The sequence below is a fragment of the Phalangium opilio genome, unplaced genomic scaffold, assembly GCF_054372755.1.
Source record: "Phalangium opilio isolate 3A_F unplaced genomic scaffold, DU_Popi_V2 ptg000039l_1, whole genome shotgun sequence".
Classification (NCBI taxonomy): domain Eukaryota; kingdom Metazoa; phylum Arthropoda; class Arachnida; order Opiliones; family Phalangiidae; genus Phalangium; species Phalangium opilio.
Genome location: NW_028324162.1, coordinates 2,048,246 through 2,188,820, shown reverse-complemented (window position 1 = coordinate 2,188,820; position 140,575 = coordinate 2,048,246). Strand labels below are relative to the sequence as shown.

Here is a 140,575-nt window from a genome sequence, read left to right as displayed (position 1 = left end):
AAATAGATATGCGAAAAACCATAGTTGTTTATTATGGTGTAAGTTTGCCCAGCTGGGTTATATCAACTCAAAAAGAACTAGGTTGATATTTTGGTTAGGTTAAAGTTGATTATTTCAACTAAATATTATTAGGTCAGGTTAGGTTAGGTTTTGATTCGTTTAGTTAGACTAAGGTTAGTAATATTTTGGAAATGGTGAAACAATGTTACACTTTTTCCAAAAACTTAATGTTTTCAATTATCTACTTCTGAAATAAAATAACCCTTCTCGAATTATAATATGCCTTTTCCAAAACATTACTGTTTGCAATTATCTTCTTCCGAAATAAAATAACCTTTCTCGAATTATAATATGCCTTTTCAAAAATAATACTGTTTAGAAATATCTAATTCCGAAATAAAACAACCTCTCTCGAATTTAATTATGCCTTTTCCTAATTATTGTAAACTGATGCAGCCTGAAGAATAGTACAATATTTAAATGTACTATTAAAAAAATCATAAACACGATCCGTTAGCAGGTCACATTACTAATTAAATAATCACAGAAAAAGGTAGTTTTTGAAAACCAACGAATACAACTGTATTGTTAAAAAATGCTCAAAACTCAACACAAAAACTGCTATTTCCTAAAACAGCAGCCGTTTTTTCTAAAACAACAGTTTTTAAAACTCCGCTGTTTTTTTTGGAATCGTGGTTGCTATTTCAAGAACTGCTCTACAGAGAAATCCTCATATGAGGTACACCCGGATCGCCAACACCCTCTTCGCCTGTCACTGGATCGCCAACACCCTCTTCGCCTGTCACTGGATCGCCAACACCCTCTTCGCCTGCCACTGGATCGCCAACACCCTCTTCGCCTGCCACTGGATCGCCAACACCCTCTTCGCCTGCCACTGGATCGCCAACACCCTCTTCGCCTGCCACTGGATCGCCAACACCCTCTTCGCCTGCCACTGGATCGCCAACACCCTCTTCGCCTGCCACTAGATCGCTAACACCCTCTTCGCCTGCCACTAGATCGCCAACACCCTCTTCGCCTGCCACTGGATCGCCAACACCCTCTTCGCCTGCCACTGTATCGCCAACACCCTCTTCGCCTGCCACTGGATCGCCAACACCCTCTTCGCCTGCCACTGGATCGCCAACACCCTCTTCGCCTGCCACTGGATCGCCAACACCCTCTTCGCCTGCCACTGGATCGCCAGCAACCTCTACGCCAGCCATAGGATCGCCAGCACCCTCTTATCCTGCCACCGGATCGCCAGCACCCTCTTATCCTGCCACCTGATCGCCAGCACCCTCTTATCCTGCCACCTGATCGCCAGCACCCTCTTATCCTGCCACCTGATCGCCAGCACCCTCTTATCCTGCCACCTGATCGCCAGTACCCTCTCCTCCTGCCACCGGATCGCCAACAGCCTCTTTGCGAGCCACAGTATCGCTAACACTCTCTATGCGAGTCACCGTTTCGCCAACACCCACTACGACTGCCACCGGATCGCCAACACCCTCTACGCCTGCCATCGGATCGCCAGCACTCTCTGCGCCTGCCATCTGATGGCCAGCACCCTCTTCCCCTGCCATCACAAGAGCGGATTTCATATAGCGGTCCTCATAACAACAGTTCTCTAAATAGCGGTTCCCGAAATGGCAGTTTTCCCCATACAGCAATTACCGTTACAGCAGTTCTCTAAAGAGTGGGAAAATAGATATGCGAAAAACCATAGTTGTTTATTATGGTGTAAGTTTGCCCAGCTGGGTTATATCAACTCAAAAAGAACTAGGTTGATATTTTGGTTAGGTTAAAGTTGATTATTTCAACTAAATATTATTAGGTCAGGTTAGGTTAGGTTTTGATTCGTTTAGTTAGACTAAGGTTAGTAATATTTTGGAAATGGTGAAACAATGTTACACTTTTTCCAAAAACTTAATGTTTTCAATTATCTACTTCTGAAATAAAATAACCCTTCTCGAATTATAATATGCCTTTTCCAAAACATTACTGTTTGCAATTATCTTCTTCCGAAATAAAATAACCTTTCTCGAATTATAATATGCCTTTTCAAAAATAATACTGTTTAGAAATATCTAATTCCGAAATAAAACAACCTCTCTCGAATTTAATTATGCCTTTTCCTAATTATTGTAAACTGATGCAGCCTGAAGAATAGTACAATATTTAAATGTACTATTAAAAAAATCATAAACACGATCCGTTAGCAGGTCACATTACTAATTAAATAATCACAGAAAAAGGTAGTTTTTGAAAACCAACGAATACAACTGTATTGTTAAAAAATGCTCAAAACTCAACACAAAAACTGCTATTTCCTAAAACAGCAGCCGTTTTTTCTAAAACAACAGTTTTTAAAACTCCGCTGTTTTTTTTTGGAATCGTGGTTGCTAATTCAAGAACTGCTCTACAGAGAAATCCTCATATGAGGTACACCCGGATCGCCAACACCCTCTTCGCCTGTCACTGGATCGCCAACACCCTCTTCGCCTGCCACTGGATCGCCAACACCCTCTTCGCCTGCCACTGGATCGCCAACACCCTCTTCGCCTGCCATTGGATCGCCAACACCCTCTTCGCCTGCCACTGGATCGCCAACACCCTCTTCGCCTGCCACTGGATCGCCAACACCCTCTTCGCCTGCCACTGGATCGCCAACACCCTCTTCGCCTGCCACTGGATCGCCAACACCCTCTTCGCCTGCCACTGGATCGCCAACACCCTCTTCGCCTGCCACTGGATCGCCAGCAACCTCTACGCCAGCCATCGGATCGCCAGCACCCTCTTATCCTGCCACCTGATCGCCAGTACCCTCTCCTCCTGCCACCGGATCGCCAACACCCTCTATGCGAGTCACCGTATCGCCAACACCCACTACGACTGCCACCGGATCGCCAACACCCTCTACGCCTGCCATCGGATCGCCAGCACTCTCTGCGCCTGCCATCTGATGGCCAGCACCCTCTTCCCCTGCCATCACAAGAGCGGATTTCATATAGCGGTCCTCATAACAACAGTTCTCTAAATAGCGGTTCCCGAAATGGCAGTTTTCCCCATACAGCAATTACCGTTACAGCAGTTCTCTAAAGAGTGGGAAAATAGATATGCGAAAAACCATAGTTGTTTATTATGGTGTAAGTTTGCCCAGCTGGGTTATATCAACTCAAAAAGAACTAGGTTGATATTTTGGTTAGGTTAAAGTTGATTATTTCAACTAAATATTATTAGGTCAGGTTAGGTTAGGTTTTGATTCGTTTAGTTAGACTAAGGTTAGTAATATTTTGGAAATGGTGAAACAATGTTACACTTTTTCCAAAAACTTAATGTTTTCAATTATCTACTTCTGAAATAAAATAACCCTTCTCGAATTATAATATGCCTTTTCCAAAACATTACTGTTTGCAATTATCTTCTTCCGAAATAAAATAACCTTTCTCGAATTATAATATGCCTTTTCAAAAATAATACTGTTTAGAAATATCTAATTCCGAAATAAAACAACCTCTCTCGAATTTAATTATGCCTTTTCCTAATTATTGTAAACTGATGCAGCCTGAAGAATAGTACAATATTTAAATGTACTATTAAAAAAATCATAAACACGATCCGTTAGCAGGTCACATTACTAATTAAATAATCACAGAAAAAGGTAGTTTTTGAAAACCAACGAATACAACTGTATTGTTAAAAAATGCTCAAAACTCAACACAAAAACTGCTATTTCCTAAAACAGCAGCCGTTTTTTCTAAAACAACAGTTTTTAAAACTCCGCTGTTTTTTTTGGAATCGTGGTTGCTATTTCAAGAACTGCTCTACAGAGAAATCCTCATATGAGGTACACCCGGATCGCCAACACCCTCTTCGCCTGTCACTGGATCGCCAACACCCTCTTCGCCTGTCACTGGATCGCCAACACCCTCTTCGCCTGCCACTGGATCGCCAACACCCTCTTCGCCTGCCACTGGATCGCCAACACCCTCTTCGCCTGCCACTGGATCGCCAACACCCTCTTCGCCTGCCACTGGATCGCCAACACCCTCTTCGCCTGCCACTGGATCGCCAACACCCTCTTCGCCTGCCACTAGATCGCTAACACCCTCTTCGCCTGCCACTAGATCGCCAACACCCTCTTCGCCTGCCACTGGATCGCCAACACCCTCTTCGCCTGCCACTGTATCGCCAACACCCTCTTCGCCTGCCACTGGATCGCCAACACCCTCTTCGCCTGCCACTGGATCGCCAACACCCTCTTCGCCTGCCACTGGATCGCCAACACCCTCTTCGCCTGCCACTGGATCGCCAGCAACCTCTACGCCAGCCATAGGATCGCCAGCACCCTCTTATCCTGCCACCGGATCGCCAGCACCCTCTTATCCTGCCACCTGATCGCCAGCACCCTCTTATCCTGCCACCTGATCGCCAGCACCCTCTTATCCTGCCACCTGATCGCCAGCACCCTCTTATCCTGCCACCTGATCGCCAGTACCCTCTCCTCCTGCCACCGGATCGCCAACAGCCTCTTTGCGAGCCACAGTATCGCTAACACTCTCTATGCGAGTCACCGTTTCGCCAACACCCACTACGACTGCCACCGGATCGCCAACACCCTCTACGCCTGCCATCGGATCGCCAGCACTCTCTGCGCCTGCCATCTGATGGCCAGCACCCTCTTCCCCTGCCATCACAAGAGCGGATTTCATATAGCGGTCCTCATAACAACAGTTCTCTAAATAGCGGTTCCCGAAATGGCAGTTTTCCCCATACAGCAATTACCGTTACAGCAGTTCTCTAAAGAGTGGGAAAATAGATATGCGAAAAACCATAGTTGTTTATTATGGTGTAAGTTTGCCCAGCTGGGTTATATCAACTCAAAAAGAACTAGGTTGATATTTTGGTTAGGTTAAAGTTGATTATTTCAACTAAATATTATTAGGTCAGGTTAGGTTAGGTTTTGATTCGTTTAGTTAGACTAAGGTTAGTAATATTTTGGAAATGGTGAAACAATGTTACACTTTTTCCAAAAACTTAATGTTTTCAATTATCTACTTCTGAAATAAAATAACCCTTCTCGAATTATAATATGCCTTTTCCAAAACATTACTGTTTGCAATTATCTTCTTCCGAAATAAAATAACCTTTCTCGAATTATAATATGCCTTTTCAAAAATAATACTGTTTAGAAATATCTAATTCCGAAATAAAACAACCTCTCTCGAATTTAATTATGCCTTTTCCTAATTATTGTAAACTGATGCAGCCTGAAGAATAGTACAATATTTAAATGTACTATTAAAAAAATCATAAACACGATCCGTTAGCAGGTCACATTACTAATTAAATAATCACAGAAAAAGGTAGTTTTTGAAAACCAACGAATACAACTGTATTGTTAAAAAATGCTCAAAACTCAACACAAAAACTGCTATTTCCTAAAACAGCAGCCGTTTTTTCTAAAACAACAGTTTTTAAAACTCCGCTGTTTTTTTTTGGAATCGTGGTTGCTAATTCAAGAACTGCTCTACAGAGAAATCCTCATATGAGGTACACCCGGATCGCCAACACCCTCTTCGCCTGTCACTGGATCGCCAACACCCTCTTCGCCTGCCACTGGATCGCCAACACCCTCTTCGCCTGCCACTGGATCGCCAACACCCTCTTCGCCTGCCATTGGATCGCCAACACCCTCTTCGCCTGCCACTGGATCGCCAACACCCTCTTCGCCTGCCACTGGATCGCCAACACCCTCTTCGCCTGCCACTGGATCGCCAACACCCTCTTCGCCTGCCACTGGATCGCCAACACCCTCTTCGCCTGCCACTGGATCGCCAACACCCTCTTCGCCTGCCACTGGATCGCCAGCAACCTCTACGCCAGCCATCGGATCGCCAGCACCCTCTTATCCTGCCACCTGATCGCCAGTACCCTCTCCTCCTGCCACCGGATCGCCAACACCCTCTATGCGAGTCACCGTATCGCCAACACCCACTACGACTGCCACCGGATCGCCAACACCCTCTACGCCTGCCATCGGATCGCCAGCACTCTCTGCGCCTGCCATCTGATGGCCAGCACCCTCTTCCCCTGCCATCACAAGAGCGGATTTCATATAGCGGTCCTCATAACAACAGTTCTCTAAATAGCGGTTCCCGAAATGGCAGTTTTCCCCATACAGCAATTACCGTTACAGCAGTTCTCTAAAGAGTGGGAAAATAGATATGCGAAAAACCATAGTTGTTTATTATGGTGTAAGTTTGCCCAGCTGGGTTATATCAACTCAAAAAGAACTAGGTTGATATTTTGGTTAGGTTAAAGTTGATTATTTCAACTAAATATTATTAGGTCAGGTTAGGTTAGGTTTTGATTCGTTTAGTTAGACTAAGGTTAGTAATATTTTGGAAATGGTGAAACAATGTTACACTTTTTCCAAAAACTTAATGTTTTCAATTATCTACTTCTGAAATAAAATAACCCTTCTCGAATTATAATATGCCTTTTCCAAAACATTACTGTTTGCAATTATCTTCTTCCGAAATAAAATAACCTTTCTCGAATTATAATATGCCTTTTCAAAAATAATACTGTTTAGAAATATCTAATTCCGAAATAAAACAACCTCTCTCGAATTTAATTATGCCTTTTCCTAATTATTGTAAACTGATGCAGCCTGAAGAATAGTACAATATTTAAATGTACTATTAAAAAAATCATAAACACGATCCGTTAGCAGGTCACATTACTAATTAAATAATCACAGAAAAAGGTAGTTTTTGAAAACCAACGAATACAACTGTATTGTTAAAAAATGCTCAAAACTCAACACAAAAACTGCTATTTCCTAAAACAGCAGCCGTTTTTTCTAAAACAACAGTTTTTAAAACTCCGCTGTTTTTTTTGGAATCGTGGTTGCTATTTCAAGAACTGCTCTACAGAGAAATCCTCATATGAGGTACACCCGGATCGCCAACACCCTCTTCGCCTGTCACTGGATCGCCAACACCCTCTTCGCCTGTCACTGGATCGCCAACACCCTCTTCGCCTGCCACTGGATCGCCAACACCCTCTTCGCCTGCCACTGGATCGCCAACACCCTCTTCGCCTGCCACTGGATCGCCAACACCCTCTTCGCCTGCCACTGGATCGCCAACACCCTCTTCGCCTGCCACTGGATCGCCAACACCCTCTTCGCCTGCCACTAGATCGCTAACACCCTCTTCGCCTGCCACTAGATCGCCAACACCCTCTTCGCCTGCCACTGGATCGCCAACACCCTCTTCGCCTGCCACTGTATCGCCAACACCCTCTTCGCCTGCCACTGGATCGCCAACACCCTCTTCGCCTGCCACTGGATCGCCAACACCCTCTTCGCCTGCCACTGGATCGCCAACACCCTCTTCGCCTGCCACTGGATCGCCAGCAACCTCTACGCCAGCCATAGGATCGCCAGCACCCTCTTATCCTGCCACCGGATCGCCAGCACCCTCTTATCCTGCCACCTGATCGCCAGCACCCTCTTATCCTGCCACCTGATCGCCAGCACCCTCTTATCCTGCCACCTGATCGCCAGCACCCTCTTATCCTGCCACCTGATCGCCAGTACCCTCTCCTCCTGCCACCGGATCGCCAACAGCCTCTTTGCGAGCCACAGTATCGCTAACACTCTCTATGCGAGTCACCGTTTCGCCAACACCCACTACGACTGCCACCGGATCGCCAACACCCTCTACGCCTGCCATCGGATCGCCAGCACTCTCTGCGCCTGCCATCTGATGGCCAGCACCCTCTTCCCCTGCCATCACAAGAGCGGATTTCATATAGCGGTCCTCATAACAACAGTTCTCTAAATAGCGGTTCCCGAAATGGCAGTTTTCCCCATACAGCAATTACCGTTACAGCAGTTCTCTAAAGAGTGGGAAAATAGATATGCGAAAAACCATAGTTGTTTATTATGGTGTAAGTTTGCCCAGCTGGGTTATATCAACTCAAAAAGAACTAGGTTGATATTTTGGTTAGGTTAAAGTTGATTATTTCAACTAAATATTATTAGGTCAGGTTAGGTTAGGTTTTGATTCGTTTAGTTAGACTAAGGTTAGTAATATTTTGGAAATGGTGAAACAATGTTACACTTTTTCCAAAAACTTAATGTTTTCAATTATCTACTTCTGAAATAAAATAACCCTTCTCGAATTATAATATGCCTTTTCCAAAACATTACTGTTTGCAATTATCTTCTTCCGAAATAAAATAACCTTTCTCGAATTATAATATGCCTTTTCAAAAATAATACTGTTTAGAAATATCTAATTCCGAAATAAAACAACCTCTCTCGAATTTAATTATGCCTTTTCCTAATTATTGTAAACTGATGCAGCCTGAAGAATAGTACAATATTTAAATGTACTATTAAAAAAATCATAAACACGATCCGTTAGCAGGTCACATTACTAATTAAATAATCACAGAAAAAGGTAGTTTTTGAAAACCAACGAATACAACTGTATTGTTAAAAAATGCTCAAAACTCAACACAAAAACTGCTATTTCCTAAAACAGCAGCCGTTTTTTCTAAAACAACAGTTTTTAAAACTCCGCTGTTTTTTTTTGGAATCGTGGTTGCTAATTCAAGAACTGCTCTACAGAGAAATCCTCATATGAGGTACACCCGGATCGCCAACACCCTCTTCGCCTGTCACTGGATCGCCAACACCCTCTTCGCCTGCCACTGGATCGCCAACACCCTCTTCGCCTGCCACTGGATCGCCAACACCCTCTTCGCCTGCCACTGGATCGCCAACACCCTCTTCGCCTGCCACTGGATCGCCAACACCCTCTTCGCCTGCCACTGGATCGCCAACACCCTCTTCGCCTGCCACTGGATCGCCAACACCCTCTTCGCCTGCCACTGGATCGCCAACACCCTCTTCGCCTGCCACTGGATCGCCAACACCCTCTTCGCCTGCCACTGGATCGCCAGCAACCTCTACGCCAGCCATCGGATCGCCAGCACCCTCTTATCCTGCCACCTGATCGCCAGCACCCTTTTCGCCTGCCACCGGATCGCCAGCACCCTTTTCGCCTGCCACCGGATCGCCAGCACCCTCTTATCCTGCCAATTGATCGCCAGCACCCTCTTATCCTGCCACCTGATCGCCAGCACCCTCTTATCCTGCCACCTGATCGCCAGCACCCTCTTATCCTGCCACCTGATCGCCAGCACCCTCTTATCCTGCCACCTGATCGCCAGCACCCTCTTATCCTGCCACCTGATCGCCAGTACCCTCTCCTCCTGCCACCGGATCGCCAACAGCCTCTTTGCGAGCCACAGTATCGCTAACACCCTCTATGCGAGTCACCGTATCGCCAACACCCACTACGACTGCCACCGGATCGCCAACACCCTCTACGCCTGCCATCGGATCGCCAGCACTCTCTGCGCCTGCCATCTGATGGCCAGCACCCTCTTCCCCTGCCATCACAAGAGCGGATTTCATATAGCGGTCCTCATAACAACAGTTCTCTAAATAGCGGTTCCCGAAATGGCAGTTTTCCCCATACAGCAATTACCGTTACAGCAGTTCTCTAAAGAGTGGGAAAATAGATATGCGAAAAACCATAGTTGTTTATTATGGTGTAAGTTTGCCCAGCTGGGTTATATCAACTCAAAAAGAACTAGGTTGATATTTTGGTTAGGTTAAAGTTGATTATTTCAACTAAATATTATTAGGTCAGGTTAGGTTAGGTTTTGATTCGTTTAGTTAGACTAAGGTTAGTAATATTTTGGAAATGGTGAAACAATGTTACACTTTTTCCAAAAACTTAATGTTTTCAATTATCTACTTCTGAAATAAAATAACCCTTCTCGAATTATAATATGCCTTTTCCAAAACATTACTGTTTGCAATTATCTTCTTCCGAAATAAAATAACCTTTCTCGAATTATAATATGCCTTTTCAAAAATAATACTGTTTAGAAATATCTAATTCCGAAATAAAACAACCTCTCTCGAATTTAATTATGCCTTTTCCTAATTATTGTAAACTGATGCAGCCTGAAGAATAGTACAATATTTAAATGTACTATTAAAAAAATCATAAACACGATCCGTTAGCAGGTCACATTACTAATTAAATAATCACAGAAAAAGGTAGTTTTTGAAAACCAACGAATACAACTGTATTGTTAAAAAATGCTCAAAACTCAACACAAAAACTGCTATTTCCTAAAACAGCAGCCGTTTTTTCTAAAACAACAGTTTTTAAAACTCCGCTGTTTTTTTTTTGGAATCGTGGTTGCTATTTCAAGAACTGCTCTACAGAGAAATCCTCATATGAGGTACACCCGGATCGCCAACACCCTCTTCGCCTGTCACTGGATCGCCAACACCCTCTTCGCCTGCCACTGGATCGCCAACACCCTCTTCGCCTGCCACTGGATCGCCAACACCCTCTTCGCCTGCCACTGGATCGCCAACACCCTCTTCGCCTGCCACTGGATCGCCAACACCCTCTTCGCCTGCCACTGGATCGCCAACACCCTCTTCGCCTGCCACTGGATCGCCAACACCCTCTTCGCCTGCCACTGGATCGCCAACACCCTCTTCGCCTGCCACTGGATCGCCAACACCCTCTTCGCCTGCCACTGGATCGCCAGCAACCTCTACGCCAGCCATCGGATCGCCAGCACCCTCTTATCTTGCCACCTGATCGCCAGCACCCTCTTATCCTGCCACCTGATCGCCAGCACCCTTTTCGCCTGCCACCGGATCGCCAGCACCCTCTTATCCTGCCACCTGATCGCCAGCACCCTCTTATCCTGCCACCTGATCGCCAGCACCCTCTTATCCTGCCACCTGATCGCCAGCACCCTCTTATCCTGCCACCTGATCGCCAGCACCCTCTTATCCTGCCACCTGATCGCCAGCACCCTCTTATCCTGCCACCTGATCGCCAGTACCCTCTCCTCCTGCCACCGGATCGCCAACAGCCTCTTTGCGAGCCACAGTATCGCTAACACCCTCTATGCGAGTCACCGTATCGCCAACACCCACTACGACTGCCACCGGATCGCCAGCAACCTCTACGCCAGCCATCGGATCGCCAGCAACCTCTACGCCAGCCATCGGATCGCCAGCACCCTCTACGCCAGCCATCGGATCGCCAGCACCCTTTTCGCCTGCCACCGGATCGCCAGCACCCTCTTATCCTGCCACCTGATCGCCAGCACCCTCTTATCCTGCCACCTGATCGCCAGCACCCTCTTATCCTGCCACCTGATCGCCAGCACCCTTTTATCCTGCCACCTGATCGCCAGTACCCTCTCCTCCTGCCACCGGATCGCCAACAGCCTCTTTGCGAGCCACAGTATCGCTAACACCCTCTATGCGAGTCACCGTATCGCCAACACCCACTACGACTGCCACCGGATCGCCAACACCCTCTACGCCTGCCATCGGATCGCCAGCACTCTCTGCGCCTGCCATCTGATGGCCAGCACCCTCTTCCCCTGCCATCACAAGAGCGGATTTCATATAGCGGTCCTCATAACAACAGTTCTCTAAATAGCGGTTCCCGAAATGGCAGTTTTCCCCATACAGCAATTACCGTTACAGCAGTTCTTTAAAGAGTGGGAAAATAGATATGCGAAAAACCATAGTTGTTTATTATGGTGTAAGTTTGCCCAGCTGGGTTATATCAACTCAAAAAGAACTAGGTTGATATTTTGGTTAGGTTAAAGTTGATTATTTCAACTAAATATTATTAGGTCAGGTTAGGTTAGGTTTTGATTCGTTTAGTTAGACTTAGGTTAGTAATATTTTGCAAATGGTGTAACCATGTTACACTTTTTCCAAAAACCTTAATGTTTTCAATTATCTTCTTCCGAAATAAAATAACCTTTCTCGAATTATAATATGCTTTTTCAAAAATAATACTGTTTAGAAATATCTAATTCCGAAATAAAACAACCTCTCTCGAATTTAATTATGCCTTTTCCTAATTATTGTAAACTGATGCAGCCTGAAGAATAGTACAATATTTAAATGTACTTTTAAAAAAATCATAAACACGATCCGTTAGCAGGTCACATTACTAATTAAATAATCACAGAAAAAGGTAGTTTTTGAAAACCAACGAACCAACGAATACAACTGTATTGTTAAAAAATGCTCAAAACTCAACACAAAAACTGCTATTTCTCAAAACAGCAGCCGTTTTTTCTAAAACAACAGTTTTTAAAACTCCGCTGTTTTTTTTTGGAATCGTGGTTGCTATTTCGAGAACTGCTCTACAGAGAACTCCTCATATGAGGTACACCCGGATCGCCAACACCCTCTTCGCCTGCCACTGGATCGCCAACACCCTCTTCGCCTGCCACTGGATCGCCAAAACCCTCTTCGCCTGCCACTGGATCGCCAACACCCTCTTCGCCTGCCACTGGATCGCCAACACCCTCTTCGCCTGCCACTGGATCGCCAACACCCTCTTCGCCTGCCACTGGATCGCCAACACCCTCTTCGCCTGCCACTGGATCGCCAACACCCTAATAACCTGCCATCGGATCGCTAACATCCTCTTAACCTGCCATCGGATCGCTAACAACCTCTTAACCTGCCACCGGATCGCCAACACCCTCTTAACCTGCCACCGGATCGCCAAGACCCTCTACGCCACCCATCGGATCGCCATCACCCTCTACGCCATCCATCGGATCGGCATCACCCTCTTAGCCTGCCATCGGATCGCCAGCACCCTCTACGCCAGCCATCGGATCGCCAGCACCCTCTACGCCAGCCATCGGATCGCCAGCACCCTTTTCGCCTGCCACCGGATCGCCAGCACCCTCTTATCCTGCCACCTGATCGCCAGCACCCTCTTATCCTGCCACCTGATCGCCAGCACCCTCTTATCCTGCCACCTGATCGCCAGCACCCTCTTCGCCTGCCACTGGATCGTCAACACCCTCTTCGCCTGCCACTGGATCGTCAACACCCTCTTCGCCTGCCACTGGATCGCCAACACCCTAAAGGTTAGTCCACACTATGGCTTTTTTTCGCGTCGCAAGCTACGTAACGCTCGCGCGCGCGGTACGCCTCTTCGCTCGGATCGTTTACACTATAGAAATTCGCTAAGTAAGCCCTCGTTTTGACTAACTTCGCAGCATATCCGAGAGCTTCAATGGCTGAATATTATAATTAATAAATAAAAAAACTGAGAAGGGATTTGTCAACAATATTGAACATATAGGGAAACATCATAAAGCTCTTTATATAACTAAAGTTTTGGAATTAAATGATGGTAATTACCAGCTCTTTCTCTCTGCAAAACCTTCGCGAACCCATATTCTTCTTCTCGTGCATTTTCTTTTCCGGTGATTAAGTAAAAAAAAAACCAAAATAGTTGTTGATTTTCACTCGTTTACGATAAATACTAGGCCTATTAACCGGAGACATATTTGTTTTCGTGAAAATATCTCGAATACACTGCGTCTGCGCCAACCAGGAAACCTCTGATTGGCTGCGAGGCTGCAATCCTTGCGAAAATCTTTAACACGCCAAAGATTTTCGCGAGGTTTGCAAGGCCTTGCGAGCTTAGCTTTGCCGCGAATTTCAGTAGTGTAAACGGTCCGAGCGAAGCGACGTACCGCGCGCGCGAGCGTTACGTAGCTTGCGACGCGAAAAAAAGCCATAGTGTGGACGGACCTTAATAACCTGCCATCGGATCGCCAACACCCTCTTAACCTGCCACCGGATCGCCAACACCCTCATAACCTGCCACCGGATCGCCAAGACCCTCTACGCCATCCATCGGATCGCCATCACCCTCTACGCCATCCATCGGATCGCCATCACCCTCTACGCCATCCATCGGATCGCCATCACCCTCTACGCCATCCATCGGATCGGCATCACCCTCTACGCCATCCATCGGATCGGCATCACCCTCTTAGCCTGCCATCGGATCGCCAGCACCCTCTACGCCAGCCATCGGATCGCCAGCACCCTTTTCGCCTGCCAAAGTATCGCCAGCACCCTCTTATTCTGCCACCTGATCGCCAGCACCCTCTTATCCTGCCACCTGATCGCCAGCACCCTCTTATCCTGCCACCTGATCGCCAGCACCCTCTCCTCCTGCCACCGGATCGCCTACACCCTCTACGCCATCCATCGGATCGGCATCACCCTCTACGCCAGCCATCGGATCGCTAGCACCCTCTACGCCAGCCATCGGATCGCTAGCACCCTCTACGCCAGCCATCGGATCGCCAGCACCCTCTACGCCAGCCATCGGATCGCCAGCACCCTTTTCGCCTCCCACCGGATCGCCAGCACCCTCTTATCCTGCCACCTGATCGCCAGCACCCTCTTATCCTGCCACCTGATCGCCAGCACCCTCTTATCCTGCCACCGGATCGCCAGTACCCTCTCCTCCTGCCACCGGATCGCCAACACCCTCTTTGCGAGCCACAGTATCGCTAACACCGTCTATGCGAGTCACCGTATCGCCAACACCCACTACGACTGCCACCGGATCGCCAACACCCTCTACGCCTGCCATCGGATCGCCAGCACTCTCTGCGCCTGCCATCGGATGGCCATCACCCTCTTCTCCTGCCATCACAAGAGCGGATTTCATAGAGCGGTCCTCATAACTACAGTTCTCTAAATAACGGTTCCCGAAATGGCAGTTTTCGCCATACAGCAATTACCGTTACAGCAGTTCTCTAAATGTTACACTTTTTCCAAAAACTTAATATTTTCAATTATCTACTTCTGAAATAAAATAACCCTTCTCGAATTATAATATGCCTTTTCCAAAACATTACTGTTTGCAATTATCATCTTTTGAAATAAAATAACCTTTCTCGAATTATAATATGCCTTTTCAAAAATAATATTGTTTAGAAATATCTAATTCCGAAATAAACCAACCTTTCTCGAATTTACTTATGCCTCTTCCAAATTATTGTAAACTGATACAGCCTGAAGAATAGTACAATATTTAAATGTACTTTTAAAACAAGTTGGGAAACCAAAATAAACCTCTCCGAGCCGAGACGAATTTACTTTCTAAACACAGGTCCACCAGCATATGAGAAAAACCGGAAATGCATAGTTCAAATTGCCGAATTATTGCCAAGGTCTTTAGCAAAGGCTTAAGCGTTTAACAATTTCCTTTGTATCCTCAATTATTCTAATGAGGACCTAAAATGTATCACTGAAGGGTGTATTTTACTTTCGGCCCACTCTGAACCGTTAACACCTCCTATAAGAGGAGGCGAAACCAGGTCATTTCTAGTTTATATCTAGGGTATCTTATTTCACAGACCCAATCGTTTCAGCACTTGTGGATAGGTGAAGAATTAACACCCATATTATCTAATGAATATAAGAAATGCGATTACACTATATATATAAATATAGTAAAGCTGAATTAAAAAGTAAACACCAAATTTGAAATGCTAATATCAAAAGATGTTCTTGGAATATTAAGATGAAACGGAGCTTTATAGCTACACAACTACTTAAAGAATCGTAATGCCGAAAAAGATTTAAAATATTTCCATTTAATATTCTGCAAAAAGGAAATGTTATCGTTTCGTAAGAGATCTTATCATTCTACTCGCTTTATATTAACTTTGATGTGCGTGTAGTGTTTCGATTCGGATACAATCTTCATTACTCGTTCTATATAAACTCTCACTTGTGTCATTACATAGAAATACGTTTATCTTAAATAATTAATTAAATATAAATGATATTAATTATTTTAATCGCCAGTAAATAACTTTAAAAATAGATAAATCGTTTAAAATAAAGTTGTTCCTATTATCTTTCGAAACTTTGCTAATATTGACGTTTAAAGTGAAGGGTACCCCTCTTGCCCGCTTTCTTCAAATTTTGGGGTATATATACGATTCGTTTCCATTATAATAATAGATCAAAACGCATTCGCGTGAACCGATGGTGGAAGCCCTGCCATTGGGAGGCTAGACGTTTCTCGTAACCCTAGCCGATCGCCGCGTATATCTTGAAACCAACAATAGCTAAAAACGCATTCGCGTGAACCGATGGTGGAAGCCCTGCCATTGGGAGGCTAGACGTTTCTCGTAACCCTAGCCGATCGCCGCGAATATCTTGAAACCAAACGGTGACGAAGGAAAAGAAGCCGGAATGGACTGACTGGCGTCCATGTGGAATGGACCTGAAGATGGTGGTGCATAGAAGCTGGTGTCAATGTGGAATTGACGAAGAACAGAAGATGGTGGTGCATAGAAGCTGGTGCAAGGTGAAATTGACGAAGTTCAGAAGATGTTTGTGCTAGTGTCCATGTGGAGTGGACGAAAACCAAAGCTGGTGGTGTTGGAACTCAAGTAGAATAGCCAGAGGAGACAAACCCAAATTTCCGTGAACTGTCAAAGCAGTCCGGAAATTGAGAACACGTTTGCTCCGATACGCAAACTGCGAACGCGGTCACGTGGGGTCTGACAGACAGACAGACAGACACACACAGACACGGCCGGTATAATACCTCTCCGTGACATACGTCACTCGGAGAGGTAAAAAATCATAAGCACGATCCGTTAGTAGGTCACATTACTATATAATGATCACAGAAAAAGGTAGTTTTAGAAAACAACGAATACAACTGTATTGTTAAAAAATGCTCAAAACCCAACACAAACACTGCTATTTCCCAAAACAGCAGCCGCTATTTCTAAAACAGCAGTTTTTAAAAACTCCGCTGTTTTTTTGGAATCGTGGTTGCTATTTCGAGAACTGCTCTACAGAGAAATCCTCATATGAGGTACACCGGATCGCCAACACCCTCTTCGCTTGCCACTGGATCGCCAACACCCTACTAACCTGCCACCGGATCGCCAAGACCCTCTACGCCATCCATCGGATCGCCAAGACCCTCTACGCCATCCATCGGATCGGCATCACCCTCTACGCCATCCATCGGATCGGTATCACCCTCTACGCCATCCATCGGATCGGTATCACCCTCTACGCCATCCATCGGATCGGTATCACCCTCTACGCCATCCATCGGATCGCCAGCACCCTTTTCGCCTGCCACCGGATCGCCAGCAACCTTTTCGCCTGCCACCGGATCGCCAGCAACCTTTTCGCCTGCCACCGGATCGCCAGCAACCTTTTCGCCTGCCACCGGATCGCCAGCAACCTTTTCGCCTGCCACCGGATCGCCAGCAACCTTTTCGCCTGCCACCGGATCGCCAGCAACCTTTTCGCCTGCCACCGGATCGCCAGCACCCTCTTATCCTGCCACCTGATCGCCTGTACCCTCTTATCCTGCCACCTGATCGCCTGTACCCTCTTATCCTGCCACCTGATCGCCAGTACCCTCTCCTCCTGCCACCGGATCGCCAACACCTTCTTTGCGAGCCACAGTATCGCCAACACCCTCTACGCCTGCCATCGGATCGCCAGCACCCTCTGCGCCTGCCATCGGATCGCCAGCACCCTCTTCTCCTGCCATCACAAGAGCGGATTTCATAATAGTGGTCCTCATAACAACAGTTCCCTAAATAGCAGTTCCCGAAATAGCGGTTCCCGAAATGGCAGTTTTCCCCATACAGCAATTACCGTTACAGCAGTTCTCTAAAGAGCGGGAAAATAGATATGCGAAAAACCATAGTTGTTAATTATGGTGTAAGCTTGCCCAGCTGGGTTATATGAACTCAAAAAGAACTAGGTTGATATTTTGGTTAGATTAAAGTTGATTATTTCAACTAAAAATTATTAGGTCAGGTTAGGTTAGGTTTTGATTCGTTTAGTTAGACTAAGGTTAGTAATATTTTGGAAATGGTGTAACAATGTTACACTTTTTCCAAAAACCTTAATGTTTTCAATCATCTACTTCTGAAATAAAATAACCCTTCTCGAATTATAATATGCCTTTTCCAAAACATTACTGTTTGCAATTATCTTCTTCCGAAATAAAACAACCTCTCTCGAATTTAATTATGCCTTTTCCTAATTATTGTAAACTGATGCAGCCTGAAGAATAGTACAATATTTAAATGTACTTTTAAAAAAATCATAAACACGATCCGTTAGCAGGTCACATTACTAATTAAATAATCACAGAAAAAGGTAGTTTTTGAAAACCAACGAACCAACGAATACAAATGTGTTGTTAAAAAATGCTCAAAACTCAACACAAAAACTGCTATTTCCCAAAACAGCAGCCGTTTTTTCTAAAACAATTGTTTTTAAAACTCCGCTGTTTTTTTTGGAATCGTGGTTCCTATTTCGAGAACTGCTCTACAGAGAACTCCTCATATGAGGTACACCCGGATCGCCAACACCCTCTTCGCCTGCCACTGGATCGCCAACACCCTCTTCGCCTGCCACTGGATCGCCAACACCGTCTTCGCCTGCCACTGGATCGCCAACACCCTCTTCGCCTGCCACTGGATCGCCAACACCCTCTTCGCCTGCCACTGGATCGCCAACACCCTAATAACCTCTCATCGGATCGCCAACACCCTCTTAACCTGCCACCGGATCGCCAACACCCTCTTAACCTGCCACCGGATCGCCAACACCCTCTTCGCCTGCCACTGGATCGCCAACACCCTCTTCGCCTGCCACTGGATCGCCAACACCCTCTTCGCCTGCCACTGGATCGCCAACACCCCCTTCGCCTGCCACTGGATCGCCAACACCCTCTTCGCCTGCCACTGGATCGCCAAACCCTCTTCGCCTGCCACTGGATCGCCAACACCCTCTTCGCCTGCCACTGGATCGCCAACACCCTCTTCGCCTGCCACTGGATCGCCAACACCCTCTTCGCCTGCCACTGGATCGCCAACACCCTCTTCGCCTGCCACTGGATCGCCAACACCCTCTTCGCCTGCCACTGGATCGCCAACACCCTCTTCGCCTGCCACTGGATCGCCAACACCCTCTTCGCCTGCCACTGGATCGTCAACACCCTAATAACCTGCCATCGGATCGCCAACACCCTCTTAACCTGCCACCGGATCGCCAACACCTTCTTAACCTGCCACCGGATCGCCAACACCCTCTTCGCCTGCCACTGGATCGCCAACACCCTCTTCGCCTGCCACTGGATCGCCAACACCCTCTTCGCCTTCCACTGGATCGCCAACACCCTTATGACCTGTCATCGGATCGCCAACACCCTCTTAACCTGCCACCGGATCGCCAACACCCTCTTAACCTGCCACCGGATCGCCAAGACCCTCTTAACCTGCCACCGGATCGCCAAGACCCTCTTAACCTGCCACCGGATCGCCAAGACCCTCTACGCCATCCATCGGATCGCCATCACCCTCTACGCCATCCATCGGATCGCCATCACCCTCTACGCCATCCATCGGATCGCCATCACCCTCTACGCCATCCATCGGATCGGCATCACCCTCTACGCCATCCATCGGATCGGCATCACCCTCTTAGCCTGCCATCGGATCGCCAGCATCCTCTACGCCAGCCATCGGATCGCCAGCACCCTTTTCGCCTGCCACCGGATCGCCAGCACCCTCTTATCCTGCCACCTGATCGCCAGCACCCTCTTATCCTGCCACCTGATCGCCAGTACCCTCTCCTCCTGCCACCGGATCGCCAACACCCTCTACGCCATCCATCGGATCGGCATCACCCTCTTAGCCTGCCATCGGATCGCCAGCACCCTCTATGCCAGCCATCGGATCGCCAGCACCCTCTACGCCAGCCATCGGATCGCCAGCACCCTTTTCGCCTGCCACCGGATCGCCAGCACCCTCTTATCCTGCCACCTGATCGCCAGCACCCTCTTATCCTGCCACCTGATCGACAGTACCCTCTCCTCCAGCCACCGGATCGCCAACACCCTCTTTGCGAGCCACAGTATCGCTAAAACCGTCTATGCGAGTCACCGTATCGCCAAAACCCACTACGACTGCCACCGTATCGCCAACACCCTCTACGCCTGCCATCTGATCGCCAGCACCCTCTGCGCCTGCCATCGGATGGCCAGCACCCTCTTCTCCTGCCATCACAAGAGCGGATTTCATATAGCGATCCTCATAACAACAGTTCTCTAAATAGCGGTTCCCGAAATGGCAGTTTTCCCCATACAGCAATTACCGTTACAGCAGTTCTCTAAAGAGCGGGAAAATAGATATGCGAAAAACCATAGTTGTTTATTATGGTGTAAGCTTGCCCAGGTGGGTTATATGAACTCAAAAAGAACTAGGTTGATATTTTGGTTAGATTAAAGTTGATTATTTCAACTGAATATTATTAGGTCAGGTTAGGTTAGGTTTTGATTCGTTTAGTTAGGCTAAGGTTAGTAATATTTTGGAAATGGTGTAACAATGTTACACTTTTTCCAAAAACTTAATGTTTTCAATTATCTACTTCTGAAATAAAATAACCCTTCTCGAATTATAATATGCCTTTTCCAAAACATTACTGTTTGCAATTATCATCTTTTGAAATAAAATAACCTTTCTCGAATTATAATATGCCTTTTCAAAAATAATATTGTTTAGAAATATCTAATTCCGAAATAAACCAACCTTTCTCGAATTTACTTATGCCTTTTCCAAATTATTGTAAACTGATGCAGCCTGAAGAATAGTACAATATTTAAATGTACTTTTAAAACAAGTTGGGAAACCAAAATAAACCTCTCCGAGCCGAGACGAATTTACTTTCTAAACACAGGTCCACCAGCATATGGGAAAAACCGGAAATGCATAGTTCAAATTGCCGAAATATTGCCAAGGTCTTTAGCAAAGGCTTAAGCGTTTAACAATTTCCTTTGTATCCTCAATTATTCTAATGAGGACCTAAAATGTATCACTGAAGGGTGTATTTTACTTTCGGCCCACTCTGAACCGTTAACACCTCCTATAAGAGGAGGTGAAACCAGGTCATTTCTAGTTTATATCTAGGGTATCTTATTTCACAGACCCAATCGTTTCAGCACTTGTGGATAGGTGAAGAATTAACACCCATATTATCTAATGAATATAAGAAATGCGATTACACTATATATATAAATATAGTAAAGCTGAATTAAAAAGTAAACACCAAATTTGAAATGCTAATATCAAAAGATGTTCTTGGAATATTAAGATGAAACGGAGCTTTATAGCTACACAACTACTTAAAGAATCGTAATGCCGAAAAAGATTTAAAATATTTCCATTTAATATTCTGCAAAAAGGAAATGTTATCGTTTCGTAAGAGATCTTATCATTCTACTCGCTTTATATTAACTTTGATGTGCGTGTAGTGTTTCGATTCGGATACAATCTTCATTACTCGTTCTATATAAACTCTCACTTGTGTCATTACATAGAAATACGTTTATCTTAAATAATTAATTAAATATAAATGATATTAATTATTTTAATCGCCAGTAAATAACTTTAAAAATAGATAAATCGTTTAAAATAAAGTTGTTCCTATTATCTTTCGAAACTTTGCTAATATTGACGTTTAAAGTGAAGGGTACCCCTCTTGCCCGCTTTCTTCAAATTTTGGGGTATATATACGATTCGTTTCCATTATAATAATAGATCAAAACGCATTCGCGTGAACCGATGGTGGAAGCCCTGCCATTGGGAGGCTAGACGTTTCTCGTAACCCTAGCCGATCTCCGCGTATATCTTGAAACCAATAATAGATAAAAACGCATTCGCGTGAACCGATGGTGGAAGCCCTGCCATTGGGAGGCTAGACGTTTCTCGTAACCCTAGCCGATCGCCGCGTATATCTTGAAACCAATAATAGATAAAAACGCATTCGCGTGAACCGATGGTGGAAGCCCTGCCATTGGGAGGCTAGACGTTTCTCGTAACCCTAGCCGATCGCCGCGAATATCTTGAAACCAAACGGTGACGAAGGAAAAGAAGCCGGAATGGACTGACTGGCGTCCATGTGGAATGGACAAAGACCTGAAGATGGTGGTGCATAGAAGCTGGTTTCAATGTGGAATTGACGAAGAACAGAAGATGGTGGTGCATAGAAGCTGGTGCAAGGTGAAATTGACGAAGATGTTTGTGCTAGTGTCCATGTGGAGTGGACGAAAACCAAAGCTGGTGGTGTTGGAACTCAAGTAGAATAGCCAGAGGAGACAAACCCAAATTTCCGTGAACTGTCAAAGCAGTCCGGAAATTGGGAACACGTTTGCTCCGATAAGCAAACTGCGAACGCGGTCACGTGGGGTCTGACAGACAGACAGACACACACACAGACACGGCCGGTGTAATACCTCTCCGTGACATACGTCACTCGGAGAGGTAAAAAATCATAAACACGATCCGTTAGTAGGTCACATTACTATATAATGATCACAGAAAAAGTAGTTTTAGAAACCAACGAATACAACTGTATTGTTAAAAAATGCTCAAAACCCAACACAAACACTGCTATTTCCCAAAACAGCAGCCGCTTTTTCTAAAACAGCAGTTTTTAAAAACTCCGCTGTTTTTTTGGAATCGTGGTTGCTATTTCGAGAACTGCTCTACAGAGAAATCCTCATATGAGGTACACCCGGATCGCCAACACCCTCTTCGCTTGCCACTGGATCGCCAACACCCTACTAACCTGCCATCGGATCGCCAACACCCTCTTAAGCTGCTACCGGATCGCCAACACCCTCTTAACCTGCCACCGGATCGCCAAGACCCTCTACGCCATCCATCGGATCGGCATCACCCTCTACGCCATCCATCGGATCGGCATCACCCTCTACGCCATCCATCGGATCGGCATCACCCTCTACGCCATCCATCGGATCGGTATCACCCTCTACGCCATCCATCGGATCGGTATCACCCTCTACGCACTCCATCGGATCGCCAGCACCCTTTTTGCCTGCCACCGGATCGCCAGCAACCTTTTCGCCTGCCACCGGATCGCCAGCAACCTTTTCGCCTGCCACCGGATCGCCAGCAACCTTTTCGCCTGCCACCGGGTCGCCAGCAACCTTTTCGCCTGCCACCGGATCGCCAGCAACCTTTTCGCCTGCCACCGGATCGCCAGCAACCTTTTCGCCTGCCACGGGATCGCCAGCACCCTTTTCGCCTGCCCCGGATCGCCAGCACCCTCTTATCCTGCCACCTGATCGCCTGTACCCTCTTATCCTGCCACCTGATCGCCTGTACCCTCTTATCCTGCCACCTGATCGCCAGTACCCTCTCCTCCTGCCACCGGATCGCCAACACCCTCTTTGCGAGCCACAGTATCGCCAACACCCTCTACGCCTGCCATCGGATCGCCAGCACCCTCTGCGCCTGCCATCGGATCGCCAGCACCCTCTTCGCCTGCCATCACAAAAGCGGATTTCATAATAGTGGTCCTCATAACAACAGTTCCCTAAATAGCAGTTCCCGAAATAGCGGTTCCCGAAATGGCAGTTTTCCCCATACAGCAATTACCGTTACAGCAGTTCTCTAAAGAGCGGTAAAATAGATATGCGAAAAACCATAGTTGTTTATTATGGTGTAAGCTTGCCCAGCTGGGTTTTATGAACTCAAAAAGAACTAGGTTGATATTTTGGTTAGGTTAAAGTTGATTATTTCAACTAAACATTATTAGGTCAGGTTAGGTTAGGTTAGGTTTTGATTCGTTTAGTTAGACTTAGGTTAGTAATATTTTGGAAATGGTGTAACAATGTTACACTTTTTCCAAAAACTAGATGTTTTCAATTATCTACTTCTGAAATAAAATAACCCTTCTCGAATTATAATATGCCTTTTCCAAAAACCTTAATGTTTTCAATTATCTTCTTCCGAAATAAAATAACCTTTCTCGAATTATAATATGCCTTTTCAAAAATAATACTGTTTACAAATATCTAATTCCGAAATAAAACAACCTTTCTCGAATTTTATTATGCCTTTTCCAAATTATTGTAAACTGATACAGCCTGAATAATAGTACAATATTTAAATGTACTTTTAAAAAAAATCATAAACACGATCCTTTAGTAGGTCACATTACTATATAATGATCACAGAAAAAGGTAGTTATAGAAAGCAACGAATACAACTGTATTGTTAAAAAATGCTCAAAACTCAACACAAACACTGCTATTTCCCAAAACAGCAGCCGCTATTTCTAAAGCAGCAGTTTTTAAAAACTCTGCTGTTTTTTTTGAATCGTGGTTGCTATTTCGAGAACTGCTCTACAGGGAACTGCTCATATGAGGCACACCCTCTACGCCAGCCACCGGATCGCCAGCACCCTCCCCGCCTGCCACCGGATCGCCAGCACCCTCTTCGCCTGCCACCGGATCGCCAGCACCCTCTTCGCCTGCCACCGTATCGCCAACACCCAATTCGACTGCCACCGTATCGCCAACACCCAATTCGACTGCCACCGGATCGCCAACACCCTCTTCTCCTTCCGTCGGATCGCCAGCACCCTTTTCGCCTTCCGTCGGATCGCCAGCACCCTCTTATCCTGCCACCGGATCGCCAGCACCCTCTCCGCCTGCCACCGGATCGCCAACACCCTCTGCTCCTTCCGCCGGATCGCCAGCACCCTTTTCACCTGCCACCGGATAGCCAGCACCCTCTTCTTCTGCCACCGGATCGCCAACACCCTCTTTGTGAGCCACAGTATCGCCAACACCCTCTATGCGAGTCACCGTATCGCCAACACCCTCTACGCCTGCCGTCGGATCACCAGCACCTTCTGCGCCAGCCACGGGATCGCAAACACCCTCTACGCCTGCCGTCGGATCGCCAGCACCCTCTGGGCCCTCCACCGGATCGCAAACACCCTCTTCGCCTGCCACCGGATCGCCAACACCCTCTTCGTCTGCCACCGGATCGCCAACAACCTCTTCGTCTGCCACCGGATCGCCAACACCCTCTTCGTCTCCTCTAGGAGATGTACTCAAGCAAGGTTTTAATGAAGAATTATTTCTTTAAAATCAATGGTTTTCGCAATAATATAGACAAAGCCTACATTATTAATAACAAGAAAGGTAACTCCATATTGATATTTATTTTCTGTTTGACACACCACAAAAGGAGCCACCATTTCAATCGCTGAGTTAATGAAACGCGCAGATTCCATATTTATGAGCGTAAGGAGACATTTTTATTTTTAAGGAAAAACATATCACAAACAGATTTGGGCAGGATATGGCATTTTTAAATTTAAACAATGTCTTGGTCACTTAAAGCAAGAAATTCAATGACATACTAGTCACTGTAGCAAAAAAAGTTAAAACATGTTTAGTGTCATAAAATTGTAAAACTGAGTTACAATTAAGATAATTTTTTAAAAACCAAATATTCATTTTATTAAAATCTAGATTTATCTAATATTGGTGATGACAAGTTTACAATACCAGCTGCAATTAAAAACATAGGGTTAATGAAAGACGTCATCTCCCAATCCAGTTTATCATTAAAGATTGAAAAAAGTTTTAATCTTTGTATCAAACTGTCTATGTGCACTCTTGCTTTTACTATTTTGAAGTTATCGAGTGATTTTGTTTCCGTAAACTGATTAGATTCTATCAGAAATGGTGGCATGAAAAATTCAATACCTTTTTATAAACAATTAGTCTCTATTCTGAATCCTTTTCTACCATGCATGCGTCTACATAGGGTGTTAATTTTCCTTTATACCCAGCTTTCTCATTGCTATTGACGAGAGAGAATACGGTTATTCAGTTCATCTCGATCGCACAGTTTCTCCGAGATTTTCAATACCTCATTTTCATTATGGAAAGATTTCATCGTCATGGGTTACAAAACAGGGTATATTATCCCCTCGAAAGATTAAGCTTACTCTTAATTACTTAAGTGAACAAAACAGCTGTTATAAAAGGGGTGAGTTTCAAGTCGTATTCATTGTACCAACGATATTGAACGATTGAAGATGGAGATTTCGCCTGGGAAGAGATGCGTCCTAGAGGCTGGTTTTATTCGAGCTAATAACGAGTATGTAATAAAAGAATTAGCGTACTACATAGTTGAAACGGGTGAAAACGGTACGTTCGTTTTCAAGCTACCGTTCCCATACGGCGAACTATGCTTGAAGGACCGACCATTAAATGGTTGGGTTTCGCGGAATATTTGCGCTCTCAGTTGGAACGATGGAGGATACGTATTCGAGGACTTTACCAACATTTTAAGTGAGCTATCTGGGAAAGCTGATATCTTTTGGACGAAAGGGTTAGAGAAGATTTTTGCCAGAAATCCGCGGCGGGACACCTTCTTTTCAAAACCGGTGCAGGACTCGTTTCCCCGTCGAAGGCGGAGTGCCAAGGCTTAGCAAAAGGCACACCTTTTCAACTTCGAGAACCTAATGCAAGGAAGCGCGCTCATTTCACTTAGACCAATGGGGTAATCCAGCCACTCTCAAACGCCAAATTTAAATCGTACAAACTCATTTTTCATTGTAAAGGAATCAAAAACTAATATTTCTCGCTTATTTTACGCTTCACATCGTTCTTGTACTATTCTAGCACACCTGTCTATTCTTTCACAACCTCTTTATATACTAGTACACCTTTTTCTTTTACTCCCAGCACACCTGTCTTTTCCTACACAACCTCTTTTTCTAGCACACCTAGCACACTTTTTCTTATACTATTCGAGATCACCTGTCTATTCTTTCACAACCCCTTCCGATACTTTTATCTACACTTTTTCCTGTTTGGTTAGGAACTAGGGCTTTCTAGCCATTACAGCTCCGTTCTTTAGAGAGGCTTATAAACGTTTTTGTTTCATGGGAGAATATGATGTACAATTTCCTTTATGTTTTAGCGGAGAATATGATGTACAATTTCCTTTAGTTTTATTTATCGAAAAATTAAATGATATTAAATTTACGTGGATATTAAATTATTTTTAAGTTTAGTTTTAAAAATATTTACATTTGGAGAATCTACTTTTTCCGCGGGCAAGCAGTTCCATAAGGGAACTACCCGAAAAAAAAAACGAAGTTTTTGACTACATTTAGACGAGGACACCTTTTTCATTCACTCCCAACACACCTATACTTTATTTCACAACCCCTACCGATACTAGCACACCTTTTACTTGTACTATTTCAGCATACCTGTCTTTTCTTTTACAACCTCTTTTTACCTCTCCGAGTGACGTATGTCACGGAGAGATTCTGTAACGATCGTGTGTGTCTGTCTGTGTGTCTGTTGTTACACCCACGTGACCGCGTTCGCAGTTTCCAAATCTGAGCAAACGTGTTCGCCATTTTCGAACTGCTTTCACAGTCACGGAAATGGCTCCTCTACTTGAGTTCTCACACCACCATCTTCTGGTCTTTGTCCATCCCACACGGACACCAGTCTGTACTTACTGGCTTCTAATCACCCCCATCTTTTGATCTTCGTCCATCCCACATGGACACCAGTCTGTACATACTGGCTTCTAATCACCACCATCTTCTGGTCTTTGTCCATCCCACTTGGACACCAGTCTGTACATTCTGGCTTCTAACACCACCATCTACTGGTCTTCCGTGTATTCCACATAGACACCAATGTGTCTCATTGGCTTCTACTCCATTATCATCGTTTGGTTTTAGGATATACGTGGCGATCAGCTAAGGTTACGAGAAACGTCTAGCCTCCCTAAGGTGGGATCGCCACCAAAGGTTTTCGCAATTGCGCTTTTTCCTTACTATTATAATGGAAACAAATCGTATATATACCCCAAAATTTGAAGAAAGCGGGCAAGAGGGGTACCCTTCACTTTAAACGTCAATATTAGCAAAGTTTGAGATGATAATAGGTATAACTTTATTTTAAACGATTTAACTATTATTAATGTTAATTATTGAAGATTAAAATAATTATATTTATTTAAATATTAAAGATAATCTTGTTTCTCAACTCAAAATTAATACGGAAAGAGTTAAAAAGCAGTCTATGTTTTTGTCTGTGTGTGTCCGTCAATTGTTACACTAGTGCGTCGCGTTAGCAGTTAGCCTTGTGTTGATGTGTTAAGAAATCATACAGAACCTTAATATTCCCTTTTTCCATAATATAAAGTGAATATGTGGAAGTATTTTTCGTAATTATGATGCATTTAGTACTTTTGTAGCTTAAAAGCTCTGTTTCATTTTGATATTCCAAAGATTTTTTTAATATTGTTATTTGAAATGGCTGTTTATATATTACTTAAGATATACTACATAAGTATATAGAATAATCCTTGGTTTAGTGATTTCATGAAGAAAACTAAGACCTAGACTCCGGCGGGTGTATTAAGTATCATCCGCAATAGGATTAGTGAAACAAACAGTAAATAATTGAGGCCTGAGGTGAAGTAAACTTTGGGCTTTGATTTTCGTGAACATCAACGGTTCAGAGTGAGCCGAAAGTTAAATACACTATTAAATAATCAGGTTAAGATTTTATAATAGAAGAAAAGATCATGGTGGCAATTAGAATAGTAAAAGGGCTAATGGTAAACGGGTAGTAGCTACAGACTTTTTATTCTCTTTATGGTGCGCATTGACTATTAGTGCGTCTAGCTACAATTTAGCTTTGGTGTTATTTAACGTTAACATTCATGTTGGCAAACTAAGAATATTGTTGAGGTGATACGAGACGATAGTGTTTACACTCCAAACCAATTGTGAATGTAGCTATCAGAATACACGGTAAACAGCTGAAGCGTAGACTTCATTCCCTGTTCATTTCCCCATTGACTGATTTCCATGTGTCCAAGATTTATCCTTATTGGATGTAAAATGTCGTCTGCTTTACTGTATTATTCGCTATGCTTGGAATACTGCTTCAATATTTCGTAAATGTTTACTTCAAAAAAGAGAAATAATTCCATATCTAGGTAAATAAGTTTGACTCGGAGAGGAAATATTTTGGTTTTCCCAACTTGTTTTTCTAGACTTTCTAGCATACCTGGCACACTTTTTCTTATACTATTCCAGATCACCTGTCTATTCTTTCACAACCTCTTCCGATACTAGCACATCTTTTTCTTCTACTCCCAGGACACCTGTATTTTCTTTCACAACTTCTTCCCATACTAGGACAACTTTTATTTCTTCTACTTATCCAGCATACCTGTCTTTTCTTTCACAACCTCTTTGTTCTAGCACACCTTTTTTCTTTTACTAATCCAGCATACCTGTTTTTTCTTTCACAACCTCTTTCTTTTAGCAGTGCACACCTGGCACACCTTTTTCTTATACTATTCCAGAACACCTGTCTATTCTTTCACAACGTCTTCCTATACTAGCACCCCTATCTCATACACTCCCAGCACACCTGTCTACTTTTAATCACAAGCCGGCAAAACTCCTATCACTCCGGCGAAAAACTCTCTCCTTTCCCGGTAAAGTAATCCTCCAAAGGCCGAGGCTTCGCTTAAGTGTTGCGACAGCTGGAAAATCCGCGCCGGCACACCTTTTTTTCACAACGGCCTGAACTTGAGCAAGCCCTTAGCCGGTACCCATCCCTATGAAAAGGCCAGGCTTCGCGTAAGCGACGCGCTTGTTATGAGTGCGCGCACCTACTTTCACAACGGCCATGCACCATAAGCAATTTTTGCTTGGAATACCCGTGGAATCAAGGCTTCGTAAAACACTAAAAGGCAAACTTTTTCAACTTCCAAGGAGCGCGCTCATTTAACATAGACCAATGGGGTAATCCAGCCACTCTCAAGCTCCAAATTTAAATATTTCAAAGTCATTTTTCAATGTAAAAAAGCCCAAATTTAAGATTCCTAAATATAACAACAGACCAATCTTCGTTTTTCACACCTTTCTTCAATCCTAACACACCATTCTTATAATAAGCCAGCACATATCTTTTTGTTTGTGAAATTGATATAAAAAATTAAAAGTAACAAAGAACATAGGAACAATTATAGTTTTTATTTTTCATTTAGTATTTTGAAAACTGAAAACTAAGTAACTGGTTAACCTTCTTGTCTTTACCAGCACTGAGGAACATGTCCTGTTTAGTTATGAATTTAAGACATGTGATGCTAAAAAAACGAGGCAAATTTAATTGAAAACATAAATTACAAAGAAATGAAAGTTACCTGAAATACTGGTGAGTGATGGCCCAACTATACCTCAAGTACAAATACTTTAAATTATTCCTATTCTATTCGGTATACGGACTAAATACCCCCAAGACCAAAGACCCCCGGTCATAATCCCCCCATTTTTAAAAACGTACAAAATCCCCCCTCTCTCAAGACAAAATCCCCCGGTCATTTTCCCCCCATCCAAATTAAGAGTACAAAATCCCCCCACTATCAAGACAAAATCCCCCCACTCTCTAGTCAAAATCCCCCTACGCTCTGGACAAAATTCCCCGGTCATAGTCCCCGGTTAGGTTAGGTTAGGTTTGGTTAGGCTAGGCTAGGCTAGGTTTAGGTTAGGTTTAGGCTAAGTTAGTTTGGGTTGGGTTGGGTTCGGTTCGGTTCGGTTTTGGAAATATTGTAACAATGGTACGCCCTTTCCAAAATATTATTTTTTACATTTATTTTCTTCCGAAGAACACAGTTTGGGGGGAATTTGTCCCGGGGCTGGGGGAATTTGTCCTGGGGCTGGGGGTATTTTGTTTTCGGCATCCATTCGGGGGGAAATTGTCCGGGGGATTTTGTCTCCTACCTGAGGGGATTATGTCCTTTTCTTCTCAAATGGGGGGATTATGTCCTACATTCAGATTATTCACCACTAAAATAAAGCTCCAACCCTGATTAAACACATCTCTTAGCCGCAACAGTACAACAAAGAAGAAGTCTGAAGAATCTTTATGTGCACACAAGTCTGAAGAATCATTATGTGCACACACAAGTCTGAAGAATCATTATGTGCACACACAAGTCTGAGGAATCTTTATGTGTCCAAGTGAAAAATCTTTATTTGCACAGGTCTACGACTTCTGTTTGTGCACAGGTCTACGACATCTGTTTGTTCACAGGTCTACGACCTCTGTTTGTGCACAGGTCTATGGAATCTGATTTGCTCATTTCTATGACATCTCTTTTTGCGCAAGTCAATAACATTTGTTTATGCTCAAGTCTAAAACATCTGTTTGTACACAAGCCTAAAACATCTGTTTGTGCACAAGTCTAAAACATCTGTTTGTACACAAGTCTAAAACATCTGTTTGTACACAAGTCTAAAACATCTGTTTGTGCACAAGTCTAAAGCATCTGTTTGTGCACAAGTCTAAAGCATCTGTTTGTGAACAAGTCTATAACACCTGTTTGTGATCAATTCTATAACGCCTGCTTGTGAACAAGTCTATAACACCTGTGTGTGAACAAGTCTATAACACCTGTGTGTGAACAAGTCTATAACATCTCTTTGTGCACAAGTCTATAACATCGGTTTATTCACAAGTCTATGACATCTGTTTGTGCACACGCGAGTGACTTCTGTCTGAGCAAAGGTCTACGGAATATTTTTGAGCACGGGTCTACGTATTATTTTTGTGCAAATGGGTATGGAATCTTTTTGAGCATAAGGGTTTGAAATCTGTTTGAGCATAGGGGCATTGAAAATGTTTGTGCATAACTCTATGGAATCTGATGTGCACATGTCTATAACATCTCTTTTTGCGCAAGTCTGCGACATTTCTTTGTACACAAGCCTGTGATTCTATTTGTGCACAAGTGTACGAAATATTTTTATGCACAATTGTACGGAAATTTTTGTGCATAGGTGTACGAACTGTTTTTGTTCACAGGTGTACGGAATATTTTTGTGCATAGGTGTATGGAATATTATGGTGAAAATGGATTTGGAGTATTTTTGTGCACAGGTGTACGGAATATTTTTGTGAAAATGGATACCGAACAATTTTGTGCACAGGTGTGCGTGATAGTTTTGTGCACAGGTGAACGTGATATTTTTGTGCAAATGGGTAAGGAACATTTTTGAGCATAGGGATATGGAATGTTTTTGTGCAGAGGTCCATGGATTATTTTTGTGTACAGGTATATGGAATGTTTTTGTGCAGAAGTCCGTGGAATATTTTTGTGTACAGGTATATGACTCATGTTTGTGCACAAATCTATAGAATGTTTTGTACACCGGTCTAGGACATATGATTGTGCAAGTAGTATATCCCCCCACTTCGTACCTCCGTAGGTGTAGAATGTAGGTGTAGAATGTAGGTCAAGGTCACCAGTGTAGGTCAATGACCTATGACGTAATGAGTGACGTAATCAACGACCCTCGCCGCCGGGGAAGCCCCTCGCGGGGAAACCCGCGCGCCCCCTCGCGGGAAAATACCGCGCGCCGCCTCGCGGGAAAACCGCGAAATTTGAAAACCGCGCGCAAACTCGCGGTGAGTCTGCGCATGCGTATGACGGTCTCTTCAACTGTATCTGTGACGTCATTGGCGAGAAAACACCGTGCGCCGTCTATTGGGAAACTCCTCTCTTCTACAACTGTATCTGTGACGTCATTGATAAGAGAGAGATAGCTTTAAACGTATATTGACAAGGGTTAAATCTTCTACAACTGTATCTGTGACGTCATTAATAAGAGACGAGAATGGATAGCTTGAAACGTACATTGACAAGGGTTAAATCTTCTACAATTGTGACGTCATTGATAAGAGACGAAGATGAATGGATAGCTTTAAACGTACATTGACAAGGGTTAAATAGAAAATCTTTCTTTGAGAAAGTGTAATTATGGAAAATAAGTTAAGCCGAGTGTATTATAACAGTGAAAGTCCTCTCAGTTACGGTAGCGCAAAGAAATTGAAACAAGGAGTGAAAAATGTTTCGAAGAAAAAAATTAAGACTTGGCTTCAGTCTCAGCCAACATATACCATTCACAAAGCAAGGAGGATATACTTTCCAAGAAATCGTACTTACGTTACAACAGTCAGTGAAGTATTTCAGTGCGACTTGATCGATCTACGAAATCTTAAGAAAATAATAAAGGGTTTCAATATATTCTAACTATTATTGATATCCTCTCAAAATATGCTTGGAGTCTTCCTTTGAAAAATAAAACTAGTAAAGAGGTTTTGAAAGCTTTACGGAGAGTTATTAAAGAAAGCCGTTACGAATTAATGTTGATCAAGGTAGTGAATTTTTATCAAAATTGTTTAAAGATTATTTAAGAAAAGAGGGAATAAGTTTTTATACTAGTGTAGGTGCGACTAAATGCGGAGTAATTGAAAGGTTTAATAGAACTTTAAAGGATAAAATCTTCAAGTTGTTAACTAGAACGAAGAAACTAAATTACATTGATGCCTTACCAAAAATAATGAAATTCTACAATGCAACTGTACATTCAAGTACTGGTTTCGCTCTTATTGATGTCAATGAGAAGAAATTCCACCACAGAATTTGTATTAGTCTTAGACGTCGATATGATGCCCAACTATAACCTCCACGAAATGTTCCTGGAGTATGCCTGAGAAAATAGGCTCTTTCTCGAATCTCGAAAAGATGATAAAACTGTTTACGTTGTACCCGCATTCGAAATGAAAGAAATAACCCAAATACCCAAGGATAAAACGGACAACGTTTGGAAATGATGGACGCCCACCTCTTTTACATTGAGCTTTGTTGGAAATGTCAGAAACATATTGACTACGAAGCCTGGTATAGAGAACCAATGACTAATAAGTTAGCTGTCATTTTTGAAGTCTTGTGGAGAGATCCTTGGGAACCTTTCTTCTTCAGCAGAAATTCAGCGCCTTATCATGATGAATGGTTTAGACAATATGGCTTTAATTTAAAAGTCAAGTAAGACCAAGATACCACCGTGTGTAGAAAGAAGAAACCATCGATAATTAACCCATTGATTAATATCTTTGCAGGTTTGCGAATTACACGTTGTAGGATACAAATTTTCAGTTTTAAATAACGCTTTTGTCATCCATAAGGGCCTGAAAATGGCCAACTCATTCCATAAAGAAAAGGATACCGATCAAGAAAAGAGCCGTATCTTATTTCGACAGTTTAAAACTGAACTATAGGAAAAATATCCAGACTCCTCCAGGAGGTGCTACTGATCTCGAAGCTTCCATTTACATGAAAAAAAGAAGTAATTTATCAGGTTAGTTTTAAAGAGTAAGTAAAAAGAAAATCAAATCTACCTTACATTGTGTATAAAAACAATGGTCCCGGAAGCTTTGGAACAGATTTTGGCTGTTATGAAAAAAACTGTCTCCATTGAGGAACTCTATTTAGATAATATAGGAGTTAAATGGTGTATATTCGTACAAGTTATTCTTATAATGACGTTATTTAATGTAAAGATTTGTATTTTAAAATAGGGATTTTGCTCATAAACTTGCATTGGTTTTGATAAGTAATCCAAATGTACCTTTTCATACTTTGGACCTATCAAATAACCTAAAAGAAGATAAAGGTAATATATTTTCTAACGAAAAAAGAAATATCAAAGACAAATAACAATAATAGCTCTTCATTGTATTTCTTAATGAAATATCTCTTGTTTGTAAAGAAAAACAGAAAATAAATGTTACCAATAAACATTGTGGTGAACTTTTTATGAGGATATTATTTCTGCATTTTTCATAATAGCGCTGAACTGCCTATCTGTACGAGGTTGAATTCAGGGTTCGTACAAACCTGGGAAACTGGGAAAACTTTCAAAAATTCAGTGTTTGTTCTTCTTGGCGGTCTAGTGTAAACATGTTTTACTGTGCTTTGGTGTGTTTTATTGTTGTGGTACAGTGTAGTTTTAGAGTGTTTTATTGTACTTTTATTGTGTTTTATTGTAGTTTTATTGTGTTTTACTGTGTTTTATTGTAGTTTATTGTATTTTATTGTAGTTTTATTGTACTTTTAGTGTATTTTATTGTGTTTTATTGTACCTTAGTGTATTTTATTATGGTATAGTGTAGTTTTAGAGAGTTTTATTGTACTTTTATTGTACTTTTAGTTTGTTTCACTGTGTTTTGGTTTGGTTTTATTGCGTTTTACTGTGTTTTGGTGTGTTTTTATTGTAGTTTTAGTGTATTTCGGTGTATTTTGTTGTAATTTAAGTTATTTGTCATAAATTCACAAAGTTTCTGTAAGACTCAATATCATATTGATCATAATAATACGTGGAACAAAGTATTTAGTTTATTATTAGTTTATTTAGTTTATTATTAGTTTATTATTATTATTAGTTTATTTAGTTTATTATTATTATTTAGTTTATTATTATTAGTTTATTTAGTTCATTATTAGTTTATTATTATTAGTTTACTTAGTTTATTATTATTATTTATATATATTGTGCCTTTATAACATTAAAGTAAAACGAAATAAATTTCCTTACCTACATCCAAAATATCACTCCAAAATTATTATGATATTTTTCGTTTGAATCAACTAACCATTCCACGAACATCTGTCACGACAAAACGGAAACAGTAGGTGTACCATTTTTGAACGCTTTTCTCCCAATACCAGTTCAGTATAAATCTCTTCAACTAGAAAGTGTATTTTATTGTACTTTAAGTGTATTTTATTATGGTATAGTATTTTTTAGTGTGTTTTATTGTACTTTTAGTGTATTTTATTGTGTTTTACTGTATTTTATTGTAGTTTTATTGTACTTTTAGTGTATTTTATTGTGTTTTACTGTGTCTTTGTGTAGTTTTATAGTGTTTTATTTTACTTTTAGTGTATTTTATTGTGTATTACTGTATTTTATTGTAGTTTTATTGTACTTTTAGTGTGTTTTATTGTAGTTTTGTTGTGGTATAGTGTAGCTTTAGAGTGTTTTATTGTACTTTTATTGTGTTTTATTGTAGTTTTATTGTACCCTAGTGTATTTTTATTGTGTTTTACTGTATTTTATTGTAGTTTTATTGTACTTTTAGTGTGTTTTAGGTTTTCGTGACACTTTAAGCAATATGGTTTTTTGTTGGGGCATGCAAATCTAATTTAAAATAGTCTTTTACAACGTGATTACCGTGACGCCAATCGGTAATATTGTGCGGTAATTGTGAGGGGCGCGTCATAACATAATTGTACTGTAGAAATGAAAGTTTATAATGTGCTCTAACTCGAAAACATCTTGTGCCGAAAGATAGTTTAAAATGTTTGAATCGAGATACTCACCGGTTGTAGCGAGTGATTCTTCAAGTTCAGTAGCGATATGACTGGGTAAACAACCCGAATAAAGATCATGCCGAGAAGCGAGTTCATACTCGTATAGTATATTAAAAGTTTCGCTCGACGCTACTTTAGCCAAGGTATACAGACAAGGTATATTCGACAAAGACATGACTATTGTTATGGCGGGGAGAATTTAATAGTTTGTAGATCTGAATACAGTATCACGAGTTCGAATCCCCTTAGCGAGAGTCCTTAACAAGCGAACCAAGGTTACTTTTGTAAAGGATATATTTTTATAATAAACAGTTGTTTTCATAAAGCGAAAACAAGGTTGGTTGACGTCAAAGATAATTGGAAATATATTTTGCTCTCTTATAAGTAACAGTTGCTTTTATAAAGTAAAGACAAGGTTAGTTGATGTCAAATATAATTCGACGTATGACGTCAAGGTTAGCCATGATAAAAATTTATTTTGCTCCTTTATAACTTACAGTTGTTGGTTATAGACTTCGTTCCATAAAATACTATCAAACTAGCTAGGACCCAAGGATTCGTTATACCTGAAGGTGAATAATATAGCGCCTATACCGTGTTATATTTTGCTTCGTTATAATTAACAGGTGTTTTAATAAAGCGAAAACAAGGTTGGCGTCAAAGGTAATTCGAAATATACGTATGACGTCAAGGTTATAATATATTTTTCGCTCTTATAACTAACAGCTGTTTTTGTAAAACGGAAACAAGATTTTTTTACATCTATGTTAGTTCAAAATGTACTTATTTTAACGTGATACGTAGACCGCTTTAGATCTAGTATATAACCCCGCAAGTCGCGGCGTACAATCACTTGAGGCAATATCTCTCGACCATAAACTAAATTCTCTCGATGCCTTTAGACATGGTAAGATTTTTTTTCCACGTTTTTAAAAACTGCATGTCCAAATGTATCATTATTGTCTTTAGACGGCAAATCAAACGTGGGAAACTATCGAAATTAAATTTAACGAGAGCGACAATATCGGTGTAAAATTAGTTAAATTAAACAATAAATTATATGTAGATATTAGAAGATACGCTTTTAAAAAACCCCTTATATATGGAATATGTATTTCGATAGACGTGATAGAAGAAGTTAAAAAAAATTTAAGCAAACCATGCGGTATCATAAAACAGACCCTATGTTTCCCGGGAATGTTGGAACTGGAAAATTTTGAAGATACGGGCTATTTATTAACAAAATATAGGGGGGAAATGCGCGAAAAAAAATTAAATTTAAAGTTTGATGAGGTACCAGAAGTTGTCAGTCTTATAGACAAAGTTTTAAAGAAAATGCCTGTAACTGTATAAGAAATTTGAAAATGTACGCAATAAAGAATTTTTAAAACGTATTTTTAGAAAAATTAATACTTTTTTTTTATTTTAGAACTTGTAGTGTATATTATTTTAGATATTTTAGTTTGTTTCCTAGGTCTACGTCAAGAGTTTTATTTCGAGTTGCGCCTAAGATCAAATAGAAAACATGTCATCATCCGAAGAAGAGCCTTTGGATCTTTCCTATTTTAATCCTAAAAGGTTTTACGAATTATCAAAAGTTAACCAAACTGTCTCTCGAAAGTTCAACTGTTTAGCCTCTGAATATAAAATTATTTTTAAAGACCTTCATATGCTCAAATTGACAGAAGTATATGAACAATTGAAAAAAATCTTTCAATCCATTATAGAGACAATTTTAGAATCTTCTCCAGGTTACAATAGCGTTAGATTTTGTGTTAGGTCTGACTTACTGGAAAATGCTATAAATTTAAATTTTATGGCCCTAAATGAGATAACGGCGGAAAGATTAATGACTGCCATTAGTCAAGTAAGTCAAAGCCGAAGAAATTTTTTTCTCGAGGGTGATGTCAGGCTCGATGCTATATTTTTAAACGTTAATGTACCAATATCAGGTCGTCGATCTGTTAAAAATAGATCGATGATAGCTCTCGACAAATATATTCAGAAAGGAAGGACATTTTTACCCATAATTAACGATGATGAACTATGCGTATCAAGAGCAATCGTTTGCGGGACGATGGTTGCTGATTTAACATATTTAAAGAAACAAAAGCTTAGTACTTTGACTTTTGATTTTAATCGTTATAGACGTATACAACTAGGTCATAGACCTTTGCAAAAAGAAGAAGCGTTAAAGCTTCATGCCAAGGCTAATGTGCCTATTGGTCCCGTTAGTTTAGACAAAATTTCAATGTTTCAAAAAGTATTGCAACCCGAGTATCAAATAGTTATTTTCAGTGCTAATGATAATTTCAAAAAGGTTTATCAAGGTGAAATGTTTTCGGAGAAAAAAAATTTTTTATTACAAATAGATCAACACATGCACGTCATTAAAAGTTTAGCCAGTATGTTTGGGACCAAGTCGTATTGCAACACGTGTTTAACAACGTTTACTAATTCAAAGAACGCAAAAAAACACAAATGTTTTAATCAAAAAATCAAATGTTGGCGTTGTTACTCTGAGACCTTTCACGAAGACCCTCAGATTGAAATATCTCGCTGCCAAAACTGTAATAGATACTTTAAAGGGCCTGAATGTTTCCAATTTCACATAGAAAATGACACTTGTTTAAAAATTAAACGGTGCTTAAAATGTTGCAAAGAAATTCGCGATGACAAACATAAATGTCTTACATCTGTTCTAGATGTAAAATTGAGCACCCTCCCAAAATGTGTTACGTTCAACCCCTTGATGATACTTTTAAAGAAACTAGATTTTGTTATTTTGACTGTGAAACTATTGATATGAACTCTAAACATACCCCAGTTCTATTAGTTTCGGCCATGCAAATTAATGATACCGAATACGATTATCAAATTTTTAGAGGTTTTGATTGTGTTGATAAGTTTATGAAATATCTGACCCAAACAGAAGATGAGACATCTTATACAAGGAACAATAAACGAATAAAAATAAGTAAACCTAAATTTGAAAATTTGACTATAGTGGCCCACAATTTTAAAGGTTTTGATTCGTATTTTATATTAAATTGGTTAATTAATAACCATGTAAAACCAGACGTCATATTCGACGGCTCTAAAATTCTAGCTCTCTTTATTAAAAGTCAAAATTTTAGGTTTATTTGTAGTTATTCATTCGTGGCCCTTCCTTTGAGAGCCTTTACAGAAACCTTTCAATTGGGTAGTTACAAAAAACAGTTTTTTCCTTATATTTTCTTAAAAGAGGACACTTTAAACTATGAAGGTCCGTTACCTGAAAAGACCGCGTTTCAACCTGAATTTATGAATGAAAAGGACCGACAGGCCTTTGATTTATGGTACAGTGAAAAAGGTAAAAAATCCACGTACAAAATAATGACCGAATTAGAGGAATACGCTGTACAAGATGTGGTAGTTTTACAAAAAGGAATTACAAAATTTAGAGAACTTTACAAAAAGGCATCGGGTCTAGATCCTCTTAATTGCGGAGCTATTACAATATCGGGGGCCTGTACTAATGTGTTTTTACACAAATATTTAGAAAAAAATACATTGGGTGTAGTACCTAGTCCGGGTTATCGCGGGTCATACAACCAAAGTAGTAAAGCTATCAAGTGGTTGGCTTGGGTTAGTAAAGAAATGAAGGTAGAAATACAGACAGCCCTATCTCCTGAAGGAGAAAAAAGAATTGGACCTTATTTAGTTGACGGTTACTCAAAGGATCCTGAAATTATCCTAGAGTTTAATGGTTGCGCGTATCACGGTTGTCCGAAATGTTTAAAAGGTAGTGAATGGAACAGTTTAGTAAATGATACAAATAAAAACTGTTACGAAAAGGGCCTGGATAGAATAGAATTTATAAAAAAGTTACACCCCAATGCAAAGTATATAATAATGTGGGAATGCGAGTTTGAAAATTTGTTAAAGACAAATATCGCTTGTAGTACCTTTTGCGAAACTGTAGAGGTACCTTCACCAATATTAGCCAGGTCGGCTTTATACGGTGGAAGGACAGAAGTCTTCAAATTATATCATAAACCGGATGAAGCAAAAAACGAAAAAATTTATTATTACGACCTCATGTCACTCTATCCCGCTGTCAATAAATACGGAATCTACCCAAAAGGACATCCCAAAATTTTAAATAGTAACTTTAACTATGAAAAAAATGCCTATTTTGGTATAATATCGTGTGAACTCTTGCCCCCGACTGATCTATATATCCCAGTTTTACCATACAGGTTTAATGGAAAATTGTTTTTCCCCCTGTGTAAGTCATGTGCCCTTGAATCAAATAATGAAGCGTGTCAACATTCTGACAAGGAACGAATTATTTCGGGTATTTGGCCCTCGCCTGAAATTTACAAAGCCGTAGAAATGGGTTATAAAATTATAAAAATATACGAAGTACATCATTTCGACGAGACATTTCAGTATGAAAAACATGTTAACGATGGACTATTTGGAGGTTATGTTAACAATTTTTTTAAGATAAAACAAGCTAATTCCGGCTATCCGTCTTCCGTTAAAACTGCCGAGCAAAAACAAAAATATATTGAATCGATTTATGAATCTGAAGGTATTAGTATCGAGATGGACGAAGTAGTCCATAACCCCGCGCTGAGAGCTATTTCAAAGATTTGTCTCAACAGTCTTTGGGGGTTTTGGTATGAATACAAACAAAATCAAAACACAAATTGTTAACGAGTACACAGAACTTGTACGTATCTTATCTGATGACACAAAGGAATTGGTAGATTTAAGACCAATATAAAGAAATGTGCTTATTATCGTACAAAAACAAAGATGAATTTGCACCAACATATTTCAAAGGAAATCCGTATGTGGCTTGTTTCGTTTCGTGTTACGGAAGATTAACCTTATTCGAGACCTTGCATAAATTGGGTAAAAGAGCATTATACACAGATACGGATAGCGTTTTATTTGTGGCGGGGGAAAACGATTTTAAACCCCCCACGGGTAACAATTTAGGATGTTGGGTTAACGAACTAGGGGACGCTACAATTACAGAGTTTGTTTCAAATGGGCCCAAGAGTTACGGTTACAGAACTACGGACGGTCAATCTGTCGTGAAGGTTAAAGGAATTTGCCTTAATCGTGTTAACGAGAAAATTATAAACTTTGAAGCTATAGTGGACTCTATAAAAAATAAATCCAAACGTCTAAAAGTGGACGTTCCTTTCAACGTCATTCGAAATAAAACGTCGGCCACTCTTTTAAGTCGAAAACTAGAAAAAAGCTTTGGATTTACGTTTAACAAACGTGTAATTAAAGGTTGGGACACTTTGCCTTTTGGTTTTAAAGCGGACCCATGAAAATTATTTTAGAATTAAAAATCAAATAATCATAATAATTAATAATGTATAGTCTAAAATTAACAAAATAGATTAATGTAAAAAATAATATATGTAAATAAGATAACAGCTTAAAAAACCTCTGCTGTTCTAAGATAAAAAACGGACACGTGACCTATGGGGTCCCTCGTCTCTTGCTAGTGAGCCTCTCAAAAAATCACTCTCGAAATTACCTCCAACGCGAGAAGTTCATTTAATTTTATCCTTGGTAAAATAAACTATTTCTTGCAAATAAAGTCTCAAAGTTTATTCATTTACAAAATAACCAACAAAAGTATATTAAGACTAGTTAATTTTCAGTCGGTTAATTAGTTCTTTTAGATAATATTAGTTCTCCCAATAACCTAAACACCAACAATTCTTATCAATGACGTCACAGATACAGTTGAAGAGACCGTCATACGCATGCGCAGACTCACCGCGAGTTTGCGCGCGGTTTTCAAATTTCGCGGTTTTCCCGCGAGGCGGCGCGCGGTATTTTCCCGCGAGGGGGCGCGCGGGTTTCCCCGCGAGGGGCTTCCCCGGCGGCGAGGGTCGTTGATTACGTCACTCATTACGTCATAGGTCATTGACCTACACTGGTGACCTTGACCTACATTCTACACCTACATTCTACACCTACGGAGGTACGAAGTGGGGGGATATACTACTTGTGCACAAGTCTATGGCATCAGTTTGTGCAAAAGTCTAAGGTATGTGTTTTTGCACAAATATTTGACATCTATTTTTGCACAAGTCTATGGTATCTGTGTGTACAGGTCTACAAAATATGTTTGTGCACAAGTCTGAAGAATCTTTATGTGCACAAGTCTACGGAATCTCTTGTGCAAATGTCGATGACATCTCTTTTTGAGGAAGTATGAAATCAGTTTTTTACACAAGCATATGACATCTGTTTTTGCACAAGTCTATAACATCGGATTGTGCAAAACCGTGTGACTTCTGTTTGTGTACAAGTCTGTGGAATCTATTTCTGCACGAGTCTACGTAATATATTTGTGCGCAAATCTATGGAATCTGTTTATGCGCTAGTCTACGGCATCTGTTTGTGCACGGGTCTACGGAAAATGTTTGTGCAAATGGGTGTGGAATATTTTTGAGCATATATGGGTATGGAATGTTTCTGAACAGGTCCAAGGCATGTTTTTGTGCACAGGTCCAAGGCATGTTTTTGTGCACAGGTCCATGGAATATTTTTGTACACAGGTCTATGTCACATGTTTATACAAAAGCCAATAGAATATTTTGTGCATAGGTCAATGGAATCGTTTTGTGCACAGCACAGTTTTATGAAATATTTTGTGCGCAGGTCAAGGGAATATTTCTGTGCAAATGGTTATGGAATAGTTTTGTGCTATGGGTATGAAATCTTTATGTACACAGGTCTATGGAATCTTTATGTACACAAGCATATATAATGTTTTGTGCACAGTTCCATGAAATATTTTGTGCACATCTCCATGAAATATTTTGTGCACGGGTCTATGGAAACTTGATGTGCACAAGTCTATAGAATGTTTTTGTGCACATGTCTATGACTTCTGTTTGTGCACAAAACTATGGAATCTGGTTTGAACATGTCTATGACATCTGTTGTGCACAAGTCTGTGACTTCCACTTGTGTACAAGTCTACGCAATTTGTTTGTGCACATGGCTACGGAATCTGTGCACAGATCTCCGGAATCTGTTTGTACACAGGCCTACGGCATCTGTTTGTGCACAGGTTTACGGAATCTGTTTCTTTACAAGTGTACGGCATCTGTTTGTGCACAGGCCTACGGCATATTTTTTTGAGCACAGGTCTAGGGAATCTTTTGTGCACTGTTTTATGGAATCTCTTTGGGCACAGGTCCATGGAATCGTTTTGTTCAAATGGGTATGGAATCGTTTCGTGCAAATGGGTATGAAATTGTTTTGTGCAAATGGGTATGGAATCTTTATGGAAGCAGGTCTATGACTTCTGTTTGTAAACAAGTCTAAGACTTCTGTTTTTGCACTAGTCCGTGGATTCTGATGTGCACATATCCTTGACATCTCTTATTGCGCAAGTCTATGATGTATTTTTTGTGCAAGTCTATGACATCTGTTTGTGCACAACCCTGTGACTTCCGTTTGTGTCCAAGTATCCGGAATCTGTTTGTGCACATGTCTACGGTATCTGTTTGTGCACATGTCTACGGTATCTGTTTGTGCACAGGTCTACGGAATATTTTTGTGCACAGGTCTACGGAATATTTTTGTGCACAGGTCTACGGAATATTTTTGTGCACAAGCCTACTGAATCGGTTTGTGCAGAGGGCCAAGGAATCTGTCTTTGCAAAGGCCACTGCATCTGTTTGTGCACAGGTCTAAAGAACATTTTTCTGCAAATGGATACGGGATATTTTTGTGCAAATGGATATGCAGTACTTTTGTGCACGGATCATTGCCTTTATTTTAGTTAATTAGACAATACGGTTATGAACAAGGGGGAATAGCTCAGCGGTAGAGCATTCGACTGCAGATCGAGAGGTCCTTGGTTCAAACCAGAGTTCCCCATGTAAAAGCACGGATCACTGCCTTTATTTTAGTTAATTCGACATTACGGTTAGGAACAAGGGGGAATAGCTCAGTGGTAGACCATTCGACTGCAGATCGAGAGGTCCTTGGTTCAAACCCGAGTTCCCCCTGTATCAGCACGGATCATTGCCTTTATTTTAGTTAATTAGAAATTACGGTTATGAACAAGGGGGGATAGCTCAGTGGTAGAGCATTCGCCTGCAGATCGAGAGGTCCTTGGTTTAAACCCGAGTTCCCCCTGTAACAGCACGGATCATTGCCTTTATTTTAGTTAATTAGAAATTACGGTTATGAACAAGGGGGAATAGCTCAGCGGTAGAGCATTCGACTGCAGATCGAGAGGTCCTTGGTTCAAACCAGAGTTCCCCATGTAACAGCACGGATCACTGCCTTTATTTTAGTTAATTCGACATTACGGTTAGGAACAAGGGGGAATAGCTCAGCGGTAGAGCATTCGCCTGCAGATCGAGAGGTCCTTGGTTCAAACCCGAGTTCCCCCTGTAACATCACGGATCATTGCCTTTATTTTAATTAATTAGTCATTACGGTTATGAACAAGGCGTAATAGCTCAGCGGTAGAGCATTCGCCTGCAGATCGAAAGGTCCTTGGTTCAAACCCGAGTTCCCCCTGTAACAGCACGGATCATTGCCTTTATTTTAGTTAATTAGGCATTACGGTTATGAACAAGGGGGGATAGCTCAGCGGTAGAGCATTCGCCTGCAGATCGAGAGGTCCTTGGTTTAAACCCGAGTTCCCCCTGTAACAGCACGGATCATTGCCTTTATTTTAGTTAATTAGTCATTACGGTTATGAACAAGGGGGAATAGCTCAGCGGTAGAGCATTCGACTGCAGATCGAGAGGTCCTTGGTTCAAACCAGAGTTCCCCATGTAACAGCACGGATCACTGCCTTTATTTTAGTTAATTCGACATTACGGTTAGGAACAAGGGGGAATAGCTCAGCGGTAGAGCATTCGCATGCAGATCGAGAAGTCCTTGGTTCAAACCCGAGTTCCCCCTGTAACAGCACGGATCATTGCCTTTATTTTAATTAATTAGTCATTACGGTTATGAACAAGGGGGAATAGCTCAACGGTGGAGCATTCGCCTGCAGATCGAGAGGTCCTTGGTTTAAACCCGAGTTCCCCCTGTAACAGCACGGATCATTGCCTTTATTTTAGTTAATTAGAAATTACGGTTATGAACAAGGGGGAATAGCTCAGCGGTAGAGCATTCGACTGCAGATCGAGAGGTCCTTGGTTCAAACCAGAGTTCCCCATGTAACAGCACGGATCACTGCCTTTATTTTAGTTAATTCGACATTACGGTTATGAACAAGGGAGAATAGCTCAGCAGTAGAGCATTCGCCTGCAGATCGAGAGGTCCTTGGTTTTAAACCCGTGTTCCCCCTGTAACAGCACGGATCATTGCCTTTATTTTAATTAATTAGTCATTACGGTTATGAACAAGGGGGGATAGCTCAGCGGTAGAGCATTCGCCTGCAGATCGAGAGGTCCTTGGTTTAAACCCGAGTTCCCCCTGTAACAGCACGGATCATTGCCTTTATTTTAGTTAATTAGAAATTACGGTTATGAACAAGGGGGAATAGCTCAGCGGTAGAGCATTCGACTGCAGATCGAGAGGTCCTTGGTTCAAACCAGAGTTCCCCATATAACAGCACGGACCACTGCCTTTATTTTAGTTAATTCGACATTACGGTTAGGAACAAGGGGGAATAGCTCAGTGGTAAACCATTCGACTGCAGATCGAGAGGTCCTTGGTTCAAACCAGAGTTCCCCCTGTAACAGCACGGATCATTGCCTTTATTTTAGTTAATTAGACATTACGGTTATGAACAAGGGAGAATAGCTCAGCAGTAGAGCATTCGCCTGCAGATCGAGAGGTCCTTGGTTTTAAACCCGTGTTCCCCCTGTAACAGCACGGATCATTGCCTTTATTTTAGTTAATTAGACATTACGGTTAGGAACAAGGGGGAATAGCTCAGTGGTAAACCATTCGACTGCAGATCGAGAGGTCCTTGGTTCAAACCAGAGTTCCCCATGTAACAGCACGGATCACTGCCTTTATTTTAGTTAATTCGACATTACGGTTAGGAACAAGGGGGAATAGCTCAGTGGTAGACCATTCGACTGCAGATCGAGAGGTCCTTGGTTCAAACCCGAGTTCCCCCTGTATCAGCACGGATCATTGCCTTTATTTTAGTTAATTAGAAATTACGGTTATGAACAAGGGGGAATAGCTCAGCGGTAGAGCATTCGTTTGCAGATTGAGAGGTCCTTGGTTCAAACCAGAGTTCCCCATGTAACAGCACGGATCACTGCCTTTATTTTAGCTAATTCGACATTACGGTTAGGAACAAGGGGGAATAGCTCAGCAGTAGAGCATTCGCCTGCAGATCGAGAGGTCCTTGGTTCAAACCCGAATTCCCCCTGTAACAGCACGGATCATTGCCTTTATTTTAATTAATTAGTCATTACGGTTATGAACAAGGGGGAATAGCTCAGCGGTAGAGCATTCGCCTGCAGATCGAGAGGTCCTTGGTTCAAACCCGAGTTCCCCCTGTAACAGCACGGATCATTGCCTTTATTTTAATTGATTAGTCATTACGGTTAGGAACAAGGGGGAATAGCTCAGTGGTAGAGCATTCGCCTGCAGATCGAGAGGTCCTCGGTTTAAACCCGAGTTCCCCCTGAAACAGCACGGATCATTGCCTTTATTTTAGTTAATTAGACAATACGGTTATGAACAAGGGGGAATAGCTCAGCGGTAGAGCATTCGACTGCAGATCGAGAGGTCCTTGGTTCAAACCAGAGTTCCCCATGTAACAGCACGGACCACTGCCTTTATTTTAGTTAATTCGACATTACGGTTAGGAACAAGGGGGAATAGCTCAGTGGTAAACCATTCGACTGCAGATCGAGAGGTCCTTGGTTCAAACCCGAGTTCCCCCTGTAACAGCACGGATCATTGCCTTTATTTTAGTTAATTAGACATTACGGTTATAAACAAGGGAGAATAGCTCAGCAGTAGAGCATTCGCCTGCAGATCGAGAGGTCCTTGGTTTTAAACCCGTGTTCCCCCTGTAACAGCACGGATCATTGCCTTTATTTTAGTTAATTAGACATTACGGTTAGGAACAAGGGGGAATAGCTCAGCAGTAGAGCATTCTACTGCAGATAGAGAGGTCTTTGGTCCAAACCCGTGTTCCCCCTGTAACAGCACGGATCATTGCCTTTATTTTAGTTAATTAGACATTACGGTTATGAACAAGGGAGAATAGCTCAGCAGTAGAGCATTCGCCTGCAGATCGAGAGGTCCTTGGTTTTAAACCCGTGTTCCCCCTGTAACAGCACGGATCATTGCCTTTATTTTAGTTAATTAGACATTACGGTTAGGAACAAGGGGGAATAGCTCAGTGGTAGAGCATTCTACTGCAGATAGAGAGGTCTTTGGTCGAAACCCGTGTTCCCCCTGTAACAGCACGGATCATTGCCTTTATTTTAATTAATTAGTCATTACGGTTATGAACAAGGGGGAATAGCTCAGCGGTAGAGCATTCGCCTGCAGATCGAGAGGTCCTTGGTTTAAACCCGAGTTCCCCCTGTAACAGCACGGATCATTGCCTTTATTTTAGTTAATTAGACATTACGGTTAGGAACAAGGGGGAATAGCTCAGTGGTAGAGCATTCGCCTGCAGATCGAGAGGTCCTCGGTTTAAACCCGAGTTCCCCCTGAAACAGCACGGATCATTGCCTTTATTTTAGTTAATTAGACAATACGGTTATGAACAAGGGGGAATAGCTCAGCGGTAGAGCATTCGACTGCAGATCGAGAGGTCTTTGGTCCAAACCCGTGTTCCCCCTGTAACAGCACGGATCATTGCCTTTATTTTAGTTAATTTGACATTACGGATATGAACAAGGGGGAATAGCTCAGTGGTGGAGCATTCAACAGCAGATCGTGAGGCCTTTGGTCCAAACCCGAGGTCCCCATGTAACAGCACGGATCATTGCCTTATTTTAGTTAATTAGACATTACGGTTATGAACGAGGGGGAATAGCTCAGTGGTGGAGCATTCAACAGCAGATCGTGAGGCCTTTGGTCCAAACCCGTGTTCCCCCTGTAACAGCACGGACCATTGCCTTTATTTTAGTTAATTAGACATTACGGTTATGAACAAGGGAGAATAGCTCAGCAGTAGAGCATTCGCCTGCAGATCGAGAGGTCCTTGGTTCAAACCCGTGTTCCCCCTGTAACAGCACGGATCATTGCCTTTATTTTAGTTAATTAGACAATACGGTTATGAACAAGGGGGAATAGCTCAGCGGTAGAGCATTCGACTGCAGATCGAGAGGTCCTTGGTTCAAACCAGAGTTCCCCATGTAACAGCACGGACCACTGCCTTTATTTTAGTTAATTCGACATTACGGTTAGGAACAAGGGGGAATAGCTTAGTGGTAAACCATTCGACTGCAGATCGAGAGGTCCTTGGTTCAAACCCGAGTTCCCCATGTAACAGCACGGATCATTGCCTTTATTTTAGTTAATTAGACATTACGGTTATAAACAAGGGAGAATAGCTCAGCAGTAGAGCATTCGCCTGCAGATCGAGAGGTCCTTGGTTTTAAACCCGTGTTCCCCCTGTAACAGCACGGATCATTGCCTTTATTTTAGTTAATTAGACATTACGGTTAGGAACAAGGGGGAATAGCTCAGTGGTAGAGCATTCTACTGCAGATAGAGAGGTCTTTGGTCCAAACCCGTGTTCCCCCTGTAACAGCACGGATCATTGCCTTTATTTTAGTTAATTAGACATTACGGTTATGAACAAGGGGGAATAGCTCAGCGGTAGAGCATTCGACTGCAGATCGAGAGGTCCTTGGTTCAAACCAGAGGTCCCCATGTAACAGCACGGACCACTGCCTTTATTTTAGTTAATTCGACATTACGGTTAGGAACAAGGGGGAATAGCTCAGTGGTAAACCATTCGACTGCAGATCGAGAGGTCCTTGGTTCAAACCCGAGTTCCCCCTGTAACAGCACGGATCATTGCCTTTATTTTAGTTAATTAGACATTACGGTTATAAACAAGGGAGAATAGCTCAGCAGTAGAGCATTCGCCTGCAGATCGAGAGGTCCTTGGTTTTAAACCCGTGTTCCCCCTGTAACAGCACGGATCATTGCCTTTATTTTAGTTAATTAGACATTACGGTTAGGAACAAGGGGGAATAGCTCAGCAGTAGAGCATTCTACTGCAGATAGAGAGGTCTTTGGTCCAAACCCGTGTTCCCCCTGTAACAGCACGGATCATTGCCTTTATTTTAGTTAATTTGACATTACGGATATGAACAAGGGGGAATAGCTCAGTGGTGGAGCATTCAACAGCAGATCGTGAGGCCTTTGGTCCAAACCCGAGGTCCCCATGTAACAGCACGGATCATTGCCTTATTTTAGTTAATTAGACATTACGGTTATGAACGAGGGGGAATAGCTCAGTGGTGGAGCATTCAACAGCAGATCGTGAGGCCTTTGGTCCAAACCCGTGTTCCCCCTGTAACAGCACGGACCATTGCCTTTATTTTAGTTAATTAGACATTACGGTTATGAACAAGGGAGAATAGCTCAGCAGTAGAGCATTCGCCTGCAGATCGAGAGGTCCTTGGTTCAAACCCGTGTTCCCCCTGTAACAGCACGGATCATTGCCTTTATTTTAGTTAATTAGACAATACGGTTATGAACAAGGGGGAATAGCTCAGCGGTAGAGCATTCGACTGCAGATCGAGAGGTCCTTGGTTCAAACCAAAGTTCCCCATGTAACAGCACGGACCACTGCCTTTATTTTAGTTAATTCGACATTACGGTTAGGAACAAGGGGGAATAGCTTAGTGGTAAACCATTCGACTGCAGATCGAGAGGTCCTTGGTTCAAACCCGAGTTCCCCATGTAACAGCACGGATCATTGCCTTTATTTTAGTTAATTAGACATTACGGTTATAAACAAGGGAGAATAGCTCAGCAGTAGAGCATTCGCCTGCAGATCGAGAGGTCCTTGGTTTTAAACCCGTGTTCCCCCTGTAACAGCACGGATCATTGCCTTTATTTTAGTTAATTAGACATTACGGTTAGGAACAAGGGGGAATAGCTCAGTGGTAGAGCATTCTACTGCAGATAGAGAGGTCTTTGGTCCAAACCCGTGTTCCCCCTGTAACAGCACGGATCATTGCCTTTATTTTAGTTAATTAGACATTACGGTTATGAACAAGGGGGAATAGCTCAGCAGTAGAGCATTCTACTGCAGATTGAGAGGTCTTTGGTCCAAACCCGTGTTCCCCCTGTAACAGCACGGATCATTGCCTTTATTTTAGTTAATTTGACATTACGGATATGAACAAGGGGGAATAGCTCAGTGGTGGAGCATTCAACAGCAGATCGTGAGGCCTTTGGTCCAAACCCGAGGTCCCCATGTAACAGCACGGATCATTGCATTATTTTAGTTAATTAGACATTGCGGTTATGAACGAGGGGGAATAGCTCAGTGGTGGAGCATTGAACAGCAGATCGTGAGGCCTTTGGTCCAAACCCGTGTTCCCCCTGTAACAGCACGGACCATTGCCTTTATTTTAGTTAATTAGACATTACGGTTATGAACAAGGGGAATAGCTCAGTGGTAGAGCATTCGACTGCAGATCGAGAGGTCCTTGGTTCAAACCCGTGTTCCCCCTGTAACAGCACGGATCATTGCCTTTATTTTAGTTAATTCGACATTACGGTTAGGAACAAGGGGAATAGCTCAGTGGTAGAGCATTCGACTGCAGATCGAGAGGTCCTTGGTTCAAACCCGAGTTCCCCCTGTAACAGCACGGATCATTGCCTTTATTTTAATTTATAAGTCATTACGGTTACGAAAAAGGGGGAATAGCTCAGCGGTAGAGCATTCGCCTGCAGATCGAGAGGTCCTTGGTTTAAACCCGAGTTCCCCCTGTAACAGCACGGATCATTGCCTTTATTTTAGTTAATTAGAAATTACGGTTATGAACAAGGGGGAGTAGCTCAGCGGTAGAGCATTCGACTGCAGATCGAGAGGTCCTTGGTTCAAACCAGAGTTCCCCATGTAACAGCACGGATCACTGCCTTTATTTTAGTTAATTCGACATTACGGTTAGGAACAAGGGGGAATAGCTCAGCAGTAGAGCATTCGCCTGCAGATCGAGAGGTCCTTGGTTCAAACCCGAGTTCCCCCTGTAACAGCACGGATCATTGGCTTTATTTTAGTTAATTAGACATTACGGTTATGAACAAGGGAGAATAGCTCAGCAGTAGAGCATTCGCCTGCAGATCGAGAGGTCCTTGGTTTAAACCCGTGTTCCCCCTGTAACAGCACGGATCATTGCCTTTATTTTAGTTAATTAGACATTACGGTTATGAACGAGGGGGAATAGCTCAGTGGTAGAGCATTCTACTGCAGATAGAGAGGTCTTTGGTCCAAACCCGTGTTCCCCCTGTAACAGCACGGATCATTGCCTTTATTTTAATTAATTAGTCATTACAGTTATGAACAAGGGGGAATAGCTCAGCGGTAGAGCATTCGCCTGCAGATCGAGAGGTCCTTGGTTTAAACCCGAGTTCCCCCTGTAACAGCACGGATCATTGCCTTTATTTTAGTTAATTAGACAATACGGTTATGAACAAGGGGGAATAGCTCAGCGGTAGAGCATTCGACTGCAGATCGAGAGGTCCTTGGTTCAAACCAGAGTTCCCCATATAACAGCATTGACCACTGCCTTTATTTTAGTTAATTCGACATTACGGTTAGGAACAAGGGGGAATAGCTCAGTGGTAAACCATTCGACTGCAGATCGAGAGGTCCTTGGTTCAAACCAGAGTTCCCCCTGTAACAGCACGGATCATAGCCTTTATTTTAGTTAATTAGACATTACGGTTATAAACAAGGGAGAATAGCTCAGCAGAAGAGCATTCGCCTGCAGATCGAGAGGTCCTTGGTTCAAACCCGAGTTCCCCCTGTAACAGCACGGATCATTGCCTTTATTTTAGTTAATTAGACATTACGGTTAGGAACAAGGGGGAATAGCTCAGTGGTAGAGCATTCTACTGCAGATAGAGAGGTCTTTGGTTCAAACCCGAGTTCCCCCTGTAACAGCACGGATCATTGCCTTTATTTTAATTAATTAGTCATTACGGTTATGAACAAGGGGGAATAGCTCAGCGGTAGAGCATTCGCCTGCAGATCGAGAGGTCCTTGGTTTAAACCCGAGTTCCCCCTGTAACAGCACGGATCATTGCCTTTATTTTAGTTAATTAGACAATACGGTTATGAACAAGGGGGAATAGCCTAGCGGTAGCGCATTCGACTGCAGATCGAGAGGTCCTTGGTTCAAACCAGAGTTCTCCATGTAACAGCACGGATCACTGCCTTTATTTTAGTTAATTCGACATTACGGTTAGGAACAAGGGGGAATAGCTCAGTGGTAGACCATTCGACTGCAGATCGAGAGGTCCTTGGTTCAAACCCGAGTTCCCCCTGTATCAGCACGGATCATTGCCTTTATTTTAGTTAATTAGACATTACGGTTATAAACAAGGGAGAATAGCTCAGCAGTAGAGCATTCGCCTGCAGATCGAGAGGTCCTTGGTTTAAACCCGAGTTCCCCCTGTAACAGCACGGATCATTGCCTTTATTTTAGTTAATTCGACATTACGGTTAGGAACAAGGGGGAATAGCTCAGTGGTAGAGCATTCGACTGCAGATCGAGAGGTCCTTGGTTCAAACCCGAGTTCCCCCTGTAACAGCACGGATCATTGCCTTTATTTTAATTAATTAGTCATTACGGTTTTGAACAAGGGGGAATAGCTCAGCGGAATAGCATTCGCCTGCAGATCGAGAGGTCCTTGGTTCAAACCCGAGTTCCCCCTGTAACAGCACGGATCATTGCCTTTATTTTAGTTAATTAGACATTACGGTTATTAACAAGGGAGAATAGCTCAGCAGTAGAGCATTCGCCTGCAGATCGAGAGGTCCTTGGTTTAAACCCGTGTTCCCCCTGTAACAGCACGGAGCATTGCCTTTATTTTAATTAATTAGTCATTACGGTTATGAACAAGGGGGAATAGCTCAGCGGTAGAGCATTCGCCTGCAGATCGAGAGGTCCTTGGTTCAAACCCGAGTTCCCCCTGTAACAGCACGGATCATTGCCTTTATTTTAGTTAATTAGACATTACGGTTATGAACAAGGGAGAATAGCTCAGCAGTAGAGCATTCGCCAGCAGATCGAGAGGTCCTTGGTTTAAACCCGTGTTCCCCTGTAACAGCACGGATCATTGCCTTTATTTTAGTTAATTAAACATTACGGTTATGAACAAGGGGGAATAGCTCAGTGGTAGAGCATTCTACTGCAGATAGAGAGGTCTTTGGTCCAAACCCGTGTTCCCCCTGTAACAGCACGGATCATTGCCTTTATTTTAGTTAATTAGACATTACGGTTATGAACAAGGGGGAATAGCTCAGTGGTAGAGCATTCTACTGCAGATAGAGAGGTCTTTGGTCCAAGACCGTGTTCCCCCTGTAACAGCACGGATCATTGCCTTTATTTTAATTAATTAGTCATTACGGTTATGAACAAGAGGGAATAGCTCAGCGGTAGAGCATTCGCCTGCAGATCGAGAGGTCCTTGGTTTAAACCCGAGTTCCCCCTGTAACAGCACGGATCATTGCCTTTATTTTAGTTAATTAGACAATACGGTTATTAACAAGGGGGAATAGCCTAGCGGTAGCGCATTCGACTGCAGATCGAGAGGTCCTTGGTTCAAACCAGAGTTCTCCATGTAACAGCACGGATCACTGCCTTTATTTTAGTTAATTCGACATTACGGTTAGGAACAAGGGGGAATAGCTCAGTGGTAGACCATTCGACTGCAGATCGAGAGGTCCTTGGTTCAAACCCGAGTTCCCCCTGTATCAGCACGGATCATTGCCTTTATTTTAGTTAATTAGACATTACGGTTATAAACAAGGGAGAATAGCTCAGCAGTAGAGCATTCGCCTGCAGATCGAGAGGTCCTTGGTTTAAACCCGAGTTCCCCCTGTAACAGCACGGATCATTGCCTTTATTTTAGTTAATTCGACATTACGGTTAGGAACAAGGGGGAATAGCTCAGTGGTAGAGCATTCGACTGCAGATCGAGAGGTCCTTGGTTCAAACCCGAGTTCCCCCTGTAACAGCACGGATCATTGCCTTTATTTTAATTAATTAGTCATTACGGTTTTGAACAAGGGGGAATAGCTCAGCGGAAGAGCATTCGCCTGCAGATCGAGAGGTCCTTGGTTCAAACCCGAGTTCCCCCTGTAACAGCACGGATCATTGCCTTTATTTTAGTTAATTAGACATTACGGTTATTAACAAGGGAGAATAGCTCAGCAGTAGAGCATTCGCCTGCAGATCGAGAGGTCCTTAGTTTAAACCCGTGTTCCCCCTGTAACAGCACGGAGCATTGCCTTTATTTTAATTAATTAGTCATTACGGTTATGAACAAGGGGGAATAGCTCAGCGGTAGAGCATTCGCCTGCAGATCGAGAGGTCCTTGGTTCAAACCCGAGTTCCCCCTGTAACAGCACGGATCATTGCCTTTATTTTAGTTAATTAGACATTACGGTTATGAACAAGGGGGAATAGCTCAGCGGTAGAGCATTCGACTGCAGATCGAGAGGTCCTTGGTTCAAACCAGAGTTCCACATGTAACAGCACGGATCACTGCCTTTATTTTAGTTAATTCGACATTACGGTTAGGAACAAGGGGAATAGCTCAGTGGTAGAGCATTCGACTGCAGATCGAGAAGTCCTTGGTTCAAACCCGAGTTCCCCCTGTAACAGCACGGATCATTGCCTTTATTTTAATTAATTAGTCATTACGGTTTTGAACAAGGGGGAATAGCTCAGCGGAAGAGCATTCGCCTGCAGATCGAGAGGTCCTTGGTTCAAACCCGAGTTCCCCCTGTAACAGCACGGATCATTGCCTTTATTTTAGTTAATTAGACATTACGGTTATTAACAAGGGAGAATAGCTCAGCAGTAGAGCATTCGCCTGCAGATCGAGAGGTCCTTGGTTTAAACCCGTGTTCCCCCTGTAACAGCACGGAGCATTGCCTTTATTTTAATTAATTAGTCATTACGGTTATGAACAAGGGGGAATAGCTCAGCGGTAGAGCATTCGCCTGCAGATCGAGAGGTCCTTGGTTCAAACCCGAGTTCCCCCTGTAACAGCACGGATCATTGCCTTTATTTTAGTTAATTAGACATTACGGTTATGAACAAGGGAGAATAGCTCAGCAGTAGAGCATTCGCCAGCAGATCGAGAGGTCCTTGGTTTAAACCCGTGTTCCCCTGTAACAGCACGGATCATTGCCTTTATTTTAGTTAATTAAACATTACGGTTATGAACAAGGGGGAATAGCTCAGTGGTAGAGCATTCTACTGCAGATAGAGAGGTCTTTGGTCCAAACCCGTGTTCCCCCTGTAACAGCACGGATCATTGCCTTTATTTTAGTTAATTAGACATTACGGTTATGAACAAGGGGGAATAGCTCAGTGGTAGAGCATTCTACTGCAGATAGAGAGGTCTTTGGTCCAAGACCGTGTTCCCCCTGTAACAGCACGGATCATTGCCTTTATTTTAATTAATTAGTCATTACGGTTATGAACAAGGGGGAATAGCTCAGCGGTAGAGCATTCGCCTGCAGATCGAGAGGTCCTTGGTTTAAACCCGAGTTCCCCCTGTAACAGCACGGATCATTGCCTTTATTTTAGTTAATTAGACAATACGGTTATTAACAAGGGGGAATAGCCTAGCGGTAGCGCATTCGACTGCAGATCGAGAGGTCCTTGGTTCAAACCAGAGTTCTCCATGTAACAGCACGGATCACTGCCTTTATTTTAGTTAATTCGACATTACGGTTAGGAACAAGGGGGAATAGCTCAGTGGTAGACCATTCGACTGCAGATCGAGAGGTCCTTGGTTCAAACCCGAGTTCCCCCTGTATCAGCACGGATCATTGCCTTTATTTTAGTTAATTAGACATTACGGTTATAAACAAGGGAGAATAGCTCAGCAGTAGAGCATTCGCCTGCAGATCGAGAGGTCCTTGGTTTAAACCCGAGTTCCCCCTGTAACAGCACGGATCATTGCCTTTATTTTAGTTAATTCGACATTACGGTTAGGAACAAGGGGGAATAGCTCAGTGGTAGAGCATTCGACTGCAGATCGAGAGGTCCTTGGTTCAAACCCGAGTTCCCCCTGTAACAGCACGGATCATTGCCTTTATTTTAATTAATTAGTCATTACGGTTTTGAACAAGGGGGAATAGCTCAGCGGAAGAGCATTCGCCTGCAGATCGAGAGGTCCTTGGTTCAAACCCGAGTTCCCCCTGTAACAGCACGGATCATTGCCTTTATTTTAGTTAATTAGACATTACGGTTATTAACAAGGGAGAATAGCTCAGCAGTAGAGCATTCGCCTGCAGATCGAGAGGTCCTTAGTTTAAACCCGTGTTCCCCCTGTAACAGCACGGAGCATTGCCTTTATTTTAATTAATTAGTCATTACGGTTATGAACAAGGGGGAATAGCTCAGCGGTAGAGCATTCGCCTGCAGATCGAGAGGTCCTTGGTTCAAACCCGAGTTCCCCCTGTAACAGCACGGATCATTGCCTTTATTTTAGTTAATTAGACATTACGGTTATGAACAAGGGGGAATAGCTCAGCGGTAGAGCATTCGACTGCAGATCGAGAGGTCCTTGGTTCAAACCAGAGTTCCACATGTAACAGCACGGATCACTGCCTTTATTTTAGTTAATTCGACATTACGGTTAGGAACAAGGGGAATAGCTCAGTGGTAGAGCATTCGACTGCAGATCGAGAAGTCCTTGGTTCAAACCCGAGTTCCCCATGTAACATCACGGATCATTGCCTTTATTTTAGTTAATTAGTCATTACGGTTATGAACAAGGGGGAATAGCTCAGCGGTAGAGCATTCGCCTGCAGATCGAGAGGTCTTTGGTTCAAACCCGAGTTCCCCCTGTAACAGCACGGATCATTGCCTTTATTTTAGTAAATTAGTCATTACGGTTATGAACATGGGGGAATAGCTCAGTGGTGGAGCATTCAACAGCAGATCGTGAGGTCCTTGGTTCAAACCAGAGTTCCCCCTGTAACAGCACGGATCATTGCCTTTATTTTAGTTAATTCGACATTACGGTTAGGAACAAGGGGGAATAGCTCAGTGGTAAACCATTCGACTGCAGATCGAGAGGTCCTTGGTTCAAACCAGAGTTCCCCCTGTAACAGCACGGATCATTGCCTTTATTTTAGTTAATTAGACATTACGGTTATAAACAAGGGAGAATAGCTCAGCAGTAGAGCTTTCGCCTGCAGATCGAGAGGTCCTTGGTTCAAACCCGAGTTCCCCCTGTAACAGCACGGATCATTGCCTTTATTTTAGTTAATTAGACATTACGGTTATGAACAAGGGAGAATAGCTCAGCAGTAGAGCATTCGCCTGCAGATCGAGAGGTCCTTGGTTTTAAACCCGTGTTCCCCCTGTAACAGCACGGATCATTGCCTTTATTTTAGTTAATTAGACATTACGGTTAGGAACAAGGGGGAATAGCTCAGTGGTAGAGCATTCTACTGCAGATAGAGAGGTCTTTGGTCCAAACCCGTGTTCCCCCTGTAACAGCACGGATCATTGCCTTTATTTTAATTAATTAGTCATTACGGTTATGAACAAGGGGGAATAGCTCAGCGGTAGAGCATTCGCCTGCAGATCGAGAGGTCCTTGGTTTAAACCCGAGTTCCCCCTGTAACAGCACGGATCATTGCCTTTATTTTAGTTAATTAGACATTACGGTTATGAACAAGGGGGAATAGCTCAGCGGTAGAGCATTCGACTGCAGATCGAGAGGTCCTTGGTTCAAACCAGAGTTCCCCATGTAACAGCACGGATCACTGCCTTTATTTTAGTTAATTCGACATTACGGTTAGGAACAAGGGGGAATAGCTCAGTGGTAGAGCATTCGACTGCAGATCGAGAAGTCCTTGGTTCAAACCCGAGTTCCCCATGTAACATCACGGATCATTGCCTTTATTTTAGTTAATTAGTCATTACGGTTATGAACAAGGGGGAATAGCTCAGCGGTAGAGCATTCGCCTGCAGATCGAGAGGTCTTTGGTTCAAACCCGAGTTCCCCCTGTAACAGCACGGATCATTGCCTTTATTTTAGTAAATTAGTCATTACGGTTATGAACAAGGGGGAATAGCTCAGTGGTGGAGCATTCAACAGCAGATCGTGAGGTCCTTGGTTCAAACCAGAGTTCCCCCTGTAACAGCACGGATCATTGCCTTTATTTTAGTTAATTCGACATTACGGTTAGGAACAAGGGGGAATAGCTCAGTGGTAAACCATTCGACTGCAGATCGAGAGGTCCTTGGTTCAAACCAGAGTTCCCCCTGTAACAGCACGGATCATTGCCTTTATTTTAGTTAATTAGACATTACGGTTATAAACAATGGAGAATAGCTCAGCAGTAGAGCATTCGCCTGCAGATCGAGAGGTCCTTGGTTCAAACCCGAGTTCCCCCTGTAACAGCACGGATCATTGCCTTTATTTTAGTTAATTAGACATTACGGTTATGAACAAGGGAGAATAGCTCAGCAGTAGAGCATTCGCCTGCAGATCGAGAGGTCCTTGGTTTTAAACCCGTGTTCCCCCTGTAACAGCACGGATCATTGCCTTTATTTTAGTTAATTAGACATTACGGTTAGGAACAAGGGGGAATAGCTCAGTGGTAGAGCATTCTACTGCAGATAGAGAGGTCTTTGGTCCAAACCCGTGTTCCCCCTGTAACAGCACGGATCATTGCCTTTATTTTAATTAATTAGTCATTACGGTTGTGAACAAGGGGGAATAGCTCAGCGGTAGAGCATTCGCCTGCAGATCGAGAGGTCCTTGGTTTAAACCCGAGTTCCCCCTGTAACAGCACGGATCATTGCCTTTATTTTAGTTAATTAGACAATACGGTTATGAACAAGGGAGAATAGCTCAGTGGTAGACCATTCGACTGCAGATCGAGAGGTCCTTGGTTCAAACCCGAGTTCCCCCTGTATCAGCACGGATCATTGCCTTTATTTTAGTTAATTAGACATTACGGTTATAAACAAGGGAGAATAGCTCAGCAGTAGAGCATTCGCCTGCAGATCGAGAGGTCCTTGGTTTAAACCCGAGTTCCCCCTGTAACAGCACGGATCATTGCCTTTATTTTAGTTAATTCGACATTACGGTTATGAACAAGGGGGAATAGCTCAGCGGTAGAGCATTCGACTGCAGATCGAGAGGTCCTTGGTTCAAACCAGAGTTCCCCATGTAACAGCACGGATCACTGCCTTTATTTTAGTTAATTCGACATTACGGTTAGGAACAAGGGGGAATAGCTCAGTGGTAGAGCATTCGACTGCAGATCGAGAAGTCCTTGGTTCAAACCCGAGTTCCCCATGTAACATCACGGATCATTGCCTTTATTTTAGTTAATTAGTCATTACGGTTATGAACAAGGGGGAATAGCTCAGCGGTAGAGCATTCGCCTGCAGATCGAGAGGTCTTTGGTTCAAACCCGAGTTCCCCCTGTAACAGCACGGATCATTGCCTTTATTTTAGTAAATTAGTCATTACGGTTATGAACAAGGGGGAATAGCTCAGTGGTGGAGCATTCAACAGCAGATCGTGAGGTCCTTGGTTCAAACCAGAGTTCCCCCTGTAACAGCACGGATCATTGCCTTTATTTTAGTTAATTCGACATTACGGTTAGGAACAAGGGGGAATAGCTCAGTGGTAAACCATTCGACTGCAGATCGAGAGGTCCTTGGTTCAAACCAGAGTTCCCCCTGTAACAGCACGGATCATTGCCTTTATTTTAGTTAATTAGACATTACGGTTATAAACAATGGAGAATAGCTCAGCAGTAGAGCATTCGCCTGCAGATCGAGAGGTCCTTGGTTCAAACCCGAGTTCCCCCTGTAACAGCACGGATCATTGCCTTTATTTTAGTTAATTAGACATTACGGTTATGAACAAGGGAGAATAGCTCAGCAGTAGAGCATTCGCCTGCAGATCGAGAGGTCCTTGGTTTTAAACCCGTGTTCCCCCTGTAACAGCACGGATCATTGCCTTTATTTTAGTTAATTAGACATTACGGTTAGGAACAAGGGGGAATAGCTCAGTGGTAGAGCATTCTACTGCAGATAGAGAGGTCTTTGGTCCAAACCCGTGTTCCCCCTGTAACAGCACGGATCATTGCCTTTATTTTAATTAATTAGACATTACGGTTATAAACAAGGGAGAATAGCTCAGCAGTAGAGCATTCGCCTGCAGATCGAGAGGTCCTTGGTTTAAACCCGAGTTCCCCCTGTAACAGCACGGATCATTGCCTTTATTTTAGTTAATTCGACATTACGGTTTGGAACAAGGGGGAATAGCTCAGTGGTAGAGCATTCGACTGCAGATCGAGAGGTCCTTGGTTCAAACCCGAGTTCCCCCTGTAACAGCACGGATCATTGCCTTTATTTTAATTAATTAGTCATTACGGTTATGAACAAGGGGGAATAGCTCAGCGGAAGAGCATTCGCCTGCAGATCGAGAGGTCCTTGGTTCAAACCCGAGTTCCCCCTGTAACAGCACGGATCATTGCCTTTATTTTAGTTAATTAGACATTACGGTTATTAACAAGGGAGAATAGCTCAGCAGTAGAGCATTCGCCTGCAGATCGAGAGGTCCTTGGTTTAAACCCGTGTTCCCCCTGTAACAGCACGGATCATTGCCTTTATTTTAATTAATTAGTCATTACGGTTATGAACAAGGGGGAATAGCTCAGCGGTAGAGCATTCGCCTGCAGATCGAGAGGTCCTTGGTTCAAACCCGAGTTCCCCCTGTAACAGCACGGATCATTGCCTTTATTTTAGTTAATTAGACATTACGGTTATGAACAAGGGAGAATAGCTCAGCAGTAGAGCATTCGCCAGCAGATCGAGAGGTCCTTGGTTTAAACCCGTGTTCCCCTGTAACAGCACGGATCATTGCCTTTATTTTAGTTAATTAAACATTACGGTTATGAACAAGGGGGAATAGCTCAGTGGTAGAGCATTCTACTGCAGATAGAGAGGTCTTTGGTCCAAACCCGTGTTCCCCCTGTAACAGCACGGATCATTGCCTTTATTTTAGTTAATTAGACATTACGGTTATGAACAAGGGGGAATAGCTCAGTGGTAGAGCATTCTACTGCAGATAGAGAGGTCTTTGGTCCAAACCCGTGTTCTCCCTGTAACAGCACGGATCATTGCCTTTATTTTAGTTAATTAGTCATTACGGTTATGAACAAGGGGGAATAGCTCAGCGGTAGAGCATTCGCCTGCAGATCGAGAGGTCTTTGGTTCAAACCCGAGTTCCCCCTGTAACAGCACGGATCATTGCCTTTATTTTAGTAAATTAGTCATTACGGTTATGAACAAGGGGGAATAGCTCAGTGGTAGTGCATTCCACTGCAGATCGAGAGGTCCTTGGTTCAAACCAGAGTTCCCCCTGTAACAGCACGGATCATTGCCTTTATTTTAGTTAATTCGACATTACGGTTAGGAACAAGGGGGAATAGCTCAGTGGTAGAGCATTCGACTGCAGATCGAGAAGTCCTTGGTTCAAACCCGAGTTCCCCCTGTAACAGCACGGATCATTGCCTTTATTTTAGTTAATTAGACATTACGGTTATGAACAAGGGGGAATAGCTCAGTGGTAGAGCATTCTACTGCAGATAGAGAGGTCTTTTTTCCAAACCCGTGTTCCCCCTGTAACAGCACGGATCATTGCCTTTATTTTAATTAATTAGTCATTACGGTTATGAACAAGGGGGAATAGCTCAGCGGTAGAGCATTCGCCTGCAGATCGAGAGGTCCTTGGTTCAAACCCGTGTTCCCCCTGTAACAGCACGGATCATTGCCTTTATTTTAGTTAATTCGACATTACGGTTAGGAACAAGGGGGAATAGCTCAGTGGTAGAGCATTCGACTGCAGATCGAGAAGTCCTTGGTTCAAACCCGAGTTCCCCCTGTAACAGCACGGATCATTGCCTTTATTTTAGTTAATTAGACATTACGGTTATGAACAAGGGGGAATAGCTCAGTGGTAGAGCATTCTACTGCAGATAGAGAGGTCTTTTTTCCAAACCCGTGTTCCCCCTGTAACAGCACGGATCATTGCCTTTATTTTAATTAATTAGTCATTACGGTTATGAACAAGGGGGAATAGCTCAGCGGTAGAGCATTCGCCTGCAGATCGAGAGGTCTTTGGTCCAAACCCGTGTTCCCCCTGTAACAGCACGGATCATTGCCTTTATTTTAGTTAATTCGACATTACGGTTAGGAACAAGGGGGAATAGCTCAGTGGTAGAGCATTCGACTGCAGATCGAGAGGTCCTTGGTTCAAACCCGAGTTCCCCCTGTAACAGCACGGATCATTGCCTTTATTTTAATTAATTAGTCATTACGGTTATGAACAAGGGGAATAGCTCAGCGGTAGAGCATTCGCCTGCAGATCGAGAGGTCCTTGGTTCAAACCCGAGTTCCCCCTGTAACAGCACGGATCATTGCCTTTATTTTAGTTAATTAGTCATTACGGTTATGAACAAGGGGGAATAGCTCAGCGGTAGAGCATTCGCCTGCAGATCGAGAGGTCTTTTTTCCAAACCCGTGTTCCCCCTGTAACAGCACGGATCATTGCCTTTATTTTAGTTAATTAGACATTACGGTTATGAACAAGGGGGAATAGCTCAGCGGTAGAGCATTCGACTGCAGATCGAGAGGTCCTTGGTTCAAACCAGAGTTCCCCGTGTAACAGCACGGATCACTGCCTTTATTTTAGTTAATTCGACATTACGGTTAGGAACAAGGGGGAATAGCTCAGTGGTAGAGCATTCGACTGCAGATCGAGAAGTCCTTGGTTCAAACCCGAGTTCCCCATGTAACATCACGGATCATTGCCTTTATTTTAGTTAATTAGTCATTACGGTTATGAACAAGGGGGAATAGCTCAGCGGTAGAGCATTCGCCTGCAGATCGAGAGGTCTTTGGTTCAAACCCGAGTTCCCCCTGTAACAGCACGGATCATTGCCTTTATTTTAGTAAATTAGTCATTACGGTTATGAACAAGGGAGAATAGCTCAGTGGTAGTGCATTCGACTGCAGATCGAGAGGTCCTTGGTTCAAACCAGAGTTCCCCCTGTAACAGCACGGATCATTGCCTTTATTTTAGTTAATTCGACATTACGGTTAGGAACAAGGGGGAATAGCTCAGTGGTAGAGCATTCGACTGCAGATCGAGAAGTCCTTGGTTCAAACCCGAGTTCCCCCTGTAACAGCACGGATCATTGCCTTTATTTTAGTTAATTAGACATTACGGTTATGAACAAGGGGGAATAGCTTAGTGGTAGAGCATTCTACTGCAGATAGAGAGGTCTTTTTTCCAAACCCGTGTTCCCCCTGTAACAACACGGATCATTGCCTTATTTTAATTAATTAGTCATTACGGTTATGAACAAGGGGGAATAGCTCAGTGGTAGAGCATTCGACTGCAGATCGAGAAGTCCTTGGTTCAAACCCGAGTTCCCCCTGTAACAGCACGGATCATTGCCTTTATTTTAATTAAATAGTCATTACGGTTATGAACAAGGGGGAATAGCTCAGCGGTAGAGCATTCGCCTGCAGATCGAGAGGTCCTTGGTTTAAACCCGAGTTCCCCCTGTAACAGCACGGATCATTGCCTTTATTTTAGTTAATTAGACATTACGGTTATGAACAAGGGGGAATAGCTCAGCGGTAGAGCATTCGACTGCAGATCGAGAGGTCCTTGGTTCAAACCAGAGTTCCCCATGTAACAGCACGGATCACTGCCTTTATTTTAGTTAATTCGACATTACGGTTAGGAACAAGGGGGAATAGCTCAGTGGTAGAGCATTCGACTGCAGATCGAGAAGTCCTTGGTTCAAACCCGAGTTCCCCATGTAATATCACGGATCATTGCCTTTATTTTAGTTAATTAGTCATTACGGTTATGAACAAGGGGGAATAGCTCAGCGGTAGAGCATTCGCCTGCAGATCGAGAGGTCTTTGGTTCAAACCCGAGTTCCCCCTGTAACAGCACGGATCATTGCCTTTATTTTAGTAAATTAGTCATTACGGTTATGAACAAGGGGGAATAGCTCAGTGGTAGAGCCTTCGACTGCAGATCGAGAGGTCCTTGGTTCAAACCAGAGTTCCCCCTGTAACAGCACGGATCATTGCCTTTATTTTAGTTAATTAGACATTACGGTTATGAACAAGGGGGAATAGCTCAGCGGTAGAGCATTCGACTGCAGATCGAGAGGTCCTTGGTTCAAACCAGAGTTCCCGCTGTAACAGCACGGATCATTGCCTTTATTTTAGTTAATTAGACATTACGGTTATGAACAAGGGGGAATAGCTCAGCGGAAGAGCATTCGCCTGCAGATCGAGAGGTCCTTGGTTTAAACCCGTGTTCCCCATGTAACATCACGGATCATTGCCTTTATTTTAGTTAATTCGACATTACGGTTAGGAACAAGGGGGAATAGCTCAGCGGTAGAGCATTCGCCTGCAGATCGAGAGGTCTTTGGTTCAAACCCGAGTTCCCCCTGTAACAGCACGGATCATTGCCTTTATTTTAGTAAATTAGTCATTACGGTTATGAACAAGGGGGAATAGCTCAGTGGTAGTGCATTCGACTGCAGATCGAGAGGTCCTTGGTTCAAACCAGAGTTCCCCCTGTAACAGCACGGATCATTGCCTTTATTTTAGTTAATTCGACATTACGGTTAGGAACAAGGGGGAATAGCTCAGTGGTAGAGCATTCGACTGCAGATCGAGAAGTCCTTGGTTCAAACCCGAGTTCCCCCTGTAACAGCACGGATCATTGCCTTTATTTTAGTTAATTAGACATTACGGTTATGAACAAGGCGGAATAGCTCAGTGGTAGAGCATTCTACTGCAGATAGAGAGGTCTTTTTTCCAAACCCGTGTTCCCCCTGTAACAGCACGGATCATTGCCTTTATTTTAATTAATTAGTCATTACGGTTATGAACAAGGGGGAATAGCTCAGTGGTAGAGCATTCGACTGCAGATCGAGAAGTCCTTGGTTCAAACCCGAGTTTCCCCTGTAACAGCACGGATCATTGCCTTTATTTTAATTAAATAGTCATTACGGTTATGAACAAGGGGGAATAGCTCAGCGGTAGAGCATTCGCCTGCAGATCGAGAGGTCCTTGGTTTAAACCCGAGTTCCCCCTGTAACAGCACGGATCATTGCCTTTATTTTAGTTAATTAGACATTACGGTTATGAACAAGGGGGAATAGCTCAGCGGTAGAGCATTCGACTGCAGATCGAGAGGTCCTTGGTTCAAACCAGAGTTCCCCATGTAACAGCACGGATCACTGCCTTTATTTTAGTTAATTCGACATTACGGTTAGGAACAAGGGGGAATAGCTCAGTGGTAGAGCATTCGCCTGCAGATCGAGAGGTCTTTGGTTCAAACCCGAGTTCCCCCTGTAACAGCACGGATCATTGCCTTTATTTTAGTAAATTAGTCATTACGGTTATGAACAAGGGGGAATAGCTCAGTGGTAGAGCCTTCGACTGCAGATCGAGAGGTCCTTGGTTCAAACCAGAGTTCCCCCTGTAACAGCACGGATCATTGCCTTTATTTTAGTTAATTAGACATTACGGTTATGAACAAGGGGGAATAGCTCAGCGGTAGAGCATTCGACTGCAGATCGAGAGGTCCTTGGTTCAAACCAGAGTTCCCCATGTAACAGCACGGATCACTGCCTTTATTTTAGATAATTCGACATTACGGTTAGGAACAAGGGGGAATAGCTCAGTGGTAGAGCATTCGCCTGCAGATCGAGAGGTCTTTGGTTCAAACCCGAGTTCCCCCTGTAACAGCACGGATCATTGCCTTTATTTTAGTAAATTAGTCATTACGGTTATGAACAAGGGGGAATAGCTCAGTGGTAGAGCCTTCGACTGCAGATCGAGAGGTCCTTGGTTCAAACCAGAGTTCCCCCTGTAACAGCACGGATCATTGCCTTTATTTTAGTTAATTAGACATTACGGTTATGAACAAGGGGGAATAGCTCAGCGGTAGAGCATTCGACTGCAGATCGAGAGGTCCTTGGTTCAAACCAGAGTTCCCCATGTAACAGCACGGATCACTGCCTTTATTTTAGTTAATTCGACATTACGGTTAGGAACAAGGGGGAATAGCTCAGTGGTAGAGCATTCGCCTGCAGATCGAGAGGTCTTTGGTTCAAACCCGAGTTCCCCCTGTAACAGCACGGATCATTGCCTTTATTTTAGTAAATTAGTCATTACGGTTATGAACAAGGGGGAATAGCTCAGTGGTAGAGCCTTCGACTGCAGATCGAGAGGTCCTTGGTTCAAACCAGAGTTCCCCCTGTAACAGCACGGATCATTGCCTTTATTTTAGTTAATTAGACATTACGGTTATGAACAAGGGGGAATAGCTCAGCGGTAGAGCATTCGACTGCAGATCGAGAGGTCCTTGGTTCAAACCAGAGTTCCCCATGTAACAGCACGGATCACTGCCTTTATTTTAGATAATTCGACATTACGGTTAGGAACAAGGGGGAATAGCTCAGTGGTAGAGCATTCGACTGCAGATCGAGAAGTCCTTGGTTCAAACCCGAGTTCCCCATGTAACATCACGGATCATTGCCTTTATTTTAGTTAATTAGTCATTACGGTTATAAACAAGGGAGAATAGCTCAGCAGTAGAGCATTCGCCTGCAGATCGAGAGGTCCTTGGTTTAAACCCGAGTTCCCCCTGTAACAGCACGGATCATTGCCTTTATTTTAGTTAATTCGACATTACGGTTAGGAACAAGGGGGAATAGCTCAGTGGTAGAGCATTCGACTGCAGATCGAGAGGTCCTTGGTTCAAACCCGAGTTCCCCCTGTAACAGCACGGATCATTGCCTTTATTTTAATTAATTATTCATTACGGTTATGAACAAGGGGGAATAGCTCAGCGGAAGAGCATTCGCCTGCAGATCGAGAGGTCCTTGGTTCAAACCCGAGTTCCCCCTGTAACAGCACGGATCATTGCCTTTATTTTAGTTAATTAGACATTACGGTTATTAACAAGGGAGAATAGCTCAGCAGTAGAGCATTCGCCTGCAGATCGAGAGGTCCTTGGTTTAAACCCGTGTTCCCCATGTAACATCACGGATCATTGCCTTTATTTTAGTTAATTAGTCATTACGGTTATAAACAAGGGAGAATAGCTCAGCAGTAGAGCATTCGCCTGCAGATCGAGAGGTCCTTGGTTTAAACCCGAGTTCCCCCTGTAACAGCACGGATCATTGCCTTTATTTTAGTTAATTCGACATTACGGTTAGGAACAAGGGGGAATAGCTCAGTGGTAGTGCATTCGACTGCAGATCGAGAAGTCCTTGGTTCAAACCCGAGTTCCCCCTGTAACAGCACGGATCATTGCCTTTATTTTAGTTAATTAGACATTACGGTTATGAACAAGGGGGAATAGCTCAGTGGTAGAGCATTCTACTGCAGATAGAGAGGTCTTTGGTCCAAACCCGTGTTCTCCCTGTAACAGCACGGATCATTGCCTTTATTTTAGTTATTTAGACATTACGGTTATGAACAAGGGGGAATAGCTCAGCGGTAGAGCATTCGACTGCAGATCGAGAGGTCCTTGGTTCAAACCAGAGTTCCCCATGTAACAGCACGGATCACTGCCTTTATTTTAGATAATTCGACATTACGGTTAGGAACAAGGGGGAATAGCTCAGTGGTAGACCATTCGACTGCAGATCGAGAGGTCCTTGGTTCAAACCCGAGTTTCCCCTGTATCAGCACGGATCATTGCCTTTATTTTAGTTAATTAGAAATTACGGTTATAAACAAGGGAGAATAGCTCAGCAGTAGAGCATTCGCCTGCAGATCGAGAGGTCCTTGGTTTAAACCCGAGTTCCCCCTGTAACAGCACGGATCATTGCCTTTATTTTAGTTAATTCGACATTACGGTTAGGAACAAGGGGGAATAGCTCAGTGGTAGAGCATTCGACTGCAGATCGAGAGGTCCTTGGTTCAAACCCGAGTTCCCCCTGTAACAGCACGGATCATTGCCTTTATTTTAATTAATTAGTCATTACGGTTATGAACAAGGGTGAATAGCTCAGCGGAAGAGCATTCGCCTGCAGATCGAGAGGTCCTTGGTTCAAACCCGAGTTCCCCCTGTAACAGCACGGATCATTGCCTTTATTTTAGTTAATTAGACATTACGGTTATTAACAAGGGAGAATAGCTCAGCAGTAGAGCATTCGCCTGCAGATCGAGAGGTCCTTGGTTTAAACCCGTGTTCCCCCTGTAACAGCACGGATCATTGCCTTTATTTTAATTAATTAGTCATTACGGTTATGAACAAGGGGGAATAGCTCAGCGGTAGAGCATTCGCCTGCAGATCGAGAGGTCCTTGCTTCAAACCCGAGTTCCCCCTGTAACAGCACGGAGCATTGCCTTTATTTTAATTAATTAGTCATTACGGTTATGAACAAGGGGGAATAGCTCAGCGGTAGAGCATTCGCCTGCAGATCGAGAGGTCCTTGGTTCAAACCCGAGTTCCCCCTGTAACAGCACGGATCATTGCCTTTATTTTAGTTAATTAGACATTACGGTTATGAACAAGGGAGAATAGCTCAGCAGTAGAGCATTCGCCAGCAGATCGAGAGGTCCTTGGTTTAAACCCGTGTTCCCCTGTAACAGCACGTATCATTGCCTTTATTTTAGTTAATTAAACATTACGGTTATGAACAAGGGGGAATAGCTCAGTGGTAGAGCATTCTACTGCAGATAGAGAGGTCTTTGGTCCAAACCCGTGTTCCCCCTGTAACAGCACGGATCATTGCCTTTATTTTAGTTAATTAGACATTACGGTTATGAACAAGGGGGAATAGCTCAGTGGTAGAGCATTCTACTGCAGATAGAGAGGTCTTTGGTCCAAACCCGTGTTCCCCCTGTAACAGCACGGATCATTGCCTTTATTTTAGTTAATTCGACATTACGGTTAGGAACAAGGGGGAATAGCTCAGTGGTAGAGCATTCGACTGCAGATCGAGAAGTCCTTGGTTCAAACCCGAGTTCCCCCTGTAACAGCACGGATCATTGCCTTTATTTTAGTTAATTAGACATTACGGTTATGAACAAGGGGGAATAGCTCAGTGGTAGAGCATTCTACTGCAGATAGAGAGGTCTTTTTTCCAAACCAGTGTTCCCCCTGTAACAGCACGGATCATTGCCTTTATTTTAATTAATTAGTCATTACGGTTATGAACAAGGGGGAATAGCTCAGCGGTAGAGCATTCGCCTGCAGATCGAGAGGTATTTGGTTCAAACCCGTGTTCCCCCTGTAACAGCACGGATCATTGCATTTATTTTAGTTAATTCGACATTACGGTTAGGAACAAGGGGGAATAGCTCAGTGGTAGAGCATTCGACTGCAGATCGAGAGGTCCTTGGTTCAAACCCGAGTTCCCCCTGTAACAGCACGGATCATTGCCTTTATTTTAATTAATTAGTCATTACGGTTATGAACAAGGGGGAATAGCTCAGCGGTAGAGCATTCGCCTGCAGATCGAGAGGTCCTTGGTTCAAACCCGAGTTCCCCCTGTAACAGCACGGATCATTGCCTTTATTTTAATTAATTAGTCATTACGGTTATGAACAAGGGGGAATAGCTCAGCGGTAGAGCATTCGCCTGCAGATCGAGAGGTCTTTTTTCCAAACCCGTGTTCCCCCTGTAACAGCACGGATCATTGCCTTTATTTTAGTTAATTAGACATTACGGTTATGAACAAGGGGGAATAGCTCAGCAGTAGAGCATTCGCCTGCAGATCGAGAGGTCCTTGGTTTAAACCCGAGTTCCCCCTGTAACAGCACGGATCATTGTCTTTATTTTAGTTAATTAGTCATTACGGTTATAAACAAGGGAGAATAGCTCAGCAGTAGAGCATTCGCCTGCAGATCGAGAGGTCCTTGGTTTAAACCCGAGTTCCCCCTGTAACAGCACGGATCATTGCCTTTATTTTAGTTAATTCGACATTACGGTTAGGAACAAGGGGGAATAGCTCAGTGGTAGAGCATTCGACTGCAGATCGAGAGGTCCTTGGTTCAAACCCGAGTTCCCCCTGTAACAGCACGGATCATTGCCTTTATTTTAATTAATTATTCATTACGGTTATGAACAAGGGGGAATAGCTCAGCGGAAGAGCATTCGCCTGCAGATCGAGAGGTCCTTGGTTCAAACCCGAGTTCCCCCTGTAACAGCACGGATCATTGCCTTTATTTTAGTTAATTAGACATTACGGTTATTAACAAGGGAGAATAGCTCAGCAGTAGAGCATTCGCCTGCAGATCGAGAGGTCCTTGGTTTAAACCCGTGTTCCCCATGTAACATCACGGATCATTGCCTTTATTTTAGTTAATTAGTCATTACGGTTATAAACAAGGGAGAATAGCTCAGCAGTAGAGCATTCGCCTGCAGATCGAGAGGTCCTTGGTTTAAACCCGAGTTCCCCCTGTAACAGCACGGATCATTGCCTTTATTTTAGTTAATTCGACATTACGGTTAGGAACAAGGGGGAATAGCTCAGTGGTAGTGCATTCGACTGCAGATCGAGAAGTCCTTGGTTCAAACCCGAGTTCCCCCTGTAACAGCACGGATCATTGCCTTTATTTTAGTTAATTAGACATTACGGTTATGAACAAGGGGGAATAGCTCAGTGGTAGAGCATTCTACTGCAGATAGAGAGGTCTTTGGTCCAAACCCGTGTTCTCCCTGTAACAGCACGGATCATTGCCTTTATTTTAGTTATTTAGACATTACGGTTATGAACAAGGGGGAATAGCTCAGCGGTAGAGCATTCGACTGCAGATCGAGAGGTCCTTGGTTCAAACCAGAGTTCCCCATGTAACAGCACGGATCACTGCCTTTATTTTAGATAATTCGACATTACGGTTAGGAACAAGGGGGAATAGCTCAGTGGTAGACCATTCGACTGCAGATCGAGAGGTCCTTGGTTCAAACCCGAGTTTCCCCTGTATCAGCACGGATCATTGCCTTTATTTTAGTTAATTAGAAATTACGGTTATAAACAAGGGAGAATAGCTCAGCAGTAGAGCATTCGCCTGCAGATCGAGAGGTCCTTGGTTTAAACCCGAGTTCCCCCTGTAACAGCACGGATCATTGCCTTTATTTTAGTTAATTCGACATTACGGTTAGGAACAAGGGGGAATAGCTCAGTGGTAGAGCATTCGACTGCAGATCGAGAGGTCCTTGGTTCAAACCCGAGTTCCCCCTGTAACAGCACGGATCATTGCCTTTATTTTAATTAATTAGTCATTACGGTTATGAACAAGGGGGAATAGCTCAGCGGAAGAGCATTCGCCTGCAGATCGAGAGGTCCTTGGTTCAAACCCGAGTTCCCCCTGTAACAGCACGGATCATTGCCTTTATTTTAGTTAATTAGACATTACGGTTATTAACAAGGGAGAATAGCTCAGCAGTAGAGCATTCGCCTGCAGATCGAGAGGTCCTTGGTTTAAACCCGTGTTCCCCCTGTAACAGCACGGATCATTGCCTTTATTTTAATTAATTAGTCATTACGGTTATGAACAAGGGGGAATAGCTCAGCGGTAGAGCATTCGCCTGCAGATCGAGAGGTCCTTGCTTCAAACCCGAGTTCCCCCTGTAACAGCACGGAGCATTGCCTTTATTTTAATTAATTAGTCATTACGGTTATGAACAAGGGGGAATAGCTCAGCGGTAGAGCATTCGCCTGCAGATCGAGAGGTCCTTGGTTCAAACCCGAGTTCCCCCTGTAACAGCACGGATCATTGCCTTTATTTTAGTTAATTAGACATTACGGTTATGAACAAGGGAGAATAGCTCAGCAGTAGAGCATTCGCCAGCAGATCGAGAGGTCCTTGGTTTAAACCCGTGTTCCCCTGTAACAGCACGGATCATTGCCTTTATTTTAGTTAATTAAACATTACGGTTATGAACAAGGGGGAATAGCTCAGTGGTAGAGCATTCTACTGCAGATAGAGAGGTCTTTGGTCCAAACCCGTGTTCCCCCTGTAACAGCACGGATCATTGCCTTTATTTTAGTTAATTAGACATTACGGTTATGAACAAGGGGGAATAGCTCAGTGGTAGAGCATTCTACTGCAGATAGAGAGGTCTTTGGTCCAAACCCGTGTTCCCCCTGTAACAGCACGGATCATTGCCTTTATTTTAGTTAATTCGACATTACGGTTAGGAACAAGGGGGAATAGCTCAGTGGTAGAGCATTCGACTGCAGATCGAGAAGTCCTTGGTTCAAACCCGAGTTCCCCCTGTAACAGCACGGATCATTGCCTTTATTTTAGTTAATTAGACATTACGGTTATGAACAAGGGGGAATAGCTCAGTGGTAGAGCATTCTACTGCAGATAGAGAGGTCTTTTTTCCAAACCAGTGTTCCCCCTGTAACAGCACGGATCATTGCCTTTATTTTAGTTAATTAGACATTACGGTTATGAACAAGGGGGAATAGCTCAGCGGTAGAGCATTCGCCTGCAGATCGAGAGGTCCTTGCTTCAAACCCGAGTTCCCCCTGTAACAGCACGGAGCATTGCCTTTATTTTAATTAATTAGTCATTACGGTTATGAACAAGGGGGAATAGCTCAGCGGTAGAGCATTCGCCTGCAGATCGAGAGGTCCTTGGTTCAAACCCGAGTTCCCCCTGTAACAGCACGGATCATTGCCTTTATTTTAGTTAATTAGACATTACGGTTATGAACAAGGGAGAATAGCTCAGCAGTAGAGCATTCGCCAGCAGATCGAGAGGTCCTTGGTTTAAACCCGTGTTCCCCTGTAACAGCACGGATCATTGCCTTTATTTTAGTTAATTAAACATTACGGTTATGAACAAGGGGGAATAGCTCAGTGGTAGAGCATTCTACTGCAGATAGAGAGGTCTTTGGTCCAAACCCGTGTTCCCCCTGTAACAGCACGGATCATTGCCTTTATTTTAGTTAATTAGACATTACGGTTATGAACAAGGGGGAATAGCTCAGTGGTAGAGCATTCTACTGCAGATAGAGAGGTCTTTGGTCCAAACCCGTGTTCCCCCTGTAACAGCACGGATCATTGCCTTTATTTTAGTTAATTCGACATTACGGTTAGGAACAAGGGGGAATAGCTCAGTGGTAGAGCATTCGACTGCAGATCGAGAAGTCCTTGGTTCAAACCCGAGTTCCCCCTGTAACAGCACGGATCATTGCCTTTATTTTAGTTAATTAGACATTACGGTTATGAACAAGGGGGAATAGCTCAGTGGTAGAGCATTCTACTGCAGATAGAGAGGTCTTTTTTCCAAACCAGTGTTCCCCCTGTAACAGCACGGATCATTGCCTTTATTTTAATTAATTAGTCATTACGGTTATGAACAAGGGGGAATAGCTCAGCGGTAGAGCATTCGCCTGCAGATCGAGAGGTATTTGGTTCAAACCCGTGTTCCCCCTGTAACAGCACGGATCATTGCATTTATTTTAGTTAATTCGACATTACGGTTAGGAACAAGGGGGAATAGCTCAGTGGTAGAGCATTCGACTGCAGATCGAGAGGTCCTTGGTTCAAACCCGAGTTCCCCCTGTAACAGCACGGATCATTGCCTTTATTTTAATTAATTAGTCATTACGGTTATGAACAAGGGGGAATAGCTCAGCGGTAGAGCATTCGCCTGCAGATCGAGAGGTCCTTGGTTCAAACCCGAGTTCCCCCTGTAACAGCACGGATCATTGCCTTTATTTTAATTAATTAGTCATTACGGTTATGAACAAGGGGGAATAGCTCAGCGGTAGAGCATTCGCCTGCAGATCGAGAGGTCTTTTTTCCAAACCCGTGTTCCCCCTGTAACAGCACGGATCATTGCCTTTATTTTAGTTAATTAGACATTACGGTTATGAACAAGGGGGAATAGCTCAGCGGTAGAGCATTCGACTGCAGATCGAGAGGTCCTTGGTTCAAACCCGAGTTCCCCCTGTAACAGCACGGATCATTGCCTTTATTTTAGTAAATTAGTCATTACGGTTATGAACAAGGGGGAATAGCTCAGTGGTAGTGCATTCGACTGCAGATCGAGAGGTCCTTGGTTCAAACCAGAGTTCCCCCTGTAACAGCACGGATCATTGCCTTTATTTTAGTTAATTCGACATTACGGTTAGGAACAAGGGGGAATAGCTCAGTGGTAGAGCATTCGACTGCAGATCGAGAAGTCCTTGGTTCAAACCCGAGTTCCCCCTGTAACAGCATGGATCATTGCCTTTATTTTAGTTAATTAGACATTACGGTTATGAACAAGGGGGAATAGCTCAGTGGTAGAGCATTCTACTGCAGATAGAGAGGTCTTTTTTCCAAACCCGTGTTCCCCCTGTAACAGCACGGATCATTGCCTTTCTTTTAATTAATTAGTCATTACGGTTATGAACAAGGGGGAATAGCTCAGTGGTAGAGCATTCGACTGCAGATCGAGAAGTCCTTGGTTCAAACCCGAGTTCCCCCTGTAACAGCACGGATCATTGCCTTTATTTTAATTAAATAGTCATTACGGTTATGAACAAGGGGGAATAGCTCAGCGGTAGAGCATTCGCCTGCAGATCGAGAGGTCCTTGGTTCAAACCCGAGTTCCCCCTGTAACAGCACGGATCATTGCCTTTATTTTAGTTAATTAGACATTACGGTTATGAACAAGGGGGAATAGCTCAGCGGTAGAGCATTCAACTGCAGATCGAGAGGTCCTTGGTTCAAACCAGAGTTCCCCATGTAACAGCACGGATCACTGCCTTTATTTTAGTTAATTCGACATTACGGTTAGGAACAAGGGGGAGTAGCTCAGTGGTAGAGCATTCGGCTGCAGATCGAGAAGTCCTTGGTTCAAACCCGAGTTCCCCATGTAATATCACGGATCATTGCCTTTATTTTAGTTAATTAGACATTACGGTTATGAACAAGGGGGAATAGCTCAGCGGTAGAGCATTCGACTGCAGATCGAGAGGTCCTTGGTTCAAACCAGAGTTCCCCATGTAACAGCACGGATCACTGCCTTTATTTTAGTTAATTCGACATTACGGTTAGGAACAAGGGGGAATAGCTCAGTGGTAGAGCATTCGACTGCAGATCGAGAAGTCCTTGGTTCAAACCCGAGTTCCCCATGTAACATCACGGATTATTGCCTTTATTTTAGTTAATTAGTCATTACGGTTATGAACAAGGGGGAATAGCTCAGCGGTAGAGCATTCGCCTGCAGATCGAGAGGTCTTTGGTTCAAACCCGAGTTGCCCCTGTAACAGCACGGATCATTGCCTTTATTTTAGTAAATTAGTCATTACGGTTATGAACAAGGGGGAATAGCTCAGTGGTAGTGCATTCGACTGCAGATCGAGAGGTCCTTGGTTCAAACCAGAGTTCCCCCTGTAACAGCACGGATCATTGCCTTTATTTTAGTTAATTCGACATTACGGTTAGGAACTAGGGGGAATAGCTCAGTGGTAGAGCATTCGACTGCAGATCGAGAGGTCCTTGGTTTAAACCCGAGTTCCCCCTGTAACAGCACGGATCATTGCCTTTATTTTAGTTAATTCGACATTACGGTTAGGAACAAGGGGGAATAGCTCAGTGGTAGAGCATTCGACTGCAGATCGAGAGGTCCTTGGTTCAAACTCGAGTTCCCCCTGTAACAGCACGGATCATTGCCTTTATTTTAATTAATTATTCATTACGGTTATGAACAAGGGGGAATAGCTCAGCGGAAGAGCATTCGCCTGCAGATCGAGAGGTCCTTGGTTCAAACCCGAGTTCCCCCTGTAACAGCACGGATCATTGCCTTTATTTTAGTTAATTAGACATTACGGTTATTAACAAGGGAGAATAGCTCAGCAGTAGAGCATTCGCCTGCAGATCGAGAGGTCCTTGGTTTAAACCCGTGTTCCCCATGTAACATCACGGATCATTGCCTTTATTTTAGTTAATTAGTCATTACGGTTATAAACAAGGGAGAATAGCTCAGCAGTAGAGCATTCGCCTGCAGATCGAGAGGTCCTTGGTTTAAACCCGAGTTCCCCCTGTAACAGCACGGATCATTGCCTTTATTTTAGTTAATTCGACATTACGGTTAGGAACAAGGGGGAATAGCTCAGTGGTAGTGCATTCGACTGCAGATCGAGAAGTCCTTGGTTCAAACCCGAGTTCCCCCTGTAACAGCACGGATCATTGCCTTTATTTTAGTTAATTAGACATTACGGTTATGAACAAGGGGGAATAGCTCAGTGGTAGAGCATTCTACTGCAGATAGAGAGGTCTTTGGTCCAAACCCGTGTTCTCCCTGTAACAGCACGGATCATTGCCTTTATTTTAGTTATTTAGACATTACGGTTATGAACAAGGGGGAATAGCTCAGCGGTAGAGCATTCGACTGCAGATCGAGAGGTCCTTGGTTCAAACCAGAGTTCCCCATGTAACAGCACGGATCACTGCCTTTATTTTAGATAATTCGACATTACGGTTAGGAACAAGGGGGAATAGCTCAGTGGTAGACCATTCGACTGCAGATCGAGAGGTCCTTGGTTCAAACCCGAGTTTCCCCTGTATCAGCACGGATCATTGCCTTTATTTTAGTTAATTAGACATTACGGTTATAAACAAGGGAGAATAGCTCAGCAGTAGAGCATTCGCCTGCAGATCGAGAGGTCCTTGGTTTAAACCCGAGTTCCCCCTGTAACAGCACGGATCATTGCCTTTATTTTAGTTAATTCGACATTACGGTTAGGAACAAGGGGGAATAGCTCAGTGGTAGAGCATTCGACTGCAGATCGAGAGGTCATTGGTTCAAACCCGAGTTCCCCCTGTAACAGCACGGATCATTGCCTTTATTTTAATTAATTAGTCATTACGGTTATGAACAAGGGGGAATAGCTCAGCGGAAGAGCATTCGCCTGCAGATCGAGAGGTCCTTGGTTCAAACCCGAGTTCCCCCTGTAACAGCACGGATCATTGCCTTTATTTTAGTTAATTAGACATTACGGTTATTAACAAGGGAGAATAGCTCAGCAGTAGAGCATTCGCCTGCAGATCGAGAGGTCCTTGGTTTAAACCCGTGTTCCCCCTGTAACAGCACGGATCATTGCCTTTATTTTAATTAATTAGTCATTACGGTTATGAACAAGGGGGAATAGCTCAGCGGTAGAGCATTCGCCTGCAGATCGAGAGGTCCTTGCTTCAAACCCGAGTTCCCCCTGTAACAGCACGGAGCATTGCCTTTATTTTAATTAATTAGTCATTACGGTTATGAACAAGGGGGAATAGCTCAGCGGTAGAGCATTCGCCTGCAGATCGAGAGGTCCTTGGTTCAAACCCGAGTTCCCCCTGTAACAGCACGGATCATTGCCTTTATTTTAGTTAATTAGACATTACGGTTATGAACAAGGGAGAATAGCTCAGCAGTAGAGCATTCGCCAGCAGATCGAGAGGTCCTTGGTTTAAACCCGTGTTCCCCTGTAACAGCACGGATCATTGCCTTTATTTTAGTTAATTAAACATTACGGTTATGAACAAGGGGGAATAGCTCAGTGGTAGAGCATTCTACTGCAGATAGAGAGGTCTTTGGTCCAAACCCGTGTTCCCCCTGTAACAGCACGGATCATTGCCTTTATTTTAGTTAATTAGACATTACGGTTATGAACAAGGGGGAATAGCTCAGTGGTAGAGCATTCTACTGCAGATAGAGAGGTCTTTGGTCCAAACCCGTGTTCCCCCTGTAACAGCACGGATCATTGCCTTTATTTTAGTTAATTCGACATTACGGTTAGGAACAAGGGGGAATAGCTCAGTGGTAGAGCATTCGACTGCAGATCGAGAAGTCCTTGGTTCAAACCCGAGTTCCCCCTGTAACAGCACGGATCATTGCCTTTATTTTAGTTAATTAGACATTACGGTTATGAACAAGGGGGAATAGCTCAGTGGTAGAGCATTCTACTGCAGATAGAGAGGTCTTTTTTCCAAACCAGTGTTCCCCCTGTAACAGCACGGATCATTGCCTTTATTTTAATTAATTAGTCATTACGGTTATGAACAAGGGGGAATAGCTCAGCGGTAGAGCATTCGCCTGCAGATCGAGAGGTATTTGGTTCAAACCCGTGTTCCCCCTGTAACAGCACGGATCATTGCATTTATTTTAGTTAATTCGACATTACGGTTAGGAACAAGGGGGAATAGCTCAGTGGTAGAGCATTCGACTGCAGATCGAGAGGTCCTTGGTTCAAACCCGAGTTCCCCCTGTAACAGCACGGATCATTGCCTTTATTTTAATTAATTAGTCATTACGGTTATGAACAAGGGGGAATAGCTCAGCGGTAGAGCATTCGCCTGCAGATCGAGAGGTCCTTGGTTCAAACCCGAGTTCCCCCTGTAACAGCACGGATCATTGCCTTTATTTTAGTTAATTAGTCATTACGGTTATGAACAAGGGGGAATAGCTCAGCGGTAGAGCATTCGCCTGCAGATCGAGAGGTCTTTTTTCCAAACCCGTGTTCCCCCTGTAACAGCACGGATCATTGCCTTTATTTTAGTTAATTAGACATTACGGTTATGAACAAGGGGGAATAGCTCAGCGGTAGAGCATTCGACTGCAGATCGAGAGGTCCTTGGTTCAAACCCGAGTTCCCCCTGTAACAGCACGGATCATTGCCTTTATTTTAGTAAATTAGTCATTACGGTTATGAACAAGGGGGAATAGCTCAGTGGTAGTGCATTCGACTGCAGATCGAGAGGTCCTTGGTTCAAACCAGAGTTCCCCCTGTAACAGCACGGATCATTGCCTTTATTTTAGTTAATTCGACATTACGGTTAGGAACAAGGGGGAATAGCTCAGTGGTAGAGCATTCGACTGCAGATCGAGAAGTCCTTGGTTCAAACCCGAGTTCCCCCTGTAACAGCATGGATCATTGCCTTTATTTTAGTTAATTAGACATTACGGTTATGAACAAGGGGGAATAGCTCAGTGGTAGAGCATTCTACTGCAGATAGAGAGGTCTTTTTTCCAAACCCGTGTTCCCCCTGTAACAGCACGGATCATTGCCTTTCTTTTAATTAATTAGTCATTACGGTTATGAACAAGGGGGAATAGCTCAGTGGTAGAGCATTCGACTGCAGATCGAGAAGTCCTTGGTTCAAACCCGAGTTCCCCCTGTAACAGCACGGATCATTGCCTTTATTTTAATTAAATAGTCATTACGGTTATGAACAAGGGGGAATAGCTCAGCGGTAGAGCATTCGCCTGCAGATCGAGAGGTCCTTGGTTCAAACCCGAGTTCCCCCTGTAACAGCACGGATCATTGCCTTTATTTTAGTTAATTAGACATTACGGTTATGAACAAGGGGGAATAGCTCAGCGGTAGAGCATTCGACTGCAGATCGAGAGGTCCTTGGTTCAAACCAGAGTTCCCCATGTAACAGCACGGATCACTGCCTTTATTTTAGTTAATTCGACATTACGGTTAGGAACAAGGGGGAGTAGCTCAGTGGTAGAGCATTCGGCTGCAGATCGAGAAGTCCTTGGTTCAAACCCGAGTTCCCCATGTAATATCACGGATCATTGCCTTTATTTTAGTTAATTAGACATTACGGTTATGAACAAGGGGGAATAGCTCAGCGGTAGAGCATTCGACTGCAGATCGAGAGGTCCTTGGTTCAAACCAGAGTTCCCCATGTAACAGCACGGATCACTGCCTTTATTTTAGTTAATTCGACATTACGGTTAGGAACAAGGGGGAATAGCTCAGTGGTAGAGCATTCGACTGCAGATCGAGAAGTCCTTGGTTCAAACCCGAGTTCCCCATGTAACATCACGGATCATTGCCTTTATTTTAGTTAATTAGTCATTACGGTTATGAACAAGGGGGAATAGCTCAGCGGTAGAGCATTCGCCTGCAGATCGAGAGGTCTTTGGTTCAAACCCGAGTTGCCCCTGTAACAGCACGGATCATTGCCTTTATTTTAGTAAATTAGTCATTACGGTTATGAACAAGGGGGAATAGCTCAGTGGTAGTGCATTCGACTGCAGATCGAGAGGTCCTTGGTTCAAACCAGAGTTCCCCCTGTAACAGCACGGATCATTGCCTTTATTTTAGTTAATTCGACATTACGGTTAGGAACAAGGGGGAATAGCTCAGTGGTAGAGCATTCGACTGCAGATCGAGAAGTCCTTGGTTCAAACCCGAGTTCCCCCTGTAACAGCACGGATCATTGCCTTTATTTTAGTTAATTAGACATTACGGTTATGAACAAGGGGGAATAGCTCAGCGGTAGAGCATTCGACTGCAGATCGAGAGGTCCTTGGTTCAAACCAGAGTTCCCCATGTAACAGCACGGATCACTGCCTTTATTTTAGTTAATTCGACATTACGGTTAGGAACAAGGGGGAGTAGCTCAGTGGTAGAGCATTCGACTGCAGATCGAGAAGTCCTTGGTTCAAACCCGAGTTCCCCATGTAATATCACGGATCATTGCCTTTATTTTAGTTAATTAGTCATTACGGTTATGAACAAGGGGGAATAGCTCAGCGGTAGAGCATTCGCCTGCAGATCGAGAGGTCTTTGGTTCAAACCCGAGTTCCCCCTGTAACAGCACGGATCATTGCCTTTATTTTAGTTAATTAGACATTACGCTTATGAACAAGGGGGAATAGCTCAGCGGTAGAGCATTCGACTGCAGATCGAGAGGTCTTTGGTTCAAACCCGAGTTCCCCCTGTAACAGCACGGATCATTGCCTTTATTTTAGTAAATTAGACATTACGGTTATGAACAAGGGGGAATAGCTCAGTGGTAGAGCATTCTACTGCAGATAGAGAGGTCTTTTTTCCAAACCCGTGTTCCCCCTGTAACAGCACGGATCATTGCCTTTCTTTTAATTAATTAGTCATTACGGTTATGAACAAGGGGGAATAGCTCAGTGGTAGAGCATTAGACTGCAGATCCAGAAGTCCTTGGTTCAAACCCGAGTTCCCCCTGTAACAGCACGGATCATTGCCTTTATTTTAATTAAATAGTCATTACGGTTATGAACAAGGGGGAATAGCTCAGCGGTAGAGCATTCGCCTGCAGATCGAGAGGTCCTTGGTTTAAACCCGAGTTCCCCCTGTAACAGCACGGATCATTGCCTTTATTTTAGTTAATTAGACATTACGGTTATGAACAAGGGGGAATATCTCAGCGGTAGAGCATTCGACTGCAGATCGAGAGGTCCTTGGTTCAAACCAGAGTTCCCCATGTAACAGCACGGATCACTGCCTTTATTTTAGTTAATTCGACATTACGGTTAGGAACAAGGGGGAGTAGCTCAGTGGTAGAGCATTCGACTGCAGATCGAGAAGTCCTTGGTTCAAACCCGAGTTCCCCATGTAATATCACGGATCATTGCCTTTATTTTAGTTAATTAGTCATTACGGTAATGAACAAGGGGGAATAGCTCAGCGGTAGAGCATTCGCCTGCAGATCGAGAGGTCTTTGGTTCAAACCCGAGTTCCCCCTGTAACAGCACGGATCATTGCCTTTATTTTAGTAAATTAGTCATTACGGTTATGAACAAGGGGGAATAGCTCAGTGGTAGAGCCTTCGACTGCAGATCGAGAGGTCCTTGGTTCAAACCAGAGTTCCCCCTGTAACAGCACGGATCATTGCCTTTATTTTAGTTAATTAGACATTACGGTTATGAACAAGGGGGAATAGCTCAGCGGTAGAGCATTCGACTGCAGATCGAGAGGTCCTTGGTTCAAACCAGAGTTCCCCATGTAACAGCACGGATCACTGCCTTTATTTTAGATAATTCGACATTACGGTTATGAACAAGGGGGAATAGCTCAGCGGTAGATTATTCGCCTGCAGATCGAGAGGTCTTTGGTTCAAACCCGAGTTCCCCCTGTTACAGCACGGATCATTGCCTTTATTTTAGTAAATTAGTCATTACGGTTATGAACAAGGGGGAATAGCTCAGTGGTAGTGCATTCGACTGCAGATCGAGAGGTCCTTGGTTCAAACCAGAGTTCCCCCTGTAACAGCACGGATCATTGCCTTTATTTTAGTTAATTCGACATTACGGTTAGGAACAAGGGGGAATAGCTCAGTGGTAGAGCATTCGACTGCAGATCGAGAAGTCCTTGGTTCAAACCCGAGTTCCCCCTGTAACAGCACGGATCATTGCCTTTATTTTAGTTAATTAGACATTACGGTTATGAACAAGGGGGAATAGCTCAGTGGTAGAGCATTCTACTGCAGATAGAGAGGTCTTTTTTCCAAACCCGGGTTCCCCCTGTAACAGCACGGATCATTGCCTTTATTTTAATTAATTAGTCATTACGGTTATGAACAAGGGGGAATAGCTCAGCGGTAGAGCATTCGCCTGCAGATCGAGAGGTCCTTGGTTCAAACCCGTGTTCCCCCTGTAACAGCACGGATCATTGCCTTTATTTTAGTTAATTCGACATTACGGTTAGGAACAAGGGGGAATAGCTCAGTGGTAGAGCATTCGACTGCAGATCGAGAGGTCCTTGGTTCAAACCCGAGTTCCCCCTGTAACAGCACGGATCATTGCCTTTATTTTAATTAATTAGTCATTACGGTTATGAACAAGGGTTAATAGCTCAGCGGTAGAGCATTCGCCTGCAGATCGAGAGGTCCTTGGTTCAAACCCGAGTTCCCCCTGTAACAGCACGGATCATTGCCTTTATTTTAGTTAATTAGTCATTACGGTTATGAACAAGGGGGAATAGCTCAGCGGTAGAGCATTCGCCTGCAGATCGAGAGGTCTTTTTTCCAAACCCGTGTTCCCCCTGTAACAGCACGGATCATTGCCTTTCTTTTAATTAATTAGTCATTACGGTTATGAACAAGGGGGAATAGCTCAGTGGTAGAGCATTCGACTGCAGATCGAGAAGTCCTTGGTTCAAACCCGAGTTCCCCCTGTAACAGCACGGATCATTGCCTTTATTTTAATTAAATAGTCATTAAGGTTATGAACAAGGGGGAATAGCTCAGCGGTAGAGCATTCGCCTGCAGATCGAGAGGTCCTTGGTTTAAACCCGAGTTCCCCCTGTAACAGCACGGATCACTGCCTTTATTTTAGTTAATTCGACATTACGGTTATGAACAAGGGGGAATAGCTCAGCGGTAGAGCATTCGACTGCAGATCGAGAGGTCCTTGGTTCAAACCAGAGTTCCCCATGTAACAGCACGGATCACTGCCTTTATTTTAGTTAATTCGACATTACGGTTAGGAACAAGGGGGAGTAGCTCAGTGGTAGAGCATTCGACTGCAGATCGAGAAGTCCTTGGTTCAAACCCGAGTTCCCCATGTAATATCACGGATCATTGCCTTTATTTTAGTTAATTAGTCATTACGGTAATGAACAAGGGGGAATAGCTCAGCGGTAGAGCATTCGCCTGCAGATCGAGAGGTCTTTGGTTCAAACCCGAGTTCCCCCTGTAACAGCACGGATCATTGCCTTTATTTTAGTAAATTAGTCATTACGGTTATGAACAAGGGGGAATAGCTCAGTGGTAGAGCCTTCGACTGCAGATCGAGAGGTCCTTGGTTCAAACCAGAGTTCCCCCTGTAACAGCACGGATCATTGCCTTTATTTTAGTTAATTAGACATTACGGTTATGAACAAGGGGGAATAGCTCAGCGGTAGAGCATTCGACTGCAGATCGAGAGGTCCTTGGTTCAAACCAGAGTTCCCCATGTAACAGCACGGATCACTGCCTTTATTTTAGATAATTCGACATTACGGTTATGAACAAGGGGGAATAGCTCAGCGGTAGAGCATTCGCCTGCAGATCGAGAGGTCTTTGGTTCAAACCCGAGTTCCCCCTGTAACAGCACGGATCATTGCCTTTATTTTAGTAAATTAGTCATTACGGTTATGAACAAGGGGGAATAGCTCAGTGGTAGTGCATTCGACTGCAGATCGAGAGGTCCTTGGTTCAAACCAGAGTTCCCCCTGTAACAGCACGGATCATTGCCTTTATTTTAGTTAATTCGACATTACGGTTAGGAACAAGGGGGAATAGCTCAGTGGTAGAGCATTCGACTGCAGATCGAGAAGTCCTTGGTTCAAACCCGAGTTCCCCCTGTAACAGCACGGATCATTGCCTTTATTTTAGTTAATTAGACATTACGGTTATGAACAAGGGGGAATAGCTCAGCGGTAGAGCATTCGCCTGCAGATCGAGAGGTCTTTTTTCCAAACCCGTGTTCCCCCTGTAACAGCACGGATCATTGCCTTTCTTTTAATTAATTAGTCATTACGGTTATGAACAAGGGGGAATAGCTCAGTGGTAGAGCATTCGACTGCAGATCGAGAAGTCCTTGGTTCAAACCCGAGTTCCCCCTTTAACAGCACGGATCATTGCCTTTATTTTAATTAAATAGTCATTAAGGTTATGAACAAGGGGGAATAGCTCAGCGGTAGAGCATTCGCCTGCAGATCGAGAGGTCCTTGGTTTAAACCCGAGTTCCCCCTGTAACAGCACGGATCACTGCCTTTATTTTAGTTAATTCGACATTACGGTTATGAACAAGGGGGAATAGCTCAGCGGTAGAGCATTCGACTGCAGATCGAGAGGTCCTTGGTTCAAACCAGAGTTCCCCATGTAACAGCACGGATCACTGCCTTTATTTTAGTTAATTCGACATTACGGTTAGGAACAAGGGGGAGTAGCTCAGTGGTAGAGCATTCGACTGCAGATCGAGAAGTCCTTGGTTCAAACCCGAGTTCCCCATGTAATATCACGGATCATTGCCTTTATTTTAGTTAATTAGTCATTACGGTAATGAACAAGGGGGAATAGCTCAGCGGTAGAGCATTCGCCTGCAGATCGAGAGGTCTTTGGTTCAAACCCGAGTTCCCCCTGTAACAGCACGGATCATTGCCTTTATTTTAGTAAATTAGTCATTACGGTTATGAACAAGGGGGAATAGCTCAGTGGTAGAGCCTTCGACTGCAGATCGAGAGGTCCTTGGTTCAAACCAGAGTTCCCCCTGTAACAGCACGGATCATTGCCTTTATTTTAGTTAATTAGACATTACGGTTATGAACAAGGGGGAATAGCTCAGCGGTAGAGCATTCGACTGCAGATCGAGAGGTCCTTGGTTCAAACCAGAGTTCCCCATGTAACAGCACGGATCACTGCCTTTATTTTAGATAATTCGACATTACGGTTATGAACAAGGGGGAATAGCTCAGCGGTAGAGCATTCGCCTGCAGATCGAGAGGTCTTTGGTTCAAACCCGAGTTCCCCCTGTAACAGCACGGATCATTGCCTTTATTTTAGTAAATTAGTCATTACGGTTATGAACAAGGGGGAATAGCTCAGTGGTAGTGCATTCGACTGCAGATCGAGAGGTCCTTGGTTCAAACCAGAGTTCCCCCTGTAACAGCACGGATCATTGCCTTTATTTTAGTTAATTCGACATTACGGTTAGGAACAAGGGGGAATAGCTCAGTGGTAGAGCATTCGACTGCAGATCGAGAAGTCCTTGGTTCAAACCCGAGTTCCCCCTGTAACAGCACGGATCATTGCCTTTATTTTAGTTAATTAGACATTACGGTTATGAACAAGGGGGAATAGCTCAGTGGTAGAGCATTCTACTGCAGATAGAGAGGTCTTTTTTCCAAACCCGGGTTCCCCCTGTAACAGCACGGATCATTGCCTTTATTTTAATTAATTAGTCATTACGGTTATGAACAAGGGGGAATAGCTCAGTGGTAGAGCATTCGACTGCAGATCGAGAGGTCCTTGGTTCAAACCCGAGTTCCCCCTGTAACAGCACGGATCATTGCCTTTATTTTAATTAATTAGTCATTACGGTTATGAACAAGGGGGAATAGCTCAGCGGTAGAGCATTCGACTGCAGATCGAGAGGTCCTTGGTTCAAACCCGAGTTCCCCCTGTAACAGCACGGATCATTGCCTTTATTTTAATTAATTATTCATTACGGTTATGAACAAGGGGGAATAGCTCAGCGGAAGAGCATTCGCCTGCAGATCGAGAGGTCCTTGGTTCAAACCCGAGTTCCCCCTGTAACAGCACGGATCATTGCCTTTATTTTAGTTAATTAGACATTACGGTTATTAACAAGGGAGAATAGCTCAGCAGTAGAGCATTCGCCTGCAGATCGAGAGGTCCTTGGTTTAAACCCGTGTTCCCCATGTAACATCACGGATCATTGCCTTTATTTTAGTTAATTAGTCATTACGGTTATAAACAAGGGAGAATAGCTCAGCAGTAGAGCATTCGCCTGCAGATCGAGAGGTCCTTGGTTTAAACCCGAGTTCCCCCTGTAACAGCACGGATCATTGCCTTTATTTTAGTTAATTCGACATTACGGTTAGGAACAAGGGGGAATAGCTCAGTGGTAGTGCATTCGACTGCAGATCGAGAAGTCCTTGGTTCAAACCCGAGTTCCCCCTGTAACAGCACGGATCATTGCCTTTATTTTAGTTAATTAGACATTACGGTTATGAACAAGGGGGAATAGCTCAGTGGTAGAGCATTCTACTGCAGATAGAGAGGTCTTTGGTCCAAACCCGTGTTCTCCCTGTAACAGCACGGATCATTGCCTTTATTTTAGTTATTTAGACATTACGGTTATGAACAAGGGGGAATAGCTCAGCGGTAGAGCATTCGACTGCAGATCGAGAGGTCCTTGGTTCAAACCAGAGTTCCCCATGTAACAGCACGGATCACTGCCTTTATTTTAGATAATTCGACATTACGGTTAGGAACAAGGGGGAATAGCTCAGTGGTAGACCATTCGACTGCAGATCGAGAGGTCCTTGGTTCAAACCCGAGTTTCCCCTGTATCAGCACGGATCATTGCCTTTATTTTAGTTAATTAGACATTACGGTTATAAACAAGGGAGAATAGCTCAGCAGTAGAGCATTCGCCTGCAGATCGAGAGGTCCTTGGTTTAAACCCGAGTTCCCCCTGTAACAGCACGGATCATTGCCTTTATTTTAGTTAATTCGACATTACGGTTAGGAACAAGGGGGAATAGCTCAGTGGTAGAGCATTCGACTGCAGATCGAGAGGTCATTGGTTCAAACCCGAGTTCCCCCTGTAACAGCACGGATCATTGCCTTTATTTTAATTAATTAGTCATTACGGTTATGAACAAGGGGGAATAGCTCAGCGGAAGAGCATTCGCCTGCAGATCGAGAGGTCCTTGGTTCAAACCCGAGTTCCCCCTGTAACAGCACGGATCATTGCCTTTATTTTAGTTAATTAGACATTACGGTTATTAACAAGGGAGAATAGCTCAGCAGTAGAGCATTCGCCTGCAGATCGAGAGGTCCTTGGTTTAAACCCGTGTTCCCCCTGTAACAGCACGGATCATTGCCTTTATTTTAATTAATTAGTCATTACGGTTATGAACAAGGGGGAATAGCTCAGCGGTAGAGCATTCGCCTGCAGATCGAGAGGTCCTTGCTTCAAACCCGAGTTCCCCCTGTAACAGCACGGAGCATTGCCTTTATTTTAATTAATTAGTCATTACGGTTATGAACAAGGGGGAATAGCTCAGCGGTAGAGCATTCGCCTGCAGATCGAGAGGTCCTTGGTTCAAACCCGAGTTCCCCCTGTAACAGCACGGATCATTGCCTTTATTTTAGTTAATTAGACATTACGGTTATGAACAAGGGAGAATAGCTCAGCAGTAGAGCATTCGCCAGCAGATCGAGAGGTCCTTGGTTTAAACCCGTGTTCCCCTGTAACAGCACGGATCATTGCCTTTATTTTAGTTAATTAAACATTACGGTTATGAACAAGGGGGAATAGCTCAGTGGTAGAGCATTCTACTGCAGATAGAGAGGTCTTTGGTCCAAACCCGTGTTCCCCCTGTAACAGCACGGATCATTGCCTTTATTTTAGTTAATTAGACATTACGGTTATGAACAAGGGGGAATAGCTCAGTGGTAGAGCATTCTACTGCAGATAGAGAGGTCTTTGGTCCAAACCCGTGTTCCCCCTGTAACAGCACGGATCATTGCCTTTATTTTAGTTAATTCGACATTACGGTTAGGAACAAGGGGGAATAGCTCAGTGGTAGAGCATTCGACTGCAGATCGAGAAGTCCTTGGTTCAAACCCGAGTTCCCCCTGTAACAGCACGGATCATTGCCTTTATTTTAGTTAATTAGACATTACGGTTATGAACAAGGGGGAATAGCTCAGTGGTAGAGCATTCTACTGCAGATAGAGAGGTCTTTTTTCCAAACCAGTGTTCCCCCTGTAACAGCACGGATCATTGCCTTTATTTTAATTAATTAGTCATTACGGTTATGAACAAGGGGGAATAGCTCAGCGGTAGAGCATTCGCCTGCAGATCGAGAGGTATTTGGTTCAAACCCGTGTTCCCCCTGTAACAGCACGGATCATTGCATTTATTTTAGTTAATTCGACATTACGGTTAGGAACAAGGGGGAATAGCTCAGTGGTAGAGCATTCGACTGCAGATCGAGAGGTCCTTGGTTCAAACCCGAGTTCCCCCTGTAACAGCACGGATCATTGCCTTTATTTTAATTAATTAGTCATTACGGTTATGAACAAGGGGGAATAGCTCAGCGGTAGAGCATTCGCCTGCAGATCGAGAGGTCCTTGGTTCAAACCCGAGTTCCCCCTGTAACAGCACGGATCATTGCCTTTATTTTAGTTAATTAGTCATTACGGTTATGAACAAGGGGGAATAGCTCAGCGGTAGAGCATTCGCCTGCAGATCGAGAGGTCTTTTTTCCAAACCCGTGTTCCCCCTGTAACAGCACGGATCATTGCCTTTATTTTAGTTAATTAGACATTACGGTTATGAACAAGGGGGAATAGCTCAGCGGTAGAGCATTCGACTGCAGATCGAGAGGTCCTTGGTTCAAACCCGAGTTCCCCCTGTAACAGCACGGATCATTGCCTTTATTTTAGTAAATTAGTCATTACGGTTATGAACAAGGGGGAATAGCTCAGTGGTAGTGCATTCGACTGCAGATCGAGAGGTCCTTGGTTCAAACCAGAGTTCCCCCTGTAACAGCACGGATCATTGCCTTTATTTTAGTTAATTCGACATTACGGTTAGGAACAAGGGGGAATAGCTCAGTGGTAGAGCATTCGACTGCAGATCGAGAAGTCCTTGGTTCAAACCCGAGTTCCCCCTGTAACAGCATGGATCATTGCCTTTATTTTAGTTAATTAGACATTACGGTTATGAACAAGGGGGAATAGCTCAGTGGTAGAGCATTCTACTGCAGATAGAGAGGTCTTTTTTCCAAACCCGTGTTCCCCCTGTAACAGCACGGATCATTGCCTTTCTTTTAATTAATTAGTCATTACGGTTATGAACAAGGGGGAATAGCTCAGTGGTAGAGCATTCGACTGCAGATCGAGAAGTCCTTGGTTCAAACCCGAGTTCCCCCTGTAACAGCACGGATCATTGCCTTTATTTTAATTAAATAGTCATTACGGTTATGAACAAGGGGGAATAGCTCAGCGGTAGAGCATTCGCCTGCAGATCGAGAGGTCCTTGGTTCAAACCCGAGTTCCCCCTGTAACAGCACGGATCATTGCCTTTATTTTAGTTAATTAGACATTACGGTTATGAACAAGGGGGAATAGCTCAGCGGTAGAGCATTCGACTGCAGATCGAGAGGTCCTTGGTTCAAACCAGAGTTCCCCATGTAACAGCACGGATCACTGCCTTTATTTTAGTTAATTCGACATTACGGTTAGGAACAAGGGGGAGTAGCTCAGTGGTAGAGCATTCGGCTGCAGATCGAGAAGTCCTTGGTTCAAACCCGAGTTCCCCATGTAATATCACGGATCATTGCCTTTATTTTAGTTAATTAGACATTACGGTTATGAACAAGGGGGAATAGCTCAGCGGTAGAGCATTCGACTGCAGATCGAGAGGTCCTTGGTTCAAACCAGAGTTCCCCATGTAACAGCACGGATCACTGCCTTTATTTTAGTTAATTCGACATTACGGTTAGGAACAAGGGGGAATAGCTCAGTGGTAGAGCATTCGACTGCAGATCGAGAAGTCCTTGGTTCAAACCCGAGTTCCCCATGTAACATCACGGATCATTGCCTTTATTTTAGTTAATTAGTCATTACGGTTATGAACAAGGGGGAATAGCTCAGCGGTAGAGCATTCGCCTGCAGATCGAGAGGTCTTTGGTTCAAACCCGAGTTGCCCCTGTAACAGCACGGATCATTGCCTTTATTTTAGTAAATTAGTCATTACGGTTATGAACAAGGGGGAATAGCTCAGTGGTAGTGCATTCGACTGCAGATCGAGAGGTCCTTGGTTCAAACCAGAGTTCCCCCTGTAACAGCACGGATCATTGCCTTTATTTTAGTTAATTCGACATTACGGTTAGGAACAAGGGGGAATAGCTCAGTGGTAGAGCATTCGACTGCAGATCGAGAAGTCCTTGGTTCAAACCCGAGTTCCCCCTGTAACAGCACGGATCATTGCCTTTATTTTAGTTAATTAGACATTACGGTTATGAACAAGGGGGAATAGCTCAGCGGTAGAGCATTCGACTGCAGATCGAGAGGTCCTTGGTTCAAACCAGAGTTCCCCATGTAACAGCACGGATCACTGCCTTTATTTTAGTTAATTCGACATTACGGTTAGGAACAAGGGGGAGTAGCTCAGTGGTAGAGCATTCGACTGCAGATCGAGAAGTCCTTGGTTCAAACCCGAGTTCCCCATGTAATATCACGGATCATTGCCTTTATTTTAGTTAATTAGTCATTACGGTTATGAACAAGGGGGAATAGCTCAGCGGTAGAGCATTCGCCTGCAGATCGAGAGGTCTTTGGTTCAAACCCGAGTTCCCCCTGTAACAGCACGGATCATTGCCTTTATTTTAGTTAATTAGACATTACGGTTATGAACAAGGGGGAATAGCTCAGCGGTAGAGCATTCGACTGCAGATCGAGAGGTCCTTGGTTCAAACCAGAGTTCCCCATGTAACAGCACGGATCACTGCCTTTATTTTAGTTAATTCGACATTACGGTTAGGAACAAGGGGGAATAGCTCAGTGGTAGAGCATTCGACTGCAGATCGAGAAGTCCTTGGTTCAAACCCGAGTTCCCCATGTAACATCACGGATCATTGCCTTTATTTTAGTTAATTAGTCATTACGGTTATGAACAAGGGGGAATAGCTCAGCGGTAGAGCATTCGCCTGCAGATCGAGAGGTCTTTGGTTCAAACCCGAGTTCCCCCTGTAACAGCACGGATCATTGCCTTTATTTTAGTAAATTAGACATTACGGTTATGAACAAGGGGGAATAGCTCAGTGGTAGAGCATTCTACTGCAGATAGAGAGGTCTTTTTTCCAAACCCGTGTTCCCCCTGTAACAGCACGGATCATTGCCTTTCTTTTAATTAATTAGTCATTACGGTTATGAACAAGGGGGAATAGCTCAGTGGTAGAGCATTCGACTGCAGATCCAGAAGTCCTTGGTTCAAACCCGAGTTCCCCCTGTAACAGCACGGATCATTGCCTTTATTTTAATTAAATAGTCATTACGGTTATGAACAAGGGGGAATAGCTCAGCGGTAGAGCATTCGCCTGCAGATCGAGAGGTCCTTGGTTTAAACCCGAGTTCCCCCTGTAACAGCACGGATCATTGCCTTTATTTTAGTTAATAAGACATTACGGTTATGAACAAGGGGGAATATCTCAGCGGTAGAGCATTCGACTGCAGATCGAGAGGTCCTTGGTTCAAACCAGAGTTCCCCATGTAACAGCACGGATCACTGCCTTTATTTTAGTTAATTCGACATTACGGTTAGGAACAAGGGGGAGTAGCTCAGTGGTAGAGCATTCGACTGCAGATCGAGAAGTCCTTGGTTCAAACCCGAGTTCCCCATGTAATATCACGGATCATTGCCTTTATTTTAGTTAATTAGTCATTACGGTAATGAACAAGGGGGAATAGCTCAGCGGTAGAGCATTCGCCTGCAGATCGAGAGGTCTTTGGTTCAAACCCGAGTTCCCCCTGTAACAGCACGGATCATTGCCTTTATTTTAGTAAATTAGTCATTACGGTTATGAACAAGGGGGAATAGCTCAGTGGTAGAGCCTTCGACTGCAGATCGAGAGGTCCTTGGTTCAAACCAGAGTTCCCCCTGTAACAGCACGGATCATTGCCTTTATTTTAGTTAATTAGACATTACGGTTATGAACAAGGGGGAATAGCTCAGCGGTAGAGCATTCGACTGCAGATCGAGAGGTCCTTGGTTCAAACCAGAGTTCCCCATGTAACAGCACGGATCACTGCCTTTATTTTAGATAATTCGACATTACGGTTATGAACAAGGGGGAATAGCTCAGCGGTAGATTATTCGCCTGCAGATCGAGAGGTCTTTGGTTCAAACCCGAGTTCCCCCTGTTACAGCACGGATCATTGCCTTTATTTTAGTAAATTAGTCATTACGGTTATGAACAAGGGGGAATAGCTCAGTGGTAGTGCATTCGACTGCAGATCGAGAGGTCCTTGGTTCAAACCAGAGTTCCCCCTGTAACAGCACGGATCATTGCCTTTATTTTAGTTAATTCGACATTACGGTTAGGAACAAGGGGGAATAGCTCAGTGGTAGAGCATTCGACTGCAGATCGAGAAGTCCTTGGTTCAAACCCGAGTTCCCCCTGTAACAGCACGGATCATTGCCTTTATTTTAGTTAATTAGACATTACGGTTATGAACAAGGGGGAATAGCTCAGTGGTAGAGCATTCTACTGCAGATAGAGAGGTCTTTTTTCCAAACCCGGGTTCCCCCTGTAACAGCACGGATCATTGCCTTTATTTTAATTAATTAGTCATTACGGTTATGAACAAGGGGGAATAGCTCAGCGGTAGAGCATTCGCCTGCAGATCGAGAGGTCCTTGGTTCAAACCCGTGTTCCCCCTGTAACAGCACGGATCATTGCCTTTATTTTAGTTAATTCGACATTACGGTTAGGAACAAGGGGGAATAGCTCAGTGGTAGAGCATTCGACTGCAGATCGAGAGGTCCTTGGTTCAAACCCGAGTTCCCCCTGTAACAGCACGGATCATTGCCTTTATTTTAATTAATTAGTCATTACGGTTATGAACAAGGGGGAATAGCTCAGCGGTAGAGCATTCGCCTGCAGATCGAGAGGTCCTTGGTTCAAACCCGAGTTCCCCCTGTAACAGCACGGATCATTGCCTTTATTTTAGTTAATTAGTCATTACGGTTATGAACAAGGGGGAATAGCTCAGCGGTAGAGCATTCGCCTGCAGATCGAGAGGTCTTTTTTCCAAACCCGTGTTCCCCCTGTAACAGCACGGATCATTGCCTTTCTTTTAATTAATTAGTCATTACGGTTATGAACAAGGGGGAATAGCTCAGTGGTAGAGCATTCGACTGCAGATCGAGAAGTCCTTGGTTCAAACCCGAGTTCCCCCTGTAACAGCACGGATCATTGCCTTTATTTTAATTAAATAGTCATTAAGGTTATGAACAAGGGGGAATAGCTCAGCGGTAGAGCATTCGCCTGCAGATCGAGAGGTCCTTGGTTTAAACCCGAGTTCCCCCTGTAACAGCACGGATCACTGCCTTTATTTTAGTTAATTCGACATTACGGTTATGAACAAGGGGGAATAGCTCAGCGGTAGAGCATTCGACTGCAGATCGAGAGGTCCTTGGTTCAAACCAGAGTTCCCCATGTAACAGCACGGATCACTGCCTTTATTTTAGTTAATTCGACATTACGGTTAGGAACAAGGGGGAGTAGCTCAGTGGTAGAGCATTCGACTGCAGATCGAGAAGTCCTTGGTTCAAACCCGAGTTCCCCATGTAATATCACGGATCATTGCCTTTATTTTAGTTAATTAGTCATTACGGTAATGAACAAGGGGGAATAGCTCAGCGGTAGAGCATTCGCCTGCAGATCGAGAGGTCTTTGGTTCAAACCCGAGTTCCCCCTGTAACAGCACGGATCATTGCCTTTATTTTAGTAAATTAGTCATTACGGTTATGAACAAGGGGGAATAGCTCAGTGGTAGAGCCTTCGACTGCAGATCGAGAGGTCCTTGGTTCAAACCAGAGTTCCCCCTGTAACAGCACGGATCATTGCCTTTATTTTAGTTAATTAGACATTACGGTTATGAACAAGGGGGAATAGCTCAGCGGTAGAGCATTCGACTGCAGATCGAGAGGTCCTTGGTTCAAACCAGAGTTCCCCATGTAACAGCACGGATCACTGCCTTTATTTTAGATAATTCGACATTACGGTTATGAACAAGGGGGAATAGCTCAGCGGTAGAGCATTCGCCTGCAGATCGAGAGGTCTTTGGTTCAAACCCGAGTTCCCCCTGTAACAGCACGGATCATTGCCTTTATTTTAGTAAATTAGTCATTACGGTTATGAACAAGGGGGAATAGCTCAGTGGTAGTGCATTCGACTGCAGATCGAGAGGTCCTTGGTTCAAACCAGAGTTCCCCCTGTAACAGCACGGATCATTGCCTTTATTTTAGTTAATTCGACATTACGGTTAGGAACAAGGGGGAATAGCTCAGTGGTAGAGCATTCGACTGCAGATCGAGAAGTCCTTGGTTCAAACCCGAGTTCCCCCTGTAACAGCACGGATCATTGCCTTTATTTTAGTTAATTAGACATTACGGTTATGAACAAGGGGGAATAGCTCAGCGGTAGAGCATTCGCCTGCAGATCGAGAGGTCTTTTTTCCAAACCCGTGTTCCCCCTGTAACAGCACGGATCATTGCCTTTCTTTTAATTAATTAGTCATTACGGTTATGAACAAGGGGGAATAGCTCAGTGGTAGAGCATTCGACTGCAGATCGAGAAGTCCTTGGTTCAAACCCGAGTTCCCCCTTTAACAGCACGGATCATTGCCTTTATTTTAATTAAATAGTCATTAAGGTTATGAACAAGGGGGAATAGCTCAGCGGTAGAGCATTCGCCTGCAGATCGAGAGGTCCTTGGTTTAAACCCGAGTTCCCCCTGTAACAGCACGGATCACTGCCTTTATTTTAGTTAATTCGACATTACGGTTATGAACAAGGGGGAATAGCTCAGCGGTAGAGCATTCGACTGCAGATCGAGAGGTCCTTGGTTCAAACCAGAGTTCCCCATGTAACAGCACGGATCACTGCCTTTATTTTAGTTAATTCGACATTACGGTTAGGAACAAGGGGGAGTAGCTCAGTGGTAGAGCATTCGACTGCAGATCGAGAAGTCCTTGGTTCAAACCCGAGTTCCCCATGTAATATCACGGATCATTGCCTTTATTTTAGTTAATTAGTCATTACGGTAATGAACAAGGGGGAATAGCTCAGCGGTAGAGCATTCGTCTGCAGATCGAGAGGTCTTTGGTTCAAACCCGAGTTCCCCCTGTAACAGCACGGATCATTGCCTTTATTTTAGTAAATTAGTCATTACGGTTATGAACAAGGGGGAATAGCTCAGTGGTAGAGCCTTCGACTGCAGATCGAGAGGTCCTTGGTTCAAACCAGAGTTCCCCCTGTAACAGCACGGATCATTGCCTTTATTTTAGTTAATTAGACATTACGGTTATGAACAAGGGGGAATAGCTCAGCGGTAGAGCATTCGACTGCAGATCGAGAGGTCCTTGGTTCAAACCAGAGTTCCCCATGTAACAGCACGGATCACTGCCTTTATTTTAGATAATTCGACATTACGGTTATGAACAAGGGGGAATAGCTCAGCGGTAGAGCATTCGCCTGCAGATCGAGAGGTCTTTGGTTCAAACCCGAGTTCCCCCTGTAACAGCACGGATCATTGCCTTTATTTTAGTAAATTAGTCATTACGGTTATGAACAAGGGGGAATAGCTCAGTGGTAGTGCATTCGACTGCAGATCGAGAGGTCCTTGGTTCAAACCAGAGTTCCCCCTGTAACAGCACGGATCATTGCCTTTATTTTAGTTAATTCGACATTACGGTTAGGAACAAGGGGGAATAGCTCAGTGGTAGTGCATTCGACTGCAGATCGAGAAGTCCTTGGTTCAAACCCGAGTTCCCCCTGTAACAGCACGGATCATTGCCTTTATTTTAGTTAATTAGACATTACGGTTATGAACAAGGGGGAATAGCTCAGTGGTAGAGCATTCTACTGCAGATAGAGAGGTCTTTTTTCCAAACCCGGGTTCCCCCTGTAACAGCACGGATCATTGCCTTTATTTTAATTAATTAGTCATTACGGTTATGAACAAGGGGGAATAGCTCAGTGGTAGAGCATTCGACTGCAGATCGAGAGGTCCTTGGTTCAAACCCGAGTTCCCCCTGTAACAGCACGGATCATTGCCTTTATTTTAATTAATTAGTCATTACGGTTATGAACAAGGGGGAATAGCTCAGCGGTAGAGCATTCGCCTGCAGATCGAGAGGTCCTTGGTTCAAACCCGAGTTCCCCCTGTAACAGCACGGATCATTGCCTTTATTTTAGTTAATTAGTCATTACGGTTATGAACAAGGGGGAATAGCTCAGCGGTAGAGCATTCGCCTGCAGATCGAGAGGTCTTTTTTCCAAACCCGTGTTCCCCCTCTAACAGCACGGATCATTGCCTTTATTTTAATTAATTAGTCATTACGGTTATGAACAAGGGGGAAGAGCTCAGTGGTAGAGCATTCGACTGCAGATCGAGAAGTCCTTGGTTCAAACCCGAGTTCCCCCTGTAACAGCACGGATCATTGCCTTTATTTTAATTAATTAGTCATTACGGTTATGAACAAGGGGGAATAGCTCAGCGGTAGAGCATTCGCCTGCAGATCGAGAGGTCCTTGGTTTAAACCCGAGTTCCCCCTGTAACAGCACGGATCACTGCCTTTATTTTAGTTAATTCGACATTACGGTTATGAACAAGGGGGAATAGCTCAGCGGTAGAGCATTCGACTGCAGATCGAGAGGTCCTTGGTTCAAACCAGAGTTCCCCATGTAACAGCACGGATCACTGCCTTTATTTTAGTTAAAGGGATAGAATCGGCTTTATCTGAGTTGGTCACACTAACATTGGTTTTCTGTAAATTAACCACCCCTAAAAACATGGGGGTCAGTAGAAATCGCGAGAAAAATTTATTAATTTAAATAAACGTGAATAAAAATTGAAATTTTGAACGCCAGATTTAAAATCGGCCACCATTTTCAACCCATTACCTACGTAGGTAAAGTTCGGTATCTGATTGGTTGGTAGTAATTGGAATGAAAACTGTCGTTTAAGGAGTAAAAAGTAGTAGGAACGAGAATCTAGGTCAGCTTGCCTGGTGAATCGTCGTCTGCTTATATGCTTAAGAATGTCAGACGAGAAAGTATTTCTGATCATTCCGGTCCTGAATCTGAGGATGAAAGTTCGAACTCTGATTCTTTGGATTCAGAAAATTCGGAACAATTTATAATAAACGAATCTGAGGGTAGTTCTTCTGAAGAAGAAGAATTTTGTGTGCAGCCATACCAATTCCCGTCAATCTGTATCATACTGCGCTCACAGAATGAATCCCCCTACCAGTAGGAAAAACACTACGGAGAAATTGGTAGAGACGAACTAGTAACGTTTTTCGGTGGTTCGGCTCTGTGTCACCAGGTGCCCTCATGATCGCAAAACAAGAGCATTTTGGATCTTTTAATCGTAATTTAAAAATCATTAATTAAACTAAAATATAAAAACATATATATTTTCAGAATCCTTATTTGTCTATCTATCGAAATAAATTAACCTTATAGGGATTTATTGCAATGAAATTAAAAGAAAGTATCCCTTTAATTCGACATTACGGTTAGGAACAAGGGGGAATAGCTCAGTGGTAGAGCATTCGACTGCAGATCGAGAAGTCCTTGGTTCAAACCCGAGTTCCCCATGTAACATCACGGATCATTGCCTTTATTTTAGTTAATTAGTCATTACGGTTATGAACAAGGGGGAATAGCTCAGCGGTAGAGCATTCGCCTGCAGATCGAGAGGTCTTTGGTTCAAACCCGAGTTCCCCCTGTAACAGCACGGATCATTGCCTTTGTTTTAGTAAATTAGTCATTACGGTTATGAACAAGGGGGAATAGCTCAGTGGTAGAGCATTCGACTGCAGATCGAGAGGTCCTTGGTTCAAACCAGAGTTCCCCCTGTAACAGCACGGATCATTGCCTTTATTTTAGTTAATTCGACATTACGGTTAGGAACAAGGGGGAATAGCTCAGTGGTAGAGCATTCGACTGCAGATAGAGAGGTCTTTTTTCCAAACCCGTGTTCCCCCTGTAACAGCACGGATCATTGCCTTTATTTTAATTAATTAGTCATTACGGTTATGAACAAGGGGGAATAGCTCAGCGGTAGAGCATTCGCCTGCAGATCGAGAGGTCCTTGGTTCAAACCCGTGTTCCCCCTGTAACAGCACGGATCATTGCCTTTATTTTAGTTAATTCGACATTACGGTTAGGAACAAGGGGGAATAGCTCAGTGGTAGAGCATTCGACTGCAGATCGAGAGGTCCTTGGTTCAAACCCGAGTTCCCCCTGTAACAGCACGGATCATTGCCTTTATTTTAATTAATTAGTCATTACGGTTATGAACAAGGGGGAATAGCTCAGCGGTAGAGCATTCGCCTGCAGATCGAGAGGTCCTTGGTTCAAACCCGAGTTCCCCCTGTAACAGCACGGATCATTGCCTTTATTTTAGTTAATTAGTCATTACGGTTATGAACAAGGGGAATAGCTCAGCGGTAGAGCATTCGCCTGCAGATCGAGAGGTCTTTGGTTCAAACCCGAGTTCCCCCTGTAACAGCACGGATCATTGCCTTTATTTTAGTTAATTAGTCATTACGGTTATGAACAAGGGGGAATAGCTCAGTGGTAGAGCATTCGACTGCAGATCGAGAAGTCCTTGGTTCAAACCCGAGTTCCCCCTGTAACAGCACTTATCATTGCCTTTATTTTAATTAATTAGTCATTACGGTTATGAACAAGGGGGAATAGCTCAGTGGTAGAGCATTCGACTGCAGATCGAGAAGTCCTTGGTTCAAACCCGAGTTCCCCCTGTAACAGCACGGATCATTGCCTTTATTTTAGTTAATTAGACATTACGGTTATGAACAAGGGGGAATAGCTCAGTGGTAGAGCATTCTACTGCAGATAGAGAGGTCTTTTTTCCAAACCCGTGTTCCCCCTGTAACAGCACGGATCATTGCCTTTATTTTAGTTAATTAGTCATTACGGTTATGAACAAGGGGAAATAGCTCAGCGGTAGAGCATTCGACTGCAGATCGAGAGGTCCTTGGTTCAAACCCGAGTTCCCCCTGTAACAGCACGGATCATTGCCTTTATTTTAATTAATTAGTCATTACGGTTATGAACAAGGGGGAATAGCTCAGCGGTAGAGCATTCGCCTGCAGATCGAGAGGTCCTTGGTTCAAACCCGAGTTCCCCCTGTAACAGCACGGATCATTGCCTTTATTAATAAAAAATGTCTTTGTACACAAAGACGCGAAAAAGTAAGAGATAAGTGTTGAAAATTAATTGTTTGAAGTCACAGATATTCAAATTTTCATTTTTGAAGACCTGATTATAAAACATCAATTATTTGAAAAAATGTCTTATCTTAGGTTTTTTCACCAAAATTCCTTAAGTAATATATTTTATCCTTAAACATGTGCATCATTTTAAAAATAGAAAACGTATGCACTTTATTTTCTTTTTAAAATTTAGAGATAGTTTGAGTATTCGGGCCTATAAGGAGAATAAAATGGACAGAAAATCGTTCATAGCAGACAAAATAAAATAAGCATGAGAACTTAACAAAACGTGTTCGTTAATTTTAAAGTTTTCGATTTTTCAAAAATTGACGTGTTGTATCTCTCTCAAAAGATCACGATCAAGCTACATATCCTTTTGATTCTAATAACTACATCACAGTCAAAGGGCGAATGTAATTTTCGGTTCGCAATATTTTCAATTTTAAAATTTAAATATAAATTCTTCTAGCTCTATTTTTCAGATATCCGAGTATTGGAACTTCCTCGAAGCAAATGTTTCTAGAAAATAAACAGAAGTATCAAGGTAGTTTCTCTGAAAGTTTTGTGAAAAAAACTAAGATAAGAAATTTTTTCAAATAATTGATGTTTTATAATCACGTCTTCAAAAATGAAAATTTGAATATCTGTGACTTCATACAATTAATTTTCAACACTTATCTCTTACTTTTTCGCGTCTTTGTGTACAAAGACATTTTTTATTAATATCTGTTACTTCAGTCTTAATATGAATTGAAACTGTTTGGAAACTAGTATTTTAAAACTTATAGTCTTATACTGAAAAGCAGGCGCTCCATTTAAGTCTTGCGGTGTTGCTCGTTTATTAGTTACCGCGTTTGAACTAACAAGGCCCTAACCATCTATTATAGAAGTATTAATCTTGATTGCTTCAACGCCCAGTCCAACTCAAATTGCCTTCCCGTCGTTTTCACGTGCAAAGCACAGTGGATGCAATAATACAAATGGATTCCGAAGACTTAGGCTAAAAAATTATTACGTAGATCGACCTGTGTACAAAAACAATCTATACACCTGTGCACAAACATATTCCATAGACCTGTGCTGGGTGACCACATTTCCTAAATTTTATAATTTTTCCTATTTTCGGATGTCTTCCTATTAGTTCCTATAATTTCGATAATTTTCCTATATTTTTCCTATTTTTTGAAATTGTAGATATTTTGCGCGCTCTCACTTTTGGTTTTGTTATATATCACTCAAAACAGAAATTTGATAGAAAGTAATGCCGATTTCCACTAGCTACTATCAATCAGCCACCGTGGATTTACAATACAGGCTAACGCTTCTGTGATTCAGATATTCCGATCGTGTTTTAAGTTTAAGTTTATCTACATCAAAGTCCTGACTGACTGATAATCATCGCCCAGCCCAAACCGCTGGCCCCAGAAGGCTGAAAATTTGGAGGAACGTTACTCGTAAGTAGTAGGCGCGTACTAAGAAAGATTTTTCCAATCCGCCACCATCTTAATAAATGGCGCCCAGAAATGTAGCAAATCTTCTCTTTGTAAGAAAGTCCGCGCGTTTCAACCGATTTCACAAATATTTAGTACACTGGATTCCTTTAACCTATAGATGGGCTGAATGGTCTTTCGGGATCGATTTGTTGCCATCATTTTAAATGGCGGCCAGATATTAAAAAACCCTTCTTTATGGAATGTCTGCGTGTAAATAATAAAAAATGTCCCGACGAGCTGATGGGCGACGCCGAGTGCCTTCGCTCCTAGAATGCTACAAAAATATTTGTCGAATCAGTAAAATGTACCCATACTTGATGGAAGTTCTTACTACACTCAAGCGATGCCGCGGGTAACAGCTAGTCTCCTATAATTTCCTGTAAATCAATTGTAAATTTCCTATTTTCCTATAACTATTACAAGGCTTTGTTGTGGTCACCCTGCCTGTGCACAAACATATTTCGTAGAGCTGTACACATACAAATACCATAGACTTGTGAAAACACATGTCATATAATTGTGTACAAACAGAGCCCGTAGACTTGTGCACAAACAGATCCCTTAGAATTGAGCACAAACTGATGTCATTGACTTGCACACAAACTGATGTCATAGACTTGCGCACAAACTGATGTCATAGACTTGCGCACAAACTGATGTCATACACTTGCGCGCACACTGATGTCATATACTTACGCACACACTGATGTCATAGACTTGCGCACAAACAGATGTCATAAACTTGTGCAAAAAGAGATGTTATACCTGTACACAAAAAGATTCCATGGACCTCTGCACAAAAACATTCCATACCCGTATGCTCAAAAATATGCTCAAGAATATCTCGTACACCAGTGCACAAAAATACTGCATATCCATTTGCACAAAAATATCCCGTATCCATTTGCACAAAAATATCCCGTATCCATTTGCACAAAAATATCCCGTATCCATTTGCAGAAAAATGTTCTTTAGACCTGTGCACAAACAGATGCAGTGGCCTTTGCAAAAACAGATTCCTTAGGCCTCTGCACAAACCGATTCAGTAGGCCTGTGCACAAAAATATTCCGTAGACCTAAGCACAAAAATATTCCGAAGACCTGTGCACAAAAATATTCTGTAGACCTGTGCACAAACAGATTCCGGAGACTTGTACACAAACGGAAGTCACAGGGTTGTGCACAAACAAATGTCATAGACTTGCGCAAAAAATACATCATAGACTTGCGCAAAAAGAGATGTCATGGATATGTGCACATCAGATTCCATGGACTAGTGCAAAAACAGAAGTCTTAGACTTGTTTACAAACAGAAGTCTTAGACTTGTTTACAAACAGAAGTCATAGACCTGTTTACATAAAGATTCCATAGACCGGTTTACATAAAGATTCCATAGACCGGTTTACATAAAGATTCCATAGACCGGTTTACATAAAGATTCCATAGACCTGTTTACATAAAGATTCCATACCCATTTGCACAAAACAATTCCATACCCATTTGCACAAAACAATTCCATACCCATTTGCACAAAACGATTCCATAGACCTGTGCACAAAATTATTCCATAGACCTGTGCCCAAAATTATTCCATAGACCTGTGCACAAACTTATTCCATAGACCTGTGCACAAAATTATTCCATAGACCTGTGCCCAGAGAGATTCCATAAAACTGTGCACAAAAAGATTCCCTAGACCTGTGCTCAAAAAATATGCCGTAGGCCTGAGCACAAACAGATGCCATAGACCTGTAAAGAAACAGATTCCGTAAACCTGTGCACAAACAGATGCCGTAGGCCTGTGTACAAACAGATTCCGGAGATCGGTGCACAGATTCCGTAGCCATGTGCACAAACAAATTCCGTAGACTTGTACACAAGTAGAAGTCACAGGCTTGTGCACAACAGATGTCATAGACATGTTCAAACCAGATTCCATAGTTTTGTGCACAAACAGAAGTCATAGACCTGTGCACAAACAGAAGTCATAGACCTGTGCACAAAAACATTCTTTAGACTTGTGCACATCAAGTTTCCATAGACTTGTGCACATCAAGTTTCCATAGACCTGTGCACAAAAGATCTCATGGAGATGTGCATAAAAGATTTCATGGAACTGTGCACAAAACATTATATAGGCTTGTGTACATAAAGATTCCATAGACCTGTGTACATAAAGATTTCATACCCATAGCACAAAACTATTCCATAACCATTTGCACACAAATATTCCCTAGAACCTGCGCACAAAAATATTTCATAAAACTGTGCACAAAAAGATTCCATTGACTTATGCACAAAATATTCTATTGGCTTTTGTATAAACACATGACATAGACCTGTGTACAAAAATATTCCATGGACCTGTGCACAAAAACATGCCTTGGACCTGTTCAGAAACATTCCATACCCCTATATGCTCAAAAATATTCCACACCCATTTGCACAAACATTTTCCGTAGACCCGTGCACAAACAGATGCCGTAGACTAGCGCATAAACAGATTCCATAGATTTGCGCACAAACCTATTACGTAGACTCGTGCACAAATAGATTCCACAGACTTGTACACAAACAGAAGTCACACGGTTTTGCACAATCCGATGTTATAGACTTGTGCACAAACAGATGTCATATACTTGTGTATAAACTGATTTCATAGACTTGCTCAAAAAGAGATGTCATCGACATTTGCACAAGAGATTCCGTAGACTTGTGCACATAAAGATTCTTCAGACTTGTGCACAAACATATTTTGTAGACCTGTACACACACAAATACCATAGACTTGTGCAAAAATAGATGTCAAATATTTGTGCAAAAACACATCCCTTAGACTTTTGCACAAACTGATGCCATAGACTTGTGCAGAATCATATGTTCTAGACCGGTGTACAAAACATTCTATAGATTTGTGCACAAAAACATTCCATATACCTGTACAGAAAAATATTCCATTGACCTCTGCACAAAAACATTCCATAACCCTATGCTCAAAAATTTTCCTTACCCATTTGCACAAAAATATCACGTTCACCTGTGCAGAAAAATATCACGTACACCTGTGCACTAAAATATCACGTACACCTGTGCACAAAAATATTCGGTATCCATTTTCACAAAAAAATTCCGTACACCTGTGCACAAAAATACTCCAAATCCTATTTCACCATAATATTCTCTACACCTGTGAACAAAAATATTCCAAATCCATTTTCACCATAATATTCCGTACACCTGTGAACAAATACAGTTCGTACACCTGTGCACAAAAATATTCCAAATCCGTTTTCACCTATAATATTCCGTACACCTGTGAACAAAAACAGTTCGTACAGCTGTGCTCAAAAGTATTCCGTACAATTGTGCATAAAAATATTCCGTACACCTATGCATAAAAATATTTCGTACACTTGTGCACAAATAGAAATCACAGGCTTGTGCCCAAAGAAATGTCGTAGACTTGCGCAAAAAGAGATGTTATAGACATGTGCACATCAGATTCCATAGAGTTATGCACAAACATTTTCAATACCCCTATGCTCAAACAGATTTCAAACCCTTATGCTCAAAAAGATTCCATACCCATTTGCACAAAAATAATCTGTAGACCCGTGCTCAAAAATATTCCGTAGACCCTTGCTCAGACAGAAGTCACTCGCGTGTGCACAAACAGATGTCAAAGACTTGTGAATAAACAGATGTTATAGACTTGTGCACAAAGAGATGTTATAGACTTGTTCACACACAGGTGTTATAGACTTGTTCACACACAGGTGTTATAGACTTGTTCACACACAGGTGTTATAGACTTGTTCACACACAGGTGTTATAGACTTGTTCACACACAGGTGTTATAGACTTGTTCACACGCAGGTGTTATAGACTTGTTCACAAGCAGGTGTTATAGAATTGCTCACAAACAGGTGTTATAGACTTGTGCACAAACAGATGATTTAGACTTGTGCACAAACAGATGATTTAGACTTGTGCACAAACAGATGTTTTAGACTTGTGCACAAACAGATGTTTTAGACTTGTGCACAAACAGATGTTTTAGTCTTGTGTACAAACATGTGTTTTAGACTTGTGCACAAACAGATGTTTTAGTCTTGTGCATAGACAAATGTTATTGACTTGCGCAAAAAGAGATGTCATAGAAATGAGCGAATCAGATTCCAAAGACCTGTGCACAAACAGAAGTCGTAGACCTGTGCACAAACAGAAGTCGTAGACCTGTGCACAAACAGAAGTCGTAGACCTGTGCACAAACAGAAGTCGTAGACCTGTGCAAATAAAGATTTTTCACTTGGGCACGATTCTTCAGACTTGTGTGCACATAAAGATTCTTCAGACTTCTGTGCACATAAAGATTCTTCAGACTTGTGTGCACATAAAGATTCTTCAGACTTGTGTGCACATAAAGATTCTTCAAACTTGTGTGCACATAAAGATTCTTCAAACTTGTGTGCACATAAAGATTCTTCAAACTTGTGCACATAAATATACCTTAGACCCATGAACAAAAAATTCCATAGACCTGTGCACAGAAGATTCCATACTCCTATACTCAAAAGGATTCCATGCAGATTTGCACAAAAACATTCCGTAGACCTGTGTAAAACAATATTCCATAGGCCTGTGCACGAAAAGATTCCATAGACCTGGAAACAAAAATATTCCACTGACCTGTGCACAAAAAGATTGCATAGGCCTCTGCGCAAAGGGATTTTATACCCCTTTGCACAAAGATATTCTGTAGGTCTGCGCTTAAACAGATTCCGTAGACCTGTACACAAACAAATGTTATAGTTTAGACTCGTGTAAAAATTTAATTACTATAATTGGTAATTATCTTTAATTGCTTATTTTGTTTAATTAAGTCTAATCTGTACTTCGCAACTAAATTAGTTGGACGCGCAAAAGTTATAATGACAATTAAGCTAGCTAATTGCCCTACAAATTTGATTATCCGCAGTAAAACGACGTAAGTCCTAGAATGACTTTCCTTATTACTCAACCCAAGCAAAAAAGTCTTAAGTTCCACAGTTTAAAGGTAAACCACGTAATTCGGAGCAGGTACTTAAAACTATTAAAAACAATACTTAAACTTTGTTTTTCTTAATGAAACAAAAATTGGCGCCCACTTTAAAAATGGGGCTTTCATTTAAGACCGTTTTCAAATCTATCAAACGTATAGTTATTTTTGTAAGGGTACTTACAAAATGGGTAAGTTTGGAAAATTTCCCATGTTATTTCTATGGAGATTCTCTAGTTTTTCGCCAAAATCTGTGATTAATTTTATGGAAATGAAAACCACCCTTAGCAACTTTATGCTTTATAAAATAAACTATTAGGTGGATCATCTTGAAATTTTTACCACATATTAAGGGCCCGGATTTTAGTTCAGTAAAAAAATTTCGAAACAATAAACTTAATACGAAAAAAGTTAAAACCAATCCAAAAACCTTCCTTATACATTAAAGCCGTCATCAGGCCTTATCTAAGGGAGCTACCGCTCCCTTAGAATATGTTTTATGAAAATAACTGGAAGAAATGTTATTTTAAAACGTCCAAATAACACAAAACCATGTCAGGATTGCCGAGCGGTCTAAGGCTACAGATTCAAGGGTTCTTAGTTTCATTGGTTCACGATGTCAATCTGTGTATTCTGGGCCTCGTATGAGGGCGTGGGTTCGAATCCCACTTCTGACACGATATGTTTTATGAAAATAACTGGAAGAGATGTAATTTTACAACGTCCAAATTACACAAAACCATGTCAGGATTGCCGAGCGGTCTAAGGCTACAGATTCAAGGGTTCTTAGTTTCATTGGTTCACGATGTCAATCTGTGTATTCTGAGCCTCGTATGAGGGCGTAGGTTCGAATCCCACTTCTGACACGATATGTTTTATGAAAATAACTGGATGAGATGTAATTTTAAAACGTCCAAATTACACTAAACCACGTCAGGATGACCGAGCGGTCTAAGGCGACAGACTCAAGGGTTCTTAGTTTCATTGGTTCACGATGTCAATCTGTGTGTTTTGGGCCTCGTATGATGGCGTGGGTTCGAATCCCACTTCTGACACGATATGTTTTATGAAAATAACTGGAAGAGATGTAATTTTACAACGTCCAAATTACACAAAACCATGTCAGGATTGCCGAGCGGTCTAAGGCTACAGATTCAAGGGTTCTTAGTTTCATTGGTTCACGATGTCAATCTGAGTATTCTGGGCCTCGTATGAGGGCGTAGGTTCGAATCCCACTTCTGACACGATATGTTTTATGAAAATAACTGGATGAGATGTAATTTTAAAACGTCCAAATTACACAAAACCATGTCAGGATTGCCGAGCGGTCTAAGGCTACAGATTCAAGGGTTCTTAGTTTCATTGGTTCACGATATCAATCTGTGTAGTCTGGGCCTCGTATGAGGGCGTGGGTTCGAATCCCTCTTCTGACACGATATGTTTTATGAAAATAACTGGAAGAGATGTAATTTTAAAACGTCCAAATTGCACCAAATCACGTCAGGATGGCCGAGCGGTCTAAGGCGCCAGGCTCAAGGAGCTTAGCTTCCTTCGTTCACGATGTGAATCTGCGTTATTCTGGGCCTCGTTTGAGGGCGTGGGTTCGAATCCCACTTCTGACACGATATGTTTTATGAAAATAACTGGAAGAGATGTATTTTAAAACGTCTAAATGACCTAAAACCACGTCAGGATGGCCGAACGGTGTAAGGCGCGAGACTCAAGGGGCTTAGCTTCCTTCGTTCACGATGTGAAACTGTGTTATTCTGGGCCTCGTATGAGAGCGTGGGTTCGAATCCCACTTCTGACACGATATGTTTTATGAAAATAACTGGATGAGATGAAATTTTAAAACGTCCAAATTGCACTAAACCACGTCAGGATGACCAAGCGGTCTAAGGCGACAGACTCAAGGGTTCTTAGTTTCATTGGTTCACGATGTCAATCTGTGTGATTGGGGCCTCGTATGAGGGCGTGGGTTCGAATCCCACTTCTAACACGATATGTTTTATGAAAATAACTGGAAGAGATGTAATTTTAAAACGTCCAAATTGCACAAAATCACGTCAGGATGGCCGAGCGGTCTAAGGCGCCAGGCTCAAGGAGCTTAGCTTCCTTCGTTCACGATGTGAATCTGTGTTATTTTGGGCCTCGTATGAGGGCGTGGGTTCGAATCCCACTTCTGACACGATATGTTTTATGAAAATAACTGGAAGAGATGTAATTTTACAACGTCCAAATTACACAAAACCATGTCAGGATTGCCGAGCGGTCTAAGGCTACAGATTCAAGGGTTCTTAGTTTCATTGGTTCACGATGTCAATCTGAGTATTCTGGGCCTCGTATGAGGGCGTAGGTTCGAATCCCACTTCTGACACGATATGTTTTATGAAAATAACTGGATGAGATGTAATTTTAAAACGTCCAAATTACACAAAACCATGTCAGGATTGCCGAGCGGTCTAAGGCTACAGATTCAAGGGTTCTTAGTTTCATTGGTTCACGATATCAATCTGTGTAGTCTGGGCCTCGTATGAGGGCGTGGGTTCGAATCCCTCTTCTGACACGATATGTTTTATGAAAATAACTGGAAGAGATGTAATTTTAAAACGTCCTAATTGCACCAAATCACGTCAGGATGGCCGAGCGGTCTAAGGCGCCAGGCTCAAGGAGCTTAGCTTCCTTCGTTCACGATGTGAATCTGCGTTATTCTGGGCCTCGTTTGAGGGCGTGGGTTCGAATCCCACTTCTGACACGATATGTTTTATGAAAATAACTGGAAGAGATGTATTTTAAAACGTCTAAATGACCTAAAACCACGTCAGGATGGCCGAACGGTGTAAGGCGCGAGACTCAAGGGGCTTAGCTTCCTTCGTTCACGATGTGAATCTGTGTTATTTTGGGCCTCGTATGAGGGCGTGGGTTCGAATCCCACTTCTGACACGATATGTTATATGAAAATAACTGGAAGAGATGTATTTTAAAACGTCTAAATGACCTAAAACCACGTCAGGATGGCCGAACGGTGTAAGGCGCGAGACTCAAGGGGCTTAGCTTCCTTCGTTCACGATGTGAAACTGTGTTATTCTGGGCCTCGTATGAGAGCGTGGGTTCGAATCCCACTTCTGACACGATATGTTTTATGAAAATAACTGGATGAGATGAAATTTTAAAACGTCCAAATTGCACTAAACCACGTCAGGATGACCGAGCGGTCTAAGGCGACAGACTCAAGGGTTCTTAGTTTCATTGGTTCACGATGTCAATCTGTGTGATTGGGGCCTCGTATGAGGGCGTGGGTTCGAATCCCACTTCTAACACGATATGTTTTATGAAAATAACTGGAAGAGATGTAATTTTAAAACGTCCAAATTGCACAAAATCACGTCAGGGTGGCCGAGCGGTCTAAGGCGCCAGGCTCAAGGAGCTTAGCTTCCTTCGTTCACGATGTGAATCTGTGTTATTTTGGGCCTCGTATGAGGGCGTGGGTTCGAATCCCACTTCTGACACGATATGTTTTATGAAAATAACTGGAAGAGATGTAGTTTTAAAACTCCAAATTACACAAAATCACGTCAGGATGACCGAGCGGTCTAAGGCGACAGACTCAAGGGTTCTTAGTTTCATTGGTTCACGATGTCAATCTGTGTGTTTTGGGCCTCGTATGATGGCGTGGGTTCGAATCCCACTTCTGACACGATATGTTTTATGAAAATAACTGGAAGAGATGTAATTTTACAACGTCCAAATTACACAAAACCATGTCAGGATTGCCGAGCGGTCTAAGGCTACAGATTCAAGGGTTCTTAGTTTCATTGGTTCACGATGTCAATCTGTGTATTCTGGGCCTCGTATGAGGGCGTGTGTTCGAATCCCACTTCTAACACGATATGTTTTATGAAAATAACTGGAAGAGATGTAATTTTAAAACGTCCAAATTGCACCAAATCACGTCAGGATGGCCGAGCGGTCTAAGGCGCCAGGCTCAAGGAGCTTAGCTTCCTTCGTTCACGATGTGAATCTGCGTTATTCTGGGCCTCGTATGAGGGCGTGGGTTCGAATCCCACTTCTGACACGATATGTTTTATGAAAATAACTGGAAGAGATGTATTTTAAAACGTCCAAATTACACTAAACCACGTCAGGATGACCGAGCGGTCTAAGGCGACAGACTCAAGGGTTCTTAGTTTCATTGGTTCACGATGTCAATCTGTGTGATTGGGGCCTCGTATGAGGGCGTGGGTTCGAATCCCACTTCTAACACGATATGTTTTATGAAAATAACTGGAAGAGATGTAATTTTAAAACGTCCAAATTGCACAAAATCACGTCAGGATGGCCGAGCGGTCTAAGGCGCCAGGCTCAAGGAGCTTAGCTTCCTTCGTTCACGATGTGAAACTGTGTTATTCTGGGCCTCGTATGAGGGCGTGGGTTCGAATCCCACTTCTAACACGATATGTTTTTTGAAAATAACCCGAAGAGATGTAATTTTAAAACGTCCAAATTACACAAAACCATGTCAGGATTGCCGAGCGGTCTAAGGCTACAGATTCAAGGGTTCTTAGTTTCATTGGTTCACGATGTAAATCTGTGTATTCTGAGCCTCGTATGAGGGCGTAGGTTCGAATCCCACTTCTGACACGATATGTTTTATGAAAATAACTGGATGAGATGTAATTTTAAAACGTTCAAATTACACAAAACCATGTCAGGATTGCCGAGCGGTCTAAGGCTACAGATTCAAGGGTTTTTAGTTTCATTGGTTCACGATATCAATCTGTGTAGTCTGGGCCTCGTATGAGGGCGTGGGTTCGAATCCCTCTTCTGACAAGATATGTTTTATGAAAATAACTGTCAGAGATGTAATTTTAAAACGTCCAAATTGCACCATATCACGTCAGGATGGCCGAGCGGTCTAAGGCGCCAGGCTCAAGGAGCTTAGCTTCCTTCGTTCACGATGTGAATCTGCGTTATTCTGGGCCTCGTATGAGGGCGTGGGTTCGAATCGCACTTCTGACACGATATGTTTTATGAAAATAACTGGAAGAGATGTATTTTAAAACGTCCAAATTACACTAAACCACGTCAGGATGACCGAGCGGTCTAAGGCGACAGACTCAAGGGTTCTTAGTTTCATTGGTTCACGATGTCAATCTGTGTGTTTTGGGCCTCGTATGATGGCGTGGGTTCGAATCCCACTTCTAACACGATATGTTTTATGAAAATAACTGGAAGAGATGTTATTTTAAAACGTCCAAATAACACAAAACCATGTCAGGATTGCCGAGCGGTCTAAGGCTACAGATTCAAGGGTTCTTAGTTTCATTGGTTCACGATGTCAATCTGTGTTATTTTGGGCCTCGTATGATGGCGTGGGTTCGAATCCCACTTCTAACACGATATGTTTTTTGAAAATAACTGGAAGAGATGTAATTTTACAACGTCCAAATTACACAAAACCATGTCAGGATTGCCGAGCGGTCTAAGGCTACAGATTCAAGGGTTCTTAGTTTCATTGGTTCAAGATGTCAATCTGAGTATTCTGGGCCTCGTATGATGGCGTGGGTTCGAATCCCACTTCTGACACGATATGTTTTATGAAAATAACTGGAAGAGATGTAATTTTACAACGTCCAAATTACACAAAACCATGTCAGGATAGCCGAGCGGTCTAAGGCTACAGATGCAAGGGTTCTTAGTTTCATTGGTTCACGATGTCAATCTGAGTATTCTGGGCCTCGTGTGAGGGCGTAGGTTCGAATCCCACTTCTGACACGATATGTTATATGAAAATAACTGGAAGAGATGTAATTTTAAAACGTCCAAATTACACAAAACCATGTCAGGATTGCCGAGCGGTCTAAGGCTACAGATTCAAGGGTTCTTAGTTTCATTGGTTCACGATATCAATCTGTGTAGTCTGGGCCTCGTATGAGGGCGTGGGTTCGAATCCCTCTTCTGACACGATATGTTTTATGAAAATAACTGGAAGAGATGTAATTTTAAAACGTCCAAATTGCACCAAATCACGTCAGGATGGCCGAGCGGTCTAAGGCGCCAGGCTCAAGGAGCTTAGCTTCCTTCGTTCACGATGTGAATCTGCGTTATTCTGGGCCTCGTATGAGGGCGTGGGTTCGAATCCCACTTCTGACACGATATGTTTTATGAAAATAACTGGAAGAGATGTATTTTAAAACGTCCAAATTACACTAAACCACGTCAGGATGACCGAGCGGTCTAAGGCGACAGACTCAAGGGTTCTTAGTTTCATTGGTTCACGATGTCAATCTGTGTGATTGGGGCCTCGTATGAGGGCGTGGGTTCGAATCCCACTTCTAACACGATATGTTTTATGAAAATAACTGGAAGAGATGTAATTTTAAAACGTCCAAATTGCACAAAATCACGTCAGGATGGCCGAGCGGTCTAAGGCGCCAGGCTCAAGGAGCTTAGCTTCCTTCATTCACGATGTGAAACTGTGTTATTCTGGGCCTCGTATGAGGGCGTGGGTTCGAATCCCACTTCTAACACGATATGTTTTTTGAAAATAACTCGAAGAGATGTAATTTTAAAACGTCCAAATTACACAAAACCATGTCAGGATTGCCGAGCGGTCTAAGGCTACAGATTCAAGGGTTCTTAGTTTCATTGGTTCACGATGTAAATCTGTGTATTCTGAGCCTCGTATGAGGGCGTAGGTTCGAATCCCACTTCTGACACGATATGTTTTATGAAAATAACTGGATGAGATGTAATTTTAAAACGTCCAAATTACACAAAACCATGTCAGGATTGCCGAGCGGTCTAAGGCTACAGATTCAAGGGTTTTTAGTTTCATTGGTTCACGATATTAATCTGTGTAGTCTGGGCCTCGTATGAGGGCGTGGGTTCGAATCCCTCTTCTGACAAGATATGTTTTATGAAAATAACTGGAAGAGATGTAATTTTAAAACGTCCAAATTGCACCAAATCACGTCAGGATGGCCGAGCGGTCTAAGGCGCCAGGCTCAAGGAGCTTAGCTTCCTTCGTTCACGATGTGAATCTGCGTTATTCTGGGCCTCGTATGAGGGCGTGGGTTCGAATCGCACTTCTGACACGATATGTTTTATGAAAATAACGGGAAGAGATGTATTTTAAAACGTCTAAATGACTTAAAACCACGTCAGGATGGCCGAACGGTGTAAGGCGCGAGACTCAAGGGGCTTAGCTTCCTTCGTTCACGATGTGAAACTGTGTTATTCTGGGCCTCGTATGAGAGCGTGGGTTCGAATCCCACTTCTGACACGATATGTTTTATGAAAATAACTGGATGAGATGTAATTTTAAAACGTCCAAATTACACTAAACCACGTCAGGATGACCGAGCGGTCTAAGGCGACAGACTCAAGGGTTCTTAGTTTCATTGGTTCACGATGTCAATCTGTGTATTCTGAGCCTCGTATGAGGGCGTAGGTTCGAATCCCACTTCTGACACGATATGTTTTATGAAAATAACTGGATGAGATGTAATTTTAAAACGTCCAAATTACACTAAACCACGTCAGGATGACCGAGCGGTCTAAGGCGACAGACTCAAGGGTTCTTAGTTTCATTGGTTCACGATGTCAATCTGTGTGTTTTGGGCCTCGTATGATGGCGTGGGTTCGAATCCCACTTCTAACACGATATGTTTTATGAAAATAACTGGAAGAGATGTTATTTTAAAACGTCCAAATAACACAAAACCATGTCAGGATTGCCGAGCGGTCTAAGGCTACAGATTCAAGGGTTCTTAGTTTCATTGGTTCGCGATGTCAATCTGTGTATTCTGGGCCTCGTATGAGGGCGTGGGTTCGAATCCCACTTCTGACACGATATGTTTTATGAAAATAACTGGAAGAGATGTAATTTTACAACGTCCAAATTACACAAAACCATGTCAGGATTGCCGAGCGGTCTAAGGCTACAGATTCAAGGGTTCTTAGTTTCATTGGTTCACGATGTCAATCTGTGTATTCTGAGCCTCGTATGAGGGCGTAGGTTCGAATCCCACTTCTGACACGATATGTTTTATGAAAATAACTGGATGAGATGTAATTTTAAAACGTCCAAATTACACTAAACCACGTCAGGATGACCGAGCGGTCTAAGGCTACAGATTCAAGGGTTCTTAGTTTCATTGGTTCACGATGTCATTCTGTGTATTCTGGGCCTCGTATGAGGGCGTAGGTTCGAATCCCACTTCTGACACGATATGTTTTATGAAAATAACTGGATGAGATGTAATTTTAAAACGTCCAAATTACACTAAACCACGTCAGGATGACCGAGCGGTCTAAGGCGACAGACTCAAGGGTTCTTAGTTTCATTGGTTCACGATGTGAATCTGTGTATTCTGGTCCTCGTTTGAGAGAGTGGGTTCGAATTCCACTTCTGACACGATATGTTATATGAAATTAACTGGAAGAGATGTAATTTTAAAACGTCCAAATTACACAAAACCATGTCAGGATTGCCGAGCGGTCTAAGGCTACAGATTCAAGGGTTCTTAGTTTCATTGGTTCACGATATCAATCTGTGTAGTCTGGGCCTCGTATGAGGGCGTGGGTTCGAATCCCTCTTCTGACACGATATGTTTTATGAAAATAACTGGAAGAGATGTAATTTTAAAACGTCCAAATTGCACCAAATCACGTCAGGATGGCCGAGCGGTCTAAGGCGCCAGGCTCAAGGAGCTTAGCTTCCTTCGTTCACGATGTGAATCTGCGTTATTCTGGGCCTCGTATGAGGGCGTGGGTTCGAATCCCACTTCTGACACGATATGTTTTATGAAAATAACTGGAAGAGATGTATTTTAAAACGTCCAAATTACACAAAACCATGTCAGGATTGCCGAGCGGTCTAAGGCTACAGATTCAAGGGTTCTTAGTTTCATTGGTTCACGATATCAATCTGTGTAGTCTGGGCCTCGTATGAGGGCGTGGGTTCGAATCCCTCTTCTGACACGATATGTTTTATGAAAATAACTGGAAGAGATGTAATTTTAAAACGTCCAAATTGCACCAAATCACGTCAGGATGGCCGAGCGGTCTAAGGCGCCAGGCTCAAGGAGCTTAGCTTCCTTCGTTCACGATGTGAATCTGCGTTATTCTGGGCCTCGTATGAGGGCGTGGGTTCGAATCCCACTTCTGACACGATATGTTTTATGAAAATAACTGGAAGAGATGTATTTTAAAACGTCCAAATTACACAAAACCATGTCAGGATTGCCGAGCGGTCTAAGGCTACAGATTCAAGGGTTCTTAGTTTCATTGGTTCACGATATCAATCTGTGTAGTCTGGGCCTCGTATGAGGGCGTGGGTTCGAATCCCTCTTCTGACACGATATGTTTTATGAAAATAACTGGAAGAGATGTAATTTTAAAACGTCCAAATTGCACCAAATCACGTCAGGATGGCCGAGCGGTCTAAGGCGCCAGGCTCAAGGAGCTTAGCTTCCTTCGTTCACGATGTGAATCTGCGTTATTCTGGGCCTCGTATGAGGGCGTGGGTTCGAATCCCACTTCTGACACGATATGTTTTATGAAAATAACTGGAAGAGATGTATTTTAAAACGTCCAAATTACACTAAACCACGTCAGGATGACCGAGCGGTCTAAGGCGACAGACTCAAGGGTTCTTAGTTTCATTGGTTCACGATGTCAATCTGTGTGATTGGGGCCTCGTATGAGGGCGTGGGTTCGAATACCACTTCTAACACGATGTTTTATGAAAATAACTGGAAGAGATGTAATTTTAAAACGTCCAAATTGCACAAAATCACGTCAGGATGGCCGAGCGGTCTAAGGCGCCAGGCTCAAGGAGCTTAGCTTCCTTCGTTCACGATGTGAAACTGTGTTATTCTGGGCCTCGTATGAGAGCGTGGGTTCGAATCCCACTTCTGACACGATATGTTTTATGAAAATAACTGGAAGAGATGTAGTTTTAAAACTCCAAATTACACAAAATCACGTCAGGATGGCCGAGCGGTCTAAGGCGCCAGGCTCAAGGGGCTTAGATTCATTGGTTCACGATGTCAATCTGTGTTATTTTGGGCCTCGTATGATGGCGTGGGTTCGAATCCCACTTCTAACACGATATGTTTTTTGAAAATAACTCGAAGAGATGTAATTTTAAAACGTCCAAATTACACAAAACCATGTCAGGATTGCCGAGCGGTCTAAGGCTACAGATTCAAGGGTTCTTAGTTTCATTGGTTCACGATGTAAATCTGTGTATTCTGAGCCTCGTATGAGGGCGTAGGTTCGAATCCCACTTCTGACACGATATGTTTTATGAAAATAACTGGATGAGATGTAATTTTAAAACGTCCAAATTACACTAAACCACGTCAGGATGACCGAGCGGTCTAAGGCGACAGACTCAAGGGTTCTTAGTTTCCTTGGTTCACGATGTCAATCTGTGTGTTTTGGGCCTCGTATGATGGCGTGGGTTCGAATCCCACTTCTGACACGATATGTTTTATGAAAATAACTGGAAGAGATGTAATTTTACAACGTCCAAATTACACAAAACCATGTCAGGATTGCCGAGCGGTCTAAGGCTACAGATTCATGGGTTCTTAGTTTCATTGGTTCACGATGTCAATCTGAGTATTCTGGGCCTCGTATGAGGGCGTAGGTTCGAATCCCACTTCTGACACGATATGTTTTATGAAAATAACTGGATGAGATGTAATTTTAAAACGTCCAAATTACACAAAACCATGTCAGGATTGCCGAGCGGTCTAAGTCTACAGATTCAAGGGTTCTTAGTTTCATTGGTTCACGATATCAATCTGTGTAGTCTGGGCCTCGTATGAGGGCGTGGGTTCGAATCCCTCTTCTGACAAGATATGTTTTATGAAAATAACTGGAAGAGATGTAATTTTAAAACGTCCAAATTGCACCAAATCACGTCAGGATGGCCGAGCGGTCTAAGGCGCCAGGCTCAAGAAGCTTAGCTTCCTTCGTTCACGATGTGAATCTGCGTTATTCTGGGCCTCGTATGAGGGCGTGGGTTCGAATCGCACTTCTGACACGATATGCTTTATGAAAATAACTGGAAGAGATGTATTTTAAAACGTCTAAATGACTTAAAACCACGTCAGGATGGCCGAACGGTGTAAGGCGCGAGACTCAAGGGGCTTAGCTTCCTTCGTTCACGATGTGAAACTGTGTTATTCTGGACCTCGTATGAGAGCGTGGGTTCGAATCCCACTTCTGACACGATATGTTTTATGAAAATAACTGGATGAGATGTAATTTTAAAACGTCCAAATTACACTAAACCACGTCAGGATGACCGAGCGGTCTAAGGCGACAGACTCAAGGGTTCTTAGTTTCATTGGTTCACGATGTCAATCTGTGTGTTTTGGGCCTCGTATGATGGCGTGGGTTCGAATCCCACTTCTGACACGATATGTTTTATGAAAATAACTGGAAGAGATGTAATTTTACAACGTCCAAATTACACAAAACCATGTCAGGATTGCCGAGCGGTCTAAGGCTACAGATTCAAGGGTTCTTAGTTTCATTGGTTCACGATGTCAATCTGAGTATTCTGGGCCTCGTATGAGGGCGTAGGTTCGAATCCCACTTCTGACACGATATGTTTTATGAAAATAACTGGATGAGATGTAATTTTAAAACGTCCAAATTACACAAAACCATGTCAGGATTGCCGAGCGGTCAAAGGCTACAGATTCAAGGGTTCTTAGTTTCATTGGTTCACGATATCAATCTGTGTAGTCTGGGCCTCGTATGAGGGCGTGGGTTCGAATCCCTCTTCTGACAAGATATGTTTTATGAAAATAACTGGAAGAGATGTAATTTTAAAACGTCCAAATTGCACCAAATCACGTCAGGATGGCCGAGCGGTCTAAGGCGCCAGGCTCAAGGAGCTTAGCTTCCTTCGTTCACGATGTGAATCTGCGTTATTCTGGGCCTCGTATGAGGGCGTGGGTTCGAATCGCACTTCTGACACGATATGTTTTATGAAAATAACCGGAAGAGATGTATTTTAAAACGTCTAAATGACTTAAAACCACGTCAGGATGGCCGAACGGTGTAAGGCGCGAGACTCAAGGGGCTTAGCTTCCTTCGTTCACGATGTGAAACTGTGTTATTCTGGGCCTCGTATGAGAGCGTGGGTTCGAATCCCACTTCTGACACGATATGTTTTATGAAAATAACTGGATGAGATGTAATTTTAAAACGTCCAAATTACACTAAACCACGTCAGGTTGACCGAGCGGTCTAAGGCGACAGATTCAAGGGTTCTTAGTTTCATTGGTTCACGATGTCAATCTGAGTATTCTGGGCCTCGTATGAGGGCGTAGGTTCGAATCCCACTTCTGACACGATATGTTTTATGAAAATAACTGGATGAGATGTAATTTTAAAACGTCCAAATTGCACCAAATCACGTCAGGATGGCCGAGCGGTCTAAGGCGCCAGGCTCAAGGAGCTTAGCTTCCTTCGTTCACTATGTGAATCTGCGTTATTCTGGGCCTCGTATGAGGGCGTGGGTTCGAATCGCACTTCTGACACGATATGTTTTATGAAAATAACTGGAAGAGATGTATTTTAAAACGTCTAAATGACTTAAAACCACGTCAGGATGGCCGAACGGTGTAAGGCGCGAGACTCAAGGGGCTTAGCTTCCTTCGTTCACGATGTGAAACTGTGTGTTTTGGGCCTCGTATGATGGCGTGGGTTCGAATCCCACTTCTGACACGATATGTTTTATGAAAATAACTGGAAGAGATGTAATTTTACAACGTCCAAATTACACAAAACCATGTCAGGATTGCCGAGCGGTCTAAGGCTACAGATTCAAGGGTTCTTAGTTTCATTGGTTCACGATGTCAATCTGAGTATTCTGGGCCTCGTATGAGGGCGTAGGTTCGAATCCCACTTCTGACACGATATGTTTCATGAAAATAACTGGATGAGATGTAATTTTAAAACGTCCAAATTACACAAAACCATGTCAGGATTGCCGAGCGGTCAAAGGCTACAGATTCAAGGGTTCTTAGTTTCATTGGTTCACGATATCAATCTGTGTAGTCTGGGCCTCGTATGAGGGCGTGGGTTCGAATCCCTCTTCTGACAAGATATGTTTTATGAAAATAACTGGAAGAGATGTAATTTTAAAACGTCCAAATTGCACCAAATCACGTCAGGATGGCCGAGCGGTCTAAGGCGCCAGGCTCAAGGAGCTTAGCTTCCTTCGTTCACGATGTGAATCTGCGTTATTCTGGGCCTCGTATGAGGGCGTGGGTTCGAATCGCACTTCTGACACGATATGTTTTATGAAAATAACTGGAAGAGATGTATTTTAAAACGTCTAAATGACTTAAAACCACGTCAGGATGGCCGAACGGTGTAAGGCGCGAGACTCAAGGGGCTTAGCTTCCTTCGTTCACGATGTGAAACTGTGTTATTCTGGGCCTCGTATGAGAGCGTGGGTTCGAATCCCACTTCTGACACGATATGTTTTATGAAAATAACTGGATGAGATGTAATTTTAAAACGTCCAAATTACACTAAACCACGTCAGGATGACCGAGCGGTCTAAGGCGACAGACTCAAGGGTTCTTAGTTTCATTGGTTCACGATGTCAATCTGTGTGTTTTGGGCCTCGTATGATGGCGTGGGTTCGAATCCCACTTCTGACACGATATGTTTTATGAAAATAACTGGAAGAGATGTAATTTTACAACGTCCAAATTACACAAAACCATGTCAGGATTGCCGAGCGGTCTAAGGCTACAGATTCAAGGGTTCTTAGTTTCATTGGTTCACGATGTCAATCTGTGTATTCTGAGCCTCGTATGAGGGCGTAGGTTCGAATCCCACTTCTGACACGATATGTTTTATGAAAATAACTGGATGAGATGTAATTTTAAAACGTCCAAATTACACTAAACCACGTCAGGATGACCGAGCGGTCTAAGGCGACAGACTCAAGGGTTCTTAGTTTCATTGGTTCACGATGTCAATCTGTGTGTTTTGGGCCTCGTATGATGGCGTGGGTTCGAATCCCACTTCTAACACGATATGTTTTATGAAAATAACTGGAAGAGATGTTATTTTAAAACGTCCAAATAACACAAAACCATGTCAGGATTGCCGAGCGGTCTAAGGCTACAGATTCAAGGGTTCTTAGTTTCATTGGTTCACGATGTCAATCTGTGTATTCTGGGCCTCGTATGAGGGCGTGGGTTCGAATCCCACTTCTGACACGATATGTTTTATGAAAATAACTGGAAGAGATGTAATTTTACAACGTCCAAATTACACAAAACCATGTCAGGATTGCCGAGCGGTCTAAGGCTACAGATTCAAGGGTTCTTAGTTTCATTGGTTCACGATGTCAATCTGAGTATTCTGGGCCTCGTATGAGGGCGTAGGTTCGAATCCCACTTCTGACACGATATGTTTTATGAAAATAACTGGATGAGATGTAATTTTAAAACGTCCAAATTACACAAAACCATGTCAGGATTGCCGAGCGGTCAAAGGCTACAGATTCAAGGGTTCTTAGTTTCATTGGTTCACGATATCAATCTGTGTAGTCTGGGCCTCGTATGAGGGCGTGGGTTCGAATCCCTCTTCTGACAAGATATGTTTTATGAAAATAACTGGAAGAGATGTAATTTTAAAACGTCCAAATTGCACCAAATCACGTCAGGATGGCCGAGCGGTCTAAGGCGCCAGGCTCAAGGAGCTTAGCTTCCTTCGTTCACGATGTGAATCTGCGTTATTCTGGGCCTCGTATGAGGGCGTGGGTTCGAATCGCACTTCTGACACGATATGTTTTATGAAAATAACTGGAAGAGATGTATTTTAAAACGTCTAAATGACTTAAAACCACGTCAGGATGGCCGAACGGTGTAAGGCGCGAGACTCAAGGGGCTTAGCTTCCTTCGTTCACGATGTGAAACTGTGTTATTCTGGGCCTCGTATGAGAGCGTGGGTTCGAATCCCACTTCTGACACGATATGTTTTATGAAAATAACTGGATGAGATGTAATTTTAAAACGTCCAAATTACACTAAACCACGTCAGGTTGACCGAGCGGTCTAAGGCGACAGATTCAAGGGTTCTTAGTTTCATTGGTTCACGATGTCAATCTGAGTATTCTGGGCCTCGTATGAGGGCGTAGGTTCGAATCCCACTTCTGACACGATATGTTTTATGAAAATAACTGGATGAGATGTAATTTTAAAACGTCCAAATTGCACCAAATCACGTCAGGATGGCCGAGCGGTCTAAGGCGCCAGGCTCAAGGAGCTTAGCTTCCTTCGTTCACTATGTGAATCTGCGTTATTCTGGGCCTCGTATGAGGGCGTGGGTTCGAATCGCACTTCTGACACGATATGTTTTATGAAAATAACTGGAAGAGATGTATTTTAAAACGTCTAAATGACTTAAAACCACGTCAGGATGGCCGAACGGTGTAAGGCGCGAGACTCAAGGGGCTTAGCTTCCTTCGTTCACGATGTGAAACTGTGTGTTTTGGGCCTCGTATGATGGCGTGGGTTCGAATCCCACTTCTGACACGATATGTTTTATGAAAATAACTGGAAGAGATGTAATTTTACAACGTCCAAATTACACAAAACCATGTCAGGATTGCCGAGCGGTCTAAGGCTACAGATTCAAGGGTTCTTAGTTTCATTGGTTCACGATGTCAATCTGAGTATTCTGGGCCTCGTATGAGGGCGTAGGTTCGAATCCCACTTCTGACACGATATGTTTTATGAAAATAACTGGATGAGATGTAATTTTAAAACGTCCAAATTACACAAAACCATGTCAGGATTGCCGAGCGGTCAAAGGCTACAGATTCAAGGGTTCTTAGTTTCATTGGTTCACGATATCAATCTGTGTAGTCTGGGCCTCGTATGAGGGCGTGGGTTCGAATCCCTCTTCTGACAAGATATGTTTTATGAAAATAACTGGAAGAGATGTAATTTTAAAACGTCCAAATTGCACCAAATCACGTCAGGATGGCCGAGCGGTCTAAGGCGCCAGGCTCAAGGAGCTTAGCTTCCTTCGTTCACGATGTGAATCTGCGTTATTCTGGGCCTCGTATGAGGGCGTGGGTTCGAATCGCACTTCTGACACGATATGTTTTATGAAAATAACTGGAAGAGATGTATTTTAAAACGTCTAAATGACTTAAAACCACGTCAGGATGGCCGAACGGTGTAAGGCGCGAGACTCAAGGGGCTTAGCTTCCTTCGTTCACGATGTGAAACTGTGTTATTCTGGGCCTCGTATGAGAGCGTGGGTTCGAATCCCACTTCTGACACGATATGTTTTATGAAAATAACTGGATGAGATGTAATTTTAAAACGTCCAAATTACACTAAACCACGTCAGGATGACCGAGCGGTCTAAGGCGACAGACTCAAGGGTTCTTAGTTTCATTGGTTCACGATGTCAATCTGTGTGTTTTGGGCCTCGTATGATGGCGTGGGTTCGAATCCCACTTCTGACACGATATGTTTTATGAAAATAACTGGAAGAGATGTAATTTTACAACGTCCAAATTACACAAAACCATGTCAGGATTGCCGAGCGGTCTAAGGCTACAGATTCAAGGGTTCTTAGTTTCATTGGTTCACGATGTCAATCTGTGTATTCTGAGCCTCGTATGAGGGCGTAGGTTCGAATCCCACTTCTGACACGATATGTTTTATGAAAATAACTGGATGAGATGTAATTTTAAAACGTCCAAATTACACTAAACCACGTCAGGATGACCGAGCGGTCTAAGGCGACAGACTCAAGGGTTCTTAGTTTCATTGGTTCACGATGTCAATCTGTGTGTTTTGGGCCTCGTATGATGGCGTGGGTTCGAATCCCACTTCTAACACGATATGTTTTATGAAAATAACTGGAAGAGATGTTATTTTAAAACGTCCAAATAACACAAAACCATGTCAGGATTGCCGAGCGGTCTAAGGCTACAGATTCAAGGGTTCTTAGTTTCATTGGTTCACGATGTCAATCTGTGTATTCTGGGCCTCGTATGAGGGCGTGGGTTCGAATCCCACTTCTGACACGATATGTTTTATGAAAATAACTGGAAGAGATGTAATTTTACAACGTCCAAATTACACAAAACCATGTCAGGATTGCCGAGCGGTCTAAGGCTACAGATTCAAGGGTTCTTAGTTTCATTGGTTCACGATGTCAATCTGTGTATTCTGAGCCTCGTATGAGGGCGTAGGTTCGAATCCCACTTCTGACACGATATGTTTTATGAAAATAACTGGATGAGATGTAATTTTAAAACGTCCAAATTACACTAAACCACGTCAGGATGACCGAGCGGTCTAAGGCGACAGACTCAAGGGTTCTTAGTTTCATTGGTTCACGATGTCAATCTGTGTGTTTTGGGCCTCGTATGATGGCGTGGGTTCGAATCCCACTTCTGACACGATATGTTTTATGAAAATAACTGGAAGAGATGTAATTTTACAACGTCCAAATTACACAAAACCATGTCAGGATTGCCGAGCGGTCTAAGGCTACAGATGCAAGGGTTCTTAGTTTCATTGGTTCACGATGTCAATCTGAGTATTCTGGGCCTCGTGTGAGGGCGTAGGTTCGAATCCCACTTCTGACACGATATGTTATATGAAAATAACTGGAAGAGATGTAATTTTAAAACGTCCAAATTACACAAAACCATGTCAGGATTGCCGAGCGGTCTAAGGCGCCAGACTCAAGGGTTCTTAGTTTCATTGGTTCACGATGTCAATCTGAGTATTCTGGGCCTCGTATGATGGCGTGGGTTCGAATCCCACTTCTGACACGATATGTTTTATGAAAATAACTGGAAGAGATGTAATTTTAAAACGTCCAAATTGCACCAAATCACGTCAGGATGGCCGAGCGGTCTAAGGCGCCAGGCTCAAGGAGCTTAGCTTCCTTCGTTCACGATGTGAATCTGCGTTATTCTGGGCCTCGTATGAGGGCGTGGGTTCGAATCCCACTTCTGACACGATATGTTTTATGAAAATAACTGGAAGAGATGTATTTTAAAACGTCCAAATTACACTAAACCACGTCAGGATGACCGAGCGGTCTAAGGCGCCAGACTCAAGGGTTCTTAGTTTCATTGGTTCACGATGTCAATCTGAGTATTCTGGGCCTCGTATGATGGCGTGGGTTCGAATCCCACTTCTGACACGATATGTTTTATGAAAATAACTGGAAGAGATGTAATTTTAAAACGTCCAAATTGCACAAAATCACGTCAGGATGGCCGAGCGGTCTAAGGCGCCAGGCTCAAGGAGCTTAGCTTCCTTCGTTCACGATGTGAAACTGTGTTATTCTGGGCCTCGTATGAGAGCGTGGGTTCGAATCCCACTTCTGACACGATATGTTTTATGAAAATAACTGGAAGAGATGTAGTTTTAAAACTCCAAATTACACAAAATCACGTCAGGATGGCCGAGCGGTCTAAGGCGCCAGGCTCAAGGGGCTTAGTTTCATTGGTTCACGATGTCAATCTGTGGATTTTGGGCCTCGTATGATGGCGTGGGTTCGAATCCCACTTCTAACACGATATGTTTTTTGAAAATAACTCGAAGAGATGTAATTTTAAAACGTCCAAATTACACAAAACCATGTCAGGATTGCCGAGCGGTCTAAGGCTACAGATTCAAGGGTTCTTAGTTTTATTGGTTCACGATGTAAATCTGTGTATTCTGAGCCTCGTATGAGGGCGTAGGTTCGAATCCCACTTCTGACACGATATGTTTTATGAAAATAACTGGATGAGATGTAATTTTAAAACGTCCAAATTACACTAAACCACGTCAGGATGACCGAGCGGTCTAAGGCGACAGACTCAAGGGTTCTTAGTTTCATTGGTTCACGATGTCAATCTGTGTGTTTTGGGCCTCGTATGATGGCGTGGGTTCGAATCCCACTTCTGACACGATATGTTTTATGAAAATAACTGGAAGAGATGTAATTTTACAACGTCCAAATTACACAAAACCATGTCAGGATTGCCGAGCGGTCTAAGGCTACAGATTCAAGGGTTCTTAGTTTCATTGGTTCACGATGTCAATCTGAGTATTCTGGGCCTCGTATGAGGGCGTAGGTTCGAATCCCACTTCTGACACGATATGTTTTATGAAAATAACTGGATGAGATGTAATTTTAAAACGTCCAAATTACACAAAACCATGTCAGGATTGCCGAGCGGTCTAAGGCTACAGATTCAAGGGTTCTTAGTTTCATTGGTTCACGATATCAATCTGTGTAGTCTGGGCCTCGTATGAGGGCGTGGGTTCGAATCCCTCTTCTGACAAGATATGTTTTATGAAAATAACTGGAAGAGATGTAATTTTAAAACGTCCAAATTGCACCAAATCACGTCAGGATGGCCGAGCGGTCTAAGGCGCCAGGCTCAAGGAGCTTAGCTTCCTTCGTTCACGATGTGAATTTGCGTTATTCTGGGCCTCGTATGAGGGCGTGGGTTCGAATCGCACTTCTGACACGATATGTTTTATGAAAATAACTGGAAGAGATGTATTTTAAAACGTCTAAATGACTTAAAACCACGTCAGGATGGCCGAACGGTGTAAGGCGCGAGACTCAAGGGGCTTAGCTTCCTTCGTTCACGATGTGAAACTGTGTTATTCTGGGCTTCGTATGAGAGCGTGGGTTCGAATCCCACTTCTGACACGATATGTTTTATGAAAATAACTGGAAGAGATGTAGTTTTAAAACTCCAAATTACACAAAATCACGTCAGGATGGCCGAGCGGTCTAAGGCTCCACGCTCAAGGGGCTTAGTTTCATTGGTTCACGATGTCAATCTGTGTATTCTGGGCTTCGTATGAGGGCGTAGGTTCGAATCCCACTTCTGACACGATATGTTTTATGAAAATAACTGGATGAGATGTAATTTTAAAACGTCCAAATTACACTAAACCACGTCAGGATGACCGAGCGGTTTAAGGCGACAGACTCAAGGGTTCTTAGTTTCATTGGTTCACGATGTCAATCTGTGTGTTTTGGACCTCGTATGATGGCGTGGGTTCGAATCCCACTTCTAACACGATATGTTTTATGAAAATAACTGGAAGAGATGTAATTTTAAAACGTCCAAATTACACAAAACCATGTCAGGATTGCCGAGCGGTCTAAGGCTACAGATTCAAGGGTTCTTAGTTTCATTGGTTCACGATGTCAATCTGTGTATTCTGGGCCTCGTATGAGGGCGTGTGTTCGAATCCCACTTCTGACACGATATGTTTTATCAAAATAACTGGAAGAGATGTAATTTTAAAACGTCCAAATTACACAAAACCATGTCAGGATTGCGTAGCGGTCTAAGGCTACAGATTCAAGGGTTCTTAGTTTCATTGGTTCACGATGTCAATCTGTGTATTCTGGGCCTCGTATGAGGGCGTAGGTTCGAATCCCACTTCTGACACGATATGTTTTATGAAAATAACTGGATGAGATGTAATTTTAAAACGTCCAAATTACACTAAACCACGTCAGGATGACCGAGCGGTTTAAGGCGACAGACTCAAGGGTTCTTAGTTTCATTGGTTCACGATGTCAATCTGTGTATTCTGGGCCTCGTATGAGGGCGTGGGTTCGAATCCCACTTCTGACACGATATGTTTTATGAAAATAACTGGAAGAGATGTAATTTTACAACGTCCAAATTACACAAAACCATGTCAGGATTGCCGAGCGGTCTAAGGCTACAGATTCAAGGGTTCTTAGTTTCATTGGTTCACGATGTCAATCTGTGTATTCTGGGCTTCGTATGAGGGCGTAGGTTCGAATCCCACTTCTGACACGATATGTTTTATCAAAATAACTGGAAGAGATGTAATTTTAAAACGTCCAAATTACACTAAACCACGTCAGGATGACCGAGCGGTCTAAGGCAACAGACTCAAGGGTTCTTAGTTTCATTGGTTCACGATGTCAATCTGTGTGTTTTGGGCCTCGTATGATGGCGTGGGTTCGAAACCCACTTCTAACACGATATGTTTTATGAAAATAACTGGAAGAGATGTAATTCTAAAACGTCCAAATTACACAAAACCATGTCAGGATTGCCGAGCGGTCTAAGGCTACAGATTCAAGGGTTCTTAGTTTCATTGGTTCACGATGTCAATCTGTGTATTCTGGGCCTCGTATGAGGGCGTAGGTTCGAATCCCACTTCTGACACGATATGTTTTATGAAAATAACTGGATGAGATGTAATTTTAAAACGTCCAAATTACACTAAACCACGTCAGGATGACCGAGCGGTCTAAGGCGACAGACTCAAGGGTTCTTAGTTTCATTGGTTCACGATGTCAATCTGTGTGTTTTGGGCCTCATATGATGGCGTGGGTTCGAATCCCACTTCTAACACGATATGTTTTATGAAAATAACTGGAAGAGATGTAATTTTAAAACGTTGAAATTACACAAAACCTTGTCAGGATTGCCGAGCGGTCTAAGGCTACAGATTCAAGGGTTCTTAGGTTCATTGGTTCACGATGTCAATCTGTGTATTCTGGGCCTCGTATGAGGGCGTGTGTTCGAATCCCACTTCTGACACGATATGTTTTATGAAAATAACTGGAAGAGATGTAATTTTACAACGTCCAAATTACACAAAACCATGTCAGGATTGCCGAGCGGTCTAAGGCTACAGATTCAAGGGTTCTTAGTTTCATTGGTTCACGATGTCAATCTGTGTATTCTGGGCTTCGTATGAGGGCGTAGGTTCGAATCCCACTTCTGACACGATATGTTTTATGAAAATAACTGGATGAGATGTAATTTTAAAACGTCCAAATTACACTAAACCACGTCAGGATGACCGAGCGGTTTAAGGCGACAGACTCAAGGGTTCTTAGTTTCATTGGTTCACGATGTCAATCTGTGTGTTTTGGACCTCGTATGATGGCGTGGGTTCGAATCCCACTTCTAACACGATATGTTTTATGAAAATAACTGGAAGAGATGTAATTTTAAAACGTCCAAATTACACAAAACCATGTGAGGATTGCCGAGCGGTCTAAGGCTACATATTCAAGGGTTCTTAGTTTTATTGGTTCACGATGTCAATCTGTGTATTCTGGGCCTCGTATGAGGGCGTGTGTTCGAATCCCACTTCTGACACGATATGTTTTATCAAAATAACTGGAAGAGATGTAATTTTAAAACGTCCAAATTACACAAAACCATGTCAGGATTGCGTAGCGGTCTAAGGCTACAGATTCAAGGGTTCTTAGTTTCATTGGTTCACGATGTCAATCTGTGTATTCTGGGCCTCGTATGAGGGCGTAGGTTCGAATCCCACTTCTGACACGATATGTTTTATGAAAATAACTGGATGAGATGTAATTTTAAAACGTCCAAATTACACTAAACCACGTCAGGATGACCGAGCGGTCTAAGGCGACAGACTCAAGGGTTCTTAGTTTCATTGGTTCACGATGTCAATCTGTGTGTGTTGGGCATCGTATGATGGCGTGGGTTCGAAACTCACTTCTAACACGATATGTTTTATGAAAATAACTGGAAGAGATGTAATTCTAAAACGTCCAAATTACACAAAACCATGTCAGGATTGCCGAGCGGTCTAAGGCTACAGATTCAAGGGTTCTTAGTTTCATTGGTTCACGATGTCAATCTGTGTATTCTGGGCCTCGTATGAGGGTTAGGTTCGAATCCCACTTCTGACACGATATGTTTTATGAAAATAACTGGATGAGATGTAATTTTAAAACGTCCAAATTACACAAAACCATGTCAGGATTGCCGAGCGGTCTAAGGCTACAGATTCAAGGGTTCTTAGTTTCATTGGTTCACGATGTCAATCTGTGTATTCTGGGCCTCGTATGAGGGCGTGGGTTCGAATCCCACTTCTGACACGATATGTTTTATGAAAATAACTGGAAGAGATGTAATTTTACAACGTCCAAATTACACAAAACCATGTCAGGATTGCCGAGCGGTCTAAGGCTACAGATTCAAGGGTTCTTAGTTTCATTGGTTCACGATGTCAATCTGTGTATTCTGGGCTTCGTATGAGGGCGTAGGTTCGAATCCCACTTCTGACACGATATGTTTTATCAAAATAACTGGAAGAGATGTAATTTTAAAACGTCCAAATTACACTAAACCACGTCAGGATGACCGAGCGGTCTAAGGCGACAGACTCAAGGGTTCTTAGTTTCATTGGTTCACGATGTCAATCTGTGTGTGTTGGGCATCGTATGATGGCGTGGGTTCGAAACTCACTTCTAACACGATATGTTTTATGAAAATAACTGGAAGAGATGTAATTCTAAAACGTCCAAATTACACAAAACCATGTCAGGATTGCCGAGCGGTCTAAGGCTACAGATTCAAGGGTTCTTAGTTTCATTGGTTCACGATGTCTATCTGTGTATTCTGGGCCTCGTATGAGGGCGTAGGTTCGAATCCCACTTCTGACACGATATGTTTTATGAAAATAACTGGATGAGATGTAATTTTAAAACGTCCAAATTACACTAAACCACGTCAGGATGACCGAGCGGTCTAAGGCGACAGACTCAAGGGTTCTTAGTTTCATTGGTTCACGATGTCAATCTGTGTGTTTTGGGCCTCGTATGATGGCGTGGGTTCGAATCCCACTTCTGACTCGATATGTTTTATGAAAATAACTGAAAGAGATGTAATTTTAAAACGTCCAAATTACACAAAACCATGTCAGGATTGCCGAGCGGTCTAAGGCGACAGACTCAAGGGTTCTTAGTTTCATTGGTTCACGATGTCAATCTGTGTGTTTTGGGCCTCGTATGATGGCGTGGGTTCGAAACCCACTTCTAACACGATATTTTTTATGAAAATAACTGGAAGAGATGTAATTCTAAAACGTCCAAATTACACAAAACCATGTCAGGATTGCCGAGCGGTCTAAGGCGACAGACTCAAGGGATCTTAGTTTCATTGGTTCACGATGTCAATCTGTGTGTTTTGGGCCTCGTATGAGGGCGTGGGTTCGAATCCCACTTCTAACACGATATGTTTTATGAAAATAACTGGAAGAGATGTAATATTAAAACGTCCAAATTACACAAAACCATGTCAGGATTGCCGAGCGGTCTAAGGCTACAGATTCAAGGGTTCTTAGTTTCATTGGTTCACGATGTCAATCTGTGTATTCTGGGCCTCGTATGAGGGCGTGGGTTCGAATCCCACTTCTGACACGATATGTTTTATGAAAATAACTGGAAGAGATGTAATTTTAAAGCGTCCAAGTTACACAATATCACGTCAGGATGGCCGAGCGGTCTAAGGCGCCAGACTCAAGGGGCTTAGCTTCCTTCGTTCACGACGTGAATCTGTGAATTCTGATCCTCGTATGAGGGCGTGGGTTCGAATCCCACTTCTGACACGATATGTTTTATCAAAATAACTGGAAGAGATGTAATTTTAAAACGTCCAAATTACACAAAACCATGTCAGGATTGCGTAGCGGTCTAAGGCTACAGATTCAAGGGTTCTTAGTTTCATTGGTTCACGATGTCAATCTGTGTATTCTGGGCCTCGTATGAGGGCGTAGGTTCGAATCCCACTTCTGACACGATGTGTTTTATGAAAATAACTGGATGAGATGTAATTTTAAAACGTCCAAATTACACTAAACCACGTCAGGATGACCGAGCGGTTTAAGGCGACAGACTCAAGGGTTCTTAGTTTCATTGGTTCACGATTTCAATCTGTGTGTTTTGGGCCTCATATGATGGCGTGGGTTCGAATCCCACTTCTAACACGATATGTTTTATGAAAATAACTGGAAGAGATGTAATTTTAAAACGTCCAAATTACACAAAACCATGTCAGGATTGCCGAGCGGTCTAAGGCTACAGATTCAAGGGTTCTTAGTTTCATTGGTTCACGATGTCAATCTGTGTATTCTGGGCCTCGTATGAGGGCGTGGGTTCGAATCCCACTTCTGACACGATATGTTTTATGAAAATAACTGGAAGAGATGTAATTTTACAACGTCCAAATTACACAAAACCATGTCAGGATTGCCGAGCGGTCTAAGGCTACAGATTCAAGGGTTCTTAGTTTCATTGGTTCACGATGTCAATCTGTGTATTCTGGGCTTCGTATGAGGGCGTAGGTTCGAATCCCACTTCTGACACGATATGTTTTATCAGAATAACTGGAAGAGATGTAATTTTAAAACGTCCAAATTACACTAAACCACGTCAGGATGACCGAGCGGTCTAAGGCGACAGACTCAAGGGTTCTTAGTTTCATTGGTTCACGATGTCAATCTGTGTGTTTTGGGCCTCGTATGATGGCGTGGGTTCGAAACCCACTTCTAACACGATATGTTTTATGAAAATAACTGGAAGAGATGTAATTTTAAAACGTCCAAATTACACAAAACCATGTCAGGATTGCCGAGCGGTCTAAGGCGACAGACTCAAGGGTTCGTAGTTTCATTGGTTCACGATGTCAATCTGTGTGTTTTGGGCCTCGTTTGAGGGTGTGGGTTCGAATATCACTTCTGAAACGATATGTTTTATGAAAATAACTGGAAGAGATGAAATTTTAAACGTCTAAATGACTTAAAACCACGTCAGGATGGCCGAGCGGTGTAAGGCGCCAGATTCAAGGGGCTTATCTTCCTTCGTTCACGATGTGAAACTGGGCCTCGTATGAGGGCGTGGGTTCGAATCCCACTTCTGACACGATATGTTTTATGAAAATAACTGGAAGAGATGTAATTTTAAAGCGTCCAAGTTACACAATATCACGTCAGGATGGCCGAGCGGTCTAAGGCGCCAGACTCAAGGGGCTTAGCTTCCTTCGTTCACGACGTGAATCTGTGAATTCTGATCCTCGTATGAGGGCGTGGGTTCGAATCCCACTTCTGACACGATATGTTTTATCAAAATAACTGGAAGAGATGTAATTTTAAAACGTCCAAATTACACAAAACCATGTCAGGATTGCGTAGCGGTCTAAGGCTACAGATTCAAGGGTTCTTAGTTTCATTGGTTCACGATGTCAATCTGTGTATTCTGGGCCTCGTATGAGGGCGTAGGTTCGAATCCCACTTCTGACACGATGTGTTTTATGAAAATAACTGGATGAGATGTAATTTTAAAACGTCCAAATTACACTAAACCACGTCAGGATGACCGAGCGGTTTAAGGCGACAGACTCAAGGGTTCTTAGTTTCATTGGTTCACGATTTCAATCTGTGTGTTTTGGGCCTCATATGATGGCGTGGGTTCGAATCCCACTTCTAACACGATATGTTTTATGAAAATAACTGGAAGAGATGTAATTTTAAAACGTCCAAATTACACAAAACCATGTCAGGATTGCCGAGCGGTCTAAGGCTACAGATTCAAGGGTTCTTAGTTTCATTGGTTCACGATGTCAATCTGTGTATTCTGGGCCTCGTATGAGGGCGTGGGTTCGAATCCCACTTCTGACACGATATGTTTTATGAAAATAACTGGAAGAGATGTAATTTTACAACGTCCAAATTACACAAAACCATGTCAGGATTGCCGAGCGGTCTAAGGCTACAGATTCAAGGGTTCTTAGTTTCATTGGTTCACGATGTCAATCTGTGTATTCTGGGCTTCGTATGAGGGCGTAGGTTCGAATCCCACTTCTGACACGATATGTTTTATCAGAATAACTGGAAGAGATGTAATTTTAAAACGTCCAAATTACACTAAACCACGTCAGGATGACCGAGCGGTCTAAGGCGACAGACTCAAGGGTTCTTAGTTTCATTGGTTCACGATGTCAATCTGTGTGTTTTGGGCCTCGTATGATGGCGTGGGTTCGAAACCCACTTCTAACACGATATTTTTTATGAAAATAACTGGAAGAGATGTAATTCTAAAACGTCCAAATTACACAAAACCATGTCAGGATTGCCGAGCGGTCTAAGGCTACAGATTCAAGGGTTCTTAGTTTCATTGGTTCACGATGTCAATCTGTGGATTCTGGGCCTCGTATGAGGGCGTAGGTTCGAATCCCACTTCTGACACGATATGTTTTATGAAAATAACTGGATGAGATGTAATTTTAAAACGTCCAAATTACACTAAACCACGTCAGGATGACCGAGCGGTCTAAGGCGACAGACTCAAGGGTTCTTAGTTTCATTGGTTCACGATGTCAATCTGTGTGTTTTGGGCCTCGTATGATGGCGTGGGTTAGAAACCCACTTCTAACACGATATGTTTTATGAAAATAACTGGAAGAGATGTAATTCTAAAACGTCCAAATTACACAAAACCATGTCAGGATTGCCGAGCGGTCTAAGGCTACAGATTCAAGGGTTCTTAGTTTCATTGGTTCACGATGTCAATTGTGTATTCTGGGCCTCGTATGAGGGCGTAGGTTCGAATCCCACTTCTGACACGATATGTTTTATGAAAATAACTGGATGAGATGTAATTTTAAAACGTCCAAATTACACTAAACCACGTCAGGATGACCGAGCGGTCTAAGGCGACAGACTCAAGGGTTCTTAGTTTCATTGGTTCACGATGTCAATCTGTGTGTTTTGGGCCTCGTATGATGGCGTGGGTTCGAATCCCACTTCTGACTCGATATGTTTTATGAAAATAACTGAAAGAGATGTAATTTTAAAACGTCCAAATTACACAAAACCATGTCAGGATTGCCGAGCGGTCTAAGGCGACAGACTCAAGGGTTCTTAGTTTCATTGGTTCACGATGTCAATCTGTGTATTCTGGTCCTCGTTTGAGGGCGTGGGTTCGAATCTCACTTCGAACACGATATGTTTTATGAAAATAACTGGAAGAGATGTAATTTTAAACATCTAAATGACTTAAAACCACGTCAGGATGGCCGAGCGGTCTAAGGCGCCAGACTCAAGGGGCTTAGCTTCCTTCGTTCACGACGTGAATCTGTGAATTCTGATCCTCGTATGAGGGCGTGGGTTCGAATCCCACTTCTGACACGATATGTTTTATCAAAATAACTGGAAGAGATGTAATTTTAAAACGTCCAAATTACACAAAACCATGTCAGGATTGCGTAGCGGTCTAAGGCTACAGATTCAAGGGTTCTTAGTTTCATTGGTTCACGATGTCAATCTGTGTATTCTGGGCCTCGTATGAGGGCGTAGGTTCGAATCCCACTTCTGACACGATGTGTTTTATGAAAATAACTGGATGAGATGTAATTTTAAAACGTCCAAATTACACTAAACCACGTCAGGATGACCGAGCGGTTTAAGGCGACAGACTCAAGGGTTCTTAGTTTCATTGGTTCACGATTTCAATCTGTGTGTTTTGGGCCTCATATGATGGCGTGGGTTCGAATCCCACTTCTAACACGATATGTTTTATGAAAATAACTGGAAGAGATGTAATTTTAAAACGTCCAAATTACACAAAACCATGTCAGGATTGCCGAGCGGTCTAAGGCTACAGATTCAAGGGTTCTTAGTTTCATTGGTTCACGATGTCAATCTGTGTATTCTGGGCCTCGTATGAGGGCGTGGGTTCGAATCCCACTTCTGACACGATATGTTTTATGAAAATAACTGGAAGAGATGTAATTTTACAACGTCCAAATTACACAAAACCATGTCAGGATTGCCGAGCGGTCTAAGGCTACAGATTCAAGGGTTCTTAGTTTCATTGGTTCACGATGTCAATCTGTGTATTCTGGGCTTCGTATGAGGGCGTAGGTTCGAATCCCACTTCTGACACGATATGTTTTATCAGAATAACTGGAAGAGATGTAATTTTAAAACGTCCAAATTACACTAAACCACGTCAGGATGACCGAGCGGTCTAAGGCGACAGACTCAAGGGTTCTTAGTTTCATTGGTTCACGATGTCAATCTGTGTGTTTTGGGCCTCGTATGATGGCGTGGGTTCGAAACCCACTTCTAACACGATATTTTTTATGAAAATAACTGGAAGAGATGTAATTCTAAAACGTCCAAATTACACAAAACCATGTCAGGATTGCCGAGCGGTCTAAGGCTACAGATTCAAGGGTTCTTAGTTTCATTGGTTCACGATGTCAATCTGTGGATTCTGGGCCTCGTATGAGGGCGTAGGTTCGAATCCCACTTCTGACACGATATGTTTTATGAAAATAACTGGATGAGATGTAATTTTAAAACGTTTAAATTACACTAAACCACGTCAGGATGACCGAGCGGTCTAAGGCGACAGACTCAAGGGTTCTTAGTTTCATTGGTTCACGATGTCAATCTGTGTGTTTTGGGCCTCGTATGATGGCGTGGGTTCGAAACCCACTTCTAACACGATATGTTTTATGAAAATAACTGGAAGAGATGTAATTCTAAAACGTCCAAATTACACAAAACCATGTCAGGATTGCCGAGCGGTCTAAGGCTACAGATTCAAGGGTTCTTAGTTTCATTGGTTCACGATGTCAATTGTGTATTCTGGGCCTCGTATGAGGGCGTAGGTTCGAATCCCACTTCTGACACGATATGTTTTATGAAAATAACTGGATGAGATGTAATTTTAAAACGTCCAAATTACACTAAACCACGTCAGGATGACCGAGCGGTCTAAGGCGACAGACTCAAGGGTTCTTAGTTTCATTGGTTCACGATGTCAATCTGTGTGTTTTGGGCCTCCTATGATGGCGTGGGTTCGAATCCCACTTCTGACTCGATATGTTTTATGAAAATAACTGAAAGAGATGTAATTTTAAAACGTCCAAATTACACAAAACCATGTCAGGATTGCCGAGCGGTCTAAGGCGACAGACTCAAGGTTTCTTAGTTTCATTGGTTCACGATGTCAATCTGTGTTTTTTGGGCCTCGTATGATGGCGTGGGTTCGAAACCCACTTCTAACACGATATTTTTTATGAAAATAACTGGAAGAGATGTAATTCTAAAACGTCCAAATTACACAAAACCATGTCAGGATTGCCGAGCGGTCTAAGGCTACAGATTCAAGGGTTCTTAGTTTCATTGGTTCACGATGTCAATCTGTGGATTCTGGGCCTCGTATGAGGGCGTAGGTTCGAATCCCACTTCTGACACGATATGTTTTATGAAAATAACTGGATGAGATGTAATTTTAAAACGTCCAAATTACACTAAACCACGTCAGGATGACCGAGCGGTCTAAGGCGACAGACTCAAGGGTTCTTAGTTTCATTGGTTCACGATGTCAATCTGTGTGTTTTGCGCCTCGTATGATGGCGTGGGTTCGAATCCCACTTCTAACTCGATATGTTTTATGAAAATAACTGGATGAGATGTAATTTTAAAACGTCCAAATTACACTAAACCACGTCAGGATGACCGAGCGGTCTAAGGTGACAGACTCAAGGGATCTTAGTTTCATTGGTTCACGATGTCAATCTGTGTGTTTTGGGCCTCGTATGAGGGCGTGGGTTCGAATCCCACTTCTAACACGATATGTTTTATGAAAATAACTGGAAGAGATGTAATATTAAAACGTCCAAATTACACAAAACCATGTCAGGATTGCCGAGCGGTCTAAGGCTACAGATTCAAGGGTTCTTAGTTTCATTGGTTCACGATGTCAATCTGTGTATTCTGGGCCTCGTATGAGGGCGTGGGTTCGAATCCCACTTCTGACACGATATGTTTTATGAAAATAACTGGAAGAGATGTAATTTTACAACGTCCAAATTACACAAAACCATGTCAGGATTGCCGAGCGGTCTAAGGCTACAGATTCAAGGGTTCTTAGTTTCATTGGTTCACGATGTCAATCTGTGTATTCTGGGCTTCGTATGAGGGCGTAGGTTCGAATCCCACTTCTGACACGATATGTTTTATCAGAATAACTGGAAGAGATGTAATTTTAAAACGTCCAAATTACACTAAACCACGTCAGGATGACCGAGCGGTCTAAGGCGACAGACTCAAGGGTTCTTAGTTTCATTGGTTCACGATGTCAATCTGTGTGTTTTGGGCCTCGTATGATGGCGTGGGTTCGAAACCCACTTCTAACACGATATTTTTTATGAAAATAACTGGAAGAGATGTAATTCTAAAACGTCCAAATTACACAAAACCATGTCAGGATTGCCGAGCGGTCTAAGGCTACAGATTCAAGGGTTCTTAGTTTCATTGGTTCACGATGTCAATCTGTGGATTCTGGGCCTCGTATGAGGGCGTAGGTTCGAATCCCACTTCTGACACGATATGTTTTATGAAAATAACTGGATGAGATGTAATTTTAAAACGTTTAAATTACACTAAACCACGTCAGGATGACCGAGCGGTCTAAGGCGACAGACTCAAGGGTTCTTATTTTCATTGGTTCACGATGTCAATCTGTGTGTTTTGGGCCTCGTATGATGGCGTGGGTTCGAAACCCACTTCTAACACGATATGTTTTATGAAAATAACTGGAAGAGATGTAATTCTAAAACGTCCAAATTACACAAAACCATGTCAGGATTGCCGAGCGGTCTAAGGCTACAGATTCAAGGGTTCTTAGTTTCATTGGTTCACGATGTCAATTGTGTATTCTGGGCCTCGTATGAGGGCGTAGGTTCGAATCCCACTTCTGACACGATATGTTTTATGAAAATAACTGGATGAGATGTAATTTTAAAACGTCCAAATTACACTAAACCACGTCAGGATGACCGAGCGGTCTAAGGCGACAGACTCAAGGGTTCTTAGTTTCATTGGTTCACGATGTCAATCTGTGTGTTTTGGGCCTCGTATGATGGCGTGGGTTCGAATCCCACTTCTGACTCGATATGTTTTATGAAAATAACTGAAAGAGATGTAATTTTAAAACGTCCAAATTACACAAAACCATGTCAGGATTGCCGAGCGGTCTAAGGCGACAGACTCAAGGGTTCTTAGTTTCATTGGTTCACGATGTCAATCTGTGTTTTTTGGGCCTCGTATGATGGCGTGGGTTCGAAACCCACTTCTAACACGATATTTTTTATGAAAATAACTGGAAGAGATGTAATTCTAAAACGTCCAAATTACACAAAACCATGTCAGGATTGCCGAGCGGTCTAAGGCTACAGATTCAAGGGTTCTTAGTTTCATTGGTTCACGATGTCAATCTGTGGATTCTGGGCCTCGTATGAGGGCGTAGGTTCGAATCCCACTTCTGACACGATATGTTTTATGAAAATAACTGGATGAGATGTAATTTTAAAACGTCCAAATTACACTAAACCACGTCAGGATGACCGAGCGGTCTAAGGCGACAGACTCAAGGGTTCTTAGTTTCATGGGTTCACGATGTCAATCTGTGTGTTTTGCGCCTCGTATGATGGCGTGGGTTCGAATCCCACTTCTAACTCGATATGTTTTATGAAAATAACTGGATGAGATGTAATTTTAAAACGTCCAAATTACACTAAACCACGTCAGGATGACCGAGCGGTCTAAGGTGACAGACTCAAGGGATCTTAGTTTCATTGGTTCACGATGTCAATCTGTGTGTTTTGGGCCTCGTATGAGGGCGTGGGTTCGAATCCCACTTCTAACACGATATGTTTTATGAAAATAACTGGAAGAGATGTAATATTAAAACGTCCAAATTACACAAAACCATGTCAGGATTGCCGAGCGGTCTAAGGCTACAGATTCAAGGGTTCTTAGTTTCATTGGTTCACGATGTCAATCTGTGTATTCTGGGCCTCGTATGAGGGCGTGGGTTCGAATCCCACTTCTGACACGATATGTTTTATGAAAATAACTGGAAGAGATGTAATTTTAAAACTCTAAATTACACAAAATCACGTCAGGATGGCCGAGCGGTCTAAGGCGCCAGGCCCAAGGGGCTTAGCTTCCTTCGTTCACGATGTGAATCTGTGTTATTCTGGGCCTCGTATGAGGGCGTGGGTTCGAATCCCACTTCTGACACGATATGTTTTATGAAAATAACTGGAAGAGATGTAATTTTAAAACGTCCAAATTACACAAAACCATGTCAGGATTGCCGAGCTTGTTAAGGCTACAGATTCAAGGGTTCTTAGTTTCATTGGATCACGATGTGAATCTGTGTATTCCGGTCCTCGTTTGAGGGTGTGGGTTCGAATATCACTTCTGAAACGATATGTTTTATGAAAATAACTGGAAGAGATGAAATTTTAAACGTCTAAATGACTTAAAACCACGTCAGGATGGCCGAGCGGTGTAAGGCCTCAGACTCAAGGGGCTTATCTTTCTTCGTTCACGATGTGAAACTGTGTTATTCTGGGCCTCGTATGAGGGCGTGGGTTTGAATCCCACTTCTGACACGATATGTTTTATGAAAATATCTGGAAGAGATGTAATTTTAAAGCGTCAAAGTTACACAAAATCACGTCAGGATGGCCGAGCGGTCTAAGGCGCCAGACTCAAGGGGCTTAGCTTCCTTCGTTCACGACGTGAATCTGTGAATTCTGATCCTCGTATGAGGGCGTGGGTTCGAATCCCACTTCTGACACGATATGTTTTATGAAAATAACTGGAAGAGATGTAATTTTAAAACGTCCAAATTACACAAAACCATGTCAGGATTGCCGAGCGGTCTAAGGCGACAGACTCAAGGGTTCTTAGTTTCATTGGTTCACGATGTCAATCTGTGTGTTTTGGGCCTCGTATGATGGCGTGGGTTCGAAACCCACTTCTAACACGATATGTTTTATGAAAATAACTGGAAGAGATGTAATTTTAAACGTCTAAATGACTTAAAACCACGTCAGGAAGGCCGAGCGGTGTAAGGCGCCAGACTCAAGGGGCTTAGCTTCCTTCTTTCACGATGTGAATCTGTGTATTCTGGGCCTCATATGAGGGCGTGCGTTCGAATCCCACTTCTGACACGATATGTTTTATGAAAATAACTGGAAGAGATGTAATTTTAAAACGTCCAAATTACACAAAACCATATCAGGATTGTCGTGCTGTCTAAGGCTACAGATTCAAGGGTACTTAGTTTCATTGGATCACGATGTGAATCCGTGTATTCTGGTCCTCGTTTGAGACAGTGTGTTCGAATTCCACTTCTGACACGATATGTTTTATGAAAATAACTGGATGAGATGTAATTATAAAACGTCCAAATTACACTAAACCACGTCAGGATGACCGAGCGGTCTAAGGCGACAAACTCAAGGGTTCTTAGTTTCATTGGTTCACGATGTC

The 140,575-nt window shown here is 43.0% G+C and overlaps 57 non-coding genes across 57 annotated transcripts; all 57 read left to right on the top strand.

Annotated features, from left to right (window-relative positions):
* The first annotated feature begins 50,798 nt into the window (after window positions 1-50,798).
* On the top strand, window positions 50,799-50,870 carry TRNAC-GCA (transfer RNA cysteine (anticodon GCA)). Its single transcript has one exon. It is a non-coding gene; the product is annotated as a tRNA-Cys (tRNA).
* A 1,878-nt stretch (window positions 50,871-52,748) lies between these two features.
* TRNAC-GCA (transfer RNA cysteine (anticodon GCA)) lies at window positions 52,749-52,820 on the top strand. The gene has a single exon. It is a non-coding gene; the product is annotated as a tRNA-Cys (tRNA).
* Window positions 52,821-54,177: 1,357 nt separating this feature from the next.
* Window positions 54,178-54,249, top strand: TRNAC-GCA (transfer RNA cysteine (anticodon GCA)). Its single transcript has one exon. It is a non-coding gene; the product is annotated as a tRNA-Cys (tRNA).
* Window positions 54,250-56,255: 2,006 nt separating this feature from the next.
* TRNAC-GCA (transfer RNA cysteine (anticodon GCA)) lies at window positions 56,256-56,327 on the top strand. Its single transcript has one exon. It is a non-coding gene; the product is annotated as a tRNA-Cys (tRNA).
* Window positions 56,328-60,547: 4,220 nt separating this feature from the next.
* TRNAC-GCA (transfer RNA cysteine (anticodon GCA)) lies at window positions 60,548-60,619 on the top strand. The gene has a single exon. It is a non-coding gene; the product is annotated as a tRNA-Cys (tRNA).
* Window positions 60,620-61,716: 1,097 nt separating this feature from the next.
* On the top strand, window positions 61,717-61,788 carry TRNAC-GCA (transfer RNA cysteine (anticodon GCA)). The gene has a single exon. It is a non-coding gene; the product is annotated as a tRNA-Cys (tRNA).
* Window positions 61,789-62,106: 318 nt separating this feature from the next.
* Window positions 62,107-62,178, top strand: TRNAC-GCA (transfer RNA cysteine (anticodon GCA)). Its single transcript has one exon. It is a non-coding gene; the product is annotated as a tRNA-Cys (tRNA).
* A 318-nt stretch (window positions 62,179-62,496) lies between these two features.
* TRNAC-GCA (transfer RNA cysteine (anticodon GCA)) lies at window positions 62,497-62,568 on the top strand. The gene has a single exon. It is a non-coding gene; the product is annotated as a tRNA-Cys (tRNA).
* Window positions 62,569-63,405: 837 nt separating this feature from the next.
* TRNAC-GCA (transfer RNA cysteine (anticodon GCA)) lies at window positions 63,406-63,477 on the top strand. The gene has a single exon. It is a non-coding gene; the product is annotated as a tRNA-Cys (tRNA).
* A 187-nt stretch (window positions 63,478-63,664) lies between these two features.
* Window positions 63,665-63,736, top strand: TRNAC-GCA (transfer RNA cysteine (anticodon GCA)). The gene has a single exon. It is a non-coding gene; the product is annotated as a tRNA-Cys (tRNA).
* A 1,228-nt stretch (window positions 63,737-64,964) lies between these two features.
* Window positions 64,965-65,036, top strand: TRNAC-GCA (transfer RNA cysteine (anticodon GCA)). Its single transcript has one exon. It is a non-coding gene; the product is annotated as a tRNA-Cys (tRNA).
* Window positions 65,037-67,044: 2,008 nt separating this feature from the next.
* On the top strand, window positions 67,045-67,116 carry TRNAC-GCA (transfer RNA cysteine (anticodon GCA)). Its single transcript has one exon. It is a non-coding gene; the product is annotated as a tRNA-Cys (tRNA).
* Window positions 67,117-68,214: 1,098 nt separating this feature from the next.
* Window positions 68,215-68,286, top strand: TRNAC-GCA (transfer RNA cysteine (anticodon GCA)). Its single transcript has one exon. It is a non-coding gene; the product is annotated as a tRNA-Cys (tRNA).
* Window positions 68,287-69,253: 967 nt separating this feature from the next.
* On the top strand, window positions 69,254-69,325 carry TRNAC-GCA (transfer RNA cysteine (anticodon GCA)). Its single transcript has one exon. It is a non-coding gene; the product is annotated as a tRNA-Cys (tRNA).
* A 318-nt stretch (window positions 69,326-69,643) lies between these two features.
* On the top strand, window positions 69,644-69,715 carry TRNAC-GCA (transfer RNA cysteine (anticodon GCA)). Its single transcript has one exon. It is a non-coding gene; the product is annotated as a tRNA-Cys (tRNA).
* Window positions 69,716-70,293: 578 nt separating this feature from the next.
* On the top strand, window positions 70,294-70,365 carry TRNAC-GCA (transfer RNA cysteine (anticodon GCA)). The gene has a single exon. It is a non-coding gene; the product is annotated as a tRNA-Cys (tRNA).
* Window positions 70,366-71,463: 1,098 nt separating this feature from the next.
* Window positions 71,464-71,535, top strand: TRNAC-GCA (transfer RNA cysteine (anticodon GCA)). Its single transcript has one exon. It is a non-coding gene; the product is annotated as a tRNA-Cys (tRNA).
* Window positions 71,536-72,502: 967 nt separating this feature from the next.
* TRNAC-GCA (transfer RNA cysteine (anticodon GCA)) lies at window positions 72,503-72,574 on the top strand. Its single transcript has one exon. It is a non-coding gene; the product is annotated as a tRNA-Cys (tRNA).
* Window positions 72,575-73,411: 837 nt separating this feature from the next.
* Window positions 73,412-73,483, top strand: TRNAC-GCA (transfer RNA cysteine (anticodon GCA)). Its single transcript has one exon. It is a non-coding gene; the product is annotated as a tRNA-Cys (tRNA).
* A 318-nt stretch (window positions 73,484-73,801) lies between these two features.
* On the top strand, window positions 73,802-73,873 carry TRNAC-GCA (transfer RNA cysteine (anticodon GCA)). The gene has a single exon. It is a non-coding gene; the product is annotated as a tRNA-Cys (tRNA).
* A 318-nt stretch (window positions 73,874-74,191) lies between these two features.
* TRNAC-GCA (transfer RNA cysteine (anticodon GCA)) lies at window positions 74,192-74,263 on the top strand. The gene has a single exon. It is a non-coding gene; the product is annotated as a tRNA-Cys (tRNA).
* A 188-nt stretch (window positions 74,264-74,451) lies between these two features.
* Window positions 74,452-74,523, top strand: TRNAC-GCA (transfer RNA cysteine (anticodon GCA)). Its single transcript has one exon. It is a non-coding gene; the product is annotated as a tRNA-Cys (tRNA).
* A 188-nt stretch (window positions 74,524-74,711) lies between these two features.
* Window positions 74,712-74,783, top strand: TRNAC-GCA (transfer RNA cysteine (anticodon GCA)). The gene has a single exon. It is a non-coding gene; the product is annotated as a tRNA-Cys (tRNA).
* A 968-nt stretch (window positions 74,784-75,751) lies between these two features.
* On the top strand, window positions 75,752-75,823 carry TRNAC-GCA (transfer RNA cysteine (anticodon GCA)). The gene has a single exon. It is a non-coding gene; the product is annotated as a tRNA-Cys (tRNA).
* Window positions 75,824-78,090: 2,267 nt separating this feature from the next.
* Window positions 78,091-78,162, top strand: TRNAC-GCA (transfer RNA cysteine (anticodon GCA)). The gene has a single exon. It is a non-coding gene; the product is annotated as a tRNA-Cys (tRNA).
* Window positions 78,163-78,480: 318 nt separating this feature from the next.
* TRNAC-GCA (transfer RNA cysteine (anticodon GCA)) lies at window positions 78,481-78,552 on the top strand. Its single transcript has one exon. It is a non-coding gene; the product is annotated as a tRNA-Cys (tRNA).
* A 318-nt stretch (window positions 78,553-78,870) lies between these two features.
* TRNAC-GCA (transfer RNA cysteine (anticodon GCA)) lies at window positions 78,871-78,942 on the top strand. Its single transcript has one exon. It is a non-coding gene; the product is annotated as a tRNA-Cys (tRNA).
* A 188-nt stretch (window positions 78,943-79,130) lies between these two features.
* On the top strand, window positions 79,131-79,202 carry TRNAC-GCA (transfer RNA cysteine (anticodon GCA)). The gene has a single exon. It is a non-coding gene; the product is annotated as a tRNA-Cys (tRNA).
* A 188-nt stretch (window positions 79,203-79,390) lies between these two features.
* Window positions 79,391-79,462, top strand: TRNAC-GCA (transfer RNA cysteine (anticodon GCA)). The gene has a single exon. It is a non-coding gene; the product is annotated as a tRNA-Cys (tRNA).
* Window positions 79,463-80,430: 968 nt separating this feature from the next.
* On the top strand, window positions 80,431-80,502 carry TRNAC-GCA (transfer RNA cysteine (anticodon GCA)). The gene has a single exon. It is a non-coding gene; the product is annotated as a tRNA-Cys (tRNA).
* Window positions 80,503-82,380: 1,878 nt separating this feature from the next.
* Window positions 82,381-82,452, top strand: TRNAC-GCA (transfer RNA cysteine (anticodon GCA)). The gene has a single exon. It is a non-coding gene; the product is annotated as a tRNA-Cys (tRNA).
* A 318-nt stretch (window positions 82,453-82,770) lies between these two features.
* On the top strand, window positions 82,771-82,842 carry TRNAC-GCA (transfer RNA cysteine (anticodon GCA)). Its single transcript has one exon. It is a non-coding gene; the product is annotated as a tRNA-Cys (tRNA).
* A 318-nt stretch (window positions 82,843-83,160) lies between these two features.
* On the top strand, window positions 83,161-83,232 carry TRNAC-GCA (transfer RNA cysteine (anticodon GCA)). The gene has a single exon. It is a non-coding gene; the product is annotated as a tRNA-Cys (tRNA).
* A 1,098-nt stretch (window positions 83,233-84,330) lies between these two features.
* Window positions 84,331-84,402, top strand: TRNAC-GCA (transfer RNA cysteine (anticodon GCA)). The gene has a single exon. It is a non-coding gene; the product is annotated as a tRNA-Cys (tRNA).
* Window positions 84,403-84,590: 188 nt separating this feature from the next.
* On the top strand, window positions 84,591-84,662 carry TRNAC-GCA (transfer RNA cysteine (anticodon GCA)). Its single transcript has one exon. It is a non-coding gene; the product is annotated as a tRNA-Cys (tRNA).
* Window positions 84,663-85,760: 1,098 nt separating this feature from the next.
* TRNAC-GCA (transfer RNA cysteine (anticodon GCA)) lies at window positions 85,761-85,832 on the top strand. Its single transcript has one exon. It is a non-coding gene; the product is annotated as a tRNA-Cys (tRNA).
* A 188-nt stretch (window positions 85,833-86,020) lies between these two features.
* Window positions 86,021-86,092, top strand: TRNAC-GCA (transfer RNA cysteine (anticodon GCA)). The gene has a single exon. It is a non-coding gene; the product is annotated as a tRNA-Cys (tRNA).
* A 58-nt stretch (window positions 86,093-86,150) lies between these two features.
* Window positions 86,151-86,222, top strand: TRNAC-GCA (transfer RNA cysteine (anticodon GCA)). The gene has a single exon. It is a non-coding gene; the product is annotated as a tRNA-Cys (tRNA).
* A 2,137-nt stretch (window positions 86,223-88,359) lies between these two features.
* Window positions 88,360-88,431, top strand: TRNAC-GCA (transfer RNA cysteine (anticodon GCA)). The gene has a single exon. It is a non-coding gene; the product is annotated as a tRNA-Cys (tRNA).
* A 318-nt stretch (window positions 88,432-88,749) lies between these two features.
* Window positions 88,750-88,821, top strand: TRNAC-GCA (transfer RNA cysteine (anticodon GCA)). The gene has a single exon. It is a non-coding gene; the product is annotated as a tRNA-Cys (tRNA).
* Window positions 88,822-89,139: 318 nt separating this feature from the next.
* TRNAC-GCA (transfer RNA cysteine (anticodon GCA)) lies at window positions 89,140-89,211 on the top strand. Its single transcript has one exon. It is a non-coding gene; the product is annotated as a tRNA-Cys (tRNA).
* Window positions 89,212-89,399: 188 nt separating this feature from the next.
* Window positions 89,400-89,471, top strand: TRNAC-GCA (transfer RNA cysteine (anticodon GCA)). The gene has a single exon. It is a non-coding gene; the product is annotated as a tRNA-Cys (tRNA).
* Window positions 89,472-89,659: 188 nt separating this feature from the next.
* TRNAC-GCA (transfer RNA cysteine (anticodon GCA)) lies at window positions 89,660-89,731 on the top strand. The gene has a single exon. It is a non-coding gene; the product is annotated as a tRNA-Cys (tRNA).
* A 968-nt stretch (window positions 89,732-90,699) lies between these two features.
* Window positions 90,700-90,771, top strand: TRNAC-GCA (transfer RNA cysteine (anticodon GCA)). Its single transcript has one exon. It is a non-coding gene; the product is annotated as a tRNA-Cys (tRNA).
* Window positions 90,772-92,909: 2,138 nt separating this feature from the next.
* On the top strand, window positions 92,910-92,981 carry TRNAC-GCA (transfer RNA cysteine (anticodon GCA)). Its single transcript has one exon. It is a non-coding gene; the product is annotated as a tRNA-Cys (tRNA).
* Window positions 92,982-93,299: 318 nt separating this feature from the next.
* TRNAC-GCA (transfer RNA cysteine (anticodon GCA)) lies at window positions 93,300-93,371 on the top strand. Its single transcript has one exon. It is a non-coding gene; the product is annotated as a tRNA-Cys (tRNA).
* A 318-nt stretch (window positions 93,372-93,689) lies between these two features.
* On the top strand, window positions 93,690-93,761 carry TRNAC-GCA (transfer RNA cysteine (anticodon GCA)). The gene has a single exon. It is a non-coding gene; the product is annotated as a tRNA-Cys (tRNA).
* A 1,098-nt stretch (window positions 93,762-94,859) lies between these two features.
* Window positions 94,860-94,931, top strand: TRNAC-GCA (transfer RNA cysteine (anticodon GCA)). Its single transcript has one exon. It is a non-coding gene; the product is annotated as a tRNA-Cys (tRNA).
* Window positions 94,932-95,119: 188 nt separating this feature from the next.
* Window positions 95,120-95,191, top strand: TRNAC-GCA (transfer RNA cysteine (anticodon GCA)). The gene has a single exon. It is a non-coding gene; the product is annotated as a tRNA-Cys (tRNA).
* A 1,358-nt stretch (window positions 95,192-96,549) lies between these two features.
* On the top strand, window positions 96,550-96,621 carry TRNAC-GCA (transfer RNA cysteine (anticodon GCA)). The gene has a single exon. It is a non-coding gene; the product is annotated as a tRNA-Cys (tRNA).
* A 2,146-nt stretch (window positions 96,622-98,767) lies between these two features.
* Window positions 98,768-98,839, top strand: TRNAC-GCA (transfer RNA cysteine (anticodon GCA)). The gene has a single exon. It is a non-coding gene; the product is annotated as a tRNA-Cys (tRNA).
* A 317-nt stretch (window positions 98,840-99,156) lies between these two features.
* Window positions 99,157-99,228, top strand: TRNAC-GCA (transfer RNA cysteine (anticodon GCA)). Its single transcript has one exon. It is a non-coding gene; the product is annotated as a tRNA-Cys (tRNA).
* Window positions 99,229-99,286: 58 nt separating this feature from the next.
* On the top strand, window positions 99,287-99,358 carry TRNAC-GCA (transfer RNA cysteine (anticodon GCA)). Its single transcript has one exon. It is a non-coding gene; the product is annotated as a tRNA-Cys (tRNA).
* Window positions 99,359-130,703: 31,345 nt separating this feature from the next.
* TRNAL-CAA (transfer RNA leucine (anticodon CAA)) lies at window positions 130,704-130,825 on the top strand. The gene is made up of 2 exons: window positions 130,704-130,741; window positions 130,780-130,825. It is a non-coding gene; the product is annotated as a tRNA-Leu (tRNA).
* Window positions 130,826-132,203: 1,378 nt separating this feature from the next.
* Window positions 132,204-132,325, top strand: TRNAL-CAA (transfer RNA leucine (anticodon CAA)). The gene is made up of 2 exons: window positions 132,204-132,241; window positions 132,280-132,325. It is a non-coding gene; the product is annotated as a tRNA-Leu (tRNA).
* A 1,954-nt stretch (window positions 132,326-134,279) lies between these two features.
* Window positions 134,280-134,401, top strand: TRNAL-CAA (transfer RNA leucine (anticodon CAA)). Its single transcript has 2 exons — window positions 134,280-134,317; window positions 134,356-134,401. It is a non-coding gene; the product is annotated as a tRNA-Leu (tRNA).
* Window positions 134,402-139,755: 5,354 nt separating this feature from the next.
* Window positions 139,756-139,877, top strand: TRNAL-CAA (transfer RNA leucine (anticodon CAA)). The gene is made up of 2 exons: window positions 139,756-139,793; window positions 139,832-139,877. It is a non-coding gene; the product is annotated as a tRNA-Leu (tRNA).
* Window positions 139,878-140,575: the final 698 nt, after the last annotated feature.